Genomic DNA, 134,857 nt, shown 5'->3' on the forward strand with positions numbered 1-134,857 from the left:
TTTAACAATTCCCTAAATCGGTTTATGTGCACTGAACAATAAATATATATGAAAATGATGAAAGCATCTGTCCATTTTTCAATATTGGTAATATTTGACTGTTGGGACACGTGTTGTAAAATGAATTACCCCTGGACCCATGTCAGTTTTTGTTTGTCAGAACCGGTGTTAACTGAATTGTTTAGTAGACAAGCCAAATGTATGGATTCCCCTTTTTATAGTTTTTCTTCAATAGACCAGTTTCACATAAGCGACTTATTAACCCTGATCTCGAAATCATATGCGCGTTTAAGTTTAAATCCCGCGATAATTAACGATACCATACGTCACAGGGGGCTATCCAATTTACCCTTATATTTGGCAACACAATAATAGATACCGATAACACACATCTCTCTCTCTTGTTGTGTGCTGGAGGCAGGTAAACAGATGATACCAGTACACAGTTTGTTTGTCACGGCGAACGTACATGTAGCTATTATGTTTGTACATGTACAGGGATTTTAAAAGTGTAGAAAGACATGCGCATTAGATTTTTGATACAAATGATGTAGTTCTCTTCAATATTTTTTTTATACAGCTGTCGTTACTTAAATTGATTAATCAGCATGCGTTCATTTATACATTTACTTTCTCATAACATTTTGAGTGTCTCTAAGAACAGGTAATTCAATTATATATTCTTTAGAACAATCATGTATTTGGTTTTATAATTAGAAGATGTGGACATATCCTTCGGACGTAGTGCTGGTAAAATCCTTGTTATGTAAAACTGATCTGTTTACTTATTCTGATTAATAATAAATGAATTTACAATAAGATATCATTATCAGTAATTGAATATCCTGCGCTAGTAGCAAGATTTAAGTCTGAAACGGTCATTTTGGTCTGATCAAGTCTTAATCGCCTTGATTTACTGCTAGGGGAAAACGTTAAGACCGGTTTAGACTTTCAGACTCTGTTCCGATATATCGTGTTCAGTCAGATCAGTCGGGTCAAGATAAACAAGACAGATTCTTCTAGCGTTCAAATAAGACTTGATTAGATCACGTTCAGATAAAATAAGACCAAAGGTAAAAAATCTGTTTAGTTGCTGTAAGATCGTGTTCAGTCGTGTTAAGATTTTAAATATTTTAAATAAAACGAGCGACACTTTATCTGTGTTTATCAGGGGTTACTCCCCTTTATGAATAAAATCGGCATAGCTAGGAGGATATTCTTTTGTGGTCTTTTAATGTAATACTGTATATCTATTTCATTAAATAAAGTATGCAAACGTACAATTCATTTTTTCCCGATAGAATTTTTAACATTTAATTGGTTATATAAGAAAAGATTAATTGTCTTAACCGGGAAATGTGTTAGTCATTAAAACTTTGCAGTCGTGCTTTCTGACATAAAGTAGTCCTGTATTTATTCATTCCGCTCGTAAAGATATAATGATAAGTAATATATCCCAAAGATGTTCTGAAATTTTCTTAAACATTTTTTGTTTCTAATGTAAAATAATAGTTCTGATCCATATAAAGTTTGTCAAGAAAAATATATTCTAAGTATCTAATTTACTTTAAATTTTTAAATATTATACAGATGACAGTTGCTTGGTGAAAGTTATTTACATTTCAATAAACGGATTATCTAAGCAGTCAACCGAAACGGGTTGTCATAAACTATCTAAATAATTACCCATGCAACGCTTATGATGTTTTATCTATGGACGTAAAATGAATAAAGTTCCATGTTTTATCTTATATAAGGATTTACGGGGTAAAATTATTACATTGACAAAAAAAACATTATTTTTTCAATAAAAAAATGCAACAAGAATAAAGAATATTTTAAGAATTTAGTTGACAGTTTATATTTACCATTAGGTACCTATAAAGACCGATTTCGATACCTCTCTTGATTTTTTTTTATCATCAAGTTTTTTTTAGCAAGAACTAATACAAGAATAAATCATATAGAAAAATATCAAACAACGATTGATAAAATCTTGTGTACGGTTTATATTTCTGTTTCGTATCAGATTTTTTTTATAACACCAGCGTTACTTCTCATTTAAAAAACAGTGAGATGCTTACTTGCTTTTTCGAAATTGACCAAAAAGCTATAGAATAACGTAGCGAAATGACTGTACTTATAGATTATACCTTTGTTTTTCCATTTTGAATTGTTTTACACTAGTCATTTTGGGGACCCTTATAGCTTGCTGTTCGGTGTGAGCCAAAGCTCCGTGTTGAGGCCGTATTTTTAATCTATAATTGTTTTATACTTTGTAACTTGGATGGAGATGATTATTTGGCACACATACCACATCTTCTTATTTATATTAACCGGGAGCAGTTTATAATATTTTCATTTCGATAAAAAGAAATATGCAATTCAGTAAATCAAATCGATTTGTACCATATTGTTACATTCAAAAGTCTTTAACTGAAGTAAATGATTGATAGAAATACAGTATTTGTTTTGCATCGCTCCTAAAATAATGTCCAGTGTCAAATATTACACATCGATGATCACTTAGATGTTCAACTGATTCAACCAAAAATTAAACTTAGGACTAGGATCAAATGTAATTCATTACGTTACAATTGTTTGTTCTAGCCTGATACGGCGAGCGCGTGTCGACAAAAAAGGTTATGTTAACAAGAGAACAATTGTTGTGAATCAGAGCCAAATTGACCTTTGTTCCAACTTTACTCATAAATAATGCGTGCTTGTGGACAAAAGGTTACAGACGAAAGGTCACAATTCAGTTTCTGAGACTATTTTCTTTGAAAAAGAGAAAATACTTATTTAAAAAAATATATTTTGTATGTATCTTGAACTATTGTATATATAAACCAACTCTGTAAACAAATGTATTAAATGAACAAATAATTGTTTAGTAAACAAACTATCAAAGTGGATTGGTACTTAAACAGCTTCATGGTGCTAAGAAATATTATATCATTTGCATGATTAAAATTTAATAAATCTTCATTTACCAAGGCTAATGAACAATTTCATAAACTGTAAAAAGAATATATGTAATACAAAGTAATTTTTCAAGATATTTCTCTTACATACTTAAATAATTGTCACTTCCTGTCCTGTGAATTTTTGTCCTGTGACTTTTCAGTGTTCGCTTACTGTTAAGAATATGACCTCCCTTACCCAGGACCTCCCTTACTAATGGAGAGAAAGCTGTCGGGACTACCAATCCTAAGTGTTAGAGAGAATAAAAAGTACATCAGTCATTCTCAATTTTATATGTTTTGCGTAAAACAAAACGGTTTTAAATGTTGAATTTAAGGAATGCTCGGATTTAAAAAAATAAATCTTTTTCGTTTGCTTTTCGTTGAAATCATCCTGAATATTATGTAATATTGTACGCTGAACATTCAACGATCATGGCCAAGCATGTGTTCTTCAAAATGCAATCTGTAGAAGAAAAAACACGGTTTTAAATCATGTACATTGGAAATCAAGAATCGTGTGTCGTGTTCGACCTATAATCCTTTATTAAATAGTCGAAATTGACTATTAATATATAGTTATGTTTTGCACCTACGTAGCTCTATATATGCATGTTTTTGCCACTTTGCTTAGAAAAATTATCATATATCTTAATTCTCTTTCAATAACATTTCCTTATTCAATTTGCTACTCGTCTACCAAAAAAAAAAATAGATATTGTTTCATTTTTGCCATTTTGGTTATAATAAGTTCTTGGTAGATGTATGTCCTTTATGATCTCTCAGGTAAATATCAAAAATGAGTCCTGAGTTTTGACGGTTGTGAATTAAGGATTAGTTACTTTATGGAACACTTATTTCCTTGGATGGTAGTACAAACTTGTATTTTATCCTTTAAAGTTAGTATGCCTGTTTAATAATTTACAGTTTTAAGGAGAATTCTTCGTCTTTTGCAAATAGATGAAGAATAAAATGAAAATTTGCTTTCGATTGCATTCAGGCAGAGAGAAATATGTTTTGTTATAGTTCAGACGATTTTTAGTACGGATATTAAACTATAATTCTTAATCTCTTCCAATTTACAAATATAATTTGGTATTGTTTTTTCTGCAAATGGTAGATGAAACTTGTATGTTCTAACTTTTTCAGAGGTCTGTGAAATCTTGAAAATATGACGTTCCCGGAAATCACAAGTCGCTATATAGAATGCTTGTAAAATTCAGAAACTTGCAGTACGCTCATATTTAATACTTTTCTGTTAAAAAAGAAAGTGTAAAAATAAGAAGGCGAAAACGGGAAAAGGGGAGGGTTGTTACACGAACACTTTCTTCGCAAATTAATTCTAAACGAATAGTGATTATCTAACTTTTTGTTCAAATATCGAATACACAATCAAATCTCTAACTTATCCACGCTTGCAATAACCTTTTTATTGACAGGTTTCTGCTGGCATTTGATTGGACAACAGTTTAATGTAGGCGTGACAATCTATCACATTTATCCAATTGGCTGTCTTGTTAAACAAACCTGTGTGCGATGACCCACTGTCCACATAGTTTAGTTTAGAGAGTTTTTTTTTTTTTTTTTATAATGAATTGATCATCAAAAGGACGTTGTTGCTATTGTTGGCCAGGGACTTTCTATACTAATGAAAAAGTCCATGTGTGTGCTTGTCAGATAGAAATAGACAACGCTTATATTTAAGAATAAAAAAAGTGATGAAAAAGAAATATTACTATGCATTGGATGGATATTTAGACTAATTCACTAGCTGTGTTATACAGACGGAGAAATAACGCCACGTGTAGCCAGGATAAAAAAAAATGATGATTTTAATTATGCTAAAAATGATATATTATCCAATCAAAGGGGAAGCGATATGTCGGCTCCTGAATCCGCCACTGACCAAGCAAATTACGACATAATTAAACAATTAACAACCTTGTAAAAAAAATAATAGAAAAGCGTCTTTTTTATCCCTTATATTTTATGATATTTTGTGGACAATATAAATCTTAAATCAGTGTTTCAAAGTCATATCAGATAAAAAAAATAATTGCAATTTCTGCCACAAAAAAAAACGTATTTTAGAATCACGAAATAATTGAAATCGAATTTGGATTAGTTTTGTGCTAAATGGAATTTATTAAGACTTTAAAATATCTGTTCCTTTATATTCGCTATTTTGAGATCGAATTTAATGAGGTTCATATATAAGTATGTGCCAAAACAGAAAAAATACAGTTGCAAATCAACGGGTACGTCTAAACACTGCCCAGGACGTCCTGAGTGCACTCAGGACATACAAAGTGCACCCAGGACTCTTTTAAAGTCATCGTATATGCACACAGGAAAAATGTTTACATTCTTTTCACGTTGTCTATTTTAGTGGAAACTTTTGGAATATTTTGAAAACGAACTTAAATAGATATTCAATATTTTTATAAAATAATGAGGGCACGTGTCACTGATTCACAACTACTCAGCCGTGAATAATCCAATCAACAAAATTGATTGGATTATCCTTATTGCTTATGAATATTCAGATTCAATATTTTATTAATCTATCTTATGAATATTATGTTATTAAAACAGTGTTTTTTATAAAAATTTAATAATGCGAAATTTTAAAGTTTTTTCGAAATTGATTTATGTAATTTAATACTTTGTGTATTGACTTTAACGATAATGGAGAAAAAAACCTCAAAAGTCCCATTTAATGTATTTTTATACAGTTTATGTGTAATAGTCAGCTAAATTAATTTTGTTATTATACGTTCTGCAGTTCTAAAGTAAAAGAAATAACAATTGATATTGTTTTATAGTTTGTCTATTATCAGTTCGTTTTTGTTTTTCTTCGTAAATTTTTTCTCCTTTCCAACATCAATTAAATAAACGAATATCATATTTTATTTAATATAAACATACAAAGTGTTTTTTGTTTTGTTTTGATAAGTCTAATATCTTGGTAGAGTACGTGCTTTTATTGGTTTCTTTCTTTGGTTTGGCTTATGGGCAAGTTTTTGTTTTATTTTTATTTAACATCTGTGCATAAGGACTTATTCGTTGTAAGAACGGACTGAGTATCTTTCAACAGTCTGCGAAATAGTCTTTCTCGCTGTTCTTGATTATGAGTCTTGCAAAAACAACATTAAATTGATATGAAATAACATGTTTTCTGTAAGACCAAAAAGTTCATAATTTCTCATGAGCTCGATTTAAAACCAAATCTTACTACCTGAAAATGTTAAGAAAAAAAACCAAATATGATAAATGACGGGAGTTCAATGTACGCATTATTTTAGCCCGTTTGTGAAAGGGGGGTCGGTCTTGATTGGGACAGAAAACTGACAGAAAAATGGAGTCAAATTCATTATTCAGAATTTATTTTCTCATTGAAATTCGTTCAGGCTTGTAATCATGGTAATACTGGAGAAGAACGATTTTAAGGAGAAACAAAACTTTACTGTTTGAGTTTGATTATTTGAAAATCGTATTTTGATAAGTACGGCAACACATACAGATAAGAACGGGCTTCATTCAAAACCAAATATTGCCTTATTAAAATGTTGATGACAAATTCCTTCTTCAGATTTTATTTCCCTATTCAAACTCGTTTGAGGAATTTATTACTCACTCATCGGTACAGCGGATACAGCTTAATAGGTACTTCGAAGGGTGAAAAGCTATATACCGTACATTCATTTAACTATGCACCGTACAGAAGGATTGATGTGGTCAGCTATACACTGTACACAACGCTTCTTTTCGGAATAAAATATCGAAAAATAACATATGTATGAAAGATTTCAATGCCAATTATTGAAACAGCTATACTTATTACGTACACACAGTGCATGGCCTTCTATCAGAAAAAGAGTTGCAATATTGAATATAGAATCATATCGGATGAGACGAGCGCCAACTTCTTTGACAAGTATTTGCACATGTTTTAGTAAGCGTTCTTGTTTTAGGAAAATAATGAGACTTCTCTAATCATCAACCTACGACCAAATCATTTCTTAAAACAACAATTATGTTTAGATTGAGGTACACATTGATATTATGTAAACAAAACAAAGACTTTCTTACCGTGTCAGAAGAAAAATCGATCACGTCCGCTTGGTTAGTACCTATATCCGCTGTACCGATGATACACGGTGTTACTGGACAAGAACGAGTGAAAAAAGCGACAGTGTCTTGTAAATATGTGGATACACTTTCAATAGTCACACACATATTTTATATACATTTATTTCGGGAATTATTTTTTAATTTATTATGCGCTCTATTGATGCCAGATTTTCCTTTTTTTTACTATCAATGTTCAACCACACCTATATATGCATTCTTATATTATAGGACTTTCCTCGTAGATGAAACAGGGGTTTTATCCAAAAAGGACGTCACGTTTTGCAATGAATAAGATCTATATTATTTTTAACGTTTTCAAATGAAATGAATTGAATTGAAAATTTCCCGACTATAGACAAGACAAGACGTATACATGTACATATACGTAGACTTCGTTTGGATGTGACATGTCTTTAAAATTAATACAGTTGAAATAAGACTGAGAATGAAATTTTTTCTGTTAACTATGTACCATAAATTTAGGTACATCTCTCTACGATTAATCAGTTCAGTTCAGTTCAGTTTCTTGTATATTCCTCCATTAATTGTGGAGCACTACCCATAGGGTATAATTGTAGCAACTATATACACCTTAGAACATAAGGAAACATTTAATTATGTACAGATGACTGAATTTAGGCAATAATAATTACTAAATAATTAATATTATAACTAATTCATAGGATTGTCATCATAAAATTTAAAAAATTAAAGAACCTTAGTGAGCACGCTCACATACCCCACGTCCCCACATTGTCACTGGAGAAATAAAATAACTGTAAGAAAAAAAAATTGTATAAAAAAAAAAAATTGAATCATAATTTCCTGTCGATATGCACATCTACATAGTATGTCCTTATTATCTACAAAGTTTCATGAAATTCTGTTGTGTGGTTTCAGAGGAGTTGCGATGACAAACTGTTGCAGAGGTATATTGAAGCAAATAAGTTCAAAGGGGCGTAACTCCTAGAAAAAAAATTGAATCGTAATTTCCTGTCGATATGCACATCTACGTAGTATGTCCTTATTATCTGAAAAGGTTTCATGAAATTCTATTGTGTGGTTTGAGAGGAGTTGCGATGACAAAATGTTGCAGTAGTATATTGGGCAAATAAGTTCAATGGGGCGTAACTCCTGGAAAAAAAATTGAATCGTAATTTCCTGTCAATATGCACATCTACGTAGTATGTCCTTATTATCTACAAAGTTTCATGAAATTTTGTTGTGTGGTTTCAGAGGAGTTGAGAAGACAAACTGTTGCAGTAGTACATTAAAGTAAATAAGTTCAAAGGGGCGTAACTCCTAGAAAAAAAATTGAATCATAATTTCCTGTCGATATGCACATCTACGTAGTATGTCCTTATTATCTACAAAGTTTCATGAAATTCTGTTGTGTGGTTTCAGAGGAGTTGCGACGACAAACTGTTGCAGAGGTTTATTGAAGCAAATAAGTTCAAAGGGGCGTAACTCCTAGAAAAAAAATTGAATCGTAATTTCCTGTCGGTATGCACATCTACGTAGTATGTCCTTATTATCTGAAAAGGTTTCATGAAATTCTATTGTGTGGTTTGAGAGGAGTTGCGATGACAAAAGGTTGCAGTAGTATATTGGGCAAATAAGTTCAAAGGGGCGTAACTCCTGGAAACAAAATTGAATCGTAATTTTCTGTCGATATGCACATCTACGTAGTATGTCCTTATTATCTACAAAGTTTCATGAAATTTTGTTGTGTGGTTTGAGAGGAGTTGCGATGACAAAAGGTTGCAGTAGTATATTGGGCAAATAAGTTCAAAGGGGCGTAACTCCTGGAAAAAAAATTGAATCGTAATTTTCTGTCGATATGCACATCTACGTAGTATGTCCTTATTATCTACAAAGTTTCATAAAATTTTGTTGTGTGGTTTCAGAGGAGTTGAGATGACAAACTGTTGCAGTAGTACATTAAAGTAAATAAGTTCAAAGGGGCGTAACTCCTAGAAAAAAAATTAAATCGTAATTTCCTGTCGATATGCACAACTACATAGTATGTCCTTATTATCTAAAAAGGTTTCGTGAAATTCTGTTGTGTGGTTTGAGAGGAGTTGCGATGACAAGAAACAGGACTGACGGACTGACAGACGGACGGACGGACGGACGGACGGACGAACGGACAGACGGACGGACAGACGGACGGGTCAAAAACATTATACCCTCCGCAACTCGTTGCGTGGGGTATAATAATATTCATAATGTGCTGAAGTGTAAGAATAAGTTAAGTAAGAACTGGATATATTTACAAATAAGAATTTAGAATTTAAATGGTCTTAAATTAAACTTTCTTATAATTGTTTGTTAAAGGTGCTATACGTACATCAGAATTTATAATGAGAAGGTTATTTTATAAGACTTATGTAAAAGGGTTGGGGTTTAGAACGATTCATCATATATACATGTTTTCCTTCACAGTTTAAAGTTACCTTATTTCGGATCTTATCATTATTCTTTAAAGGTAACTGGATATTTTAAAACTTTGCAAAATTTTTTATTTAATTTAAGCTAATACGTCATAAAATAGTAAGATGGTAAAGTAGGGAACTATTTTATTTTCAAAAAGTTTACTTATACTGTACTTGTGTTCAAGTTTTTTATCCTTTTTGTCCTCTGAGTATATGCATGGCTTGGGTGAAAGAAAAGCAATTGATCTATACTCATGCAAATAACCCTTTCAATTATGAATTCTTATAAACTGAACAAGTAATAGCTTTTCTAAAAAGCTAGCCGTCTCATAGCTGATGAAAGTGGAAAATGTTTTCTCTTTGTAGTTCAATTCGTTCAAAATTGTATGTAAATTGTAGTAGATAACAAAAATTATAAAAGGCTTATACCTTTTTTTAGATTTACCAATTTTTTTTGGGAGAAAGTATTAAAACTGGAAATTGGGGGTAATGTCTTTTTATCGATTATTTTTTTTCAAACAGATATCGGATTTGTTGGCTTTTTCTTTGGTTGTTTGCTTGTTTATTTGTGTTAGAAAAGTATGGCCGCTTCCACCTGAAAGTTTTTCGTTCATAATAGGCATCGAAAAGTGTAGAGACTAGAGAGTGAAACGTAGTAAAATTTAAACATATAAGAACACAATTAATATATTTCCAACGGTATCTCACATCTTTTCAAAAATGATCCTTAAAATGTAAAGCTTCACATATATGTATGGTTATTTTTGTTGTCGATGAAGATTTTGTCTATTCATTGTAGTTGGACTGCAATGTGGAATGCCCCACGCCTCTTTTTCTATATTTGAATAATGAGTATCCTTAACAATTAAATGTTTCTTTTTTCAGATTATTTGGTTTTATTGGACTTCTTGATTTTATTTTTTGATGAAAAATACTCAGAGTCGTGAGACGGGTAATTTGTTATATAAGACCTATTGTAAGCGCCTGAAAACAAAGTAGTTTCGCCGCCATTTTTTTTTCAAATCATAATAGACGTCGTTGGTTATAAAGAAGGTGATAAGTTCTGCAAAGCTACTTTAAGTTCACTATGAGGCCATCAACATAAGAGAATCAACAAATTTGACCAAAGCTTAATCAAGCATACAGCTTGATACTGTATCTTTTGTTATTGTTTTACTTGTACATATCTTCATATTTATTTACTATACCATTTAATGTTGGATGACGAATAAGGCCCTTATCATACTTACCCTTAAAAGCTTGACATACTGGATTGACATAATCTTTTGTGGGAGACCGTTCGTATGTTGACATATAAATGTCTTTTTGTTTTATGATCATAGTATATGTATGTTTATACTTGTTTTTACAATTCTTGTAGAAAACATACAATTAAGAATAATCTTTTAAAGTGCCAACAGTATTTTCGTCTTTTAAATTTATAATTTTCTTTTATTTCTCTTTCTCTCATTTAGCATGTCTAGTATAGATAGTCAATAAACCTCAAAACAAACATTAGAAGTTTGTTCCTGACCCTGCTCATAGTTCCAAGTAATATCTGAATTATTTTTTGCTATTAAGATTATTTTTTGTAACAAAAAAAATGTTCCGGCGTGACATTTGTTCCTCTGGGACTTATTTCATAGGAAATATGTTCCACCGGAATTTATATCACAGAAAATTTTTACCCGGAATATATATTTTAAGAAAATATGTTCCAGCACTGTAAAATTTGTTCCGGAACTAATTTTTTTACTAAATGTTAAATAAGTTCCGGGTGTTATAGATTAACATGATGCATTAACTTTATATCAAGCAAAACATTCTATAGTTGTACCTGACAAGTTTAATATTCAACATTGAAGTCTTTAAACAACACGACAACGTTCAAAATAAGGTAAATCTTTGAGAAATTCAAATTAAGTCAGCATATATATTGTACGTAGATAATATGATTAAAAAACAAATGCACAACTATGATTAACAACTGCGATAAATATTTAAAACACACTATTTCATTTTTTGTCTCGCCTTGACGGAGTCAAAAAGCGAGACATAGGTGTGCTGTTTCCGGCGTCGGCGGCGGCGGCGTCGTCAACAATGTATTAGTTTGTGATTAGGTCTAGTTTATGGCGAACCACAAGTGGTAGGTCAATCATATTTGGTATGCAGTTGTATTAGCATTGGCACATCTCATTTCCATGGAGATTATTTGGCCCTGCCCCCTCAGTCATGGTCTATTGACTTTGAAACTTTTGCTTATTTTACATGTATTAGTTTGTGATTAGGTCAGTTTATGGGGAACCACTAGTGGTAGGTCAATGATATTTGGTATGCAGTTGTATAAGCATTGGCATATCTTATTTCCATGGAGATTATTTGGCTCCCTTAGTCATGGTCTATTGACTTTGAGAATTTTGCTAAGTTAACATGTATTAGTTTGTGATTAGGTCAGTTCAAGGGGAACCATTTAGGGTAGGCAAATGTTAATAGGTATTCAGTTGTATAAGCATTAGCACATCTCATTACCATGGAGAATATTTGGCCCCGCCCCCTCAGTCATTGTCTATCGACTTAGAAACTTTTGCTTAGTTTACATGTATTAGTTTGTGATTAGATCAGTTTAAGATGAACTGCTAATGTTAAGTAAACGATATTTGGTATGCAAATTTATTGGCATTTGCAAATATCGTTTCCATGGATATTATATAGCCTCACCCCCTCTTCATGGTTCATTGACTTTGAAACTTTAATGTTAATGTTTGTGTTTAGGTTTGTTTAAAGGGAACGACTTATAATAATTCAATGGTATTTGGTATGCAGTTGTATTAGCTTTGGCACATCTCATTTACATGGAAATTGTTTAGCCATGTACCTCAGTCATGGTTCATTGACTTTGAATATTTGCATAACTTATGAAACATGTTAAAGTATTGCTATTTTAATTTCAACATTTGCATAATCAAAATTACAAAAGGATGAGACATATTTCTGTGAAAACAGTTTATCTACAAATTCTGATATGAAGTAACATATGTTGAATTGCAATATTCATAAATAAATGATTGATCTATAAAAAATTTCTGACGGATTTTTCTTATTCTTCGCTTATCTGCCTCATTAAATTATTGTCATTTGGATATTTTTGTATGGATAATGTAATTAAACATTTTGCTATACTCCACAGAATCCATATTGGATGTTTACACCTTTTATTTATTACATTATCAATATAATACATGTTTTTATAATGTACTTGAATTATAACTTTAAGCTCACTGATAACAATGCTCAGTATAAAAGATAACTTGTATAACCAGTGGAACATATTTCACAGACAAGAAACTTATTTCACCAGGTAAGGAACAAATCTCACAACCCTGGAACTTATTTCACTAGGTAAGGAACAAATTTCACAAACCCAGAACTTATTTCACCAGGTAAATTGTGGAACTTATTTTATAGAGATGGAACAAATCATATAGAAATTATCTGTGAAAAAAGTTCTCCCAGAATATATTTCCTGTGATATTTGTTCCACTGGAACTTTTTTCACAGGAACTAATTTTGGCTCACATATTCACAACTATTCTATATATTATAGTTAGACTTGGGAGGATAAAAAACTTTAAAATGTTGTAATGACATGTACATTGAAGAAGACCGTAGATTGAACTTTAGAAGTAAATTGTCACGTTTTGTTTGTTGCTTAGTTGGGTTGCTGTCTAAATTAATTATATATACTTCACATCTCCTTTAAAATCATTCCTAGAAATTAAACATTGCTTAAAATATGTTAGCATACATCGTCTGAGAGTAGTTTTTTGCTCTTCTAATATTCCCTTTTAGATATATTTTTAGTCTTCTGTTCTTCAACCTCTGCTATATCTTGCTAGGAAGATCTAGCTAGGTAGATCTAGACAACATCCAACTCAGCCAAACGATATTGGGGTGTGTGTGGGGGCACTTATTATGTAATGAGTGGAAAGGATGAGTCGCTGGGATAGGTCACTGTTTGAAGCTTCATGAAATTGCATGAGGTCGAGAAATTTAGGTGATATAAGACAAGGTTGATGATTGAATCTGAAACTAATCAGATGTCGATATTTTTTTACAGATGCAATTAAAATCACCAGAGATTGTGTATATATGTCTCTAAAATCACTTTCGTAAATTTTTAAGATATTTGTCAAATCTATTTACTAGTATCTCCCCATGAAATAGCGTAACAATGATAGCTATGTGCAGGTATATATACTTATTGTAAAAAATATATGATAGCTAGGGTAACTGCATGTATGTTCTTTTATCATTCAATATATATAGTCAAATGCGTTTTGTTAAAATATACTTTTTCACTCATTTGGTCTTTTGGAAAATGTTGTTTGTGCTGTATTTAGACCCCTCTACCAAGAAATTTGTTTTGCATGCACACGTATAAAAATTGCGGTTTTTATCCAACGCAATCATAGGTTTGAACGTTGTTTTCAATTTAGACTTGTTTATATTTTTTCGTTTGGGCTTGTATTATATTTGCCTTCGGACTTATATGATCCGTTCATCCTATTTTGACTCTTTCAAAATTCAAGAGTCTATCCTAAATTGAGGTAAATTATATGGCCTTCCAAATACCGTTTCGATTCCTAACATCACTGAAGAGACATTAATTGTCGAAATCCGGATATGGTGTACAAATGTTTGCACCTCATGTTTGCGGTATACCATCTTTTCCGCAAGTTTATTGTTTTCTGTTTGGTAATAAATTAATGATAAGATTATATATTGGCATAAGATGGAGCCATTTTTGTACCCATAGCAGTGCCATTTGTCTGTAAATAGTGTTCTCCTTGGAATGTGAAGTTCAAGGAGAACATTATTTACAGACAAATGGCACTGCTATGGGTACAAAAATGGCTCCATCTTATGCCAATATATTCATGGGTAAAGTTGAAAAGCAACTGCTGTTGTGCTCCATCGAAAAACCGCTTTCCTGGTATCGATTCATTGATGACGTTGACATGAAATGGGACAAGGGAGACCAAGAATTACAAACTTTTATAACAAATGCTAACAATCAACACCCTACCATCAAATTCACCCATGAAACATCTAATTCCACCATAAACTTCCTTGATACATCTAGCACCCTCTCTGTAGGTATAATAAACACAGATATATACTTTAAACCTACAGATACTCATCAATACTTGTCGCCTGAAAGTTGCCATCCTCCACACTGCACGAAGAGCATTCCATACAGCCAAGCTCTCAGAATAAGGCGAATCTGCTCCTCTGAAGACACTGCAAAACAACGTCTGGGGCAGCTCAAAGGACATTTGAAAAGAAGGGGATATAAACACAAAAACATCAAAAATAGTTTTCGAAAAGCGGAATCCATCCCCAGAAGCAGTCTGCTAACTTACAAAGAAAAACAGAAAAGTAAAAGAATCCCATGTGTGCTCACCTACCATCCATGCCTGAGAAATAGTTTCAAGACCATTCGTGATCATTGGACAGCAATAGAGAAAAATTCTAAGTTATCCAAAATCTTTCCTGAGCCTCCCATGATTGCCTTCAAACAACCTAACAGCCTGAGAAATATTCTTGTCCGTGCTGACCTTTCCAAACCTAACCATACTGTAGGTAATTGCCAGCCTTGTGGGGATAAGCGCTACAAATGTTGCAACCAATTGCAGCATTCATCAACATTTCACAGTAAGACCACAGAAAAGACATACAAGATCTTCTGCAATGTCAACTGCAAAAGCTCAAACGTGATTTACGTTCTTGAGTGTCCTATATGTGGTCTCCAATATGTTGGTGAATCTATGCAGCCATTTCACAAACGCCTTAATGGCCACAGGAGTGACCTCACAAAAAAACCGTATATTCCTGTCAGCCAACACTTCAGGTTACCAGATCACAATCTGAAAGATTTTGATCACATGAAGATCCTTGTGATCGAACAGGATTGTACATGGCAAAATAGGCAAAGAGAGAATCGGGAGAAGTTTTGGATAAAAACACTGGGTGTCCTCCATCCAGATGGAATCAATACAAAGAAATAATTAAATTTACAGTCTAATGTTTATATTATGATATTCAGGATTTTGGATTAAAATCAATCGACCAAAACTTACCTGTATTATTATCTTATTGGAAGCGAACGGATACATTTGATTTGTTTTATACGTTGCTGTTTACTTTGCGGTCCCCGTTAAGATATTGTCGATTTTATTGAAAAGTAACATCGGTAAAATAAAGGTACATGTTTTCAAGCGTAAATTATAAACTGTCGGCTAAAACATAGTTTGTACATTGTAGGAAAATGAAACATGTATGTGTACTCGCTACGAAAAAGGAGAAAGCTAGCTCGGCGAATTTCGCCTTTCGCTCGCATTTAGATTAAAGCTTGTACAAATAAATGTTACTGATATTCCGACAATGATCGAATTTTGTATTTGTAATTTACAAAGACGACTGTAAGGGGAGGTGTTCAGGTTATTGATAGACTGTGTGAACGGCAAGCTACACCAATTATCCAAGAATTTAACATGTTTAATACGCCCGAATTATTAAAAGATCATTTACAGGAAATATAGTATTTTGTGACATCTAAATTGCCTTTTTAGCAATTATTACGTGGTCGGTCTTCTAAATTTAGAAACAATCACTTAAGCCTACCGGTAAATTATAAATTAAAGCCTGTCACATATGTTCTACCTGAGCATACTAGCTTTTGAAAAAAGACTATTTTTTAACATCCATGTACTTTACCGTTTTAAGCCCTCGAACGTTACCCTATTGGTCCATCGCACTTTATCTTGATATACCACCGTACTTTAGCAAACAAACAACCATCGCACTTTAGCGTGATTCACCATCGTACTTTAGCGTAGACCATCGCACTTTAGCGTGACCATCGCACTTTAGAGTACCATCGCACTTTAGAGTCCTACATATATATATATATATATATAAAGGGTGGGGTATTGGATGTCTCAGCTGCTCACCTCTGCCATAGAAAGGACGAAGTGCCGCCGCCGCCGCCCCCGCCCCCTGAGATAAAAATTCTTGTGTAAATTAATATTAATCGAACAGAAATTATTTGATATCTCCGTTTTAAAATGTTTGTGTTGCCTTTAGATTATCTTACTGAGTAGGGGGCCTCGGTGGCCGAGTGGTCTCAGTAGTTACTACTGTAATCACTAGCCAGTCAACACTGAGGTTGTGAGTTCGAACCCCGCTCGTGCGGGTGCACTCGACTCCAATCTTAATTGACTAGGATTGTCAGTTTTCCTGCTCTCCGGCTTCCTCCACCAATAAAAACTGGCCGCCACGAAATAGCCCAAAAGCGGCGCTTAAAAGTGGCGTTAAAACACCAAAAATCAAATCAAATCAAATCTTACTGAGTATAAATAAATATAACCTAAGAAAAAGGCATTTTCCTAAAAGTTTTCGTATGTTTTCACGTATAAAATGTACGTAACATTAAATAATCACGTGTGTGTTTACAAATCTTCAGGAGATTTCGCTATTTATAGATAAGTGTTACCTGTGTACCGATATGCATGATTGGTAACCAGGCAAATCTATTTACTAAAATAAAGAGTTCAGATCCGACACTCTACGGGATTAAAAGACATTTACTAGGTTTGAATTGTCCCAACCAATGAACGAAATTTAATTATGACAGCGTCAGTAATATCTTCCAATTAGGTAGTAAGAAAGCCTTCAGCCCGCAGACTGTCCATCGTTCAACTCTTAATACCGTCTCCGAGGAGACGGTAATAAAAAGTAATCAAACAGTACTCAAACTATAGATGTGGAATAAACTTCAATTTGACAGCAACCAAACGACAAAAACGCCATAGGTAAATCAGATATGTCTTTGAGTAAAAGCCAATTTCTATTGTTTCACTGTTTTTATTTCAAATAGCGCAATTAAACAATCACTTTTTCCAAATATATTTTTTCTAACAAAGCATCAAAGAAAAGATCAACAGCCCTTTTATCATTACTACTTAGCAACAAGGAAACATAATTTACCAGTTAAAGATTGGTTGGATCAATTTTCAAGGTGATCAGACATTACACAAGAAGAGCGCGTGCCCCGTAAAAATGTTAACTTGTATTTGTAGTATTTGTATTTTTATCCATCTGATGAGTTAAGCCTCTTTCAACTGATTTTTATAGTTCGTTCTTATGTTGTACTGTTACACCACTGTCCCAGGTTAGGGGGAGGGTTGGGATCCCGCTAACATGTTTAACTCCACATTCTGTATGTAAGTGCCTGTCCCAAGTCAGGAGCCTGTAATTCAGTGGTTGTTGTTTGTTTATGTGTTACATATTTGATTTTTGTTCATTTTTTGTACATAAATTAGGCCGTTAGTTTTCTCGTTTGAATTGTTTTACATTGTCATTTCGGGGCCTTTTATAGCTGACTGTGCGGTATGGACTTTGCTCATTGTTGAAGGCCGTACAGTGACCTATAGTTGTTAATTTCTGTGTCATTTGGTCTCTTGTGGAGAGTTGTCTCATTGGCAATCATACCACATCTTCTTTTTTTATGATAACTTTTAAATCTCTTAAGATTTTCGAACCAACTTTGAACATATTTTTTTACATTATAATAATCAATCTTAATTTACGATCTTGGTGCATATTTAACCTTTCCAATTCCATTCATATCCTTAGTTCAGACGACATAGTACTATTGGCAGAAAGTGCTGATGATTTACAGAAACAGCTGGATTCTTTCAGTGAATACTGTAATATTTGGAAGCTTAAAGTTAACTAATGATGATTTTTTCTAGAGGCAGAATGCCGTCAAATTTACATTTTTATATAGCTATAGACGGCACTGACATTGAAAATATTAAAAGAATTTAACTATTTGGGCATATTATTATCTAGAACTGGTAATACTAAAATAGCACAGAAACACCTAGCAGAAAAAGCCACACAAGCTATGTTTAAGGTGTTGAAATCAGGCCGCATACATAATCTTTCCACTCAGTGTCACTTAGATCTTTTCTATAAAGTTGTGAAACCCATACTTTTGTATGGATGTGAAATTTGGGGGCATGGTGATGTTGAAATTATAGAAAGAATCCATCAGAAATTCTGTAAACTTCTTTTGAAACGGAAAATTCCACACCTAGCTATATGGTATACGGAGAACTTGGTAGATATCCTTTAAATTAAAAATAGTATCTTATTGGTGTAAATTAGTATCTGCTAAAGAGACTAAGTTATCTTCTATCGCATATACACTATTAAAAACACTATTTACTGTTAATAATGTATGTACATTTTTTGTGAGTGAAGTTAAAAATATATTGGATGAATGTGGTTTTTCAAATATTTGGATTTCTCAATGTTTTGGTAATGAAATATGATTAAAAAATGCACTAAAGTTGCGATTACAAGACCAATACAAACAGTTGTGGAATACACAATTTCAAGAGTCTACATAATCAGTAAATTATAGAATTTTTAAGTTAGAATTAAATTTTGAAAAAAAATATTTTGATATGTCGGATATGCACGAAAGTATTATTTTATGTAGATATAGAACCACAAACTACAGACTCTCAATAGAGACAGGGAGGTGGAATAATGTTAATAGAAATGATAGAAAATGTCATCTTTGTAATATTGGTAGTATTGGAGACGAATTTCAATATCTGCTAGAATGTCCATTTTTTAACGACAGTAGAAAATTATACCTTGAGTACTATTTGGCTTATGTTAATACACTAAAAGTTTAGAAAATTGATGAGCAAATTAAACAAAAATTCAGAGCTAAAAAGATTATGTAAGTTTATAAAGTGTATAAATAAACATGTGGGTCCTCCTAGCTAAAATGTATATTATTTGGAAACCACTGTATTGTATATATGTTTTGTAAATAGATGCATATTCATGTACATATTTTGCACACTCTCTGTACCTATGTATCTGCAATGGTTATGGGAATAAAGATATTGGTATTGGTTTATATGAACTCGTCAAGCTTCGGTGGATTCAATCAACACTATGATAACTGGACACATTATACAAAAGTCGGCGCGTGCCATGTAAAATATTTATAACTCTTTCATTTCTAAATACATTTACACCAAAATTTAAATATATGCTCTTTATTTACAACATTATCATACTGAATGACCTTGGTACTTATATGACTGTTCCATCATGGGCTTAGTGCAGTTTTCAGAGCTTAGTGCACCAAGGCGGCCTAGGTGGTGTTAGACGTACCGGGTAAATCAGTCTTCAACAAGAAACAGGGGCGTGTTTTTTTGTTCTTCGGTAGTGAGCCAGAAGAGGTCCATTTCTGTTTTTTTGCATAGGGAAGATCTTCTCGCCCTCTTCCACCTCTTCGTTTTTGATAGGTAGTTTAGACGGCAGAGGCACATAACAAACATGGCGTCGTTTAGTCTAAATGACATTAAGGTGGTACCTAACACTACAGGGAGATAACTCTGTAAAAATCATCTAAACGTTTTAATCACGTTGTATTGTTGTAGGAAATATTAAGCTTCTCAATGATCAAAATTAGTGTTTGTCAAACTGCTATATAACCAATGAAATTTTTCTGATAAAGTGGTTGGTTCAAATTTTTTGAAATTTTTATATTTTTGTCAAAGGGTCAAAGTAAACATTTTGTCAAAATTTTATGAAAATTAAACGAGCCAAATTAATATTAGTCAAGGTGTTGGGTACCACCTTAATAAATTTATGAATGCAGATATATTGGAATGTGAGCTGTGTTATAAACGTTTTTATGGTACGACAGTCTTAATAGGACATCCCTGTATGACGATAAGCTGGATAAATATAAGAACTACACGGACAATAAAAGTTAAGGGACGACTATTTGATATTCTAGGGAAGGGATTTTGATTGATTGGTGTTTAACGCTACTTTCAACACTAAGTTGGGCTATTCCGTGGTGGTCAGTTTAAATTTATAGAGGGCATTATTAACATTTTTAATCTGTCGCTTATTATGCATATTTTTCAGCTCTTAATTACCAGCCCACCCCACTAAATGAATGAATATCAAATGGTTTTTCTTCTTATTTAACACAAGTTTAATTGGTTGATTGTTTGTTGCTAATTATTAACGCCCAGTGACAAATATGTCATGCATGTTCAGGACTCGGTTCAAAACACGAGTTTAAAAGTCAGGTAAATAAATAAAAACGAAGAAATGTATGATTGCTAATGAGGCAACTATCCACCGGAGTTCAAATATGAAGTGGATGTAAGCAATTATAGACAACCGTAATTAATGCCTTCAACAATGACAAAACCCGATACTGTCAAAAGGCCCGACGTGAAAAGTGTGAGAAACAATTCAAACGAGAAAACTTACGGCCTAATTATACATAACAAAATAATTTACAAAATATCAAATATGAGTCGAGACATGAACCAACGACAACAACTAAATTCAGGCTCCTGACTTGAGATAGACACACACAGAATATGGCAGGGTTGATATAAAAACGAAGATTGCCAATGAGACAACCCTCCACAAGAGACCAAATGACACAGCTATTAACAGCTATAGGTCACCGTACGGCATTCAACAATAAGCAAAGCCCATACCGCATAGTCAGCTATAAAAGGCCCCGAAATCACAAATGTAAAACAATTCAAACGAGAAAACTAACGGTCTAATTAATGTACAAAAAAAAATGAACGAAAAATAAATATGTAACACAGCAAAAAACGACAACCACTGAATTACATTTGACTTTGACTTTGGACAGAGCATACATACAGAATGTGGCGGGGTTAAACATGTTAGCGGGATCCGGCCAAACCAGCCCCCTTACCTGGGACAGTGGTGTAACAGTACAATAACATGTTTGTGAGCGCTTAACCCTCCCCGAAGCTGGGACAGTGGTGTAACAGAACAATATGAGAACAACCTGCACAAATCAATTGCAATTAGATTAACTCAAAAGATCGGTACGAGACACACACAAAAAAACTTACATTAAGACAATAGACACAAAGCACCGAAATAAGGGTATTTGCAATTACTGGAAGTTTGCTCAAAGCTAATTACAACTATAGTACTGAAATAAATCTTGTTCTCCAAGACTGAAGTATCAATCAGTACACAACCAACGGATTTATTAAAAAAAAAAGAAGAAAAAACAGTCTGAGAAATGTCTGGTATACATTGTATATATATACTTGCATATAGATCCATATACAATGAAAATTTTTGAAAAGTGGTGGTCCGAAGGTTTTGACCATCGAAATTATGCAATAGAAATAATAGTTAGGACCAGAAGATTTTCTTCAAGGACCACCAGAGAAAAATGATTTTGAGAACTTTCCGATATCTTTGCTTTATACAAAAATAATCCAGTTTGGTTACTTTAAAAAAATTGAATAGACAAGATGTCCTTTTTGATCATATTCGAGACGAACATTGACGAATTTTTGTGCAGTTTAAGATTATTCTTAAAAATCAAATAGTGGGGGTTTACGCCTGATTTGTCTAGCAAAATTGAGTTAGAGGAAAGAACAAAGAAACATGTCACGAACAGAGCACACTTTTACAGTCATGTCTACCGGACGTATCTTAATTTTCTATAAAATCATCGTAAACTTCATTTAATATGTCATCCAACATAACAAAAATCTGCTATATTCGACGGCAAATTGAATTTTTGTTTTATTGATCTTCCGTAGAATATCTCCAGGTTATCTCCAGATTCATTTTTTTTTTTGGACTCTTCACCAGAAGACATTCTGGAGATGTGCAGAATAGACCAATAAAACACGCCCCAGGTGTCTACACGAAATGTCAAGGTCTAAACGTCATGAGTTTATATAAAATTCGTGAATACAATAAACAAAAACAATTATATGAAAGAATCTAAATAATATAAATACTCATTATTTTACACGTATTCGAGGGATCAAAATAATCAGTTCTAGAAATTGCTGTTAAATGAAATATTTAAGCCAATTTTACAAATATTTATACCTGCCTCTGTAATATGTCATATTGACGGACCACATTATTTTTTTTTATCGTTAGAGACACTGTTGCAAAGCTCATTTTCCGTTCACTTTAAAAACCTACAAAAATTGCCTAAACTTTTAATCTTAGACTAGACAGCGTGAAAGATCATTACACTTTGGTAAGTGTACAAACGGCGTTTTGAAAAACCGGTAAATAATCATGTTTTCGCCCGGGGATATGAATTTGACATTAAACGTCCTTCAGTAACTTTACAATACCCAGCCGTGTCATTTCCGTATATTGTAGATGGAACGTGTGACAAATATACACCAGCAATACCAATACAGGTGAATTTTACCTTTTTAAATGATTCCAAAGAGGGGGTGCATTGCATTTGCGCCAATTTTGAAAAAAAAAATCAATCTTTCATTTGCGCCAAAAAAATAAAACTACATTGGCGCCATTTCACAGGTAACATATAACGGAAAAGTTTTAAATATTCATTTTAACATCGTGAATAAGATGATTTTTTAAGTATTCCCCATGGATAACTTATTTTAAAAAGTTCATAATTATTGTTTATTATAAAATTGCGAGTCAGTTAGGTTTAAAATTATATAGTGTTCGCATGTTTGAGGTGTCAAGATGGATGGATCTGAGTAAAATCCGTTAGTTTTCTCAGAGTTTGATTATTTCATATTTTTCATGTTGGGACCGTTTTTAGCCAACTTAACGGAATGGTTTTTAGAAGGCCGTACGGTTGTCTCTGGTGGCTTTCGTCCACCTCATTTGAACTTTACGGATAGTTGTTTCATAAGCAATTCTTAATATACCACATCTCCTTGTGTTTACATAGAGGAAATTAGTCTGTAATTTTTATGACCACACATATAGGTTATCCAGTATAAATAAGTACATCTGAGCCGTTGCCTACAATTCTAGTGTCGGAACAAACTTTTGGTTTTACTCCAGTATATATATAGTCCTTTATTTCTAGTTTTTATGAACTCGTTCAATTATAACATAACTGTGTTTTAAAGTTATTATTCAAAGTCTCTTTTAAATAAAACAACTTTTTATACTATTCAAAATTGAGAATGGAAATGGGGAATGCATGTGTCAAAGTGACATCAACCCGACCACAGAGCAGAAAACAGCCGAAGGCCACCAATGGGTCTTCAACACAGCGAGAAAATCCCGCACCCGGAGGCGTGCTTCAGCTGGCCCCTAAACAGACACCAAGTGATGGATACAATTGTGGCTTATATTGTTTAATTAATTTTTTAGAGCAAAAGATTAATTGATTGTTGGTTGCTTAACGTCCAGTGGCAAACATTTCATGCATATTCAGGACGACAAAACTTTTCAGAAAAAGATTATGAAGTACTAGGTATAACAAATGTTAAAATTTTCTCATCATTGACCTTTCAATACAATTTTGTTTATGATATGATCTTTCGTTGTCTTTCTATGGTTATGAAGTCATAAAGTATGTTCTATATATTCTAAGTTAGCATATCTGTACAGTTTGTCATTTTGACTTTTTTTTATTTTGCCATGGCGTTGTCAATTTGTCTTTGAATAATAAGTTTGAATATCACTTTGGAAATTTAATTCCGCCTTTTTACAAAAATCATGAGATTCAAATTTGATAAGATGAAAGATTATATTTTAGACTAATACGTATGCACATCTGTACAATTTAATGAGATTCTTGATCGGGGGTAGACAATTCCTCTATCTAAACCAAGAAAACCAATATGTCTGCTGTATAATTCACCTACTTCTATTATATAAAATTGAAAACTGTCCTAACAGAACAAGTATCGATTTGCATATTTGTAAAATTTAATGTCAGTGGTGCACACAGTGGCGGATGGGGGGGGGGCGGATTTTGGACCCCCTTTTATTAATAAGGACATACGGTTGGATCCCCTCCCTTTATCCTTGGTTGGGAACCCCCATTTAAAAAGACTGGATCCGCCACGTGCACTGTACACAGATTTAGTCCGCATTGTTTTCCGGGCAGAATAGACCACCACTGTTACTAATTTTTATAGTTGTAAATATTTACGCTAAATTTTGTTAATAAAGATAGGAACAGTTACAATTGTGTGGTCATAGATTTCGTAAATTTGTTTTCTGAATCCATATAGCAAGTGGCATGACATCATAATGGTGAATCGGGGAAATCACAGAAAGCTTATGGAAATGTTAGATTTTTTTTTATATATGACAATAGCGCAAAAAGTATCAAATATGTTTTAATAGAGAAAAAAAATGGCTGTAGCTGTAATAACTATATTTTTATTTGTTTTTAATTGTGTCGCTCTTTGATGACCATTTATGAAACCTGCATTTTCGTCTTTCATTCTTACGTACGTCTAGAAATTTACAGAACTCAAATTATATATCTGAATAAAAGGAGTTGTCGGTTTTATTTACGTCAATAATATAGCAAACAAACCAAAAACAAAAACAAAAACCAAGAGACATCCAGAGAGCAAAGTGGATTTTTCGGCTTGCAGTACGAACTAAGTATAAGTATAAAGAACAGTTATATTATAACTATACCACGTCAAAAGTTCTCTCGTTCATTTCATTCCATAGTAGAGTGAAATGACTAACTTTCATTTGACCTTTAAAGAGGCAGAATTAGTTGACAAAAATGTTATGCCTTTTTGCATGGCTGATTGTATATATTTATGTTGAACATGTTAAATTCAAGGCGATCTTGTAGCGAACGCACAACCCTATACTGTGTTTGGGTTTTCTACGATATCTAGTTAAGAAAAAACTGTATTATCTGAGGGGTGAAACGAGGGAGAAAATAATATGTATTAGATACACATTAAGGGCGTTAGCCCGAATGAGTGCGTATTACTTACACCAAGATAAATTGAATATTGTCAATGCAGAATGACAAATTCAATAATTTAGAACAGGGACTTTCAATACTAACGGATTCCCTGTTAAGGAGGAGATCTTTTAACAATTTGACAATATGCTATTGAAATGCATGATAAATGCAGGGTATCAAATTTATTTATCGACATCTTTGTGTAAAAAAAGATACAATTATTGAAAATTATCATAATTTATGGGTATTGTTTTAACATGATACACCAAAGCCGAATTTTGTGTTTGCATTACACACTTGCACTGTTTGGATTAACGTATCAATTAGAAGGTAGGTTAGAAAATCACAAAAAAAAAAGAATTAAAGGACAAAACGCCATTATATGGTTTTCCGGATAATGTTTTTTTTTTGGCAAATATTAAAAAAATAATCTTAAACTTTTACATATACATAACATTTTAGGTAAACACCTAGAGTTACATATATACCAGCATACATTTTTGATAGGAAAAAAATGCTATCAAAGATACTTCAGAAATGCCTAGCTCCATGCCTAAGAAATATACATCTTTTTTATTGTTCACATTTATTTAACCTCCATTCAACAATGGGAAGGAACATTTGCCTCAGCTGTGAAATGAATTGATTTAAAACGACTTTTAACATATTTACTTCTGTCTTGTCAATATCTTAGCATAGAATATGATCAGAATATGGTCTGTGTATAAAACAAGTATACCGCTGTAATAAAAGCACTAGACAATTTATACATGTAAATATATGCTACTTCCAACAGAATTTTGTTTTGTTTTTAGTTTTTAATTATGTTTTTGTCATTATCGTTTATTTTTTAACCACTAAATTTGCGGTTTTGTGATATGTTCGTGCAGTTTTAACAATGTCGTCAATAGTGTTCAGAAAGAAGCTATTATAAAATGTGTCAGAACCTTAAATTACACATACATGAACGGAGCTATGACACCATGACAGGTGTACATATGATGTAATTGTGAAATAGCCATTGTAATTGCCAAGTTTTTGATAGTTTAGGGATCATTTTTGATTAGTGGCACGTGCCATCGAATTCAATCTTTATTGACAGAAAATATTAAATAACGAATACATTTATTACTATTATAGGAAGGAAAAGACGAAGAAGAATTATTTGCTATAGTGCAACTTGAATAAACAAATAAATACATAATTATTTTATATTAAATAAAATTGTTATTAAAATGAAAGAAAGGATTAACGCATTTACAAGGATATATACTCGATGCTGAACTTAAATTAGCTACGAAAACTTCTATGAGGATCTGGAGGGGGTCCTCTATTTCTGTATTCTTTAATTTTTTATGCCGATTTTCTCTATTCTTTAAACTTTTTGTCTATTATTATCAATTCTTTATATTCAAGCACCTTATTATTCTCTATTCTTTATTTTTTTTTTATCCATTTTCTCTATTCTTTATATTTATTGCCACTCATTCTCTATTCTGTAACCTCCTCCCCGCCCCCTCCCATCAACATCTTCTTCTTTCCGATGGTATGTTATTTATAGTTTTATTGTCTCGTCACGGTCTAAGTGCAGTTTTCAGAATATTAACTGCACTCGGAGACATGGTTCCCTGATGCGGCCTTGGTGACTACGCATCACTACGAAATAAAAGCAAAAAAAAAAAAAGAAGACGGTTGTCCAAATATAAAAAGAATAACACGCACGGGGAATGATTACTAAATGCCACAAAGTAATTATTAAGTTTTTAGAGGAAAGTATCGAAAGATAACGAAATTAACGATATAAATTATCTGACATAAAACATATTTGTATTTACGTTGATCGTTCCCGATGAAGTTAAATCCAGAAACGTGCTTCAGACGCATGAAATTTATAAGGTGTTTTCACTCTTTTGATAATGTTATGTTTAAAATTTGCAATTACTTCTTTTCAAAGAATAAGTAGATAAATACATAAATTAACATCAGAAAATAAAAAATAAAATAAAATCATAAACAGTTATAGGCGAATAAGTTATTTCCTCAACAAAACAAAATCACTAATCTCTTAAAAAAAGACCAACAGAAATAAAAAGTCAACCAATGATTTTATGTTTAATTATTAAAAATATACGTTTTTCATTCTAGCATTTATATTGTAATTTTTTTATAATTAAAATGTATCATCCACATGAAGGGGCGTAACTCCTAATATAATTCTGACACACTAAACGGATCATAACCCGATCTGAAAATTTTGAACATTACTTTTTATGTTTGGTCTGAATTCGTCTAAAACCGTCTTAACATATCTTGTTTAACAGCTAGAGCCTTCTGTCTTGTTTATCTTGACATGAATGAACGGACTGAACACGACATATCTGAACAGCGTCTGAAAGTCTTAAAAAGTCTTAACGTTTTTCCCTAGCGGTAAATTCAGTTGATTCAGACTTGATCAGACCAAAATGACCGTTTCAGACTGAAATCTTGCTACTAGTGATATATGCATGCATGCTTTACCATAAAATAAGATCAAATTGCTGAATGACCCCCTCCTGAATTATTAAAATATATCTAGTTGCATTAACCGTAATATCTCAGTGTAAATTAGGTACATGTATCTTATACAGAAACAGGGTTTACATTTTTAACATCTGTATTAGGGGATGACCATTTGATTTTCGGGGGGTATTTTAGAAAAATGAATATCCTGTCCTAGTAAGAGCTGAAAATAAATAATTTTGCCCAAGGCAAGATGAAAAAGAAAAATCTGCATCACTAAATGCAGGAAATAATTGTGTACAAAAGTTAAATCAATTTAAAAATAATAATAAAGCCAAAAAAACAAAAATAGAATGCGTAGTAACTGGGACATTAAATCGTGATTCACCGTATAATATTCCCAGGTAGCAAAAGTAACGATGAATATTCAGTCCGAAAAATTCCTTCTAGCTTCCGTCAGAATATCAAATGGTCGTCCCCTTTTCAGCAACTGTATGTAGAAAGGGTACGTTATTATCAATTGTCACCTGGTGAGATTGTACAAAATAAAACTAGGATTCCACATGACTAAGGTGTTAATTGACTTCTTAATTTATCAGTGACCTAATAGATGGATATGAAGTGACCCCGCTTATTTTTCTAATTTATTTATCCCGCTAAGTGATCAAACTCAGCGGGAATCCAAGCATTTATTCGAGACAATTAAACTTAGGTACAAAGTCAGGCGGCATATTAGACCATCTATTACTAAAACCTACAACACAACAGTAGTCCGTTTAAAAATCTTTTAATGTGTCATTGTTAATAAAGTTGTCTCGTCAATATATTTTTTGAATCAAATGATGCTCGTGTACATATAAACGCAAACACTTAATCAGGTGATTGTTTTTCCAGGTCTGCATGGTCACTGCTTACATCAACCGTAAGCCCCCAGTCGATGAATTCTCGGGAATTATCGCGTGATTTCACAGTTTGGCTAATTAGATTAGACATGCGCAGTTAAATGTGAAACTGGTGTATTGACTGTGCCACATTTATGTTTAAATTCTCATGGACACTACTGTCACTAGCAATTCTATTAGGAACTGGTAAATAATCAGTATGGGTCACATTACCTGTTTGTGACACACATTCTGTGTTATCACAAGTTGGCTGGGGGTCTCTTGGTTGCCATGGTAATGGAACAGGTGACATACCCGGAATGTGAACAGTGTTGTCGTTGATACTGTTGGTATGGCAACGCTTCCAAGTCCAGAAGTTGTATATATAGACTCGGACAAATGACCTGGTCTTGAATCCCTTCTTGAAGCTGTCCGCTTTCTAGTACTTCGTCTCAACATACTGAAACTCACAAATACTAAATAGATTTTTCTAAACAGATTTGTTTTTTTTTTTTTTTTTAATTTAGGCGTTTTGTTGGTCTGTCCAACCAAAAGTCCTTTTGTTGTAGTGTTTATCAATCAATATATCTTAAAGCTGTAGCAGTTCAAACGGTGTATGTATCGTTCTTGTTGAATTGAATGAGCTTGTCGTGTTCATTAAAGTAAACTTTTTTCCGCACCAGAATCAAAGAATGAATTATTCACCAAATATATAATCACAACAGAAATATTATATATTGATTTTAACTTTAGTCGTATTGTGATGTAATACCCTGCAATTCATATTTTTTATATTAATATTTCTTTTATATCATAATCGACAACACGTGGCGACCATGCCGTTTCAAAAATAACAATTTTTCTCACTTATTTTATACAATTGATTGATTTAAACCATTTATGCATTATCCATATGTCTCTTTGCCTACATCTATAAAATACCAACTTCAAATATCCACTAATCCACCTGATTTTCGAAATACTTCTCTCTCTATTTATTTTACGTCTGCTCTCTCGCTGCTCAAATTTGAAAAGAACGTAAACGTCAAATTTTGACGTCATAACTATACATCTTAACAACTATATATAATATGACAAAGAAAGCACTGCAACGGACGAGATAAAAACTTTTCACTAGAATAACCGAATTTATATATAAGGGACTCATCATTTTTTACCTGGGAAGGGGGCTGGTAAAAATGTAGGGGGGATCAAGTTTTTTTCTGTAAGTGTAAAACGGGGGTTCAAATTTTTTTGTAAATTCAAAGTGGGGGGATCAATTTTATCTCTAATTAAACGTTTGTGAACTTTTGAATCTTAAATTATATCCTACATATCATGTGTGTCAAAGATAAGTGTTTTGCATGTTAAAATTTTGGCATGTTTAATAGAGGGGGGGATCAAATTTTTTTAACATTTTTTTAAGGGGGGATAAAATTAAAATAGTGAAATATTATGGGGTGATCAAGAAAATTTTATACGTTTGGTTTCAAAATGACCAGCCCCTCCTCCCCCCTCCCAGGTAAAAAATGATAAGTCCCGAATACATAAATTCCATTAATTATTAAGTCAGGGATTTCGTTACAACATATTACTAAAAACCTTTATTAAATTCTTCCATAGATACAAACATTTGGTTGGGAATAAAATTGAGAATGGAAATGGGGAACGTGTCAAAGAGACAACAATCCGACCAAAGAGCAGAAAACAGCCCAAGGCCACAAATGGGTCTTCAGCACAGCGAGACAATCCCGCACATATAAATGAGCTAAAATTTAAAAAACATACAAGACTAACAAAGGCCAGAGACTCCTGACTTGGGACAGTCGCAAAAATGCGGCGGGGTTAAACATGTTTTATGAGATCTTAACCCTTCCCTATACCTCTAGCAAATGAAGAATAAACAAACAAACAGCCATACGCACAGTAAAACTCAGTTTAAAAGAAGTCCGAGTCTGATGTCAGAATAGGTAACAGAAGAAACTAGTAAGCAAAATGTCAATAATACATAAATTAACCAGTTCTAGGCATCAATTAAACTGATTGAAATATTATGTCTTCATCATATGAAAATCAAGCACAATCCCTCCCGTTAGGGGTTTAGTATCATACCATCATAAAATATATGAGAAGAACATAACCCGTATCATGCCAACAACTGGTTTTAGAATAAATGTTTTTATTTCCGATGCAAAGACCCTATGAGTGAATCCATATTTATTCCAAAATATGCCATCTTTAATGACCTTACAACAGTATCGTAACTATATCCCTTCTGAATAAGTCTGTTTAAATGTTTGGTTAGCTTTTGAGGTCAATGACGACATTTTAAGATTGGATGTGAAATACCTGAACGTATAAGATGTCTACATGTTGATATATATTAACGAATGATGTCCTGGTATCGATGATAAAATTTAGTAAATGTTTTGACTAGTTTATGATATCGAAAACCCTGGTGTAATAATTTTTTAGTAATACAGAGATTTCTTTCGTTAAAATCAAATACGTTGTTACATACACGAGCGAATACACCATAAGATGGTGACAAGAGAACGTCACCATCTAAAAATGGATATTTAACAATAGGATATGAAAAATCATCTCTTTTATCGTAAATTTTGGTATTAAGCTTCGAATTCCCGTTAAAGATATAGATATCAAGATCCAGGTAAGGGCAGTGTTCATTGTTAGTATTAGCTTTATTTAAAGTCAGTTCTGCAGGATCAATCTCTTTAGTGTACATACTGAAGTCGTCATTATTGAGAGCCAATATATCATCCAAATATCTGAAAGTGTTATTAAATTTTTGAATCAGGTGTTGTTTCGATGGGTATTTGCTGATTTTAGTCATAAGTTGTAACTCATAACAATACAGAAACAGGTACGCAATAAGTGGTGCACAGTTAGTCCCCATTTGAATTCCGATAACTTGACGATATACGGAATCTCCATAGCGAACAAAAATGTTATCTAGTAAAAATTCGAGTGCAGTTATCGTATCAAAGCAGGTCCAACTGACATAGTTCTTTTGTTTGTTGTTACTAAAAAATGACCTAAAAGAGTTTGAACATATATATTCGCATTCTGACTTTTTAAATGCCCATTTAATTAGGTGTGTGATTTTTTTCTAAATTAGATTATGAGACAAAGTGGTATATAGGGTAGAAAAATCAAAACTTTGAACAGATTCGAAAACACCAATATAAGTATGCAATTTATCAAGTACTTCAAACGAATTTTTTACACTCCAAAAGTAATTAATTCCACTATTTTCAAAGGCCTTATTTGAACAATTTATTACCAGGTCTTTTATTGTACCAAGTGTACTAGTAAGTAGAATAGATAGTCTAGTAGTGAAACAATGGCTTGAAGACGAAATAAATCTATATTTGTAAGGAGTTTTGTGCAGCTTTGGAAGCCAGTACATAGTTGTAACTTTCTTTGTATTTGGTTCTGCTTGTAAAAAGGTAGCTAAAAGTTTATGTTTGTTACAGATGTCATTTTCCGAAAATAGAGTCAGTTGGAATGTTTGTGAATTTGTGATTTTCTTTTGCAGAACCTCAATATAAAATTTACGTCAAACAATAATGATATCATTGGCAGCCTTATCAGCCGGCACAAAAACAAATTCCTTAGCGAGTTCTTTTAGGTTATGTTTGATACGAGAAATAGGCTATTATGGTTGTTGTTAGGAGTAAAATGTTCTTTAAAATGTTTAATACGAATATCAACTATGTTCGTTACTGAGTTAAAAAAAGAATCTAAGGATTTTTTGTCAGCTTTTTCTCGTTTTATCCATTTCGTGCAGTAAGTACGGAGTGAGTCGTGGATGATGTTACGACACTCATTCCAATTAATAAATGACGTGGGCGATTTTTAGGTCCTTTACTGGGGAATGATTTCAACTCTCGGTCATGGACGATGTTATTTTGGTTGTACCTGTAGAAAACTTATTTCCAACGGAATAGCACACCTAATTTTTAAGGAGATGTTGTTTACCGAGCCCGGAAATTTAGATACGATCCGGGTAAACTTATCCACCCTTTAATTAAACTTATTCTAAAAGGTTACCAGTTCAACACTGTAATTGGATCTTTAAATATTGTTTGTGGTGTTGATATTGATTTTGTTATCAAAATCAAACTAAATATTACTTTTACATACATTTGTACATATACACATTCATGGCGCTACAATCAGTCGATACCTGCATCTTGGCATTGCACAAGGTCATGTTTTCTCTGACTGTTAATGACGTCTTTACACTAAATCCATTGGATGGTGGATGTTTACTGATTTGATATTTTAGTCTTAGATGCATGATTTTTTTTAAGCTGTTAATGGCTTTGAACTAGCTGTCAGTAACTGCGAGTACTCTCAGATCTGTACTTAGTGTCCATTTTTTTTTTTTTTGCTGTAGGGATGTATAAATACCCTGCCACGTCCGGTTAGTGTTTTTGTAAGATGTCTTTCTGCTTTGTATCGATCTGATAAGTTAAGCCCTTTTAAACTTTTTATAGTTTGTTTTTATGTTGTACTGTTACACCACTGTCCCAGGTAAGGGGAGGGTTGGCGCCTTCAAACTAGTTATACCCCGCCACATTCTATATGTTGCTGTCTTTTTTTTTTTTTTGCGGTTTCTCATATTTGTTTTTCGTTTATTGTTTTGCATAGTTAGTTCTTATGTTCTTACACCACTGTCCCAGGTTAGGGGTATGGGTTTGGCGCCATAAAAACCCCGCCACATTCTGTATGTGCCTGTCCCAAGTCAGGAGCCTGTAATTAAGTGGTTGTCGTTTGTGGCTATATATCATATTTGATTTCCTTCTTTAATGGTAGCAATGAGTTGTGACAGGGACTGATCCATGATTTTTGTAACTTGAATGGGGGCGTAATTCAATAAAACGAATTATATACAGAAAACATTTTGGGCGATTTTATGCTATGAAAAATCATGTAAATCGTAAACAAAACATGATATATACAATGTATAACGTGTGTTATATCTGAATATTTTAGAACAACCAGTCGCTTTACTCTACTGTTGCTTCAACCATGAAAATATTGCTTTTGGTATAATACCAGAAGTCCTTTACTAGGGGAAGTGTACAACCCGCGATACGGTTTAGGCGATCACGATGTTCCCGTGCTTCCAACTGTGAAACGGGATTTGAGCGAGATTTCTATTAAAAAATTTTTGCGATGCTTTCTGGGTAGAGATAATTTATGCAAACCACCTTATAACTTAATTAGTACACAGTTGAAAATAATGTTTTACAACGACGTGTTGATGAATGGCAGATCCTATATGCCATATTTTAGCTGTGTCATTAGTTATGATGGTTTTAATATTAAATAATAAAAATGTTGGTATTTATCAATTTAAAAACTACAATTATTACCGTAAAAAAAAAGTCAGAATAAAAAAGCTTTCTTTTTAATACACTTCACGCTTAGTTTCAGAGTTAATTGTGCACGGAAATTCAGTCTGCAGATATAACCATTTTTGGCAAAATAACAAATTGTACCCTCAATTTGGAAAATAAAAAGAGGGGAAAATAATGTTATGCCCTTTCCTCAATTTCGCTATCATCACTCTTGAGTAAGATCTCGGCGGTAATACTACCTCGAATAATGGTGTGGATAGACAAAGTTTATCATTTCAATCAGGCATTGTAAAATTTATCCGTTAAAATACATGTAAAAAACTCATTTCACAACACGTGTGTTTGACATAAAAAGGCTATGCATGTAGGTTGAAATTGTAGGAAGAGTTGCGATCACGATCTTTGTAAACACATAAACTATTAGGAAGTAATAAATTATATATATAATCTTTATGTAAGTATACTTCGTAATGATATGAAAAAGTCTAGCTGTAGGACAATATTATTTTATTTGTTTAAGTGCTAAATCAATCTCAAGAGTTGACTTGGGTATAGAAATATGGTAATCCCTAGAAATGTCCGGTTCCAACAGTGAAACCCTTTCCTAAGCGTGAGATGTAAAAATTAGCAGCCACGTCAGGTCGGAGGAGGGACGTTAAATCCAGTACCTCGCGATTACAGGATTTGAATATCACTTGAGACAACTCTTTGATGAAATGTTTGCCACTGAACGTAAAGCGGGTAACACTCTATCAATCAAAACATAAATCTTCATGATATGTAGGTGTCCTCATGCTTGTGTTTATAATTAGACCTAAAAAGAACAGACTATAAGGACGTTGCAACGGTGACTCACGTACATCTCATGAAGGCAAACGTAATGACGGACAGACAGGAGTAAAGTATGCCCCTTACTTTAAAATAAAGTACAAGCAAGAGACTTTTCAAATTCGAATTATTTTAAGCCATCTGTAGCAACATATGTTCGGTTATTTTTTACAAAGGTCCTTCAGTAGAAGCAAAGAAGAACCCCTTCTATTGCTTATACATCACGGTATATAGCTCCCTTAAGCTTGATGCCGTAAATAACCGAGATATGATTCATCAACACAACGTTCTATTAAAAAAAGGAAGCAATTATGACTATATTTTGACAAAGACAACTATATCTTTTAAAAAGACGATACAGTTTAGTCACAGCGGATTTGTTATAATTTCATAGTTCTCATTTGCCAGGTGTGTGTGCAAGTTAATGATAAATGGTACCAATGTATTAATTTATAAAATCTTATATCATTTTCTAAATGTTGATAAAGAGGTTTCAAATAATTAGCAATAAGAAATCCACCGCACTAAGTCGGCTCACTTTATTTTCAACAAACTGATAACTAACAGCTATCTGTTTAATGATAATATTTCTAACAATGATTTCATAGTAGGAAAACGAGATTTGGGAGGACCACCTATAGCGCTCTCAGTGTGATCGCCCAACTATATAGTACAGCTTTCACACTTCCCCTACATGAAGTAATGGACTTCTGATAAATAAATACTTACAAATATCGCATAAGTCATCTGGATATTAGTGAATAAGATATTAGAAAAAGTAGGGTAACAGTGTAATTCCGGAATGTTTTTATATACTAGACCTATTTTCAAACAGTCATTTAATCTTTACCACCAATTAAGAATTGATAAAAATCTTACCAAATTATACATGCTTAAAACTACATCAAAACTTCAATCTTAAAAATTTATCATTGCTCTTGGTTGCGTATTTAATATTTGGAAATAAAATTAATAAAAGTGACATTCATTACAAAAAAAAATTCTATTAGAGGTAAAGCGGTAAATTGTTTTTTTTTTCAAATATAATTGAATTTGGATTGCTGTCTTGTTGACCTGAATCTAACTCTCATTGTATTCTTACTGATAATACAAAGCGTTACATGCGATTATCCTCATCAATAAAACTGACCGATGTGAATTGTAGGAATTAATCCTTTTGGGACCCTACATTGCATAGCAGGTGGAAAATTCCGTAATTTTAAACAAAATCCAAATTGTCGAACAACATCTGTGATTACAGACATTATGTACATGTTCATGTATAGTGATTTTAAACGTGTAGAAAGACATACTTATTTGATTTTTGTAACAAATGATGTTTTATTTTACAATGTTCAATTTTGTATACAGCTGTCATAACTTAAATCGATTAATCAGCATGCGTTCATGTATTATAGATTTACTTCCTCATAACACTATTGTGTTTCAACGCTCTAACATTTTGAGTGTCTCTCATGAGAACAGGTAATACAATTATATATTCTTTTGGACATTTTTTGGTTTTAAAAGAAGAAAATGTAAAGTGGATATATCCTTCGAACGCACCGATCATTCTTATTCTGTGTCTTTAAAGGTGGGATGTATGGAACGTCATGACTCCCTTATGTTGATAATCATCATTATATTCAGTGTAGGGTACCAAAAGGATTAATTCCTACAATTCACTTCGGTCAGTTTTATTGATGAGGATAATTGAATGTTACGCTTTGTATTATCAGTATGAATAAGATTAGAGTAGGATTTAGGTCAATAATTAGACAGCAACCCAAATTCAATTACATTTAAAAAAAAAATTACCGCTTTACTTCCAATAGATTTTTTTTTTTTTTTTTTTAATGAATGTCACTTTTTTTAATTTGTTTCCAAATATTAAATACGCAACCAAGAGCAATGATAAATTTTTAAGATTGAAGTTTTGATGTAGTTTTAAGCATGTATAATTTGGTAAGATTTTCATCAATTCTTAATTAGTGGTAAAGATTAAATGACTGTTTGAAAATAGGTCTAGTATATAAAAACATTCCGGAATTACACTGTAACCCTACCTTTTCTTATATCTTATTCACTAATATCCAGATGACTTATGCGATATTTGTAAGTACAAATGTTTATTTTTAGTTTAATTTACATAATTAAATAAATTGAGTATGTGCATGAACTGTCTTACATGTAGCTAAATGAGATATGTGTAGATTCCAAAGTAACCGGTGTCTAATACATATATTGGTCGATGACAAAATTTACCACATAAACGCCATTGCTGAAATTCAATATAGTTATCAAGAAGTTTTAAAATATGTTCAAGCTACTATACATGTATAAAATATGATATACGGGTAAAATCATAATTACCATAAATGGCATGGATGGGGTCGGTGAGTATGTACATCGTAGAGAATAACACCCAGTGCCGTGCCTTTGAGATTTCACTGATAACTACAGGGTACTCAGTGGGTAATATTCTTAGTACTTTATCTATGCGACGTTATTACGAGTTTATTAAGAAAAAAGAGGAATCATTTCAGTTAGTGGTCGAAATAAATGATAACATAAAACACCTTTGTTTTTATAGGGAATATACCAAATTCAAATTTTGCCGAAATTATCACAAGCTAGTTTTATAAAATTTACTCCCAAATAACGCTTTTACGTAATAATGGAGACACAGCGGTAGACTCTAATCTAATCTAAAGAGGGAAGTTATTTAACATAATTCTGAATTTGAGACTCGCATGATACCACGAGACAAGATGATCATCTATAGTATTCCAGGCAATTTTGGCTATAACTTTAATGATCTTTAGTATCAGTCACTTACTATATGTTGCATATAAGTATTATCAGAAGTCCATTACTACATGTAGGGGAAGTGTGAAAGATGTACTATATAGGTGGGTGATCACACTGAAAGCGTTATAGGTTGTCCTCCCAAGTCTCGTTTTCAGACTATGGAATCACGGATAGAAATATTATCATTAAATAGAAAGGTGTTAATTACATACAGTCTCCTTGAGTTTTTTTTATCAATTATCAGTTTAGTGAAAATAAAGTGAGCCGACTTAATGTGGTGGATTTCTTATTACTTATTATTTGAAACTTCGTTATCAGCATTTAGAAAATGATATAAAATTTTATAAAAGAGTACATTGAAACAATTTATCATTGAATTGCGCAAAAGTCGGGCAAATGAGAACTATAAAATTATATCAAATTCGCCGTGACTAAAATGTATCGTCTTTTTAAAAGATATAGTTGTTTTTGTCAAAATATAGTCATAATTGCTTGCTTGATTTAATAGAACATTGTGTTGATAAACTATGTCTCGGTTATTTACGGCATCAAGCTAAAGGAAGCTATATACCGTGATGTATAAGCGAAAGAAGGGGTTCTGTTTTGCTTCTACAGAAATACTATTGTAAAAAAATAACTGAACATTTGTTGCTACAGATGGCTTAAAAACAATTCGAATTTGAAAAGTCTCTTGCTTTTACTTGGTTTTAAAGTTAGGGGCTGTCTGTCCGTCATTAAATTCGCCCTCATGAGATGTACGTGAGTAACCATTACAACGTCCCTATAGTCTGTTTTTTAGGTCTTTTTATAAACACAAGTATTGTCAAATACATAAAAAAAATAATTTACAAAAAGAATGACCCTTTGTCGCTTGACAACTATTTTTCTATAACACTTTTGAATTATGATGTTATTCTTCTGGAATATGCATTGGCACAAAGACTCAAACCTTTAATTCATAAACTTGTACACTTTGATCAAAAAAGATATATAAAAAAACAGGTACATTGGTTTCAATATTAGACATCTACAGGATATTATTGACTTCTCAGAATTTTTTTAAATAGATGGAGCTGTTTTATTTTTAGGCTTTAGCAAAGCTTTTGACTCCCTTGAGTGGAATTTTATGATTGAAACACTTAAGATATTTGGTTTTAAAGAACGTTTTCTAAAATGAATTCATCTATTGTATTCAGACATTAAAAGATGTATAACTAATAACGGCTGGGTTTCAAGTCGTTTTAAAGCATTTCGTGGAATAAAATAAGGCTGTCCATTATCGTAAAATTGAGAATGGAAACGGGGAATGCGTCAAAGAGGCAACAACCCGATGAAAGAGCAGAAAACAGCCCAAGGCCACCATTGGGTCTTCAATACAGCGAGAAAATACCGCACCCGGAGGCGAGCTTCAGCTAGCCCTTAACAATAATGTATACTAGTTCAGCGAAAATGGGCGTCACACTGAACTCCAAAAATTATAAATGAACCAAAATTAATAAAACATAGTAGACTAACAAAGGCCAGAGGTTCCTGACTTGGGACAGCCGCATAAATGCGTCGGAGTTAAACAAGTTTTGTGAGATCTCATCCCTCCGCCTATACCTCTAGCTAATATGGAATAAAGAAACACATCAATACACACAGTACAATTTAGTTTAAAAGAAGTCCGAGTCCGATGTTAGAATCGCTAACAAAAGAAGCTAAGCAAAATGACAATAATCAACATAAATTAACAAAGGACTACTAGCAGTTACTGACATGCAAGCTGCAGACCACAATTAAACTGATTGAAAGATTATGTCTTCATCATATGAAAATCAAGCACAAATCCTCCCGTTAAGGGTTTAGTATCATACCATCATAAAATATTCGAGAAGAACATAACCCGTATCATGCCAACAAACATAACAAACATGGTTTTAGAATAAATGTGTTTATTTCCGATGCAAAGATCCTATGACTGAATCAATATTAATTCCAAAAAATGCCATCTTTATTGACCTGACAATAGTATCGTAACTGAATGAGTCTGTGTAAATGTTTGGTTAGCTTTTGAGGTGAATGACGACTTTTTTGTGCTTTGTATACAATATTACCATAAAAGATGGGTTGTGAAATACCTGAACGTATAAGATGTCTGCACGTTGATTTATATTTACGAATGATGTCCTTGTACCGAAAATAAAATTTAGTAAATTGAACATATTGAGATATATAAACATCATATGATGATGTCAAGGGAACGTCACCATCTAAAAATGGATAATTAACAATAGGAAATAAAATATCATCTCTTTTATCGTAAATTTTAGTATTAAGCTTTCCGTTAAAGATAATATAGATAACAATATCCAGGATTGGGTAGTGTTCATTTTTAGTATTAGCTTTATTTAAAATCAGTTCAGCAGGATAAATCTCTTTACCTTCGTTACTCTTTGTTCCTGCTGTAGAAATATTGGCAACTAAAACTAGAGAAAATAAAACAATATTACAAACCTGTTCGTGCATTTTTCATTGTTATTCAAAGCAAAATAATTATCTAAGATACCTGGGACGATCTCACTGCACAAAAGATCTCGAACTTATTAACCCGGTGTAGGTCTTTAAGTTGCAGGTTTATTTACTAAAAGTCAATCGGGCATGACTAATTAGACACGCCCTCTTAGAATCAGGGGTCCAACATAGGATCAGGTAAAAAAATGAAATACCATAATGAACAATTTCAGAGAATGAAAGTGCTTTTGGTTGATTTAATATCTCCGGTCAATAATCAAACGGTATTTGAGTGGAAATACAAACATGTTCGAAACCGGGAAATGCAGGCTGCAAAAGAAATTTATTTTCAAAATAAGTCCATATCTCATTTACTTACAGTGGTCGTTATTGATTGCAAATTCATGTCGTTTCGTTTTTGGCATATGTCTACCGTGGACAAAAACAAAGGAGGGGGGGGGGGGGCTAATAACTTAACTTTCATCATGGTTCAACTTTATTCTATTACGGCATACGTTTTATCTCTAGTCAACGATCCATCTTATTAAAGTGATGTTCTGAAATTGTTATGATTTGCTTTAGTTTGATCCACTTTACACCTCGTCGTAAATATGCATGACATATTTGCCACTGGACATCAAGGGAGCAATTTATTAATCAGCACCATTAAGTGATGTACAATCATTAGTCTTACTAATATTTATATATTTGATTTTTTAAGCGTTAATTTAAGCATTTCTTATTTTTCTCTTTGCATTTAATATTTTTGAACATGAAATAACGTAGTCCACATTAGGGGTTACATTACATCCTATCCAACCATACTAGGAGGAGTGGAGTAGAACAGAAAAAAAAATCTGCATTGAGTGGCAATAACTCATAAGCGTACAACGACGGCAGTCTCGTCTAAGTGACAAAATTTGCTGATTCAAGTTTTTTATATCTGGTATAATAGTTGTTATAATAGTAGCCGAACAGTCAAACTGACACACCCTTTTAGCAAGGGTATTCTGTCGGACTGGAGATGTCCAGAGATGTCAATATTCTATACCCAAGTCAAGCCTTTGGTTTTGAATAAAATGAGATAAAGGTATACATTAATGTGGCAGCTACACAACGACACAGACAAATCAAAATATTAAGAGTCAACTTAGTCTTTTGTTACAGAAAGATGCGTATACAGAATAAGCTTAAAACTAACCCCCGACTAAAAATTACGTAGTTAATTTAACAATATCTATCACAACAGGGACATTTGATTTAATATTATTTACCGTTAAAGATATTCTAACAGGCACAAGTGTTTGGTTGAAAAACATCACCTGCCATATTTTTTTAAATTCGATCGGTGGAAATTTAAGGAGGTGTAATATAAACCAGTAGAAGAAAACACTTCACTGTATAGAATAACGGTAAAATAAATTATGGTAATGAATGACGTCAAGTGACATATTAAAGAATATTCAGGACAATTACATGTAAACATAATATGAGTATTAACCCTGCTTTGTACTAGAATACAGTTTCACAAAAATTTCACAGTTTCTAAAGTAAATTATTTTAGGAACTACACGTAAATATGGATGGCCGACTTCAGAATAGATTTCAGGGATCAACGCTCTCTGCAAATTAAACATTTTTGCACCAATTATTTCAAGGGTGTGGATGTTGCCAGCTGTTGCAACAAAGCTAAATTTCTGTCTTTATTCAATATACCCTCAGTTTCCAGTGATATTCTAATTTTCACATCCTACCTCAATGTCTACCTCCTATTGCAAGATCTACCTATTGTATTTAAAATTTATGTGTTCTCGTCATGAACATGCATGAACTATTGCCACTGGAGGTAAAGCAAACAACAATCAACCAACTCCATAAATTTTGCAATGTACATAGTACACGAAGACAAGATCTTGTAAAATGCTATTATGTTAAATTTCCATTTAAATAACTCAATGATACTGCAAACGTTTTTCAATTAGCTACATAACTAAACACCTATATTTTTTTACTATGGTTCTTATCTAACAACTATAGGTAACCGTGCGGCCTTCAACAATTAATGAGCAAAACCCGAACCGCAAAGTCAATCCTAAAAATACGATTTAATTGCTATTTATGATGTATGGTATTGTCAGGCGATTATAAAACTTAAAAGAAAGGTAAAAGGCCTTTTGCAAGTTGTTTGTTTATGCTACATTAAGATGTGATAAGGGAATGACGGACGACTAAAATAAAAGTGTTTGTTTTCATATAATACATTGTATTTCAATTTAAAAATGATGATCAACCTTGCGATAATATCCCGTCTATACACTTTTTGGTCGAGCCAGGTATGATTGCTACTGAGACAACACTCCACAAAAGACCAAATGTCACAGGAATTAACAACTTTAGGTCACCGTACGGCCTTCAACAATGAGCAAAACCCATACCGCAAAGTCAATCTTAAAAATAAGATTTATTAATTAATTGGACTGAACATACACTAATTATTTTGGATTTGCATGAAACGTAGTGTAGGAAAATTATAGAATCAAAACCAAAATGAACATTTACCTGAATATTATGAAGGACCTTATGCATTTAGGTCTGTTCGATTAAAAGTTGTGAAACAAGCTGTTTAAATAGCTTATTGATGGAAGTGTTTACTTACTATTTTCATTTGGTCTGGTCTTTACGAATCTATTTCATGATTACTGACAGATTAAAAACATCAAATATATATAACAAGAAGTTTTGGTGCAGAACATTGATTGGTCAGTTGTAAATGAGGTCTGTATAGGGTTTTGATTTCCTCATTTATAAAATAGAAAATCGTTATATTTAAAAGTTGGAATTCAATTATATAAATTTACCCCATAGTTTTGTAAAAGTATCATTTGGTGTTATTTTAACGCTGAGAAAATATAATAAATAAATAATTAAATGATGTACTTCCATTTAATCGGTCCGTTTCTATTGCAATTTGGTAACTGTTAATTGTATATATATATATATTAGTCTGAGTACTGTTTAAGTTGAACATATTTAGACTCGTCCAATTCAGGGGAATTATGTTTCTGCGAGTGCTTTTTGTGTACTTTTCTTTTGTTTTTTGTACGGTTTGTAAGTCAGTAAAAGTTCAATGATTAAGTTAATATTGACATTAAAAGACCTCCTCACAAAAAGGGCCTATCGGGCTCGGGGATCTGAACATCCCTTTTTGTTCGGAGGTCTTTTAATATCAATATTAACTTATCATTGAACTTTTACTATTACTAAAAGGATTAGAAATAAAACTAGATTGCAGCACTATTACCCTAAAAATATGTCAACTAGCAGATGATACCAATCTGTTATTATAATCTAGACAAGACAACACAGTGGCATTAAATCTAGTTGGAAGATTTGGCAATTTTTCTGGTCTAAAACCCAATAGAACTAAAACTGAATGAATATGGCTTAACAAATTAAAACACTGTAAAGTAAATTATGAAAATTTCTTGGTAAATAGATATAAGAAAATGTGGTCTGAGTGCCAATGAGACAACTCTCCATCCAAGTCACAATTTATAAAAGTTAACCATTATAGGTCAAAGTACGGTCTTCAACATGGAGTCTTGGCTCCCACCGCACAGCAAGCTATAAAGGGTCCCAAAAATTACTAGTGTAAAGCCATTCAAACGGGAAAACCAACGGTCTAATCTATATAAAAAACGAGAAACGAGAACAACGTATGAATCACATCAACAAACGACAACTACTGAACATCAGATTCCTGAATTAGGACAGGTGCAAACATTTGCAGCGGGTTTCAACATTTTAATGGTATCAAATTTCCACCCTTATCTGAAACAATAGTGTAACATCACAACATAGAGAATGGTTCAGACTGGTTGAGTATAGTTCAGACTTTGGTCGAGTTTGGTTCAGACCTTTGATTGAGTATGGTTTAGACTGAAAAAATAGGTCGAAAACTGGTCGAGTACAGGTCGAGAATGGGTTAAGACTGTTTCAGACTGGCCGAGTAATAGTTTTTTAATGGCAAAGATAAGGGTCAAGTACAAATCAGTACAATTGAGTATGGTTAAGATTGAGGTCGAGTAATATCGAGTAAAATACAGACAAATTCAGACTGGTCGAGTAAAAATCAGTACAGTAGAGTACAGATATAGGCCTTTTCAGACTTTTTCTGGTTTGTAGTAATATCAATTTGCTTTTATCAGATATTCTCCCTGGATACCTTATAACTAATATATCAGGGATGATTAGTATAATGCTGTACACTAAGTAAATTGTTAACAGCAATAGTGTGCAATAAAATATATTATTCGAAAACAATAGACATAACAGCTATGATCTATACATAGATAGACCTCTGGATTGAAATAAGACATAAATTTGACTGAAACATACAATATTTGCAATATATTGTTTTATAAAGGCCTTCAACAGCAATTTTAATGAATAATAACTATTTTATAAATGAAATTGAAAAAAATAATATAATCCAATAAATTTCGACAACTTTCCGATTTTTACCCGTGCGTGAAACATATACAGGAGAAAAGAGCCCCACCTCTTTAACAGAAACAAACAAGGTCTACCATTTTAAAGTTTTTATTTAAAATGAGCATGAACTATAACCAAAAATATGTTAATCTGAAGTTATAGAAGTTATATATGATGCTTTTACATAACTATATCTTTTTGGTTAAGGCTGTAGCTCATATTTAGAAAACAAACGGTTCTACGTGCTAAAAAAGCTTGCGAAAGTTGGATACAATTGATGAAAAGTTATGATAAACATATAAGGTGTTTAGGTCTCATAGACAGATGACTATATTCAAAATGTATTTATGTAACTTAAACTGAATATCGATTAGTGGCACCTTGATTGTACAGAAACAAATGAACTCGAGTCATATAGTATACAAAACTGCCATTTAATGTTTCATTATTATTCCCTATTTTTACCTACATTATGCGTATATCTTAGGACGAACAGACAGAGGCACTAGTCTCTGAAATGTTTTTACCTATATACTTTTATGATTCTGACAACAAAAATAGGCGTGTTATACACCATTTTGTAGATAATTTAATGTAGATTGACAAAATAACAAGTTTCAATGCGATAGACAACAGACGATTCAAAATATAACGGAAGTTCGCAACTGGGTGACACTTCTCAAAAATACGAGTTAAGTACCTCGTGTTATATTAAAGTATATATGTTATTTGTTTAACTAGTATTCAGAGACAAATACCTGTGCGAACAAATTAATGTTTGCAGCTCTCAGTTTCATCATTTCCTCGAAATGAGCTATCCCTAATTTATTTAAAATAATGAATTAGCACGTGTTATTTTTTCTCTGATAAAATTTTCAAACAAATTGCCTAAATTAGATGACTTCATTTGTGGGCATTATCAATTATGACCGGATTTGGCAATTTTCAATAAAATTCCACCACCATCACCATCACCATCATCATGATAATCTTCCCTATCACTGATCATCAACTTCACTTACATAACACTATAATGTTCCGACAACTGTATTTAATGTTCCGACAACTGCATATAATGTTGTGACGACTGCATATAAGGTTTTTACGACTGCATATAATGCTGTGACCACTGTATATAATGGTGTGACCACTGCATATAATGGTGTGACCAGTGCATATAATGCTGTGACCACTGCATATAATATTGTGACCACTGCATATAAAGCTGTCACAACTGCATTTATGTTGTGACCACTGCATATAATGTTGTCACAACTGCATATAAGGTGATAATCATCAACATAAGACAGTCATGGAATTCCATAGGAATGCCTTTTTAAATGAATTATTTGCTTGTCAAACATTTTTTTTTTATTAAAGTTTAAAGTTGTGTGTCCCGAAAATAGCCCTCCCCAAAATAGGATGAATGGTCCGTACCTAATATATTTATGTTTGCGTTAAATTTGGTTGTCTGTTGAATGTGACGGGTGTTTGAAAATACTGTCTTTAAATTGATATGTTCATTTTCTGTAAATGTTTGTAAAATGTAGCACTTATGTTTTTCTTCCAATAGGCATGGACTGCCTAAGCCGATTTTGGCACAACTTCGAAATTTTCGGTATTGGTTGCTCTTCAACTTCGTATTTGATTCGGCATTTAAACTGTTTTGATTCGAGCGCTACTTGATAGCTAAACTACATAATTGTCCTTACAAACCACGTTATATTGCTTGGTTTTCCAAGTGCTTCTCGAAACTTCTTTCTAAATTATTAACATCAATATTATCAGCAATCAAAGCCGGGCTTCAAAGTTATTGTCAAACTATATATTCTAGAGGCTATAATCAGATGTGGATACTAACAAATTCCAAAGATCTTTAAGAGTACATACAATCGAAGACTCTTTCATCTTGCAATACAATTGGATTAACAGAGTCTGGGTGTATTCCAAGGCGTACAACTGATGTCGTCTTCGAGCGCAAGGTGCGACAAGCTTTAAGAGTCCATTGTTTTAGAGATGTATCTAGTTGTATGCCAATATGTCAAGCGGAAGTTACATAGTTGATCGCTTCGTGATATAGATATGTTGCAGTAGTAGTTCTGCGTTTACCGAACTGTAATAATTTGCTTGTTGATGGTGAAAACGTGAAACCCCACATGTTACTATTGTTCTCTTGTATAAAAGATCATGAAAAAAATGATCCTTCCTGGGAAGATTCCAGTTTGTTTATAAGGTCATTTATAAATATCAAGTACACTTGTTACTTTAGCTGATAATGAACTTCCTTGGCGAATACCTCGCTTTAGTTCAAACCATCAAGACAGTTTACCATTAAATGACGACACAGCACCATACAGAGTAGTGTACATACTGTCAAGCAAAAACCAAAGTTTACCATGAACTCCGTACTCGTGCAGTTTTAAACGAAGACCATCATGCGGAACAGTATCAAATGCTTTCGTGCTGTCGAGTAAAACTGTATAAATAATTTTTCGAACACTTAAGTAATACTTGGTACTTACGAAATTCCCCGATAAGAATTTGTATCAATTCGGCTTTTCGTATCACATTTATATAGGAGGATGATCAAACTTTTGTGCCATTCCTTTGATACGTAGGCATATCTCAGTATCAGATTAAATAAATAACACAAGCGTATCGTTAAAAGCTTGCCACCGAATCGCAGGTGTTCGTACGAAATGTTATCATGGCCACATGCTTTGTTGCATTTTAGCTGATTACATATGTCATATACTTCCGAAAGATCACTGATTACATATGTCATTTACTTCGGAAAGTTCATTGATTACATATGTCATATACTTCCGAAAGTTCACTATTACATATGTCCTATACTTCCGAAAGTTCACTGTTTACATATGTCATATACTTCCGAAAGTTCACTGATTACATATGTCATATACTTCCAACGAAAGTTCACTGATTACATATGTCATATACTTCCGAAAGTTCACTGATTACATATGTCATATACTTCCGAAAGTTCAAAAGTAATCAAATCTGATGAACTGTTTTTAAGTAGCTGCATTTCTGATAGCTTTCACTTTCTCACAGATTTCGTTTTAACGATTGCAATCGTTATAGTTTGTAGGCGAAAAAACAGTGCAAAACTGCTCATACCAAATATCTTAAGAAATATATCGTTAGGATCGGTAGAAAGATAGACATTTTTCTTAAGTCTTTTGGTATGTTTTATATTTCACAAATGAATCGCAATCATGGCATTGACATTGATTTATCCATTCTTTTCGAGTAAATCTCATATTGTTACATAAAAGAGTCAGGTTGTTGTTCCAGTACGGTTTCATGTAACATTTATAATTGACATGTGGTAAAGTTTCATTCTCTGCAGTTTTTATAGAATTGATCATTTCATCGTAACATCTTTCAATAGTTGTTTTGTTAATTTGTCAACTAGGATACTCTAACAACCACATATTTTGTGACACTGCATACGAATAGTCTGTTTTTGTGCCATTATTTCGCGCAACTTTTGGATGATTTACAAACACTGGCGATTTTAAGTTAGCTCCCTTTCCAAGAAATTTGAACGTACAAAGTAATTGGTGATGGTCAGAGACACAAAAAGTATGATTAGTCCATTGATTTTCGTATTAAAGTCGCCTAATGAAACTACAGTCCCGTTTTCTTAATAAATAGCATATAGTTCAAACATATATTCTACATGTTCCCGAAAGAAATCAAATGAGTGAGTAGATGCAGGTAAGTATGCACAAAATGCAAAAAATGTTTCGCTATTTCGAATATTAACTTCAATTCCCAGGATTCTTACAGTTTATCACCGATATATACGAATAAATGTATTTCGAGACTAATAATGCTACTCCTGACCTATTATTAACTCTCAAGAATTCGGTATTTGATTCGTCTACGCCTTTCAAGGTAGACACAAAGTTGCTATCGATTGAGTCAAGTATATGCAATTAATAAGGTTGGAGCCAATGTCCAGACAGAGCACAAATGTTAATCTTATTATTACATAAGACTTCTGAGAGATAGGGAATGCTAGAAAAGTTTCCTCTACAATTCCAACACATGAAATTTAAACTAGTCGTACCAATGATTATTGTTGTTAGATACCGGAATCGAAAGTTCAGCTGCAAATTGTTCCTATGGCTACCACGGTTTAACTAAAATGCCCTTTGGTCAGAATTCGGGATTCATAATCAGTGTTTTATTTTCAGCTGCGACATTCAGATAAGCAGATGCACTCCGTCTGTAGTGTTTGTCAAAATATCGGAGGAAAGTCACCTTTATTTCCGACTATCTAAAAATGTACGCATTGCATTTTCGGATGAAGTCGTTTATCGATTCCGCCAACATAAAATCGGGATATTCTCTTCTTGTTTCGTGATACACTTCTATATTCGGAAGTTGAAGGATTACATACGGATCTTAGAAAGTGTACATCAATCTTTTTTGTGCAGTCGTTTTCTATTTCAAAGTTCTTTGATGCATGTTTTGTCCTTTTAACACATATCGTTTCAAATTCATTACACAATTTAAAAGCAATTTTCTGTTACCACCAACCATTGCATATATGGGGGGTCGGCACGCATAGTCACCGATTTTTCTGAAACTTAACTTGACCATATAATCAGGTGAAAAAGTAAGAAAAATGCCTCTCAAAGTGTTGCTAGGCCATGGTTGCCATTGCAACCAAGTCAATGAGTTTTCCCGTACATTTGGTGAATTTAGCAATGAAAAAACAACTACTTTGCAGGCATTCTGAAGCAAAACCAATTTTTATTTAATGATATTTCTTAATATGTTTTTAAGAAACATGATACTTTACAAACATAACAGCAATGTCATATATAAAAAAAATATTTGGGCTAAATATTGTCTCAACTACAGAAAAGTAACCATGTTATTTAGAAAACCAGAAAACTGTTATTACTATTAAAGGACCATGATGCGAAAACTATCGAGCCTTAAATGACCTTCAATTTGATCAAAGGTCAAATGTCATTGATGGCCTTGCATATATTAATTGGATTTTGTAAGACAATATAATAAAAAGAAGCAAACAGTTCATGGGGAAAATGTTCAGGATGATTAAAGCCTCTGTTTTGTTTACAGGTCAACAAAAAGAAGTCAAGGTCATGTAAAAAGTGCTTAACACCCACCCTTATGTAATACAAAAGTACCTAGTAACCATACATATTTTGATTCAGGACTGTATAAATTACATGTATTACAAAGACTCTACCTAAAAGGCCAGGGGTGAATGTTATCACACTAGTCCTTAGCAACTACTCATTTATAGTAGCGGAAAGTGCATAGCAACCATTCATTTGTATTGAAAAAATGCATAGCAACCAATAATTTATATTATTAAGTGCAGAGCAACAATATATTTTCGTTTCATTGGGACAAAATCAGGAATAAATTGATATCAAACATGCAGTTTTTTTTTAAATTAGTAATTCCTTTAAAGAATACATATTGTATGTACCGAATTCTTGAATTACACTGACTTGATTTTTGTACACATGTATAATCCAGAGATGTTAATTATATAGAAAATTCAATTTCAAGGTTTTAAAAAAAAATGGTTTGCTTACAAATCAAAAAACAATAAAGAAATGATACGCCCTTTGCCCTCTTATCTCGTCTTTATGCTTTAAATGAATTTATATGATCAACTAAAAATACTGTGAGCACTGCTAAAAAAAACCTCCCCCCCCCCCCCCAAAAAAAAAAAAGACGTGCACACTCAGTGTTACCCAATGACAAAAAAAAACTTTTTTATGAATGAAGTCCCAATAATCCAAAACCTAAAATCAGAATTTTATAAAATTCGAAAGGGACCTTATTTCAATATATATAAAAAATTCACCAAAGTTTCATGAAAATTGCTCAAAGCATTTTTGAGATATAGTCAGAAAAGGGAAAATCACCCCTTTTTTGTTAATAAAACCCCATAACTCTGAAACGTAAAATCTAAAACTAAATCGAAAGGAAGCTTACGTCAATAGATATAAACAATTAATTAAAGTTTCATAAAAATTGGTGAAAGCGTTTTTGAGCTATTGTCCGAAGTGTAGATGGCGGACGGACAAACGGACGGACGGACGGACAATGGTATACCATAAAACGTCCCGTCTAAAGACGGGCGTATAAAAAATAGAAGATGTGGTATGATTGCCAATGATACAACTCTCCACAAGAGACCAAAGGTTATACTTAAGACAGGTCCTTTAAATCTGCAAAAACGAGACGAAACGAACAAAATTGCTTAGAGGACGACCAATTTATTTCTTTGGTAAGGGTTTCGCTTTTGCGATTAGTCAATTTCACCCGTCGAAAAAAAATATTTTCCGTTGTGTACACACCTATTTCTTTTTTTTCAAATAGTATGTGCATCTGAATGTACAGAAAATTCATTTTCATCATGTCTTGGGCAAAATTATTGATCTTCAATTCTAGACAACATCACATTCATTTCATTCAGCATCCCTTATCTCCATCACAAAATATACAATGGTCCTTCTCTTGCTAATAGAACTGATCTGGATCCGCTCAATTGTCAGCTTTTGTATTTTGTGGATAATTAAAAAAAAACTCCCTCTTAAAAATAAATACATTGTATGTTCTGCAAAATTTTACTCTTTTTCATGTAGATTTTATCTTGGTGTTCACATTTTCTCCCTAGCTATCTATTATAGTTTCTAAGCTAATTGTAAAATCTCAAATTTGGTGAAAAAATTCTGTTCGGGCAATAACTGCTAAGGAAAATTGATTCACAATTTCAGCAATGTTAACCCATTGTTAAATCTTATCTTTTAGCTCATTTAAGCTGTATATTGCCTCTCTTCACCTATTAAAATTTTCAAAAACGGCAAAAAAATTTATGACAATTTCAACGTATTTTAACTCTGTTTTTTTCTGAAAATATATCTCTATCTATTATAGTTCTTAAAATAAAACCCAAAAACGCAGAAAGTGAGAGAAATCATTATTTAAGGACAACAAATGTTAAAGAGTTAATTTCCTATTAAGTTATCTTTACTTATTTGTTGATCGTATTCCTCTAACATTTTCTTCAAGAAAAAAAACAGCCAAAACAAATCATTAACATTACTATTTTTTTTTCCCTGGTGTATTTATTTTTTGTTGGCAATCTATACAATAGCCATTATAAAGTGAAGTTTTACAACAATAGTAGAACCCAATCTATACGATGCCACTACTAAATGTAGTTTCTAAAAAAATAGCATAACTCATTGTTTACAATGCCATCACAAAATGTAGTTTCAAAAACAATAGCTTAATTCAGTCTATTATATGCCTTTACAAAGTGAAGTTTCTTTTTTTTTTCTTTTTTTTTTTTACAGTTTATCTATTAGTTTGTTTATCTATTAGTTTATTTATCTATTAACGATTTGTCACACCTGGGATTTACATGAATAATACAGTCTCTTGGTCCCAGGTTGTCTATTTTTAATTTAATTTAATTTCAAAGACTACTTGCTAATTTTATTTTTAATGAAACCATAAAAAAGGATTATTTAATTAAAATGCTTATTGTATTTCGATACTATGCGAATAAATGTCTTTCATGTGTTAATCAAAAAGAAGTTTTTGTTTTATGGTGTATAACAGGTGTGTATATTATATGTTAGGTAATTATTGACATTGACAGGACATGTGCTTCGAACACTTTGAAATTTTCGATGAAGGATTATTTGGGAAATAAATGTATGCGTATTTATAAAGAAACATACGGAAGTGTATAAGGGACGAAACACAATACAATCTGTGGTGGGTAAAATACTATTACAAAAAAAGTAATACAATTATGTAGTATGTAATATAAATATGTATAAAATATAAACTATAAAATTAACTTATATAAATAATGGCGATTGTTGGTAAATGAAGGTGTAAACAATACATTAGTTCAAAGTGTGCCTTTTGTATTCAAATGATAACTGTAACTATAATACCGAGGCACACGTTATTTCATTTTAATTAAAAATGTATATATATATATATATATCTACAAAAGGAGCAAAGAATAAGCAAAGAATAAACAAATTCGACTATTAATAGTAGTTTCTATATTTGAGATAAACGGTCAAGTTTGTCTATTCCGAATGAGTGGTTTTGTTTTGTTTGATTAAGCGATCATTTTGATATTTCATTTATATCTTTCTTAAAAATACGGAGGATAGAGGTTTAATTTAATGCTGTTTTGTTGAATTTAATGTCGTTCCGACCTTTCCAATTACTAAGTTTTCCCGAAAACACTATAAATTTCCAATATGTGTTTACACTATAAATTTCCAATATGTATTTGCGTTTTATCAAGATCTTTATTATATCCAATAATCTTGTTTTGGACATCAAATATATATATAAGCGTTATATTTATGTACAGAGATAGCAATCATTTTATTTCTTCAATGACGTTTTGAATTTATTGGTACCGTTTATGTTATTATAATAATAATAGAATAAATGCTCTTTGGTTTCAAAACATTTGCGACATAAGTTACATAGGCCATCGGTCTTTCGCATTTGGTACAATTTAAATTCAGTATAATGTATATTATGTAGTGATTTCCATTGGAATTGGAAAATATTGTTTGATACAGGCAGCTTGTGAAGCTTTTTACAAACTGATTGCCAGTCTAGTTCCGTATTAAAAGTGAGGCGAATGATACCAAATGGACATTCAAACTCATTAGTCGAAAATAAACTGACAACGCCATGACTAAAAAAGAAACAAACACACAAATAACAGTGCACCAAACATAGAAAACCAAAGACTGAGCAACACGAACCCCACTTAAAAATGGGGGTGTTATCAGGTGTTCCGGAAGGGTAAGCAGATCCTGCTCCACATGTGGCACCTGTCGTTTTGCTCATGTTAGTACAAACCTGGTGATAAGTCTAATTCGGTAGGTCACATTCGGGGAAAAGGGAACGGGATTGTAGTTACGACAATTTGAACATATCAGTTGTCATCTGTGAAACGGATATTCCATAACGGTCAACCAACTCGTGATGGCGTCCGTAACATTTACGAAGGGACGATTTCAACTTCACCACTTGGAACTACTGGTTTAATAGCTTCCTGTTAAATGTTCTATTCCATTCAATTTCACATGTTGCACTAGTACATTTATTTAGTATTTTTGTAATGATTTTAATTGATTTTTTTCTAGGGGAATACATTTTCTTTCCATGTCATAATTTTTATATGTTTCCGTAGATTTTTATGATGCTTCATATTAGTTGGATTAGTAATGGCGCTTCTTAGTTCGTTAATCAAATCAGTGGGGATTGATTTCTTTATTAGATTGTATTCGCATATATCCAATACACCAGTTTCACATTTAACTGCGCATGTCTAACCTAATTAGCCAAACTATGAAATCAAACGATATTTCCCGAGAATTCATCATTCATTCAATCATCATTCATTCAGTCACGTCTCAGTCATTACAAATGAACGGACGTGCTGGGTCAGCTCTCCTTTACCCGTTATCTTCGATGAGGGTTTACTGATAGATGGATCAAAGACTTACTACTATCGATGACAGAAACCAATGGGGGAGTGGTATGCCGACTGACGTCCGAGGGCTGTATCCTAGGTGTTAGATGATGGACCGCCATTTCACTGTCTCACGACTTTGGTCCTGATGTTGCTTCCTGTCGTCGTTATTACTATGTCCGAGACTCATCGACCAGTACTCCATCATTGTGGTTAGCGGTCTGCCAAGCTGACCATCCTGGCCCTGAAAGCAGCCGTTGTGAAGTAAACAACAAAATAGTCAACAAACCAAACCAAAACAACTCACCAAATCCAAGATGGCCGCCTACCAAAATGGCGAATTCCAACTGTTCCTGTACGACTGCAAAAATATTTAAACGCTCACCAAAACGCCTTCGGCACCGAGCCGACCGTGCGAGGGCTGAACAGCCAGTCAAAGTCGTTAAACACTTCCAGTAGAGAATTCATCTACTGGGGCTAACGGTTGATAAGCAGTGACCATGCAGACATGGAAAAAAAATCACCTGATTAAGTGTTTGCGTTTTAATGTACATGCAACAGGAGGATCATCTGAATCAAAATATATATTGACGAGACAACTTTATTAACAGTGACACATGAAATAAAGATTTTACACGGACTACTGTTGTGTTGTCGATCGTAGTAATCATAGTGTAATAGACTATCTGATATGCCGCCTGACTTTGTACCTTTAATTGTCACGACATAATGCTTGGATTCGCTGAGGTCCTTCACTTAGCGGGAAGAATAAATAAGATAAATATGTGTAGGTCACTTCATATTCCTATATTAGGTCGTAAATTAAGTCAATTAACACCTTAGCCATGTGGAATCCTAGTTTTACCTCGTACAATCTCACCAGGTGACAGTTGATAAAAACGCACCCTTTCTACCTGTAGTTACTGAAAAGGGGACGACCGTTTGATATTCTGGCGGAAGCCAGAAGGATTTTTTCGGATTGAATATTTATCTTCATCTGTTGCTACCTGGAATGGTATACTGTCAATATTTTATGTCCCAGTTGCTACACATGCTATTTTTTTCTGCGCGAAAATTTATTTCACTTTTGTACATAATTATTTCCTGCAATGTGTTGCAAATTATTTATTTTCATCATGCCTTGGGCAAAATTATTTTTTTCAGCTCATACTAGGCCTGGATATTCATTTTCAAATCATCTCACCCCCCCTTTTTTTCCCCGAAAATCAAATGGTCATCCCTTTATACAAATGTTTAAAATGTTAAGCCTGTTTCTGTATAAGATACATATATATCTAATTGGTAACAAGACACTTCGGCACCAAGACATTTCAGTACCTCGTTGTTTTTTTATACAGTTGCTATTAATTTATGTTCACTCAGATAATAAAAGGAAAACAAATATTTACAATAAAATACATTATTACCTAAACAAAACTTGATTATATGAGGATTTGGATGGGGTCCTCAATTCTTTATTCTTTAATTTTTAAGCCGTTTTTCTCTAATCTTTATATGTTTTGCCCCTTATTCTCTAATCTTTATATGTTTTGCCTCTTATTCTCTAATCTTTATATGTTTTGCCCCTTATTCTCTAATCTTTATATGTTTTGCCTCTTATTCTCTAATCTTTATATGTTTTGCCTCTTATTCTCTAATCTTTATATGTTTTGCCTCTTATTCTCTATTCTTTATATTTTTGACACCCCTTTATTCTCTATTCTTTATTTTTCTGTATTCTTTATTTTTTGTGGCCCGTTATTCTGTAGTATTGGTCCATTACTCTCTATTCTGTAAACCCCATACAGACGCTCTTATATTTGATTGAAGATGTGCACCTGTTATCAAAACATAATTGATTGTAAAGTTATGCATTAATGTATATTTTAAGAATTCATAATAGGTTTTTCGCAATAAAGATCAAAAGTGTACAGCTTGTGTTTGTAGATGGTGATCGTTTGATCTCTAAAATTTCAAATAATACAAAATAAAACCATTATAGGTCACGAAGTGTGACCTATAATGGTTTACTTTTATAAATTTTGACTTGGATGGAGAGTTGTCTCATTGGCACTCATACCACATCTTCTTATATCAAAATACCTGTAAATGGATTTTATTGTTTTTAATATTCCACTGAATTGTTAAGCTATAACGCGCAAACCATATTATTAACATCCTGTATCAAGAAACAAACTTAAATGGAAGGCCACTAAACGTTGAAAAAGCAATAATTAATAAGGTAAGTGGAAAATATATGGAACGCCACAACTGTCTCATGTGGTACTCTGATATTATACATTTATTTCCCGTGCCTGAAGAGATATGCAGATTTGTTCACCCAAGAAAAATCATATTTCACGAGGGCATCGCCCGAGGGAAATATGACTTTTCGAGGTTGAACAAAACTTCATATCTCCCTAAGCAAAGGGAAATGAATGTTTTATTCCACTGCCTATACTTTTGTTTTACTTCTGAACATAAGATATTAATCTACATAATTGTTTTCTTATCCGTTAGTTTTTTTCATAACTAAACACAACATACACAATGATAATCAGTACCGATTAAAAGTTAAATATTTCTTCATTTCTGTTTGTTGTTAGAACCAAGGATTTGTACAGAAATTAATATGCTATCTTTAAACGTCGCACAATGCAATCCCGACGTTCAGAGGGGAATATGATACCCAGAAGGGAATATGAAGTTTTGTTCGACATCACGTGGGATAGTTTCAACCAATCAAATGTTGATTTCGCTATCAAAATCAACATGCAGTGGAATAATAAGTTTTGTTGTTTTATTATTACTTGATGATATTTTGTCTTTACATAATATGGTTTTGACATTACGTAATGATGTTTTGATATAACTCAATATAGAATAGTCATTACTTAATGATATTTCGATTTTACGTGATATGGTTTCGTATTGACCTGATATGTTGTTTTTTTTCATTACTTAATATGGTTTTGTCATAACTCGATGTGATTTCATCATTATTTAATGTGGTTGTGTCATTAGGCAATGTGGATTTAACATTACTTGATGTGTATGTGGCTTAACGTTATGTATTTGTTTCATTACATGATGTGGTTTTGTTATTTCGTAATGATGATTTGTCAATTCTTCATATGGCTTTAACATTACATAATGATGGTTCAAAATTTGACGATTTTACACTACATGATGTGTTTGTTCCTTTATTTGATGTGGTCCTGTCATTGTGGTCATCACATTACTTGATGAGGTAAAGCCACAAATAAAAAGGACAGCTGTGGCGTTCCATAAAAATAAGCAAAGTAGGCGTGTGGCATTACGATGTGCTGATTTGTCTAGATACCGAAATGTCCTCCTCGGGTGCCAAAATGTCTTTTACAGGTGTCGAAATATCCTCGTGCCGATTTGTCTTGTTGCCGAAGTGTCTTGATTTCTATCTAATTTACACTGAGATATAAGGGTTAATGCAACTGGATAGATTTGAATAATTTAGGAGGGGTCATTGAAAAATTTGATCTTATTTTATGATAAAGCATACGATATATCCAGTTACTTTTAATGATATCATGTTGTACATTTATTCATTTATAAAAATAAGTAAATATATTATTTTCACAATAACAAGGATTGTACTAGTAAGATTTCCTCTTAAACAATGAGTACTGTCTCTTTAAATAATGAGAGTTTTTTTTTTTTTGTTATAAAATGAGCATAAACCCATGCACTTATTCATGGTATGGCATATTGTTGTTATAAAATGAGCAAAAACTCACTTATTCATGGTATGGCCTCAATATTTCTGACCTGACACTACGTACTTTTAATTGCACTTAATTCGTTAGAATTTACTATGCATTTTTGTTTATGGGCCAGCTCTCTATTCTCAATTTTACTATGCAATGTTTCGGGGTTTTTTGGAAGTATTCCCAGGTAAACCCTTATCCTTTATTTATATGTTTAATCCGTATCTAAAATAGTAGAAAGATGGGTGTCTGTTTCATAACTATTTATTCTTATTTACTACACGTACATATAAGTCTACGTTGTAGCTAGTCTTTTTACAGACTAAAAAAACTGATCAAGTAGATCAGCACTATTGTTTAATTATTAATATATAGAATGAAAAGACTTATTGTCTTTATTTCCGTAAACTAATCTATCATAAATCTATACGATATCTAGTAGAGATAGTAATAGGGTGAAGGTTTGGTACCATTAAAACGTTTAAACCCGCTGCATTTGTTTGCACCTGTCCTAAGTCAGGAATCTGATGTTCAGTAGTTGTCGTTTGTTGATGTGGTTCATAAGTGTTTCTCGTTTCTCGTTTTTTATATAGATTAGACCGTTGGTTTTCCCGTTTGAATGGTTTTACACTAGTAATTTTTGGGGCCCTTTATAGCTTACTGTTCGGTGTGAGTCAAGACTCCGTGTTGAAGACCGTACTGTGACCTATAATGGTTTACTTTTATAAATTTTGACTTGGATGGAGAGTTGTCTCATTGGCACTCATGCCACATCTTCTTATATCTATATAGTAGTTATCAGTGCTATATTCTTGAATTCAGAGTATACTGGCGTGTATGTTTTAGCAATGTCAGCAATGTCAGCAATTGCTAAAGATATGATAGCTATTATATCTATGATGTCAGTGACAACTTCTCAAATAGCTATGTTTGCCGTGACAAAAATACTGTGTACTGTTTTATATGTCTGCCTGCCTCCGGCACACACCAAGAGATAGAGTGATTTGTATTATCGGTTCGATTGATTTAGTATTGTGTTGCCACATACAGACCTTCTAAAATTCAAACTGACCACACGCACGATACACGCACGGTGAATGCACGATACACGCACGGTGAATGCACGATACACGATACACGCACGATGAGCGATGAGCGTTACACGGAGGATTAACGAAAAATGAATGATGAATGATGAACACACGAAACACGCACGATACACGCACGGTGAATGATTCATTGACGAATGAACGATAAGCGCTTAATACACGGTTCTCAAAGCCATTTTATTTGGAATTGTATTTAAAATTGATGTATGATAATGAAAATCTATAAGGGTATACAAATTTTAGATATCTCGCTTTCTGTGTTGATTGGTCGACAGTTTTACTAAACACTCCATGTATTAAATAAATTAATTGTAGTATAGTATTTCCAAAATCAATGAGTGTTGTCAAATTATAAAACTCATCGATTTTATAATTCTACTTAATATAAATAATTTATAAATTGCTACGTTTTAAAGAGTGGCGATTCCAGCCATTTTTAAAAAGAGGGTTCTCAACCCAGGATAAAAGGGGTGGTTTTAACCATATGTCCCCATTCAAATGCATTGACCCCCCCCCCCCCCCCCTTCTTTTTATCTGCCTAAATTTGTAACCTAAACTAATAAATTATCATATGTTTACGTTCCGAAATTTTGGAAATATTTGTATGTTTCGAAGTTTAGTATGATGTCCATTATCACTGAACTAAAATTCTTTTTTGTTTGGGGACCAGCTGAAAAACGCCTTCGGTGTGGGATTTTCTACCCATTGGTGGCCTTCGACTGTTTTCTGCCTGTACGTCTAAACACTGCTAAGGACTTATAATATGCCACTAAGGACTAGAAAGGACGTGTTACTTGTACTCTGTTTTCATACTATGGTAGAGATAGATAGATTTTTATTACATAAATTCCAATTTTTAAAGAAAAAGAATCACCATTAAATGAGTAGTTGAACAATATTTGGAAGGTGCCGGTTTTTCCTTGATATTGCCGAAAATCAGTGATCCGACTGACACGAGCGAACTTACTTAACAACTGATTAAACAATCATAATCTCTTTTTTTTTTTACTTAAGTTACAATGTTCCTTATATTATCAGAATCGTATGAGTTAATTTAGAGCAAAATATATAATTTGTCAGAAAAATCTGATTCGTACAAATTAATTAGAAATAGCTAAGAAAATAAAATTTACCAAATAATGAGAAAATTTAAACATTTGTAATACCAAATACTTCATAATATACTTCTGAAACGACTTTTTCGTCCTGAATATGCATGAAATGTTTGCCACTGGACGTTTAAACAACCACTGAATAATCAATCAATCAAATTTTGCTCTCAGTAAAAATGAATTAAACAATATAAGCCACAATTGTATCCATCACTTGGTGTCTGTTGTTTGTTTGTACAGTAAACATACTGAATCTTTTTATATTCCTTATACAATTTCAAGTATGTAATAAAATTCATACATATTTTCAAACATCCTGGCACTTCAAATTTCTAGGAGGTGAGATTCTCGGGGTTTTACCTGAAACTCTTTGGGAAATGCAATTTTTAATTCCAGTTCCAATTCCAAACTGTAAAAGATATCCCAAGGTTTTTTAAAATGCATTTCTAATTTGATAAGGAGATTTGAAAAATAAAAGATCTCAATGGTAGTTGAAATTATTCAGTGCAATCATTTTGTGTCCGCCGTTGTCTTTCATACATATCAATTGGTGTATCCACTGTTTGCTGTTCGTTATCTGTTGTCTATGGCAGTCAGGCCTCGCGATCGGTCTCCAAATTTAAGCTCCCACTTAGGTAAATTAATGATCATTTATAGGGGGGGGGGCTTTTTTCTCGGGACAAACATTATTTTCCTTCCTTAAAAACAACTTAACAATTTTCTATATTTTTCATTTAATCATAAACCGATGAATATTAAATGATTTTAAAAAAATTAAAAAAATATTTTTATTCTAATATATCTAAATATCTGGGTTTATGGATATCTAAATATCCTCAATACATACGGGACCACCGTGAAACTATTCTTATGATTATATAACGGTAAATGATAATCTCATTAGAGGAACAAATTAAGTAGAGATACATGTTGAAGCAAGAATAATTTCCACATGCAAAACATCAAATAGGACGAAATTAGTACGCAGCAACTTTAACTATTACATTCATAGACAATAACACTAGTAAATGCTTTATATACTGACATTGAAACAAATATACTGCTCATAATAATTGCACATCTGTAGACTTTAATCTAGGTATCCCGCGTTATATAAACCATCGCAAACCATCGAACAGCTCATCGCACTTCGGCGCAGACCAGCGCACTTCACGCGTGGCCATCAAACTTTATGATCTCCATTGCACCTCCGAGTCATTCACACATATATATTCCGATTTTCTAATAATGGTTTTTATTATTTTAATTCCCGTAGGTATTGCCCAAAGAAATAGGGTTTATTTAAGGGTTTACACATCTTGATAGCTAAAATATTTTGATACTTATATCACGAACAGATATCTATGACAAGCATTTCTTAAATTGTCAGTATATAAATTTAGATTTTTTTTAAGAAACGTAGGTTTCAGCTACAGCAGACTAAATTGGCTTTTGATGGATTGAAGGCTTATGTAAAAATAAGAAAATGTGGTATAATTGCTAGTGAGTCAACTATTCAAGAAAGTTCAAATCAAGAGGAATGCTAGCAGTTATATTTATACGACCTTCAATAATGAAAAATATGGGAACTGTAAAGTCGGTTATTAAAGGCCCCGCCCCGACATGAAAAAAAAATGAAACAATTCAATTGAGCAAACTAACGGCCTTCTTTATTTCAAAGCTACATGTATCTTGCCACAAAAAAAGCCCAAATACATTTATATAACAGAATTAATGTTACGAACACCACTGAACTACGTGCTTTTGACTTTGGACAGACACATAAATACACATTTGTTGTGAATGTGTATAGGCCCTTTATTGGTCATATAGCTCTACACTCCTTTCTATTTTATACATTCTTTGGCTTTCAAATAATTAGCATTGAGCGTTCCTAGTAAAAGTAAATCCAGAAAAGCGCTATAGATGCATGAAATTTATAAAGTGTTGTTTTGTGAGGGGATCAAAACGTAGTGATCGATGTTAATGTCTGTTTTATATGTGCAATAATATCGGCCTTCTAACTTTAGTGAAACTCTGCAGTTGTTCAGTGACGGATCCAGGGGGAGGGTTCAGGGGGTTGGAACCCCCCTTTTTTTGGACGATCAATGCATTTGAATGGGGACATATAGTTGGAACCCCCCCCCCCCCCCTTTTGCCCTGGGTTGGGAACCCCTCTTTTTAAAATGGCTGGATCCGCCCCTGTTGTTTCATGTATTTGATATGCAAATTATCACAAAACTAAAAGGATAAGATGGATGAATTAATAGTTGATCGTTTAACGTCAAGTGGCATATATTATAGATTCATTATTAGGGGGGAGTACAATAATTATGATACAATGATGAACATTGGCAATCATACCACAACTTCTTTTTTATAAGAACGTACATGTGTAGATTTTTGTCTTTTACTGTAAACGACAGTGTCCCCGGGAGTCAAAGCCGAAATCAAACTTGTGTAAATTTCTGAAACATACATTTCATTATTTAACCCAATGTAAAGCAAAACAAATAATACCGTTTTGAGCTATAAAACCAAGGCAACCCTTTATACTAGTCAAAAGTTGCTGGATCGTGATAGATGCATACGAAACTTCAATTAATTGTTTGTATTTTTCAATCTTTTATATCCGATAAAGATGAACACAAAATCTATCGGATATAAACTACCGATTTTTCTATAAGATAAAATTTATCCTTATTGGAGTCAAATTTGTCATATGGATTCATAAAGGACAAAAAAATGTCCTCAGTAACGGAACAAAAAATACCCCCATGGTAAAATAATCCGTCATTCTTTAATACAAAGTACTATTGTGAATTATTTTTTCGGATATTAATCTTTTAGACATACATTAAAAACGGTGTCCTTGATATGCAACCATGAACACAATGAAAAGTGAATCTGTGAAAGTGTTCCATGTTTATTCCATTTAAATAAAGACTTGTTATGATAATACAATATATTTAACTATTTTATCAAAAAATTTAAATAAAAAAGAATATCTTAAACTCGTAAACACAATTTCAAGTTTAAAAAGTTCCTCAATTTAAAATCCTTCTTAAGGAATACGGGATATATTTGCGTGATCTTATACTTGTTTACTTAAAAAAATGCCTTCAAATGCATATGTTTATTTGTATTCAATTTTCCACAAAACATATTTAGCTTATTTTAAATGAAAACAAAGAACAGAGAATAAAAACACTGTTGAAGAGAAAATACATATTCGTGTTAAATTCGCCTCAGTTTAATTTGTTAATTCAAGTTTGACATCTAAAATCTTAATCCGCAATCCACATTTACCCGACAATCTTGTATATTGTATTTTCTCAATGGAATAACCTTACGTGCACGTGACCATCAGAAACGAAGACAAAAATTATATTTGTAATGGTATTTATCAAAACTTAAATGTTTTAATATTTAGTAGAATATGAATTTGCCAAATAAGCGAAGAATTATAATCTTGCATTGTTCAACATTGAAGAAATGACTCAAGTTGAACATTAATCATGTTAATACTGATTCAATATTTTATTATAGTCTCACCACATACAAACATAAAATGAGAATCACAGAAATAAACATAAAACATTAAAACATTTGCATTGTATGTACCAATCTTAAAAAGAATAATGAGAGACTTTTAAGACACAATATATTTACTCATTTACATTTCAAATTTACAGTGTCCACCTGTACTATATGAAAATAAAGCATTTTTTCTTTGAGAACTAGGAAATAAAATGCCGTTTCTTTTCAATGAAATATTGTTGATGTTTTTGGCAACTATAGCAGCAACATTGCCGTTATTAAATAAAAATATTTCGCTATCTGATAATTAAAGGTTAAAATGTTCATAAAATGTTTAGCTTAATGTATCATAATTTGTCTTAAATCTACATATAATGGGCATTTTAAAATGACATGAAGTTCATCTTCAATAGTAGAGCTACAACACATGTCATCTCGTGGACTTCTTTTCTTTCATACTTTCCAGTTTCTATTTTTAGTGGAGCTACCCCACATTTAAATTTTGCAAAAGCACTGTTGTTTTTAATTGGCGGAATATTTTTTAACAAATAACAGTTGGCCAACAGTATATTTTTAAGCCCATTTCGCGCAGTTGAATAGAAATTCCAATTTTAACTGTTCTGTCGTAGAAATGTCATCATGTTATTGTTTGTACGTAGAACATGTATCATTATATTAAAATGTGTCAGTCCCAGCCAAGATTCACTGAATAACCACGAAATGTTTACAGATGATAAATTAATTTTACACAAAAATTCATGAATCTGTATGAACGTTATGTACGATGAAGTTAATGAAGTGTTCACAAGAAAGTAAGTATGAATGTAAATTTTATTTAAAGTCGGAACATATATACACTTTAACCGTGAGATAAAATATAAGCTTTGATGAGCTCTATAACCGACTATCATATAAAAACCGCAATGAATGAACGTTACCCGATTAGAGATGAACGTTTGACAAATGCACGTTATCTGATGTACACAGTTATACACGATTGACGAACGCACGATACACGGTTAAGAATGAATGATTGATGAACGCACGATACACGCACGATGCACGCACGATACACGCACCATACACGATTAAGAATACACGATACACGCACGTTACACGGAAAATACATGGAACGATGAATGATGAGCGCACGATTGATACACGCACGATACACGCACGATACACGCACGCAACACGCACGATACACGATGAACGCACAGAATAATGGTCAGTTTGAATAGAAGGTCTTTATTAAGGTAAATTGGATAGCCCCCTGTCACGTATGAAATCGTTAATTATCGCGGGATCTAAATTTATACGCGCATATGATTTCAAGATCAGGGTTGATAAGTCGCTTATGTGAAACTAGTGTATTACGTTTATCTACTAGTTTATCAAATATTATTGTATTACTATAAAAGGTTTCCGTTTCGATATTTCAAACATCTTTTTATTTTGGCGATATGACTCTTGGTAAAAGAAGGGAAGAGCAAAGGTCTCCCTTTCCATTTTATGTTGATGTTACCAAATATATTCTCTTCAAGAATGCTATTTTTTTTAGCTTTTGTTCATTTTACTATGAAGTTCACACCATGCAGTAACCACCTTTTGGTAAAAAGTTGACATATATACTTAATATTAATTCCATTTATATCTTTACACGTACATAAAAAATATCCAATACCAAATTTTTTGTCGAAGTATTTTAGCCAGTATTTGGCAATTGCATTCCATCTTTGTGTTGGACTTTCTAGAATTCTATTAATCAATTTTACATGTTTGCTTTTTATGAAACTTTCCAAACTGATCATTTTGATCCCCCGAAGCTTTCATCTAAATAACATAATTTTCTGTCGACAAGGCTGACTTTAGAGCCCCAAACAAAATCCCAGAAAAGTGAGTTTATTTTTTCACATTCATTAGGTATACCCCTCATCTCAACCTCGTATCCCAAAATAGGTATTAATTGGTTTTTTTTTATAATCAATACTTTACCTCTGTAAGTTTCATTTCTTGTTTTCCAAATTTTCCAAACGTGAATACAGTTTTTTATCTTGCTAATTATGGAACCCCATATTTTACTGATGTTATAACCGTGGTGCAACCCTAAAGCTTTTTATGTTATCCTTCATCCAGGATATTTTTTTAATCTTGGTTTTTTGCCTTTTAGCCTCTAAATAAACAAGCCTTTAGTTTATGGAAGTTAATTTTGGAACCAGAGGCTTTTTCATATATTTCCAATATTTTAAAGACTTTTTCAGTCGATTGTTCGGATTTCTTTATAAGTTGCGTATCGTCCTCAAACGTTGATAATTTAGGTATAATATGACCGTTTTCCGTTTGTATTTGATTCCCTGTATTTCTACATTTGCGCGAATGGCACATGTCATTGGTTTCACTTGTATTATGAACAAAAAGTGGGCTTTATGACATCCTTGTCTTATTGATCTGCTTATTGGAAAGGATTTAGACAGAAACGCATTTGTTTTAATACAAGTGTTGTCATTTTTGAATAGAATTTTTGTCATGCTTCAAAGATTATTACAAAAATTGAAGTCCCCCATAACCTGTATCAGCCATCTCCATTTGACTTTATCAAAAGCTTTCTGCTGGTCTGGAAACATAATTAATCTCTCTATATCCTCATTTTCTACATATTCAATAATATCCAGTAAAAGTCTATTTCAATCACTTATATTTCTCCCCTTTACAAACTCTTTTTTGATCTGGGTGAATAATTTTATTTAACAACGGTTTTAGACGCTCTGCCAACATCTTTGATATAATTTTATAATCCGTATTCATCAGGCTTAAAGGCCTCCAGTTTTGTTTTTGTATTTGTTTTTTTGTTAATTTAAATGAGAGCAAAAACTTCCATAATGAGTCAATTCTGATTAATATGATAATTAATTTAAAGATATTAATTCTGCCTATTCTTTCTTACTTGTTATATTTACTCTTTTACTACAGCATTTTTTTTTAATTTTAATAATTGCCAAAAAGACAAAAGTAGGCATAAAATGACTTTAATTTGAATGGCGATATGTGCCGATGGTCAAGTGACTTATTTGTAGATCTTATTTTGTTGAACATTGTTGCTTATTACAATTTACTCTATCTAATATTGCTTTCGATATAAAATACTTAAATCGGACAAAATTGTCACTGAAGGCAATAACTCGCTAAAGGAGAAGACAAACTGATTTTGATCATGTTGACTTGTCTGTAGATCTTATTTAGCGGATTGACATTGATGTTTAAAGTTTTAATTCTCTCTGTGTTTTATAGTTTTCAACATCTTGTTTTTGCTGATTGTTTAAGCCGTGTACAGTTTTTCTTTATCGACCATAAGTTTTAGCAAAACACAAAGGATACAATGACATTAGAAGGGGGAAGTTGACTGAAGATTCATGCAACATTTGACTTTCTTGAAGATCTTGTCTGGCTAAGTATTTTTGTTGTTTAAAGTTTTTCTCGATTTATCATCTTTATTGCAGTTTCAAGATTACCTTTGGTTAGACTTAAAACGTGTAACAGTCGCCATTAAGGGAATAACGCTTATATGGAGTAAATAGACAATTTCGGTCATGTAGATTAATTAGTCTTGTTGGAAATTTTTGCTATTAAATATTCCATCTATCTATAAAAGTTTTCAATACAAATAACTTAAGGTATAGACTTTGCTCATTGTTGAAGGCCGTGCGGTGACCTATAGTTGTTAATTTCTGTGTCATTTGGTCTCTTGTGGAGAGTTGTCTCATTGGCAATTATACCACATCTTCTTTTTTATATTAAGTATGCTAAATTTCTTTCTGTCCGAGGCACCAAGGATGCTGTATGATTCACCTGGTATGTTTGCGTAAAACTGATACAATGAAATTAGAATAAATTTTCAAGCAAAAACGCAAAATCAAATTTTATTCAACAGTGTTCTTTATTCTATATTATATAGATATAGGAAGATGTGGTATGAGTGCCAATGAGACAACTCTCCACCCAAGTAACAATTTAAAAAAGTAAACCATTATAGGTCAAGGTACGGCCTTCAACACGGAGCATTGGCTCACACCGAACAGCAAGCTGTGTGTTTATGTTCCTTCAGATGGTTTTTTTTACCTATTTATCATAAGAATGATAACTTTTTGTTCCAATTTGCCCAGCAGAGAACCAGACCTTTGTCCTGTAGGCAAGGCCAACAAAACAAATGGGTAAAAATCGTCGTTTAAAGTCATTTTAAGTATTTTTGTGATCTTCTATTTAAAATAGATTTCCATTGAAATAGCTGTAAAATTTGCTAAAAGCTGACATTAAATTCCTGTTCTTAAAATTTTAAGATAGATCAACACCTACCAACCATAATATACATGCAAATTAAGCCAAGAACTATCGTTTTAATTTCAGTGTTATATTTTTACCTGTACCAGCCATAATTTTTATAAGGTGGCTGCAGCATATGGGCTTTTTACAGAATATTTGCTATGCATTATTACTGTTAAGTGTAATTACATTTGATTATGCAGTTTCAAAGGGAAATATTTTAGTCGGGACAATGTACAAAATGATGAAAATGACGAACGCCCAGTGTTTTTATAACCTCATAAAGCTCTTAAGATCCAGTGAGTTTAAAGGAAAGGTCTTTGAATCACAATCAGTAAGATTTGATTTGTTTTACAGTTTATCTTCAGCATTACGAAAATTGATGATTGCTGGGCATTTCCCACGATATGAGAATGGCTACTAAAGACTATTGTGACGATATTGACCCCCTTGTTGTAAACCTATATATATGCATGGGAAAACAGTTTCAGTACTTATTTCGGATGATTTAAAGTTTCTTGAACACTAAATACAAACAAAAAATATCTATGATGTTTTAAGTCAGAACAGGAGACAACGTGGCTGATGATTAACTGAAATACACATGAGTGAAATAATGTCAGTAAATTATTTTTGTTCTTAAAAGGAATTTGACATTCTAATTGAAAAAAAGAATTACATTTTAGTTTCAAAAATTTCAGAATTTTGTCACAAGGGATCAAAACATTAATGATTAATAGACATTTTCCCACTACACGAGGATGGCTACTTAAGTCTTTGGTAACGATTTTGACCCCTCGCCTTTCAATTAGGATCTATATATATATAACAGTTCATACTAGTCTGAACCCAAATACTTATGGTTGTTAGGTACTTTTATATTAAGTAAGGGTCGTTTCTTAGAATTTTTGACATGACCTTGATCTCTGGCATTTAACCCTTTTACCAAATAAAAGCAATAATCGTTCTGAACATTTTTTTCTATTCAAGGTATGGGTACATGGATGACCATTTCTGACAAAATCTAATAAAAATGACTCAAGGTCAAGGTCATCAATAACCTTTTACCTGTGGATCAAACTTAAGGTAATTGAATGCGCAACTTTTTTCAAATGATTTTCATCCTTTATCTGTCACAGTTTATGAGATATTTTAATAACAAGGTTAAAATTATTTTACAAATAACAACAATTGCACTTTTAGGTTCCCTTGGTATTCACCCTAGCAACCTGAATCCCGAACCTTTAGTTATAAATTATTACTAGGCAACAGTGTTAGTTTACATTAATAACTTCAATGTTAATGGGTGATGATGCAAAAATGTGTAATTAGTTCGTGCAAAATGCCTATAATTTGCCTTCTTGAATACAATGGAAACTCCCTTATTTTAATCAGTGTTGCCACCTTTTCTCCTTTTTATTAGAATTATTTTTAATCTTTTATCTAACTATTTAAATGTTATATTTTAATGAACAAATGTTACAATGTTAATCAAAATTGAAAAGTGTGCATGATAACTGCCTGAAAAAATGCAATTTTGAGCCAAAATCCAAGGGGACCCGTAAACATGGGAACGGGGACATAAACAAAATTTTTGTCAATATATTTTTATATGTTTGTCAATAGCTACCAACAAACAAAATTTCAAGAAAATCTGAGACTATTCGTGCAGCAACCTGGTTGGTGGTTACAAAGAGTATCTATTAGTTGTCGCCTCAAGTTTTGACTTGCTTTCCTCGGTTTGAACTATTTCTGTTGAAATATCCAATTGTAAGGACTTTATTGGTTAGTTCCATAATGGCGTTTCTGTCTTTTTCATATAATGTAGTACTTTTACATAGTTTTTCCGACATATCAGTGACCGTCTTATCCAGCGAGGACTTTTCGTCTCTCAATCGTGAAATAGTAGATCTTGATCAATTAGCTGATTTTGAATGTTCATTAACCCATCATTCTGTTTGTTAACTTTGCTATTTTATCAATTCATTTTCTGTTTCAAGTTTAGCTAGTTTGTTGTTTGTCTCTTTGGTAGTTTTTTCATGGGTCAATTTCATTTCAAAAATAGAACTTAAGATTTTAATAATAGTTTCACGCATACATAAATCAGGGATGTCGGCAGGAATAGATGAAACCACGTTAACATCCAGGTGAGAATTGTTCCTGCCATAAGATTTGATGCTTAAGGATCCTTTCAAGTCATCACAGACTCCCCAACATGGGCAAACAAAAGAACAAAACCTATCTCGTCAAAGCTTTTGTACCAGAGGTTCGCCATTTTTTTTTTATTTTAGTTGAATACGTTTTTTCAAGACCGCAAAAGTAAAAGAAAAGTTTGATCTACCTTTTGCGTTTATAAAATATTGCATTCTCAATTTATCTAATAGATAAGGATTATTGTTGCAAAATATTGCATACACATGAGATGAGATGAAGAAGTCTCTTGGTAGGTTACTGCATTCATTTTCATTTCGTTGAAAAATTGTTTCATTTGCTTGTCACTTTTACGAAGAATCCCCCCCCCCCTTTCCCCGTTACTCAACTTTTGTTCAATCTACTCCTACTTCACTGGTATCTATCAAAGACATAAGCAATAATTATACTCGCACACAGCTGATAGAATTGAGAAGCGCTAGCGTTAACGAAACATCCCTTATTTATTAAAGACTGAATATCTCAAAACATCGTGGTACATAAACCGGTATGCAATTTTTTTTGTGTTCAATCTTTTTAATTATGCAATCGTCTTAAATGCAAAATGTATTACCTTCTAATTCAAAACGTCGTACAAATCAGATACAAAACAAAAGTAACAAAATAAACGGGATGGTAACAACCATACGTATAGTTTTTCTGCACTTTTAGTCACGTCAAGGTCCTCGGCTATCGCCTCGAACTTGACCTGACTACTCGTGCAGAAAAACTATACGGCAACGGTTGTTACCAGCCTGTTTTTTTGGTTTTTTTTGTGTTTTTTTTGTTACCTTTGTTCTGTATCTAATACGAAAATGAATTGCTACCAATGAAGAGTCGTTGTCCAAATTATGTATTTCACTTTCATCGTTAATACAATAAGACTTCTGAGCTAATTGTAACGAACAAGGTGTTAAATCTTTTTACGTTCAATCTCCTGTTAAATCATTCTGATCCATTGTATCTTTGATCAACAGACGATTTTACCCTTGCGGCAATACAAAGTCCAAAGTCCAACTTAAAAAAAATCATTCAAACTCCTGTACGTTACTTTAGCATATACTTACAACTTCTCGTCCAATCAAATTGCTTATATTTGCCTTCTAATTTTCATTGTACATACTTTTCCCGTGTACTAAGTAACTACGCATGAATGACCACAAGGGTAAGATTTCATTGCATCGTAATCAAGATATTTAAAACAAAAATTGCCACTGGCTATTTTGAAATAAAATGCTGTGTTCCAAATTAAATTAAATATTTGAAATTTGTTTTCACGTTGATTTTTAAATATCCTGCTATTAAAATCTTTGGATCTAAAAATGTTTTTGACAATTTCAAATTTCTTTCATTTAAATAAAGGGTAATACATATGGTTCTTTATACCTTGATTAGAGTACAATGCTATCTTAAAATTATGATAATGTATCATCCATGCAATTACTTTGTACACAAAAAAGTGTGTACTATGAAACCTTGTGAAGGGAAATTAAAGCAACATGGTGATAATTTTTTAAACTTAATTAAGGAAGTGATCTATTTTTCATGCATGTTCAAGACGATGTCATGAATTGAAAAACTGTGATTATGTCTAAAGATAATGTTCCACCTATACATATATAAACATATTCTGATAAATCTTTTAGTTTTTACTTTAAAATAATAAAAAAAAAACCCACACAAAACCTATAATCTCTGATCTGTTGGTATTTGCTTTTTAATGCCTATCTGCTAGACTATATCTATGGGGACAAACTATCTATATATTTCAAATTTATTATAGCTTTAGTTTTACTGTGAAATTAAAAAAAAACATAAAAAAATGTAAAGCTTCCACTGCAATTTAATTATTGCCTGCTTTTGGTCAATTTATTTGGTCATCTTAACATGTTAGAAGAACATGTATAGTAAAACACCGCTTTATATCAATATACATACTTACACCAGCAGCTACCATCTTTTCATTCTGGAGTCAAGGGTCTTTTCAAATCACATGTTTTACAATGATACTAGTGAGTAGTTTTACAAAACTTCGTTAATGAGCTTCGTTTTACAAACACCTGTGATACAAGTAGTCACCCAAAATAAACTATCAATAGACCAATTAAAAGATTACTCGAGTTGTAAATATGTGCTAAATTGGATAGTCTATGAAAAGGTATATACTATGAAATTAAGAGCTCGGGGCAAGGCCCTCGCTCTAAATTTCATAGTATATACCTTTTGATAGACTAACCTAGACTTAGAATATAGCAAAGTGCTCTCGACCAATGAAATTGTAAGATTTGATGTTTCTTAATTGTGAAGAATGAATGTAAATCATGTTCTTAGTAAGTGATTATCCTATTGTTTAGACATATTTACAGTTCAATACATAGAGTTTCTATAAATGAGTTACAATTGCCCCGAAGCACATTTATCAGCTTTAAAGGATTTGTGATTGAAACTAACTAATAAAACTTTAATTTAGAAACAAACAAAAAATCCAAAATTAAAGATCAAAATAGTTTAAAATAACTTCAAATTACTAAAAAAATAAACTATACCAAAGCAATGCAAAAAAAAAGAGAAAAAAGTTTTAAAGTCAAGTACGTATAACCTATATATATTTGTTTGATAAATTTTCAGAATGTGTTGGACTTAGGTGTAATGTTGACAAAACCAAAGCCGTATGGATTGGGTCAAAAAGGGTAGTATGGAAAAAATTTTGCCAGAAAAAAATCTTGTTTGGAACCATTCTTGGAGGTTCAAACTATTAGGTATTTGGTTTGAGCTTGCTAAAGTGGATAAGACTCTATGTAATTTTACGGCCAAGATAAACAGTATCAAGTCATTGCTCAATACTTGGGATTATAGAGAACTAACATATATTGGAAGGGTTGTAGTTATTAAAACTTTAGCGCTTCCCATTTTGGTTCAAGTTCTGACTGTCTTTCCTAACCCCCTAGAAGGGGTTTTGAAGGAGATTCAGAATATATTTTTCATTTTTTTATGGAAAGGAAAACCTGATAAAGTGAAAAGGGCAGTGATAATGTCCGAACACTGTGATGGTGGTCTTAAGATGCCTAATATTTATTATTTTTGCTATAGTGTAAACATGTCTTGGCTGTATAAATTATTAGATCCCCAAAATTACTCTCCTTTGAAAGTCAAAATTTTACACTTAAGTCAAGATGGATTGCTTTATTTAGCTGAAAAAGTCAATCCCTTTTGGTAAGATATCCTGGTAATTTTTTCCAAGTTAAAAAATAAGCTTAAAGTTGAAAACAATACTGATATTCTGGCCCAGTCCATATGGCTAAACCCAAACATCAAAATGGATGGCAAGATGATTTTGAAGTTCAAATATATTGAAAATTGTATATTCTTTATTAATGATCTGGTGTCAGATAATAATACATTATTCTCATATGATGAATTTAAAAAAAAGTATAATATCAATACTAATTTTGTAGAGTTTTATGGTTTTTTAAGTGCTATTCCAAATAGATGGAAAAGTATGATAAAAGGTAGTTCAAAACTGGATATTATTGAAAATAAATTAATAGATAAAATTAAAAAGGAACCAAAATCTTGTAAATTTTTCTATAAATTATTTTTGAAGGACAATAAAGTGCTATCTTTATCTTCCCGTAAAAAATTGGAAATAGATATAAATATGCAGATTGAAGATTGGAATGCTATTTATTCCATGCCCTTCATTATGACCAGAAATTCTTTTTTACAAAACTTTCAATTTAAGATTGTGCATAGGATTCTACCATGTAATTCATTTTTATTGAAATGTAAATTAAAAGAAACTGAACTATGTACATTTTGTTCAGAAATTTGAGAAAATATTTCTCACATTTTTTGGAAATGCAATGTTACACAAAACTTCTGGCTATCCATTATAGACTGGATTAAAGATTATGGCATTCTCCTGCCTTTCAGGGACCGGTCAATATTTATTGGGGGGTTGGGACCGGTGCAAAACGCAGCAGGACACACATTCTTTTTAACTTAATTTTTGATAGGACTTCTACTTTTTTAGGTTTCAGCACTGATAGGACAGCAATATCTTTATGGCATATGTATGAATGTAGAAATAGGCTATACAAATTTAAATACAACAAAATAAACAAGATAATTGAGAAACAAACAAGTAACATATGGTGTAAATCATCCCATCTATAACTAAATTAAATATAGATCTTACAAAATTCCAGTTTTTTTGGTAGTTTGGTTCGATCATTGCTTTGAAATTAAAGAATTAAATTAATAGGTAAACAAATTTTGACTAAATTAAGATAGTCATCTTTAATTATTTTTATAACTTTTTCAAATCAACTTGGGTTTTCATCAAACTATACAGCTATCTCAGTTATATAGATCTTACTGAATCCCAAGTTGTTGTGTATTTTGGAGTATTGCTGTCAAATTTAAGGATTAAATTAATCTAGGTAAAAAAAAAGCTAGAATTTGCAGTTTGGACTCAATTCAGATAGTACACTTTAATTTTTTTTATAACTTTTTCAAATCAACTTGGATTTTCATCAACATATACAGCTATCTCAGTTATATATTGATCTTACTGAATCCCAGATCGTTGTGTAGTTTGGGGTATTGCTGTCAAATTTAAGGATTAAATTAATCTAGATTAAAAAGAAAGCTAGAATTTGCAGTTTGGACTCAATTCAGATAGTACACTTTAATTTTTTTTATAACTTTTTCAAATCAACTTGGATTTTCATCAAACTATACAGCTATCTCAGTTATATATTGATCTTACTGAATCCCAGGTTGTTATGTAGTTTGGTGTATTGCTGTCAAATTTAAGGATTAAATTAATCTAGTTCAAAAAAGCTAGTAAACTTTAAATTGTTTTATAACTATTTCAAAGCAACTTGAATTTTCATCAAAATCTACAGCTATCTTCATTATATATTTATCTTACAAAAAAACAGGTTATTTGGTAATTTGGGTTATTGCTGTCAAATTTAAATATTTAAATTATAGGTATCTATCTGAATTTTGTCAAAACTGAAAATTTTAGCCTTTTTTACCTATTAATTAAGTCCTTAAATTTGACAGCAATACACCAAAACACAAAACAACCTGGTATTTTGTAAAGATAGCTGAAAAGTTTGATGAAAATCCAAGCTGATTTGAAAAAGTTATAAAATTTTTAAAATGACACCTTTGTTTTGTTAAAACAAGAATTAATATAATCATGATAATAGAACTTTCATAACAATCCTTGATAACCTTTTAAAAAAGGAAATGTGTTCCAAAGTTACAGTAAAAATTTATTTTAATCAAATTTAAATAATGTTTGTCAAATTTAAAGACAATGCATACAAGAAGCACTTTAATAAGGTTTAATTACATCAGTACATGTGTGTTTTACAGGTAAAAAGAAAGCCATACTTTTCTTAAACTCGTGTATTACATTTCGAATGTAGGACAGAAAGTCAAAGGACAAAAAGTCACAGACAAAATTAAAAGTCACAGGACAAAAAGTCACAATTCAGTTTTGAGATTATTTTTCTTAAACAAGAAAACACTTATTAAAAAAAAAACATTATTGTACTTTTCTTGAACTGTAGTATATAAAGCAACTTTGTAAACAAAATTTATATAAAAAAAGTATTAAAATGATCAAATAATTGCTATGAAAACAAAATGTCAAAGTGGGTTAGTACTTAACCGGCTTCATGGTGCCAAGAAATATATCTTTTGCATGATTAAAATTTAATAAATCTTTATTTATCAAGTCTAATGAACAATTTCCTCAACTGTAAAAAAAATATATGTAATAAAAAGTAAATATTTAAAGATCTTACTATTAAATATTCAAACAAGTGTATACATATTATTTGTGACTTTTTGTCCTATCAAATTTGTGACTTTTTGTCCTGTGACTTTCTGTCCTTTTACCTACTTATCTAGTGAATTCAAAAGGCCTTGCGATTTAAGTTTAACAGGATGTTGCAATTTTGAATGAATGTTATTTAGAATTTAATACTCTCTGGTAGGTGTGATCTTTTTTCCCCAAGCAGGAGGTATTGCTTTATACTTCACCACTAATCAGAAGAACAATTTTAATCATTTCTTTAATGTTTGATCCCTTTTTGATATATTCATATAAAATATATCAACATGTCGAGACAATGTCGAGCCTAGTCGAGTAAAATGTCGAGACTAGTCGAGTAAAATGTGAGCACAAAATCTGGTCTTTTCAGACTCTGAGCAGTTTGCAGTGTAGATAATGAACAAATTCAAAGTGATGAAGAAGATGACCTTGTAATAAGAGCCTATGACAGTTCTGACAGTGACAATGACAATGATGATAATAATACTAAATGATGAAAACAGTAGTAACAGTAGTAGTAGTGGCAGTGAAAGTGAAATTAAAAAGGAATCTTATTTGCCTTCTTCAAGGAGGAGATCAGTTAAAATTCCAGACAAATTCAAAGACTACTATATGTGATCTATGTTAATCTGATAAAAATGAAGTTAAAGTTTGTTTGATTTATTCATAGATTATATAGGACATATACTTATTTAGTAGATATTTCATATAGGACAGAAACTTTTTTTGGTAAATTCAGAGGGTAGGACATAGATTATTTTAAGGGAGAAATATGAATTGCACCGGTCCCAACCCCCCGATTAATATTGACCGATCCCTCAGTGCAAAAGAAGTCTTTTAGGTGTGTCTGAGGATTTTGTCAACAGTAAAATAGTTAATAATATTTATTTTGTTGTTATTCAAATATTATATATACAAATGTAGATGTAAGAACATATACCCCACAAAATATGGGGGGATAGAATATTTCAAATATTGGATTAATGTAGAAAAATACTCTGTATGTTTCTTAACCCCTGTACAAAAAGTAAAAATGGATCAGAAATGGCATTTGTTAGAAACAGCTTTTATTTAATTAATTAACAAAATCAATTGTAATATTTATATTTATATCATATTTATATCTTATTATATCTTTATGACTTGAATGATCTTATAAGTGTTACTTACATTTTTTTAAATGTGTAACTTATACTGTAGTATGTAATTTCACATGTTTCTTCATGAAAAATAAAGAAATTACAAAAAAAAAAGTATGTATAACCTCAATCTTAAGCAAATCCGCTTACCAAACTTAGATTACTGGATCCGCACATAGTAAAAATAATAAAAGCAATAATTTCCAGTATTCTGGTAAGATAAATAAAAACAGGAATTTAATTTAACTTTTGAATATAGTTAAAATTTTAAAGGCATTTTATTTGAACATTTCCTTGACATAATGAACTAGTATTTGCTGTAAAGAGCTTGACTAAAATATTGGCTGTAAAATAAAATATAGCTATAACTCAAATTTTTAATTTATTGATTTGAACTGTAGTAAACAAAAAAATAACTTCTCACTAAAACAGTACATGAATTACGTACATACTCACAATCAGGAAACACATACAATTCCTACCATTTCATTGTACTAAATTTTTTTAAATGTGTAACTTATACTGTAGTAAGTTATTTCACATGTTTCTTCATGAAAAATAAAGATATTACAAAAAAAAAGTATGTATAACCTAAATCTTAAGCAAATCCGCTTACCAAAACTTAGATTACTGGATCCGCACATGGTAAAAATAATAAAAGTAATAATTTCCAGTATTCTGGTAAGATAAATTAAAACAGGAATTTAATTTAACTTTTGAATATAGTTAAAATTTTAAAGGCATTTTATTTGAACATTTCCTTGACATAATGAACTAGTATTTGCTGTAAAGAGCTTGACTAAAATATTGGCTGTGAAATAAAATATAGGTGTAACTCAAATTTTTAATTTATTGATTTGAACTGTAGTAAACAAAAAAATAACTTCTCACTAAAACAGTACATGAATTACGTACATACTCACAATCAGGAAACACATACAATTCCTACCATTTCATTGTACTGTTGTGTCATCTAATGTCTAAAACACAATTCATTATATTTTCCAAATCATAAGAATGTCACCAAAACTAATTCATAAATAAAATATCTAAAAAGAAGGTCACGCATTCATTATAAAAATTGCACGAGCAATGATACTAATTATTGAATACAACCAATCAAGAGATCATTTGAGCCTTGATCACTTTACAATATTCTAAGTTTGTTAGAGAATAATAATCCCTTTCTTCGTGATAAGTACTCGCTTACGCTCGTATTTAATCATGAAGAGAGGAATTATCATTCTTTTACGTATACTAAAACTACAAACTCTTACGGGAGTTGTTTTTAGTAACAGTTGAGTAATGTTAAGTTTTTTTTTCAATCACTGTGTATAAAGTGTATATGTTGAAATTAAAACAGAAACTCACAAAAACTCTCAACAGAGTGTAGCATATATTCAAAAGAAAAATATCCAGCACTATATTTAAAAATAAATTTGCAAAAATTATGAAAAAGTCATAAATCATAGAGCACAGACAAACACATCTATTACAATCAAGGGACACAACCCAACCTTTCTTCCACCGAACTAACAGCTACAGGTATTCTATTTTAGATCTGAATGTAGATCTGATAAAAGGAATTTATTCCAACGAACTAATTAAAGTACATATACCACAATTATTTCAGTTTATGTCTACATGTATGTCTGATAGAAGAAATTCCTACCAACGGACTAACTGCTTCCTATATTTCATTGAAGGTTTGATAGAAGAAATGTCTACCAACTTACTTACTGCCACAAATATTACTTTTAGTTCAGGTTTGATAAAGAAAATTCTTCCAACAAACTAACAGCTACATGTGTTTCATTTTATATCTAAATGTAGGATTGATAGAGAAATTTCTTCCAACGAACTAACGGCTTAGATTAAATATTTCATTTTAGGTTTAAATCTGATAGAAGAAATTTCTTCCAACGAGCGAACAGCTCAAAGTTATTCATATTACGTTTGATAGAAGAAATTTCTTCCAACGAGCTAACTGCGATAATTATTATATTTTAGGATTTCTAATTTTGTTGTTTCTTACAGAGAAGAAATTTTTTCTAACCATTGAAGTTATCAAAAACCGTTTACAAAAAATAGAAAACAGTTGATACATTTGCACTTTTTTGATAAATTCATGAATTTTGCATATTTTTAAGTCTGCAACGAGGACATTCCTGGATTTTCCTTTTTTATTTTGAACTGTCTTATAGTTCGATAAATTGCTACTGTAACTATCTTCGATAGGTGCTGTGAAAGAATGAATACCCTTCCTATGGAGGCCTTTCGGGACACAGTATACGGGTAATGTTGTAATAGCCTAATAACAACGATATTAATCTTTGATGGCAAAATTTACACTTTTGTTTTGTTACAAAAGGACTAAAAGTTCAATGGCTATTCTTAAATTTTATTTAATGAACTAAAAGCAAAATGGTCAACAAAATTTAACCAAGGTGAGAGTTTTACATTAAATCAAGTTGGCCATTGAACTATTTTAAACATGCTTTTATTATTAGATATATGCATGCCTCTTTCTTTTTTGGTCATAGTCATTTACTTTCAAAATGTCTAGTAGTTTTCGAAAAAAAAGATGTCAAGTTGGTTCATTATTCAACATTCAACATTCAATATTCAATATTTTTTTCTTTTATTTTTTATAAACATTGGATTTTAACATTCAACATTAAAATTTTCAACATTCATCGTAGTTACTTCTGTTCTTATGCGTAACCTTTTAGATTTAGACATTCGGTAGTCGCTTATTCACACGTTTTAAACGTTATTTATCAGTGTCATAACTAAGTGTATGCATAGCTTTACAAGGTTAGAAAAGTACAATAACAGAGTGAGTAAATTCTTGGTAGTGTACAGTTCTCCAGGGAATTGAAGGCTGAGTAAATTCTTGGTAGTGTACAGTTCTCCAGAGAATTGAAGACATGTTTTGCATGTTGTATATTCTTTGCTCACTTTTTTCTTGACTTGTCTTCAAATATGAAAACTTGTTTTCTTTCATATTGATATTTTGTAGCAGCAGTTGAGTGTTTATCTTGATAAAAAAAAAGAAATAGCAGCAGTTGAGTGTTTATCTAAAGAATATTTAAAACAATATTATTCTATACATATAAGGGGATGTATAAGTACCCTGCCACGTCCACTCTGTGTCTTTGTTACATGTTTTTGTGCTTTGTATAGATCTGAACAGTAAAACCACTTCCAACTGATTTTTTGTTCATATGTTATACTGTTACACCACTGTCCCAGGTTAGGGGAAGGGTTGGGCCCCGCTAACATGTTTAACCCCGCCACATTCTGTATGTGCCTGTCCCAAGTCAGGAGTCTGTAATTCAGTGGTTGTCGTTTGTTGCTGTATATCATATTTGTTTTTCGTTCATTATTTTGTACATAAATCAGGCCGTTAGTTTTCTCGTTTGTATTGTTTTACCTTGTAATTTCGTGGCCTTTTATAGCTGACTATGCGGTATGAGTTTTACTCATTGTTGAAGCCGTACGGTGACCTATATTTGATCATTTCTGTGTCATTTGGTCTCTTGTGAAGAGTTGTCTAATTGGCAATCATACCAGATCTTCCTATTTTTATATTAGTATAGTAAATTGACATTGACATCTATTGAAGAACAGCGAGAAAAGCTCAATTCCCTTGCTTGTTTGTCTAAATTTTAAAGGTTTGAATTTGTATGGCAACTTTTCTTACCATAGATGGTTTTTCTACTGTGATGCCAAATTTTAAAACATTTTTTTTTTCCGTTTTTGGGTCTTATTAACATTCCTAATCCTATCAACTGCCTAAAAATACGGGCATTTTACATATTTGTAACTTTTAATCTCTGTCCTTCAGAGAACGCCCTAAATCAATACCTCATTAATCTATATATATAGCTATCTGTTTATTTTTCGGAATATGTTCAAAACAAACTTTATTTGGTGTATGGATTAAACGTAAGGTGTACATGTCCGTCTGACAGGATTTATCTGACCTTGATCTATTTTCATGGATCTATGAAAATGTTTAGTTTGTGTGATACTTGTAGTTAAGCATTTATCTTTAAGACTTTCAACATGAAATCAGTAATGCAGGCGTGACATTTCAGCGTGTGCACTCTTGTTACATTGTTAGCTTGTTATGTGTAGATGTGCATGAGGGTAGAAAGTTCCGGTACATTGAGTTTTTCTCACGTTAAGCCCCTTTCAACAGGAATTTTGGCAGAAATGAATTTGTCATCGCAGCTTCTCCTACATGGTGTATCGTTTATACTGTGTACATTGTTTAACTTAGATCCAAACAATTGTTGTGTATGTGGATAGGGTGTTCTAGTCTTTTGAGTGTTTTCTTTAGTATGCCTTTTTTATCATATTTACATGAAACTTAATACATTGCTAAATATTTGTATGTGTATATGCGTACGACTTTTTACAGTCAATTGAGTTTTTCCTGGATAATACCGAATTAAACATATAAAAAATGGCACTGTCCAGTTCCCACCATGTCATTGCGACTCCTCAAAGATGGTTCATTATATCTATATGAAACTTAGAATAAAATGTATGTCGGATGTTCGTTAAGAAGAGACAACATCAAATGTAACGCGAGAAAAAAGTTAAAATTTATATAATCAACTTCTTAGATTCCCTGTATTTTTTTCAAAACCATTCAATCATGAACTCGTGATTTGTAAATATGTGTGTGTGTGTGTGTGTGTGTAATGGGGAAAAAGGGGAGGGGTAATTAGCACAGCTTAGCTGACAGTTGCAGTAAACTGCTGTTTGTCCTCTTGATGTCGTTTAATTTTGTCGTTAGATTGCTGTTTCATTTACGTATAGTACTTAATATCTACTTTTACTACTTTTTTCCGCACCTGGAAGCCGTTTTGAAATTCAAATGCATCAAAAGTGGCAACAATTGTTCCATATTTGAAAGGAAAATAACTGTCAAAATAAAGAGAAGGAGATGTGATTGCCAATAAGACTTTTTTCCATCGAGATTGAAGATGGTCCGAGGTTGCTCTTAAATCTGACGGCAAGAGCATTATCGGAACAGATGAAAGGATATTGATATGAACAATTACATATCATATAACGGCCTTGGTATTTAAAAGCTCTGGAATGACAAGAAGAAAGTAAGTTTAAATTGGTTCAGTCGTTCCGTTCTTAAGATGTTCAAGGTCAGCATATCAAAAAAGACAAAATGCTATTGAGCCTAGTAGACGTTTGTTGACAAATCAACACTAAAGTAATAATTTTTTTGACGATGAGCGTCTACTTATATGAATCCTATATCATTCTGTGCAGATGTTCTCAAGAAATGACACCAGAAATATTAGCAAACGGTTTCAAACATCCAAGCTAAGCGATGACAATAATCAAAATGACTTTTGGTCACATAAGCTAAATAGTTCAGCTTCGAAGCTGGAAACCATCATTCTGATACAAAAAAGGTCATATGGACATTTCAGAATCCTACTTTTGTCAACTTTCTAACAAATTGAATAAGTTCCGATAGTTATACCCACGGGCTTGTTAATATAAAACAAGAAAATGTGAAATGATTTCGAATAAGACAGCTTTCAACCAGAGACAGAATGACGTAGACATCAGCAACTATAGGCCGACATTGATGCCTTCAACAATGAACAAAACCCAGCAATCTACGAAAGGCCAAGAGAAATGGCAAATGTAAAACAATGCAAACGAGAAAACGTACGGCCTGATTTATGTACAGAACAATAAACGAAAAACGAATATGATGTACAGCAATAAATGACAACCTATGAATAACAGGCTCCTTACTTAGGCCAGGCACATATACAATGTTGCGGGGTTAAACATGTAAGCGGGTGCCTAATTCTCTGCTTAACTGGGGACAGTGGCGCAATAGAACAACACAAGAACAAACTATACTACACAATTAATGAAAAACAAATATGTTTTACAGCAACAAACGAAAACTACTCAATTACAGGCTCCCGACTTGGGATATGCACATATAGAATGTTGCGGGGTTAAACATGCCTACGATAGGAGAGGAGCTTTATGTTTTCTTGTTTGTGTCTGTCCTTCTTTTTGTCCGTTCTTCTATTCGTCGCGTATAAGGTTAAAGTTTTTGTTCAAGTTAGTATATTATGTAAAGTTTAAGTGACATTAATTTGAAACTTTGTACATATGTAGATTATGATGTGAACTTTTTAAATTATATGTCAAATTACAGTTTTGACCCAAAATCAATGTTCACTGAACAAGGAAAATGATATTGCGAGCATAGCATTTTCTATCTTGACGATGTTTGGTTCATTGTCGATGTTTGTTTTCTTAGAAAGGTTTCGGATGTTTTAGGTTGACGTGGTGTGTAATACAGTTTAGTATTGTGGACAATTCCTATTCTCCCTTTTTTTAATTATGCATATCTTGCTGATCATTGCTTAACTGTTAACAGTTTCTGTTTTTTTTTAAATAAAGATTTTGAGATAATTGCAAAGTAGGCTAAAATTGGTAAACAATTGTCAATAAGGATCATTTAGTTTTTGTTTATCTTATAGTGGTGATAAGTTTTAAGATGGTGTAACATATTGTATAGAATAATTCATTGATTGTCTCTCATAGTTCTTAATAGAATGACACTTAGATATGTTTTAGTATTTAGGCTAATGATATTTTACTGTTAATTTAGATATACGCTTTGTTTTATATATGTTTTCTACGGAAGCCGGTTATGGCCACATTGAAAAAAAAATGTCGTGATTACGCTATACTATGTCGTAATAACGACATCTTCTGTCGTATTCGTAATAACGACATCCTATGTCATAATAACGATATCTTCTGTCGTGTTAGTAATAACGACATAAATTTGTCGTAATAACGTCATCTTCTGTCGTAATCGTACTAACGACATCATACGTCGTAATAACGACATTCAATGTCGTAATAATGGCAAACACACATCTCGGTGAATTCTTATAAGAGTTATTTCCCTTAAAGGACTACTACAACGTTTTGTTTTGTCTCTATGCCTAACGGTTTATAAGTTACACTGATACACTATTTATAAAGAACACAAACAGTAAGTTTGTTCTACTATATAAATGACTGTTGATCGCATCCAACTTTTCACTTCTCAGTAACAACATTACAGCAGCGCCTGCATATGGACTACATAGACAATAACTGTTTAGTGTCTTTAAAGATCAGCTGTATTTGAACGAGGATAAGAAACAGGTGTAATGCGAGCTTCAGTGAGACAGCTGATATTTTGTCTTTATCCTGCAGTTGATTTTGTACATTGTTTTGAAAGACAGAAAAACTCACATTTATTGCATTTATTTTCGATTTAAATCTAGTACTTTCTGTTTATTTTACCTTTTAGGCGTAGTAACATTAAAAAAAAATCACACAGCTGATGACCGGTACTCCGAAAAGAATCCCGCATGGTCAACAATAATACATCGCTCAAAGTAAATAATTATTTCTTATAACATAACAACTTATTTCAACAGTAAAAATAAATAACAAAACATTGTCCGATATAAAACAAAAGCGTATAATTTAACCCACGCTTCAGAATTTTGAACTGAACGTGACATTCACTGAACATGCTGAAATTGACATTGTTGTATGATTGATTTTGTGTGTTACACATACACATTCAAGCTGTGAACTTGTAAATTGGCGCCGTAGAAAATGGAGTTAATCCTGCTGTTCATGTTTGTCTGTTAGCAGAAAACGGGTTTATTTCATATTGCTCTAAAGAAATGCTTGAAAACAAACAGAACGTAAATTAATCTATAGTTCACAAAAGGTCAAGCAATGCGACTGCAATACACATTCTGAGGTCACGGAGGTTCATACAGCACTCGTCAACAGCAATACAAAAACGTAGTTCGGCAGTAGGCGGAGCTTTAAAGCGATATCTGTATAGTATACACAGGCGGAAACCCAGTTGAAATAGAACAAAAGAATCGAAGCTCTTTGTTAGAGAAGGCGATAAATGCTTACTGTAATGTTTACTATAGAAACAAAATTTGTAAAAGTTAATAGAAACAAATAAAATGACAGTTTTCGGCTAAATTACAAAGTATTTTATCATAAAAACACCATTTGCATAAGTTTTCAATTTATCTATTACATAATTAAGCAGAACAATTAGATATCAAGTCCACGACATGGGTGTCTATTCAGTTGGATCTAAAAAATGCATAACCTCCAATTTAAAAAATATATACCACGGAGAGAACATATCCATCTTTTTGTTCCTTAATTTTCGTTTCTGCCCTTCCATTATGTGACTCAAGAAATAATTCCAAAAAATGGGAACCAATTGCATCGAAAAGAGAAAATCGAGTGCACCTTTTTATGTTAGGGCGTGTTTGAGTTGAATATTTTGTCTTGAAAACGTAAAAAGCAAAAGTATTTGATACATCATCTCGCTTCAGATTCTATCATTTTTATATATCAAGGCTACAGGTTGACTTTATAACATCGAAAATTCACAGTACTAAAAAAAAATGAAATATATGGGTCAAGTGAAATACCTTTCTAATGAATCACAGAAACAGAATAGATGTGTTCGAATAGCAATTTTTTACTAAAAATACTTGACGACAGACTTTTAAGTTTGATCTTAAAAATGCATATCTTCAAAAAAACTTCATTGTTTGTGTGTGATATCTAGGGTTTATAGTCTTCAACCACTGAAAATTTTTAGTCTGCCCTTCCACGAAATATTGAATTAGAATTTTTTTAGATGTTTATGAATTTTCGAAAATTCCACCTGACAACCGATCAGACAATAGTTTTAAGTTGACTGAATGTAGACAAATACATTAACTGACGCTCATTAGCTAGTAGATACATTTGTCTTTTAAAATACAACTGGCATATAAGGATCGTAATGGTGCTATGTGGATAAATTTATCGGTTTTCAAGAGCCAAATTGGCAGCGCGTCATCCCTACAATGGCTTCCATTTTTACAATTGTAAAAATGAACTGGCGTAATGGGGAGATAATTTTGACAGAGTAGAATCCTGACTCTACAGATACAGCCTAGCGATATCTGTTGGGCTGTTAATGTATGATAAGACAGCCAATTGAAGGATAAATGTATATATCTTCCGTGCGATACTATATGCAATCGTATGCGTATCCAAATAGCATTATCATTTTCTTGATGACTATATATATACCCGGTATTTAAGATTTGATTACATTATCAGCTATATATAAATAAGAAATTTGTTTTTCTACATAGAATATTACAACGGGTTTTAGCAACTAAAAATACTTGGGAACAGGAAAATTGTTTTCGCGTTTTTCTGTATACTATGATCATCATACATATACTATAAATAAAGAGTATTTGCTATTTACTATCAATTCCAAGTTTACTATCCATGGCGGTCACTGATATATTATATAGAGAGTCTCTATATAATATATCAGTGACCGCCATGGATAGTAAACTTGGAATTGATAGTAAATAGCAAATACACTTTATTCATAGCAGTCCGGTATGCGGTTTAAATAGAACAAAAGAATTCGAACTCTTGTGTTTAGAAGGTAGAAAAGTGAAATGAACTTTGTGTACGGTTGTCAAGATGACACAAAAGTTACTTTCCGTAAAAACATTATGAATATTTCCATCACGTTAATAAATTTTCATATTGTACAACTGTTAACAATGCAACTTGCAAACAATCGTTTTTAAAACGACCATAAGTCAAGTTGTTACGTCAATTAGGGGGTCTCCTTATAAACTGCTACTTTTTTTTGCCCGACATAGAAAAAATCTGGGAAAAATTACGAATATTGAAAAATGAATTATCAATCGGTTAAGACCATTACCAAAGTGGCACACCTAAATTTGACATTTGTACGCAATTTCAAAGTTGGATGTTATATGGCGGGATTTTCCTCATTGATTAACGCATCGAACACACCCCGTCCTATATATGTAACATCACACGACTTTTTAGTGATTAAAACTATTATTTAAAAATAATATTTGCATATTTGACATGTTTTTTTTCTTAAACAATAACAATTACTCCTACAATCATAATTTCTGTATTATTTAAAAAGTTTTGTTACACATTTTGTTACACCTTAGTTATGCGGTAACCCGGATTGGTTGACCATTGTCAAGTTGACTTTTTGGGGTAGCATAGATTTATATCATTGTATTCCTCTTGTTTGTGTTAAACAATTGTACTTTCGGAATTATGTTTCATACATCTTATATTGATCTTGTAATTTAGTTTGCGTCTTATTTCTTTGGTGTCATGTTTTGGCTATCTTTGTGTTCGATCATACAGTATTGACAAGTCGCCAATGGCGTTATCTTGTTATTTCTTGTGACTCTTTGCGTCTTATTTGTTGATTGCAGTTGGGTTTTTTTTGTCATATGTTTCGATCGAACAACGTTTTAAAAGTCGACAGTTGCCCGCCGACATGGTGTGATTTTTTTTTCTTTTGATGTGTTTGCATCTTAAATTGGGATTGCAGTTGTTTCATAGATTTCTTTTGTGTTATATTTTCGATACATTTTTATTCGATCTTATAGCATCTTACAATTGTCCGTCGACATAATGTGATATTTTTTCTTTGATCGCTAATATTATTCATAATATTTGATTTAATATTATTTAATTTTTTTTCTTTTCTTAATAGTTTACCCACAGTCGAAAATTTGTTAGACATTAAGAGTCGTGCATACGAGATTTTGACTTAGTTAACTGTTTTACATTAGACTAAATTTTATTATAGTTCTTCGCATAATGACTCGTTTGTATTATAGTACTTTACTTAAATAACTGTCCTACTGTTAGACGATGTTAGTTCTTCACAACTCAGAAACAGATTCAAGAATATTAAAGTTCTTTGCATTAGGACTCACTAATATTAGTTTTTACCTTATACGGTGGCTCGCTATAATTTCAGTTTTTCTCATACATGCTCACTATTACAACTACTAGTAGTACACGAGTGTCTTCATATTTCATGTTCTACACATACGTATATATTACTCTAGCGTGTTTTCATTCTTGTTCAAACTTTTGGGGTCCTATTTAGAACTAACAATGTCGCTACTAGTGCCCCATAATTAGTATTGTTTTTGAAAAGATTATTTTAAGGATAATTTAAAAATTAAGTCTTGAAATTGCATTTGTGTTTCATGAAGTAGTCAACAAAAATCTTTTATTAACCCAAAGTATGATGAACTTCAAATCTAAACACAAATGCCTACTGTGCGTGAAATGTTAGTCAACCAATTATTGGCGGTATTACCATAACTCATGCAAACCCTCAGATTATCTTCAATTTGGTCTAACAGTATGTTTAACATACGGTCGGATGATTGTATCAGCAATGTATGCAATATACAAATGGCGAAATTATTTCAGGAAAGCCACCATGTAAGAGACAAAAAAAAAAACAGACATCCATCAGTAATGTGTAAACATCGGACAACATAACCTTGAAATACTTTATATGTCAAAGTTTTTGGAAGTTATGGAGGAACATATTATTGAGTCGCCAACTAATCCCACCAAACTTTTTCTTTGCGAATCGCGTTGTAAACGATCGCGGGACAGGATACATTTCTTGTCAATAACATGTAGTATGCCACATTGGTCTGAGAAAATCACCCGCCAACGCGATCTTCGTCAAATTCCCGACTTTGACGTTATACTAATTATTTGCTTGCAATCAAGAGGAAGAATATCTTTAATTATCAAAAGGAAGCAACATCTGTGAAGCATGTAACAATACTCTATCAAAACAAGCCAGGAAACAATCCCTCAACAAGGAAGCAACCATTTAACTTCAAAGGGGGGTATGGTTTTCTTGTCTGAGCTCGAACAAGTTTTTTCCGCCTCCATCAATCAAATTTTTTTTTTTCAAAATTTAACACTATAAGGTATGGGGAAATCAGAATTCATAATATTTTTTTGGTTATAAATTTTGCCTGACAACAATATTATTTCCATCGAATTGGGGATCAGACGATATTTTTTTTGGAATAAATCTTACCCCTCCCCCTTTTTCACCTTTTGAAATTGAAGTTAAATGGTCGTTCCCTTATGTAAATAACCAGCACAAAGACTTTCATTATCTTTTTTAACATTCCAAGACGACCTTCGCACTGTTCAAACCAACCTTGAAAAGGTTGTCCTTACACATACTTACCTCAATGTTATTGTCTCTAGTCTGATTATTTAAAGACAAATATTTCAGTCTCTGCACCCAACACTTACAATCAACCAAGCCGTCGCTAACACGGTGCTTAAAAGAACAGCGGCTTGGATTAAAATTGTACTTGTAGACAGTCTTTGATAATCTGTTACAGTTTTATACAAGAGTAAGTCCTTTGTTGTTGATAATAAAAACGAAACTTGCTTGATATTGACAAATCAAAAATTCAAGTCACATGGTAATTGTTGGGGATGCTAAAACCTTCGACATATTTTGTAAGTTTAAAAAACAATATACTGAAGACCTTTTTTGTGTGTTAACATTTCCGGTTGACTGGCATATTTTATAGAATGTACAGCCTGTTTTATTTAAAATTTATTTTGATCATGATGCTGGTCTTAAAAAGATAACGAAAATTAAGCATATGTTCTTTTCACTGTTTTTGAACAGAACTCCAATCTAAAAAAAAAAAAGAGTTCAGATGATCAAGTTCTTTGAACAAAGAGAGAGGGGAAACCAATGGCACTGCTATATCATCTCAGCAATTATATCACAAAAAATATTGCTTGTGTTAATAAATATATAAAGCAGAAGAAAAACAACTGTGCATCTGAATTACCATCAGTATTACAAATATATGAAGGATACATTAACATCCCTTCTGTTATGAATAAATTTGACAAATTCTGTATGCAAAAAAAAAGACAGTTCCTATTGTGGGATAATTTTAGTCATATAGATTATTTCTCCTACATATCTTTATATATTGCTTTCTATAGTTCAAATTGGAATCTCAGATAAGCATCACTTTAAAACCTTTCCCCTCTGTTCCATGCCTTTGGTCGGCATATGTACTTCAGAATAATTCCAAGACATCTGACTGTCAGATGTATAGCAGAACTTCCACACAACATGTAAACGTGCTTTCAAAGTGGGGGCTTTTCTGTCAACGTAACAGGTAAGGCATGTCAGTTGCTTGCACTAGACGAGGCTCATTAGTCCGTTATACACTGTGATGTTAAGGAATCTATTCGGGAACAATCTCCATAACTTCTTGATAAAACTACTGTCTATCATCCTTTTCGACACTGCAAAAAAAAATAAAACAAGCAATTAAAGCGGGGGTTCCAACCACATGTTCCCCATACAAACAGATCTGAACTCAGAACTCTTCCCCTGATCTGCCACTGGATTTATACATCAGATGCATCACAAAATATATACATGTTATGATATATACTAGTATATGAAATAAAAAGAAAATGTTGAATTATCATTAATGTCTACGAAACCACAAGATCCTACTTAATTGACTATGTTATCAAATCATATCAAATGTTTCCATTGGTCTTTACTTGTTGGAAAAATGTATTGAATTCATTGTTAGCTAAATTATCAATTTTCGGTTATTGCCTATTCTTTAGAGCTGTCTGTTTAACTAATGAATTGACTCGAAAAGAGGGGGTGGATATACGTTTGGCTATATTTTCAACATATCTAACAAATATGTGAGAAAAGTTAGGTTTAGAATACGAAATATCTCTCTTATTCTGTAAACAGATATTATAGGATTGTTAAGGTATTTCAGTGTTTTTAAAGCACACCCCCCCCCTTTTTTTGTAATATACACCACAAAAACATTTAGTTAGGATAAAGAACCAATAACCAGTAGTCCTATAATGTTAGAATTCGGAGGTTCATATCATTTACATTCAACGTTTTTATCGGATTTTATTTTAATATCAATGTTGAATTTCATATCATTTACATTCAACGTTTTTTATCGCATTTTTTTACTATCAATGTTGAATATAAGACTTCGGAGGTTCATATCATTTACATTCAACGTTTTTATCGGATTTTTTTTTTTTACTATCAACCGTGCAACATTGAAAGTAAAAAAAATCCGACAAAAAACGTTGAATGTAAATGATATGAACCTTGGAAGTCTTATATGTAGTCCTATAATATAAGACCTCTGAGGTTCATATCATTTACTAGTACATTCAACGTTTTATCGGATTTTTTTTACTATCAATGTTGAACGGTTCAACATTGATAGTAAAAAAAAATCCGATAAAAAACGTTGAATGTAAATGATATGAACCTCCGAAGTCTTCTATTATAGGACTACAATAACCCGGTAAATAGAATAATTGAAATTGAGTTAATTGTGTGTGAGAGGCGCTTTCTAGCAACTTTATGAGTATGTATTATATAATGTTACAGTGTAACAAACCTATCAAACACACCCGTAAAAAATAACATTATCTCCCCTGGAAATGCTTAACAACAAGGCACAAAAAACTGCTACCTTTTTTTGCCCTATATCACATAATTATGAAAACACATTAGATAGATAGGGAATACTGTGGTTGTGTACATGTTTGAATGTGTAGGTGGCACACTCAGAACGATCGTCTCTAGATTTTTCAAAAAATTTGTACCATCGGTTTCCGGGTTCTCGTAGCAACACGTTTCTTTCCCTTTCAATCTATTCCTGATTATGAATTAATCTAAAACATGCATTTATCCTAAAGCAACAACTATTAAACAACTCACCTATACTAATGAGGATCGTCTAATTCCTATCTGATTCCTCTAATCGTACCTGTAATGACGACACTCGTTGTCGCGTCTACCATTGGAGGTAGAGAAATTACATGATTTGACAGGAGAGCGAAATAAACAAGGGGAGCAATTTTATCGAACCGCATACCGGACTGATAGTATATGTATGATCAAAGTATACAGAAAAACGCGAATATAATTGAAATTAGCAGAAAACAAAAAGTAACGGACTTTGGAAAAAAAGGGGAGGGCTAAAATAAATACCATAGTGTCCCCAAGTACCTATGACTTTTGATACCTTTCCTGAAATTCTCTAGTCATAAAATCTTTTACAAAAATTCATCCTACAACAGTTTATATACTTTCAACCACGCTCTAAATCCATGCGATTTCGCGGGTGTGTTCTAGTGATGTATAATGGCAAGTAGGATGGTATATCTTTCAGATCAGCTATGTTTTTCCGTCTTAAAGGATGATAATGAAATTACCATGCCGTCACATCAAATTATAATTTTATTTAAAATATACATTGTGTTAGTCCTGTATAACTATGGGCTTTCCGATGGAGAATGTCTGTCATAAAGTTGTAACATGTTTAGACGTATACATGTATATAATATGTATACATAATATGGTACTACAAACATGTTGCACCTTGGCTAATTAAAACGTCCTCATTTAATCAATATTTATTTTTCATTTCATTTATTTCTATTTTTCAAGTACCACAAGAGATTCAACTGATAATTGCAAACTAAAAATGAATAAGAAAAGAGACTTTTTTCTTGGATTGTTTGTCGGCATTGTGGTAACCTATTTAACAACACTGACGAGCTTGCAATCTCGATCTCAAAAAACAAAATCTTCAGAAAATGCTGCAATCATGATCCAAAACGACGACCGACTTGCGCATCACGGTAAGTGTCATACATGTACAATATTTGGGTATTTGTTTCATAACTCATAAAATTTAGATACTATAGAATAGAATAGAATAGAATAGAATAGAATAGAATAGAATAGAACAGAATAGAAGAATAGAATAGAATAGAATAGAATAGAATAGAATAGAATAGAATAGAATAGAATAGAACAGAATAGAAGAATAGAATAGAATAGAATAGAATAGAATAGAATAGAATAGAATAGAATAGAATAGAATAGAATAGAATAGAATAGAATAGAATATTTTTATTTCCCAAATTACAGGGCCCATAAAGGGCATAAAATCAGATACAATTGATTTACATAATTGGTAACAACAACAATAATAGTCACTTGAAAATATATATTTAGTATATTAGCATTGGTCAGAATCAGAGCCAAAAACCACATATATATTGTGAATAAAAGACTAAAATTACATTATATGCATTCATTCTCAAATCATTTACTTGACTTAGTGTCAATATGCATTACATATCTCCTTAATTCAAAACAGTCACAAATATAGCAGCCCAGTTTTTCCATAAGAGTTACATTTTCTTGAGTTAAGAGCCATAAAAATTTAGAAGATTTATTTAAATTTTTACAATTATAACTATTGTCAGATATGTATTGAAAAAAGTCTTATAGCGAATTTAAAAAACTGTGCATTCTCAATCATATGGTAAATACTACATGCACAAATATTATATTTATATCTTTACAATTTAGATAATGGAACAGTTTTGAATATTAACGTTTTCAGAGTATGGGAATGTGTGCGATTCCTTGTACGTTATCGTACCGTAAGTTATAGCGCCATATCACCACTGAAAAGTGGGTGCATTTTAGGTTCTTTCTTACATTTGTTCTGCCTTATGGAACATATTTATTGAGTTCATGCCATATCAATTTCGCTCAGTCTTACCACCGGAAGTGCTTTATTTTAACTTCCTGTGAGATTTTGAAGTCTGGATTAAGTTATGTCACTAGAGTACACCATTTAAATAAATCGATATTCTATGTAATTTAAGGAACTGTGTTACACCTCACCACAAAGACACAATACTGTTTGGTTGTCTGCTATACCCGTAAGCGAATTTCTGAGCGCTAATGTTTTCAAATTGAACATAATGATGCTTATTTTCATTTATTTGTTGTTGCGTAATAAGGTATCTCTCATTAAAACAAAAATGTTTTTCCTCATTAATTAGTGCCAAAACGATACCATAAAATTTCGTGCGCACAAAAGTTCGACAATAAGCTTGTGCTAAAAATCATGAAAAATCCGTCGTGATGAGTTGAGTATCACCGGATATCTCGAAAAGCAATATTCTATCAAGATTGTGACAATTACAAGTGAAAACTATATGTCTGTAAAATTAAGACAGTTTTTTAAGATGCACAGGTTTTTTTTTCACTTATGTCAAGTATATTAAGCAAAATGTAAAATATGCCATTAAAACACTCTTTAGCTTCCCTTTCGCTTAACTTTGTCATCTATCTTTTTTATATTTGGACATCGTGCAAACAGGGATACGGTTACAACATACTCGTATTGTATTTGATATATATTTTATATTTTGGAGAAGATCTTGCTGTACTATTTTTACCCATGATTATGTTTTTGACTCTGGTAGCAACGGTTAGCTTATGATAAGGTATATACTATTAAATTTAGAGCGAGGGGTGTTGACCCTAGCACTTAATTTCCTAGTATATACATTTTCATTGACTATCCAATTTAGCACATACAATGTATTTACAACTCGAGTAATCTTATAATTGGTCTATTGATAGTTTGTTTTCACCGACTACTTGTTTCACAGGTGTTTGTAAAAGTGAGTCAATTAATATGAATGTGAATTTACTTACTAGTATCACAGCTGTCATATCTGTACAATGTGTTACAGCGATTTCCCATATATTAAGCTTATGAATGCAGAAGAAAAAGACTGGGAACTTTGCGGTTTAAATGTAATCAAATATAAAAACATAGAGGTTTTTAAAGGCCCTAGACTCCAGAATGAAGTGATAGCAGATGCTGGTGTAAGTATGTATATTGAGGTCAGATGGCAATTTAAATTCACCAAAATATAAGCACACTGTGAATTCAGAAATTATTGCGATGTTTTTATTAATGCGAATAATGCGACCGGGTGCGTATCGCAATATTAAGAACTCGCATTCAACAGCTGATATCTGATACATTTATCTGTATGCAGATTTTCCTGAAATCGCAATTATTAATCTCGCACTTTTGTCCGATCTTCAAAAATCGCAATATAAATACACGTTATAATGTCTGAATTTTAAAGTATATAATAGTTTAATGATCTTCAGTGGCAGGTGGGCGTTCTACATGTTTTGAAAACATTTTTCAATTTCATAGTGAAGCTAAAGCTATGTTAAAGTTCATGTGGACCCTTTGGCTAAAATGGCTGTGTTTTCACCTCGAAATTTACTCTGAGTACAGACAAACCTGTGAATCAGGAAATTTAATGCATATTATGCTTTAGAAAATTCAAAACTTACCTGGATTTTTCAGTGCACTTTTTTTTTCGTTCCTACAAAAGGTGCCAAAACAAGTATTAGATACAGAACAAAGGTAACAAAAAAAACAGGCTGGTAACAAGCGTTGCCGTATAGTTTTTTCTGCACGAGTAGTCAGGTCCCTTGCTACTTTGTTTTGTATCTTGACTTGTACGACGTTTTGAATTAGAAAGTAATAAATTTGGCATTTTTAAGACGATTTCATAATTTAAAATATTAAACACAAAAAAATGTTCATTCTGGTTTATGTACTACGATGTTTGGATATTATTAAGACCTTAATAAATTAGGGATTTTGCGTTAACACTAGAGTTTTTCAATTCTTAAAGCTGTGTCCGAGTAAAATTATCGTTGATTACTTTGATACATATCAGTGACGTAGGAGTAGATTGAAAAGGGAGGAGACTTAAAGTGGCAAGCAAGAAAAAAAGATTAATCTAATAGTTTTGAAGTAAGTTTATGTCCTCTTTGGTAGCCATTTTATATTTCAAATACAAAATAAAATGCCAAAAATTGTGGGAGGGGACATTGTTTTGCCCCTCACTCTTGAAAGTGTGTGGAGCGGATATTGACCCCTTTTTTCGACTCCTATGCCCCTGTATATATATATATAAAATTGAGAATGGAAATGGGGAATATGTCAAAGAGACAACAACCCGACCAAAGAGCAGACAACAGCCGAAGGCCACCAATGTGTCTTCAACGCAGCGAGAAAATCCCGCGCCCGGAGGTGGTCCTCAGCTGGCCCCTAAATAAAACTGTGTACTAGTGCAGTGAAAATGGACGTCACACTAAACTCCAAAACATATAAATGAACTAAAATTAGTAAAACATACAAGACTAACAAAGGCCAGAGGTTCCTGACTTGGGACAGGCGCAAAAATGCGACGGGGTTAAACATGTTTTCTGAGATCTCAACATTCCCCCTATACCTCTAGCCAATGTAAAATAAAGAAACACATAGCAATACGCACAGTAAAACTCAGTTCAAAAGAAATCCGAGTCCGATGTCAAAATATGTAACAAAAGAAACTAAGCAAAATGACAATGATACATAAATGAACAAAGGAATGCTAGCAGTTACTGACATGCCAGCTCCAGACCTCAATTAAACCGATTGAAAGATTATGCCTTCATCATATGAAAATAAAGTACAATCCCTCCCGTTAGGGGTTTAGTATCATACCATCATAAAATTTATGAGAAGAACATAACCAGTATCATGCCAACAGCTGGTTTTAGAATAAATGTGTTTATTTCCGATGCAAAGACCCTATGAGTGAATCAATATTAATACCAAAATATGCAATCCTTAATGACTTGACAACAGTATCGTAACTATATTCTTTACGAATAAGTCTGTTTAAAGGTTTGGTCAGCTTTTGAGGTGAATGCCGACATTTTTGTGCTTTGTAAAGAATATTACCATAAAATATTGGATGTGAAATACTTGAACGTATAAGATGTCTGCATGTTGATTTATATTTACGAATGATGTCCTTGTACCGATGATAAAATTTAGTAAACGTTTTGACTAGTTTGTGATATCGAAAACCCTGGTGTAATAATTTTTCAATAATACAGAGATTTCTATATATATGTAAACGCCTAAAAAATGTACAAAACAGCACCAATATAAAAAAAAAGATTTTGGATAAGAAAATTCAAAACTTTGGCACCAAATGGGATAAATGAAAAGATGTAGTTCGAATTCGCGCAGTGCTTTACATTTGGGTTATATTATTTATTACTACACAGTCTCTGTTTCTATTTCTTTACCTTTGTCAACTCCTTAATTTTTTGTAATTATACCAGTTTAAATTTGCTTGGTTTTATTCATTTTGGAGGGATGAACAAGTACGCAGTCACGTTCAATTATCTAACCTTTGCCAAAAGTGTGCAGTTTGGAAAGTTTTAAGGCCTGGCATTCACTAGATATATAAAATCTAAATGCATATTGTGTTTCAGAAAGATAAAATCTTTTTTGGATTTTGATGGGCATTTTTTTTCCTTCCTGCTGTTGGTGTAAAAATAAACAAACACCTAAATTACATTTGATACTGTCCACTCAGTTACACCCTTTAACTCACCTATTGTTGTGTAATTATTTATTGTCCTTCCATTGCCCATGCCAATCAAGGACAACCAATTCAATGCAATACAGTTGTTCCCCGAAAGGGAGCATCTCAAAGATTTACCCAACTTAGTTTATTTTTACACCTTCTGCAGGAACGAAAAAAAATCCCCATCAAAATCCAAAAAAGATTTTATCTTTTTGAAACACAAAATGCATTTAACTTTTTCACATCTAGTGGATGCCAGGCCTTAAAAGTTTCAAAACTGTACAGGTAAGTCTGTACACAGAGTAGTTTTTGAGGTGTAAATACAGCCATATCTGTCCATTTGTTATGATGAACCTTAAATCAATAAAATAAAGAAAACATACAAATTAGAAAAAAAAATGTTTCTCTTTTTTATGAGGAATAACATGTATTGAAAAATATTGGATTTTGTCCCGTTTTTTTTTTTTTATTTTTAGATCCACATATTTTGGAAATCAGTTTATTTTCGTGCTCATTAAAGTAATGTGATATTCGAGTATAACCAAGTATTGATAACGTGGCACAATATATATTTTTCATTTTCCATCCAATGTTCAAAGTGGGTGGTAGTTTAGTTGACGTGGCGTTGTCAGTTTATTTTCGACTTATGAGTTTGAATGTCCCTTTGGTATCTTTGGCCTCTCTTTTAAAAGTTACTTTGATTTTGAGATTCCCTTTTTTTTTTCGTGTCCACAAGAGTGCCAAAATAAACATACACCTGAATTTCATTTGATAAGGTCCACTCAATTATACTGTTTAAATCACCTATTGTTGTACATGTATCTATTGTCCATCTATTGTCCAGGTAAATTTAAACAACTCGGTTATGTTATTACATAGGGGAGCATCTCAAAAAATTTTCCAAACTTAGTTTATTTTGGCACCTTCTCTGAGAACGAAAAAAAGGAATCTCAAATTCCATAAAAGTTTGTAATTTTCTGAAATATAAAATGCATTTTAGATTTAATTATCTAGTTCCTGCCATGCCTTAAAACTTTACCAGGTGCACAGATTTCTCTGTACTCAGAATAAAATGTGTGATGTAAATACGACCATATTTGCCAACAGGTTTTGATGAACCTTAATTAAAAAAAAATATAGATATTTATGTCCCATCATAGCGGATAGGCATTAAAAAACTGACTATCAATAGATTAATTATAAGATAGCATGTTTCGAAATTAAAAAAAAAATAAGTAAAGCTAAATCTATTTCAAAATATAGATATCGGTGGCTTATTTTCTTCAGACATTATAAGTTTTTCAATATATAATTAAAGGGATCACGTTCCTTAAGAACGTAAACAATATCTCGCCATCATCATCAAGTTGCTTGAATTTCCAATCGCAAGGTTTCATGGTACCTGATTTTCTTGTGTACAAGGGAACTGCATGGGTGATGAATAACTACAATAACAAGATTGCGTTATACTCTGATCAAAATTTTAAGAACCATATTGTTATATAATTCTTTATTTCAATGATAATACATTGTAACTTCTATACTATTAAATGAGAAGACCACATTTTTTGTGTCGCTTCTCTTCCTTCCACAATAAATTAATCATCATGCCTCTGTGTCCTATAGGTACCATGCATAGTCGCATTTGTTATCCTCGCTTATGATTATTCAGTTTGGGTTATTTTGGGAGGGAAACGAAAATAAAGGCGTCCGGATATTATTTCCGTCATCGGACGGACTTTTAAGTCATAAACAAGACTTCCGTTTAGGACTGTTACACATAATTTTCATAAGAACTTGGGGACAGGACAATTATTTTCGCGTTTTTCTGTATACTATGATCATACATATAATATAATAGAGAGTCTCTGTATAATATATCAGTGACCGCCGTGGATAGTCAACTTGGAATCGATAGTAAATAGCACATACACTTTATTTTATAGTATATGTATGTTCATAGTGTACAGAAAAACGCGACAAATAATTGAAATTATCAGAAAACAAAATATAACGGACTTTGGAAAAAAGGGGAGGGCTAAAAAAAATTGTCCTGTCCCCAAGTACCTATGACTTTTGATACCTTTCCTGAAATTCTCCAGTCATAAAATCTTTTACAAAAATTCATCCTACAACAGTTAACATACTTTCAACCTCGCTCTAAAGGCCCGCGATTTCGCGGGTGTGTTCTAGTGTCTTTTAAAACGAGAAGCGAAAGATACGAAAGGGGCATTCAAACACATAAGTCGAAAATAAACCGACAACGCCATGGCTAAAAAAGAAAAAGACCAACAGACGAACAACAGTACACAAAACACAACATAGAAAACTAAAGACTGAGCAACACGAACCCCATCAAAAACTTGGGTTGATCTCGGGTGCTTCAGAAGGGTAAGCAGATCCTGCTCTACCCGTATAATAAATACGAAATAAAACATTAAATAAAAAAAGCATTTATTTTAAACCAAGGATTTCAATAGTAGAATATGTTAAAACATTTTTATTATGGACAAAAGAAATATTAAAAAATAGCCAGTGGCAATTTTTGTTTTTAATATCTTGATTACAATACAATGAAATCTTATTGTTGGCATTCATGCATAGTTAATTAGTACACGGGAAAAGTATGGTCTATGAAACTTAGAAGGTAAATTCAAATAATTTGATTGGACGAAGTTGTCAGTTTGTGCTAATATACTAGAGTTAAACCATTGCTGTGACGTCAGCCTATTCATTTACCGTGGATTCTTTTTTTTTTTCGTCACTGGAAATCGAACTCCGTCCTTGAATTGGGTAATGTTGACTGATATCAAAGAGGTTGTAGGTGGATGGTCCCCCAGTTCTGTATTCTTTATTTTTTTCTTTAGTCTTTATATTTTTTCCCGATTAATCTCTATTCTTTATATTTTAACATCATTTTATTCTCTATTCATTATTTTCGGGATCTATTTTTTTTTTTTTTTATTTTTGGGCCCATTTTTCTGCAGTATTGGTCCATTCTTCTTTAATCTGTAAACCCCATCCAGACCCTCATCAAACATATCGACGAACCTCTCGGTTACCAATTGGTGGAAGTCAAAACTCCTTTTGTCACTGTTATCTACTATCTATTTAGGAGTAGATCTTACTGTACTAAATGTATATGTGCAAATGTTTAAGTTTTTTCAAAAATTTTAGTAAATACTACCAATGGGTTGAAGTCAAAACATTGGTTTTATTTATATAACAATACGATACATCATTATGATCATTGCATGCCATCTAAATATTTCATTTGTATACGACGGACAATAGTACATGTAACAGTTCATAGCAAAAAGGATCAGCAAAATAACATCTACAAATAAGTCAACATGGCGGAAATCATCATACTACTCCATATAGGAGTTATTGCTCTTGAATGACTATTTTTGAACTTTTTGCGAAAACTATACAAGAAAAAGAGAAACTTTGAATATCCAAAATAATCAGCAGGACAAAATCTACTAACAAGTCAACGTCGCCGAAATCTTCAAACGATTTGTCACGGGTTTTATTGTCCTTGATGGACGATTTCAACTAAATTTTTTTTTGGTCTTTTTTGTGGAATCTTTGGTAGAAACAGAGAAACGAAAAGAAAAACAGAAGTAATAAGTAATATTAGTTCTAGAAATAATTCAACATGGCCGAAATCATCATCAAATTCTTTAATATAAGTTATTGCCCATGGATTACGAATTTTGTGTTGTTAGCATAAACTATAGGGAGAAACTGTAAGCAGCATATATGATCAGCAAAATAAGACCTACAAATAAGTCGGTCTAAATTGTAAGTCGACACCGCATATGAGTTGTTGATGTTGAATGACGAATTTTATCCGTTTTGTGATTTTGTCGGAAACTTTTTTAAAATAGAGATAAACTATATACAGAAAAATGTCAGTCACCTCCTTATAGGAGTTAACCGATGACTAGTGTTTTACCTAATATGTTGGAAAACTGTAATGAAGCGTATATACGAAGATAGAACAGCAAAAAATTGTCAGCAAACCAAATTACACAAATATACAAATAAGCTATTGCGAATGAAAACGTCAATAGGCTAATTTTTTCATGTTTCTTAATTATGTTGAAAACTATTATAATAGACAGAATCTTTGCTCTACAAAAAAAATCAACAAGACAAGATTCTGTTAAAAATATAGATATTATTGACATGAACATAGATAACAATTTTAAAAAGCAAAAATGGTCAGCAGGATAAGATTTCCAAATATGTCAATATGGCCGAAATTGTTTATCAACTCTCAATAGGAGTTGTTGCCCTTTAACGAGTTTGATTATCCCTTTGATATCTTTTGCCTCTCTTTTGTAATATATATCTATTACAAAAGTTGGGATTTATAACAGGGGCCCCGAAAGGGAAAGCATATTGTGCTCAGAACAAATTTTAACACATAGATGAAAAACTTGATTGCTATGTTATTAATATGCACTGCCACACTTCTATCTCCATATTAAATTCTTAATGACCGTAGCAATCACATGATTGATCGATCCAAAGTAGTAATAAATATATTTGAAAATAAAAATCTTAGTCAAACAGAGAAATGGTTTACACAAAGTTAAATTTTCTTTTATCAAATTTGTAGATGATAATAATATCGCAGAAAATCTAGAAAAAAGAGTTCGAGTGTTATGTTATGTAATGACATGTCCAAAAAACCTGGAGACAAGAGCTATTCATGTTAAAAAGACATGGGGAAAAAGATGTAATATATTACTATTTATGAGCTCAGTGTCAAATTCAAGTTTCCCAACTATTGGTCTGAACGTTTCAGAAGGAAGGCAACATCTCACTCAGAAGGATTCTGGTGCATTTGATTACATTTTTGAAAACTATAGGGATAAAGCTGATTGGTTTTTGAAAGCCGATGACGATACTTATGTTATCCTAGAAAATTTAAGATATTTTCTAAAAGACTATAACACAAGTGACCCTATTTTCTTTGGACACCATTTTAAAATGTTTAGTAAACAAGGATATTTTAGTGGAGGGGCAGGTTATGTTTTGAGCCGGGAAGCACTAACAAGGCTCGGTACTAAAGGAAAGGATCCGAAACTATGCCGAAAAGACGGTGCTGCCTCAGACGCCGCAACTGGACAATGTTTGGAAAAGGTTGGGGTTAAAGTTGTCAACTCAAGTGATGCACTGGGTCGAAGTAGATTTCATTGTTTTGAGCCAGAAAGTCATTTGTTTGGAGACTATCCTGAATGGTATTACAAATTTGATGCAAATGGGCCTCGCAAGGTAATGTACATGTATATCTTAATCTAATACTTTGATTTATTGTCATAGAGAAAATTCGAGATATGTCTGACAAAAAAAAAATCTGTGCAATTTTTGGGGAAAATTGACTGTTTCCAGATGATTTTGTCGTGTAAAGAAAACACAAAACAGTAAATGTTTTCCCAAAATTGCACCGATTGTAAGCTTGATTTTACTTCTTTTAGTTGCTCTCACTTGACCGAGTACAAGAATGCCCTACCACAGAGTATGTAACTTGTCAAAAAATCATATACTCCAGAATCAGAAGTCAGTAATATGAAAATAGTCTAATAATAAATCATGAATTAGTATGTCTTTTTGAAGTATTAGGCATGCAGACATCGTATTTCAATGGTATTTTTATTATTGGCTTCCAAAGTAGCAAGACTTGTACTTTTTATTTATATATATATTAGCTAAAATCAAAATTCAATCCTTTTTAGCTCACCTGGCCCATCACTTGGCGTCCGTCGTCCGTCGTCCGTCGTCCGTCGTCGTCGTCCGTTAACTTTTACAAAAATCTTCTCCTCTGAAACTACTAAGCCAAATTTAACCAAACTTTGCCACAATCATCATTAGGGTATCTAGTTTAAAAAATGTGTCCGATGACCCCGTCTGCCAACCAACATGGCCGACATGGCTAAAAATAGAACATAGGGGTAAAATGCAGTTTTTGGCTTATATCTCTGAAACTAAAGCATTTAGAGCAAATCTGACATGGGATAAAATTGTTTATCAAGTCAAGATCTATCTGCCCTGAAATTTTCAGATGAATCGGACAACCCGTTGTTGGGTTGCTGCCCCTGAATTGATAATTTTAAGGAAATTTTGCCGTTTTTGGTTATTATCTTGAATATTATTGTAGATAGAGATTAAACCTGGTTTTATAGCTGGCTAAAATACCGTAAGTCGAAGAAACATAAACAACAGAAAAAGACGAAAAGACACAACACAGTAAAAAAAAAACACTACACAACCAAGTCCGTAACATGTTCGAAGAGATAACTCCAACTGTGCATTAGTTTCCTTACAAGTAACAACCATGTTTAGGGAAATAAGGAGATGGAACAAAATCCTAAAACATATCGTATCAACTTGGGGATATATACTCCATTTGCAATTGTCACTATATAGAAACGGAAAGTTTCTTGTGAGAAATTTATATATTTGTTTGCCTTAAAGTTTAATTCTGAATCGATTGTTATTGTCAATTTCTAGATGTTAAGGTAGCACTACAGTCTATCAATGATTTTTTGAAGATATTTTTTTTATCACATAATTTTGAATTAAGTATTATTCTGCACAGTTTGTAAAAATCCCAAAGTCATTATCATATCACAACAGGGAGTTAATTGATAATGAACTTATGTAAATAAAAGGATATGGTAATTAATCTAAATATATAGGCATTTGGGAGGGGTTAATATGTCAATCATCTGTTGATACCAGTGTCCAGCTGTTAATCCCTGACCACAAGATAAATATTGTGGTCTTATCTTATTGTATTACAACAAACGTAATTTATATAACATGTTTATAAACAGAGAAAAAGAAAAAGATATGAAAAGGAAAAAAACTAAAGGGAGGAAATCTACAAAAAATGAAAAAAAATATGGAAAAGAGTGTAAAAGTGTCTTTGAAAGCCTCTGACTGCCTGTATAAATTTCTTCTATTTGGTCTTCTACATTTAAATACAGTTTTAGGCATTTTAGCCAATTTTAAGTTTATGTGAAATTTTTCAATTCCATAAAACCCAAAAATCATGTGGGAGTGTCTTTTTTTAAAGAAGTGGATGGTCTTGGATCTTTTTATGAACATGTCTTTTGATGCACAATTTTAATGTTCTAGCTAATTTCAATAATAGTATATTTCTTTTTAAAATACAAATGAAAATTATTCTTTATAGTGAGAATAATAATGTTAAATATTGATTATATGCAGCTGGTCAATCCTGTTATTCTCTTATCTTAGACTGTCTAGACAGAGGCGGAGCTTTGTCTATATTTCATTACTACATCACAGATATTGGTCAAATCTGTGACGTCAAACTCCCGCCAAATGCCAAGTTAGTGTTGCACAGTGCCACACATAATGCAAAATTTACAGCATTAGAGCATCAAAGAGACAAAGTGTGTGGTTCTATTGATAAAGTAATGGTGTCAGAACACTCCTGGGGTGTTCCCAGTGGAATTTTTGTATTTATGTTGCATTTATAGGGGTTCTAAGGGGGAAATTCCGTTTTTAGGTCATTTCTCAGAAAAATTTTCATGAGATTTGTTAGGAAAAAATGAAAATATAAACTTTATGGGTACCCACTTTGGCTTGACTTTGATATATGTGATTAAAGGGAGTATTTTCTACAATACCGTGTTCCAGTTTTTGGATAATTTGTTTCTAAATGAATTTATAGGTCTCCAAATATGAAAGGTGAAATGAGGTTTGGCACTCAGCAGTTAAATCAATATATCTTCTTACTGGAGGCATATATCAATAATCTGAGACACGGTTTTGCAGCTTGTATATGGTTGATTAAAGGAATGAAAACAAATTTTTACTACCATTTGACCTGCATGTGCCATTTTCATCCAAGTTGGAAGACCACTTTTTGGCAATTAATGAGCTATATTTTGAGATTTATCATACTAAAAATAAATTTATCTATGGATTACAAAAGAGTAATATTTCAGCTTTAAAATGAGTTAAAGATTTTAAAAATCCATTGAGTAGTTTTGGAGAAATTAATCTTTAAAGACTGTTGGTTAGAGTCAGAAAATTCTGACTGTAGTGCTACCTTAAGCAAGATATTGAACAAATCTAACTGTATCTGTGGGTTTTCTGGAAAGTTCAAAGGGATACTGTAATGTTTCTCAATTTTTGAGTGTGATACTTTTAGAAATTAAGCTAAAGTGAAGTTAAAAGTTGATATCATCTCCAAAACATACAAAGGAAGAAGTAGACAAGAGATGGGGCACGTTTGGTTCCCATTCGACTGTCTTTTGAAAATTACGTTCACCAAATGTAGTTGTTAGAATTATTTTACAACGCTTTTTGATAATCATAAACAAGTTGTGTATTTGTTCTTTAAGATTTTTGTTTATTCGAGCGTAATTGATGATTATAAAACCAAAAACTCTTAATGTACGCGTGCGCACTGAAATAGGTATTATGCGTTCAAATATCTACACATAAGCAGTATTTCTACTGTTCGATTTACAGTTTGCTTAATGTTTTGAGTTTGTACTTGTTGAAACCATTATGGTTTCCTTTACAATGACGGTGTCAATTTCTGCCATCTTTTTGTTATTTTGGACTTCTGTCTCAATTATGCCTGTCCTGAATTTTCATTAGTTGAATTCATGTCATCTTTTGGATTTTCTTGGGTTTTTTTAGACTATCGTACTTGTAACATATAAAGTTTATATTCACAGGGTATGGAGAGTATCAGTGACCATGCGATATCCTTTCACTATGTCAACCCAAAACTAATGCATGTCATGGATTTGTTAATTTACCATTTAAAACCATATGGTATTCATTCAACTAAATGAACAGAAACAATATGTGAACAGAACCGAAAAATACGAGTTTTGTACAGATTAAAGCGAAAATTTAGAAGGTTAACGAATGTTTATGAGCCAGTTCAATTCAATGTTTTTTTTTTAATAAAATATTAAACATGGTTTTGCCTGTTATTCTTCCAAATATGATTTCTTCATTGCCCACTTTGCACCTAACGTTTTCATTTTATCAATATCCTTTACTTGTGTTGTGATATAACAAAATTGAGTCATAATGTCATTATCAGTGTTGTAAATCTTACTAAATAGTATTTTATCCTGCAATAAGCACATAGCTGCAATTACTCGTCCAATCGTATTGCTTAAATTTCCCTTTAAAGTTAGGACACGGAAAACATATGTACCATCAACGTTTGAAGGAAAAGTTGAAGCAATTTGATTAGACGAGGAGTTGTATATTATTCAACTGTTTTAATTGTTGTCGCTCTGCTATAATTTATCTTATCGCTAAAGACATTTAAGCTCCGCACCTACCGAATTATCCTCGAATTTCTATGCCAAAATGATTTACTTATCAATTAAAATGAGCTTTTAACAGGCTTTAAGTAACTTCGAGTACTCTTAGATTGGTACTTTTGTGTTTTGTCTTGTTGATATATGTTGTTTTTGTGTGTTTCGTGACATTCTGAGGAGTCAAACCCTTGCTATCAAATGTTTACAGTACTTCTGGTGTGCTGTTAGTTGTTGTGGACTCTGATGGATTGTAATTTCTTTAACGGACATGACACATCTTTTTTATTTATAGGGAACGAAAAATCATGTCTTATGTCATTTAAGTACTACTACCGGTATAAAGTTTCTCGTGTGAAACTTTAATTTACCTTAGTACTTCTGTGTTGGCTGATTGACGCAAAGTTATATCGATTTTTTCAACTTTTAACCGCCAACAATGAAATACTGCCTATATTTCTGTTCTTTGTGTGTTGCCTGTAAACACACAGTATAAAGTAATCGAATTAGACTAACTTACGTTTTATTTTATCCATCCAATGGACAAAGACGTGAGCTAAATAGGATCGTTTGTCTATCCAATGGAGGGGCCTCGGTGGCCGAGTGGTCTAAGTAGTTACTACTACTGTAATCACTAACCAGTCAACACTGAGGTTGTGAGTTCGAACCCCGCCGGTGCGGGTGCACTCGACTCCAATCTTAATTGAATAGGATTGTCAGTTTTCCTATCGAAGGTCGGTGGTTTTCTCCGGGCTCTCCGGCTTCCTCCACAAATAAAAACTGGCCGACACGAAATAGCACACAAGCGGTGATTAAAAGTGGCGTTAAAACACAGAACATCAAATCAAATCAAATCTATCCAATAGACATCGGCGTAAGATAGATGGGGTGGTTTGTCTATCCAATGAACATAGACATAAGTTTAATAGGGTGGTTTATCTATCCAACGGACATAGGCATACATTAAATAGGGTGGTTTATCTATCCAATGGACATAGACATAAGTTAAAAGGGTGGTTTATCTATCCCATGGACATAGATTTATTATAATAAGTTTAAGGGGGCTGTTTACATGATCAAAATATGTTTCTATCTTTCATGATTCATACGACCATTGACATCAACCACAGTTCAGCACGAAAATAAATACAATTTCACTGATATGAGAATATAGATTGAAACAATAGCTCATCCCGCTTCACGAAATACATGTAGAAAAACAATTAAATTAAAACAACAAAAACAAACATCAAAACGAAAACAAAGCAATCAAAAACAAACCAATATAAACATCTAAACGTCTAAACATCTAAACAATAAACAAACCAAAATAAACATCAACCTCCAAAAAAAACTTATATAATTATCTTAATAAAAACAAACCAACATAAACATCGAAACAGAAACAAAACAATATAAACATCGAAACAAAAACAAACCAACATAAACATCGAAACAGAAACAAAACAATATAAACATCGAAACAAAATCAAACCAACATAAACATCGAAACAAAAACAAAACAATATAAACATAGAAACAAAAACAAACCAACATAAACATCGAAACAGAAACAAAACAATATAAACATAGAAACAAAAACAAACTAACATAAACATCGAAACAGAAACAAAACAATAGAAACAAAAACAAACCAACATAAACATCGAAACAGAAACAAAACAATATAAACATAGAAACAAAAACAAACCAACATAAATATCGAAACAGAAACAAAACAATAGAAACAAAAACAAACCAACAGAAACATCGAAACAGAAACAAAACAATATAAACATAGAAACAAAAACAAACCAACATAAATATCGAAACAGAAACAAAACAATAGAAACAAAAACAAACCAACAGAAACATCGAAACAGAAACAAAACAATATAAACATTGAAACAGAAACAAAACAATATAAATATCGAAACAAAAACAAACCAACATAAACATCGAAACAGAAACAAAACAATATAAACATAGAAACAAAAACAAACCAATATAAACAAGACAAAATGAGTTTTTTTTTTTCTTTATAAAATTGTTTTCCTACGTATATTTTTCTCTCAGTTTTATAGAAGATTTTTTAATTATCCAACGTTTTCAACATCAACACCAAGGAGATAAATTGAAGAATTTATATTTTGTCCATTTCATACGACATGGTTGCATCCCCAGTTTTGGTTTCTTTCAACGAAAAAATTAAAAAATTAAATTGCGGTCTCCTCTATACAGAACCAAAGTAAGTCTTCTGTATGTCAAATTGTGTCATTCTCAGTGCCAGAAGTAGTTGTTTTGCTGTCTCGGTGTTTACAAGAATATGATCCTTTTTTATATACAGGTATCAGTTGCTAGGAAACAATAGATGATGATTTTTCTTAAAACTTTTGATAGATTGTTTGATTGATTGATAATTTAATTCTTCATCAGCAAACATCATGTGTGTCGCTGCAAACATCATGTATGTCGCTGCTAGAGAAAATGTTCACAAAACAAAATAGCTCAAACAAAAGTTAATTCAATTTGTTTTGGTTGCAGATTTGCATAAACTTACATTGTATCAAATGGTAAAAGCTCATTCAAAACACCAGGCTTATCATTTAGTACGTCGGACGCGATTTTCGCCTACATGATGCTTATCAGTTGTGACCAAATAACTAGAGGCTCTAAAGAGCCTGTGTCGCCCACCTTGGTCTATGTGCATATCAAACAAAGGACACTCTCCAACATTGTAGACAAGAATAGACTTCATGACAAAAATCTCTATTTTGTTGATCTTGTACTACTGATTTTTAGTCTGTTTAGTTTCTCTCTATCTTCTTTAGTTTTTGCTCAAAACACAAAAGAGGGTAAAACATAATCCTCATGTAAGGGCAATCACTCCTACGAAGAGTGAGTCTACTAACTATATCGGCAAAATTTGACTTTTTAATAGATCTCGCCTAACTGATTATTTTTGTGATTTAAAGTGTTTATTTATCTATTATAATTTAAATCATATAAGGCATAACGGGAAAAAAAATGTTTCTCTCAAATATCATAGTCTTCATGATAATAGGCAAAAATGAAAAAAATGGTAAAATTTGTCATTTATGGGCAATTACTCCTATAAGAATTTGTCTAACAGTTTTGACGTATATGGACAATTGGTAGAGCTCATTATTCTGAACATTTTTGCTCCTTTCAGATTTTCTCTATTTATAACGGTTCAAAAATCAATAGACAAAACTTGCTTTTTACCACTATGTTCAGAATCTATTTTTAGCCATGTCGGCCATGTTGGTTGGTAGGCGGGGTCATCGGACACATTTTTAAACTAGATTCCCTAATGATGATTGTGGCCAAGTTTGGTTAAATTTGTCTCAGTAGTTCCAGAGGAGAAGATTTTTGTAAAAGATAACAAAAATTGACAAACAATTGAAAATAAAGGGCAATAACTCCTTAAGGGGTCAATTGACCATTTTGGTCATGTTGACTTATTTGTAGATCTTACTTTGCCGTACATTATTGCTGTTTACAGTTTATCTCTATATATAATAATATTGAAAATAATAACCAAAAGTTTCTTAAAATTACCAATTCAGGGGCAGCAACCCAACAACGGGTTTTCTGATTTGTCTAAAAATTTTAGGATAGATAGATCTTACCCTGATAAACAATTTTATTTCGTCAGATTTGCTCTAAATGCTTTGGTTTCACAGATATAAGCCAAAATCTACATTTTACCCATATGTTCTATTTTTAGCCATGGCTGCCATCTTGGTTGGCGGGCCGGGTTATCGGACACATTTGTTAAACTAGAAACCCCAATGATGATTGTAGCCAAGTTTGGTTAAATTCGGTCCAGTTGTTTCAGGGGAGAAGTTTTTTGTAAAAGTTAACGACGACGACGGATGACGGACGCCAAGTGATGAGAAAAGCTCACTTGGCCTTTTAGGCCAGGTGAGCTAAAAACGGTTCGGAAGCCAAATCAAATACTTGGTTGTAGAGCATTAAGAACCAGATATTTCTAAAAGTTTTTCCAAATACGAAAAAGGCAATGTATGCCTGGGATTAGAAAAACCTTAATAATTCAAAAATATTAAACGCAGTAAATTTACAAAAAACGGAAATCAATGATTTTTCATGTCAACACAAAAGGACAAAAATACCCTCGGGGACAAAACTCAACAAGCAGTGGCATCTACCCAGTGTTTTTTTTTTTAATTCAACACGTGTATTTTTATTAATTATATAATTAGCAACGTTTTTCACAGAGTAAGTACTGATTCTGTCAGAAGACTTTAAAAATATATTGTTATTTACCACAATCATTTTATTGGCGTTAACTTTCCTTGTGGTTGTAGTTGGTTTCCATCCCATTATTTCAAAGCTACTAGTATCTGTCATGCTCCCATCAGAATTAATAACTGCTGTAAACTAAAGAAGTATTGAGGTGAATATGTAAATATGTTAAATTGATGTTACTTTATGGGTATGCAAGACAGGAAAAAAAAACCTAAATGTCACATTTGAATTTCAATTTCAGCTTGAGAGTTACCCGCACAATTAGAAACAAACAAAATATATAATGCATTTACCTGAAAATTCGACAAACTTGTTCCGATTTAATTGATTTATTTTTGCTTGCGTTCACTGGCAAATATTGAATGTAACTATGATCGAGACGAGTATGTTCGAGACGAGAACAATTTCAAAATTGATCTAATAGGTAAGTTCTGCAGTGAGAAATTTGGACTTCTACTTGAAAAAAAAGAGGTTCTGTTGAATAGAGATACATATTTTGCTTGCAACATAGTTTAAGTTATAGTGTAAGACTATCTAGCAACTGGCCGAGCAAAAAAATGAGATATCTCATTGTTATCCCCATTACACAGATAAATCCAAATGTCATGATATAGTGAGAGATGTCCCAGTGTTATAAGCACATGAGAGGTAACATAGTATTTTAGCATTACTTATCGATATCTCAGTGCTGTTAGCCTTAGTGAGAGATATCCCAGTGTTGTTAGCATTAGTGAGAGATATCCCGATGTTGTTAGCTTTAGTGAGAGATATCCTAGTGCTGTTAGCATTAATGAGAGATATCCCAGTGCAGTTAGCATTAATTTAGTGAGAGATATCCCAGTGCTGTAAGCATTAGTGAGAGATATACCAGTGCTGTTAGCATTAGTGATAGATATCCCAGTGCTGCTAGCATTAGTGAGAGATATACTAGTGTTGTTAGCATTAGTGAGAGATATGCCAGTGCTGTTAGCATTAGTGATAGATATCCCAGTGCTGTAAGCATTAGTGAGAGATATACCAGTGCTGTTAGCATTAGTGAGAGATATGCAAGTGTTGTTAGCATTAGTGAGATATATCCAAGTGCTGTTAGCATTAGTGAGAGATATCCCGGTGCTGTTAGCATTAGTGAGAGATATACCGGTGTTGTTAGTACTAATGAGAGATATCTAAGTGCTGTTAGCATTAGTGAGAGATAAACCAGTGCTGTTAGCATTAGTGAGAGATATCCCGGTGCTGTTAGCATTAGTGAGAGATATACCGGTGTTGTTAGTATTAATGAGAGATATCCCAGTGCTGTAAGCATTAGTGAGAGATATACCAGTGCTGTTAGCATTAGTGAGAGATATGCCAGTGCTGTTAGCATTAGTGATAGATATCCCAGTGCTGTTAGCATTAGTGAGAGATATACCGGTGTTGTTAGTATTAATGAGAGATATCTAAGTGCTGTTAGCATTAGTGAGAGATAAACCAGTGCTGTTAGCATTAGTGAGAGATATGCCAATGTTGTTAGCATTAGTGAGAGATATCCCAGTGCTGTTAGCATTAGTGATAGATATCCCAGCGCTGTTAGCATTAGTGAGAAATACCCAAGTGTTGTAAGCATAAGTGAGAGATATCCAAGTACTGTTAGCATTAGTTAGAGATATCCCAGTGTTGTTAGCATTAGTGAGAGATATCCAAGTGCTGTTAGCATTAGAGAGAGATTTCCCGGTGCTGTTAGCATTAGTGAGAGATAAACCAGTGCTGTTAGCATTAGTGAGAGATATGCCAATGTTGTTAGCATTAGTGAGAGATATCCCAGTGCTGTTATCATAAGTGATAGATATCCCAGCGCTGTTAGCATTAGTGAGAGATATCCAAGTGCTGTTAGCATTAGTGAGAGATATCCAAGTACTGTTAGCATTAGTGAGAGATATGCCAGTGTTGTTAGCATTCGTGAGAGATATACCAGTGCTGTTAACAGCATTAATGAGAGATATCCATGTGCTGTTAGCATTAGTGAGAGATATCCCAGTGTTGTTAGCATTAGTGAGAGATATACCAGTGGTGTTAGCATTAGTGAGAGATATACCAGTGGTGTTAGCATTAGTGAGAGATATACCAGTGCTGTAAGCTTAGTGAGAGATATACCAGTGCTGTTAGCATTAGTTTAAACAATATTTGTATTCAGATAAATCAATACATAGCATACAATTCTGATACATGAAATAAATAGGATTCAGGAACAAGCAAAAATTGCTTTGGCATTAGTGAGAGATATGCCCGTGCTGTTAGCATTAGTGAGAGATATCCATGTGCTGTTAGCGTTAGTGAGAGATATCCCAGTGATGTTAGCATTAGTGAGAGATATCCAAGTGCTGTAAGCATTAGTTAGAGATATCCCAGTGTTAACATCATTGATAAATATCACAGGTTCAATAGCATCATTAAGAAATATCACATCGTTATTGACATTAGTGAGAAATTTTTTGAGTGTTATTAGCGGTAGAATGAGATATCCCATTGCTTTATCAATTAGAGAGATATCCCAGTATTATTGGCATTAGTTAAAGATACAAATTTTATTAAGCATAAATGATATATCCGTGTTATTAGCATCATTTAGAAATATTCCAGTGCTATTAGCATTAGTGAGTACTATTCCGTATTATTAATACTAAACGGGATAGCCCAGTACTAATTGGAGAGATAACCCAGTGTTATTAGCAAAAGTCAGAGATAACCCATTGTAATAAGAATTAATGAGCGATATTCAAGTGTTATTAGCATTAGTGAGGGAATTCCCCGTGTTATCAGCATTAGTGAGGGACTTCCCAGTGTTATGAGCATTGGTGAGAATTATCCAAATGGTATAAGCATAACTTAAAGATATCAAAGTGTTGTTAGCATTAGTGAGAAATATCCCAGTGTTATTAACATTTGTTAGAGATATCCCAGTATTATTTGCATAAGTAAGAGATTTGATAGTGTTATTTGCACCATTGAGAAATATCCCAGTGTTGTCAACATCAGTGAGAATTATCCATGTGTTAAGCATTAAAACGATAGCTCCTTTAACAAAGTATTATATAACAAAAGCTTTGAACATAGATAAATAAGAAAGAGTTATGTAAAATAATTGCGTTTCAGTGAAGAGTTGGTGATGTGGAAATGGTGAAACTCGGTTTTAAGATTCAAATGAGAAAAGGTGAGTATAGACTAAAATGGGTAAAGGTAAGTATGGACTAAAATGGGTACAGGTAGGAAAAGACTAAAATGGGTAACGGTAAGTACAGAGATAACTGTCAAAGGTGTTTGATCTTGGAAATGCAATCCCTTTTGTCAATTAATTAATTAATAATTTTAAGCCCGCTTTGATTGCTGATGAAATTGATGTTAATAATTTAGAAAGAGGTTTCCTGGAGCACTCGAAAGACCAAGCAATATAACGAGTTAATTAATTAATTAATTAATTCGGTATATTGCTGGGTCTTTCAAGTTAATTACTTCGTTATATTGCTGGGTCTTTCTAGTTAATTACTTCGTTATATTGCTGGGTCTGTCAAGTGCTCCACGAAACCTCTTTCTAAATTATTGACATCAATTTCATCAGCAATCAAAGCCGTGACGCTACCTATTCTAGAGGTGGCGTGAATCAGATTTGATACTAAAAAATTCCAAAGATCTTTTAGAGTACATACAAACTAAAACTCTCTCATCTTGTAATAGTAATAAAACATTTGACTTTTCTACACTTAACAAAAAATTCTCTGAAACTGACATTATCAAGATGCTTGAATTCTTGATTGACAACATATTTATTACTTTTGGAGGACGTGTTTTTCAACAAACAATCGGCATTCCCATGGGAACTAGCTGTGCTCCTCTTCTTGTCGACTTTTCCCCTTATTTTATGTGAGGCTGACTTCATACAGGAACTTCTTAGAAAGAAAGAAAAGAAGTTAGCAGTATCCTTTAATTTCACTTTCCGTTGATAACTATGTTGAACGCATCTATCCCATCGAACTTGAGATAAAGGATACAACAGATACAGTTAAGTCTGTCTCATATCTTGACTTGCATCTAGAAATTGACAATGATGGTCGGTTGAAAACAAAACTTTACGACAAAAGAGATGATTTCAGCTTCCCAATTGTGAACTTTCTATTTCTATGTAGCAACATTCCAGCAGCGCCTGCATACGGAGTATATATCTCCCAGTTGATATTCCAGGGCTTGTTTTTCCTATCATGATTTCCTTGATAGAGGGTTGCTGCTCACAAGGAAGCTATAAAACCAAGAGTTCCAAGTGGTGAAGTTGAAATCGTCACTTCGTTAATTTTACAGACGCCATCACGAGTTGATTAACCGTTATGAAATATCCATTTCACAGATGACAACGGATATTTTCCAATTGTCGTTACTACAATCCCGTCCCCTTTTCCCGAATATGACCCACCGAATTTGACTCATCACCTGGTTTGTATGTGGAGCAGGATCTGCTTACGCTTCCGGAGCACCTGAGATCACCCCACTTTTTGGTGGGGTTCGTGTTGTTCAGTCGTTGGTTTTCTATGTTGTGTTTTGTGTACTGTTGTTTGTCTGTTTGTCTTTTTCTTTTTCAGCCATGGCGTTGTCAGTTTATTTTCGACTTATGAGTTTGAATGTCCCTTTGGTATCTTTTGCCTCTCTTTTAAGCCGTGTATATCGTGAAATTGCATTACCAGTTTTAGTGTGCATATTAAAACATATTCCGTCACCATTCTTTATTTTTTTAGCTTTTTTACCTTTCCCTTGGGCGTCTTTTGAAACGCATTCCTCTCCTAACTTATACTTGTAAACCCGCGGTTTTGGAATTGCATCTGATGAGACGGTCATTGTCCAGTTCTCGTCTTCTTTTTCATATTCAACGGTTGTAGTAGCATTACGATACTTGTCTACCAAATCTTCAGGGGCCCCTACAACACGTCATAGTCCTAACATTAAATTTGATACAAAATAATCCAATATCAGAAAATGTTATTTTGAAAATGATTATGTAATGAAACAGAACAGAATATTGTCTTCTCAAAAAACTGTTGATTTACTGGAAAAAACATACAGAAAGGTTTGAATGCGAGACAAAAATGAGCAAAATATAGAGGTATACTAGAATGACTGTAACACCCTTATAGGGTGCGGAAATTCATTCAATGAAAAATGTAAATTCCAAAGATATCTAATAATTACTGAATTTTGCTTTAGAATATTAATAAGTGGAAATATCTCGATTTAATTGTGTATTTTGCCCGCAATGCCACTGGACTTTGTGGTAGTCATCTATGTATTTTGTGTGATAACAGATTGCGAAAAAAATGGGAAAACTTACCAGTCATTTTGCAGTATTCGTCAAAATTTTTCCTTGAAGCTTTATTTCCTTTCCATTTTCCTAAGAATTGTGACATCTTTAAAGAGCAGATTCGTTATGTAAAAGTCTTTTGTACAAGCAAATGATGGTTAGTTGTGTAGACCAACGATCACAAATACAGATTTGCATTGTATCAGTGATTGCCCCATTCAAATTATGATTCGTCACACAATTAATGTATGCGTCCTCGTCTTCAAATTATCTAAGATCTATCTAAAGGGTACTTTGTTCATGTATGAACAGTCAATTAGTCCATGTTTGGAAATTAACCTGTAATCAAATTATAATTAGTCAACCCAAAAGTATAACTTATCATCAAACTAGACAAGAACAGAATCCCAAATCAGATCATGACGGTAATAAAAATTGCACTGCATAAATGTTTCATTAGAATTCAATATTTTTGATTGGCAGGCAACAATCGCGAGGCATTCCGAAATCTTATTTTATTTCCGGATAGAATACAGCATTCATGATTACATGTGCTTGTCGTGACAAAGTTACAACAATGCATAAGTACACGTTCGAATAAAAAGGACTTAATGGGTAATTTCATGGTTAAAGCATTTAAAAGATGCCATCATAAAAATTAAATGCTTCTTTTTTGTGATTGTATACGGTTGTAAAAGCGTTGATCGTATGGACATTCAAAATGCGCTTCGTGTAAATTGTGCTTCGGTCAACTTTTTTAAACCCCAATAAAATACAAAAAGAAGCATTCAATGCTTAAAAATTAAAATCTGCTATGTTTCTTGCGTTATTTCTTGTTTGGTTTGTTTTTTATGCCAAAAGAGTTCACTCGTATTAGGTAAGGTTTTCTTTTTATCTTGCACATCCTTTTTTCTTACTTATCTCATATGTTGATATTACTCCGAATCTTACTGCAACTCACCGATATCATATGTATCTTAACATTTTTTTTATCGATAGTTTCCCACATTTTTTATAAAATTCCGTAGACACCTCACACAAATCAATTTAAGGAAATTAATTAATTTATACAGATAATCTAAATTGTGAATTGTCTTGAGAAAAAAAACGACGAAGAGTTCCAAGTTTTTCCATACGATAATTAACTTATTATATGAGTCCCTCTGATATCCTTTTTTCGTCAGCTCGTAATGTTTTATTTTTATTTTGTGTTAAGGACAGATTGTACAGGAATGCCCACGGTTACGAAGCGATGATGAATAAAATAAGACGTGGGGTTATCCTACGGTACTGTAGTTCCGGCTTTTGTGATAAATTCATACGCTTGTGTATTGGGCAACAAAGATATTTAAAATATAAAAGAACAAATTGCAAGTTGACAGGTCGACAGTTGACGTAAATTAAGTCACAAAAAAAATTATTTCATTACACCAGAATAATGCTTAATTGGTAACAATTAACAAATAGACAGTTGACAGGTCGACAAGTTGACAGTTGACAATTTAAGGTCGACAGTTGACAAAAACTATGAAAAAAAATGATTAATTAATTGTGTACCAAAAATAATTATTATAGTGGTTGTCAGTCGACAGGTCGATTTGTCGACAGTCAACAGGACGACAGTTGAATTTTGTAATACGTACTCTGTAGGACACGAAATACATTTTTACAGAGGATGACCTTGAGGTCATTCCGATGTATTGCTATCGCCTAAATTTCCATTATGCAAATTAGTTTTGGGATTTCAACCGATCTATAAAAATTATAGATCCGCGGTCATTACAAGGGAAAAAAAGTGCATTTTTATACCTGCGATTCCGTTCTCCGTTCGTACGATGTTTCATCAAAAAATGGAATAATTTCGGTTGTTGATTTAGTACTGAAAATTTGAGTGAATTATCTCCTTATTAAATACGGTTTTATATGTTTAATTGGTGTTTAAGAAAGAGGTCAGGTGCTCATGCTCATTCATAAAATTATCGTTCATTCATGAATTTATCGTAAAATCAAAATCACTACACAGGTCACACAGGTTGTATACGTAGTGTCAAATGATTACCTGTTATCTAAAAATAGACAAACTTAACTGACTCCCCTTACTATAGTGTGTGATACATGTAACATTTTGTGAGGGAATTCGATGTTTGCTATACCACTGTTCATTTCAACGCACTTTATGACGATACCACTTTATCAATATGAATGAAATTTTTTGCAGTGTTTTAAGAAATAATTTTACTTTAAAATCGTGTATCATTTGTGAACTATTAAATGTTTTACAAGGACGAATTTTCTGTTTAAAGTCAATAAGTGTGTGAACTTTTGAAGCCCAAACTTTTTATAGCCTTTAATACGCTAATGAAAGATCCGAAAACTATACCCATACAGAACGACATTTTTTTGAAATTGTAGCAAAACTTTTGGTTGAAAAATTTTAATTCGTTATTGCATAAATATCAACTTGAAATATCTGTCATTTTCTCCCTACCCAGTTTACCCCTATTACTCATTATGATGTGGACTGGACATTATTATTGAATCTTATGCAATTTGATTGGATTAAGTTATTATAAGATTACCTTCAAACTGTTCATATTTTTTCGTACGAGTATATTGATTAAATCAGAGTGTGCATGAATGTGTACAGTAAATTAAATGACCTGCAAACTGGACACTGGACCAGTCCATATTACGTTTTATCAATGAATAGAATTTTTTTTTTTTTTCCCAAATTACAGGGCCCATAAAGGGCATAAAATCAGATACAATTGATTTACATAATTGGTAACAACAACAATAATAGCAGCATATAGATAGATATTTAGTATATAAGCATTGGTCAGAATCGGATGAATGAAACTTAAGGTATGAAAGGTAACAATTGCCACTTTTTATCTTTTCACATAATTTTCCACATTCACATTAGATAAATTATTTTTGATAGCCTATTGCGGAGAAAAAAGAGAAAGTTTACTGTATTAACGTTCTATTCCATTAAATACGCCATTTTTCGAAGATAAATGCAGAAAACATTTTATGCACGGCTACGCCAGGTAAAATTGTTGTTTATCCTAACAAAAAAATACAATTTTCAGTTTCATTAGAATATTATAATAATAATAAATCCCAAATTTATCATAGTAGTCATTAGATAAAGTCCTTATATGTCCGATCTGCCTATTTTTGGACATCAAAAGAAAATACAATCGTTTTAAGGTCAATTTCGTCTACCTCACACAATCTTGTTAGGCACTATAATGAAATGGACCTGAAATGTATTTCACATGTTTCCTGAAAATTGATAAATATCAAAGCAACATAAAGCTGTTTGTTCTAGTTCGTATAATGACAATTTAATGTCATGTTTGTTTGTGATGACCCCCCTTTTCGGGATTGCATCAGAATTATAGTTATCTCGTATCGCATGAGGATGACACATATCAGCTGAGCAATTATGTTTGGGACTTAGTTTTAAGAAATGATGTCAAGGTGACATTATGAAAATATTTTTAGTAAGCTGAAATATATATTTATTTTTTACATGTTTATGTCTTGTAAGATATTTTATTTCTGTCCCGTTTTTCAACATTTGCGTCTGGAAAGTTGAAATGTTTTAACTGAATGGTTAATTTAAATTTATTATGAAAATTGTTAAAATTAAATCAATAAAGGAAATTATTGCCCAGTTACAAACACTACCAGGGGATAATCCATAATGATTTTTTTTTAGTTATATGTTTCAGCACATGTATAATTAACCCCAACTTGGTAAGCCTGGTAAACTTGTTGTCTCCTTGTGAAATATAAAACATATTTAAAATGATTTCCTGCTAAAGTCTTTTATTGATATAAAGTTAAAACCGTCTTGCTTCTCACTAGTCAACACTCCTGTCCTGTCAGGTTTAATTCTTATATATATGGATGAAAAATAAAAGTCCACAAAACATTAGCATGACAGCAATTGCTTTTACAGCCTTTAAGGCTTTGATTTTTTTTTACAGAAGAGTGTCCACCATGCACTTGCACTGCACTATAATAATAGTAGAATAGAATGATATACAAATAGATGAAAATTATATAAACATGCAACCGTAATATTAATATAATATATAACAACAAACCAGTGTATTCTCTGGAACTATTATTATATTAGTATAATAGTCTAAGGTATACTGATTTGTATCACTACAATATAATATTTATTACGGTGAGGTTGAATTACCTGTCATTTATTCATCATCCAAGCACGAACTTGTATCAGAAAAAAAAAATCTGTAAATTAACCTCAGTTCAGGTATAGAGATGTGATCTGTTTCTGTGACATGTGCTTTTGGCCATCCACAAGAACATGCGGTCATCCGATGTTCAGTACTTCAGTACTTTGATTTAAATAGTTTGGCCTTTATATACAGACATCCTATACGAACTTTTCAAAAAGTACTAGAACTCATTGATGACTTTGACAGAATGAACACAGAGAATAGATTCATGCGCTTATGAACTGTAAATACATACAAACTTGTCTACCTCATACATTAAATAGATTTTTTCTTAGGAGGAAATGTTTATGAAATTATAACTTGCAAACTATTTTTTTTTCTAACCAGTATTACTTTTCTTTCTTAATAGATTTTTTAAGTTACCAAAAGTTATATACTGTTTCTCAATTTAATAGGACAAGTTTATATATTTTTCTTTTCTTTTTAAAAGATAAATTTAATCGATAATTTTTTTTACTATATTATCACAATATTCATGATATTAGCATTTCCAAATAAAGAGTTTTAATTTTGTTAGATGTGGATTATTTTAGGCCGTTATTAAAGACGTGATTGTAAATATTTATAAGTTAAATATTTATTTATGTATTTTATTGTAAATTGTGTGTCTCATAAGTCTATATAGGCTGGGCAATGATCTTCGTTTTAACTGTTTTTGTATTGAAAATGTATATTTACTTGTACATGTAAGATCAATATGTGACACTTTAATAAAATAATCCAACATGTAACACTTTAATACTCAAATATGTGACACTTTATGAAATAATCATTATCTTATCTATCGTCGTATTTCAAGCATCAAATGATATGTGATATTTTTGGGATGAAAAATGTAAGATAAAATCGAGGAAAACATATTGCACAAAATAGAAATTTTGTAATTTGACTAAAATTGAAAAGGACAAAATATTTTGACATTAATTTACATACAAAATTTGGTGACTATGTTGAACGAATCTATCCCATCGAACTAAAGATAAAGGATACTACAGATACAGTTAAGTCTGCCTCATATCTTGACTTACATCTAGAAACTGACAATGAGGGTCGGTTGAAAACAAAACTTTACGACAAAAGAGATGATTTCAGCTTCCCAATTGTGAACTTTTCATTTCTATGTAGCAACATTCCAGCAGCGCCTGCATACGGAATATATATCTCCCAATTGATACGATATTCCCGGGCTTGTATTTCCTATCATGATTTCCTTGATAGAGGATTGCTGCTCACAAGATAACTATTAAACCAAGAGTTCCAAATGGTGAAGTTAAAATCATCCCTTCGTAAATTTTACGGAAACCATCACGAGTTGGTTGACCGTTATGGAATTACCGTTTCACAGATGATATTGGATATGTTCCTTATGTCGTAACTACAATACCCTTCCCTTTTCACGAATGTGACCTACCGAATTAGACTATTTACCGGATTTGTAATAACATAAGCAACACGACGGGTGCCACATGTGGAGCAGGATCTACTTACCCTTCCGGAGCACCTGAGATCACCCCCAGTGTTTGGTTGGGTTCGTGTTGCCTAGTCTTTAGTTTTCTATGTTGTGTCATCTGTACTATTGTTTGTCTGTTTGTCTTTTTATTTTTGGCCATGGCGTTGTCAGTTTGTTTTCGATCTATGAGTTTGACTGTTCCTCTGGTATCTTTCGTCCCTCTTTTACACAAGTTTGTGATTTTTGCTTTTTTATCAGACTGCATATGATGTCGTTAGACTAAATTCGTTGGAGGTGTACTGATTGATTAATCAAAGTTAGGAATAATGCTCTCTTTTTTATTTGAAATTTGGCTTAGAACAAGCTTCCAATAACTGAGAGTACTCATAGATCAGTACTTAGTGTCTTTTGTCATGTTGACTGTTACTAAGTGTCTTTTGTCATGTTGACTGTTGTTTTGTGCCTAGTACCGATCCGATTAGTAAAGTCCTTTACTTTGTCTAAAGATGTGAATAAAACATAAAATATGAGGAAAAAAACAGATGCAAAAGTTAACAACGACTTAGCAGGAAAATGCAAAATTATATGATATGAAGATTCACGATTGATAATATAAACCCGATTAGTGAAGAAATAAATTATATATATAGATATGTACTTATAAAATAATCTTATCATTTACCTCCTAACTATCGTAATAAAATTAAACTTTTATCATCCAAACTTTGTTTATCAGGTCGACACCATGTGTCTTAGTCCCAGTATAGGTCTTTGGAACTTTAATAATGGTAGCCTTCAGGAATACACTGCTTCGTTTAGCTCAGTTGCGAAAATTAATAATGGTTAATTCCAGGTAAAGTATCTTTACTTGATAAAAGTCGTAATTTTTTTAGATATTGTTATTTAATTGAAATATGCTACAAATACAGTTGTCTTTTCTTCACTGTGTATCGCATACACAATTAATGAAGTATACTATTTAATTAAAATCGGTTTTCACCGCAAAATATACATCGAAAAAGAAAGTATTGAAACAGTCGAACTCCAGACGGATTAAGTACGATAAGGTGCACATCTGTAGCCAGGGGGTAGCAGTTCGGGATGTTTGAACCCCTCCCCCTTGAAAACAAAAATAAACAATATTATTATGAAGTATTACAGTCGAGAACCAGATTGACGTTTGATCATTAAGGTCAGAGCATCATGACTGCAAATAACCCTATCTCGAGACATTCTAGCTACGGGCCCGGTGTGTCGATAGGATAAACATCTTCTCTAGCCCATCTCTAACCTCAGTTTTTTCTGTATTTCTGTCACTGCAATGTTAAACATTAACTATAAATAAGAAGATGTGGTATGAGTGCCAATGAGACAACTCTCCATCCAAGTCACAATGCATAAAAAGTTAACAATTATAGGTCAAAGTGCTTGTATATGTTTCTAATTTTGTTATTGAGTCTATGTGCATGCTATATTTCGTAGCCACTCTTTCAACATAATGTTTTCTTATTTATATGTTTAAATTATCGGTGGTCTAATGAGTGTTGGAGCGACGGGGTTCGATCCCCGGCCGTCTTAAACCAATTATTATAAATTGGCATTTTGCTTCAATGCATACGGCTTCCAGGAGTAAGAGCTAAATCTTGTAGGCTAAGAGTAAAATGATATGTCCTGGTAGGTGACATGTCTTCCTTTGTACTGTTCCTCGTAATCGTATCGGTTTGATATTATATAAATATGTCCATATTATTAAAATATATGTAGCATATAACGTTTGCTCGCAGGATGTTAAGCAGCCAAAACTTCAATCAATTTGCCTTATTTTTTTTATTTTTTATTTTTTTTAATCTTAAATATTGTATATATGCATGCATCTTCATTACATGTACGTATTCATTTGATAAAGAGATTTTCCCACTTTTCATCTTTTTTTTCAAATGCATAAAGCCCTATATTACCCCATAAAACCTCAATAATGTACTACTTAGTACAATATACTTAATAGATTGATACATTTTCATTTCAGAACATATTCTAGTAACAATAAGTCTGACATTAACTATGAGATTAGGTCAATGAGACGATCAGACATCCAAGGCCTTTATGAACTGTTAGCTGAAAATAAATGGAATATGGAGAAATCGTATTTGGAATGTGTTTTTAACACTGATCCCACTGGGCTTGTGGTGGTAGTCAAAGATGACGGAGAGATAATAGGTAAGGTTGTATACATGTACATACTTGTAGTAAGTACCACGCAGTGTTATAAATTTGCATCTCCTAAAGATAAGGGATAACTATTTTCAGGAATTGTTTTCGCACGAAAAGCCAGAGTTACGCGGAAATGGTTCAGGTTCTAGCTGGTGTAATGACCATATTTTTGTTTTCGGGCCTAGCCAAAGTTTCGTGATACTGTTGCTATAAATCAAATATTATATAAATTTTAAAATCGTAGATATACAAGATTGAAGCAACATTTGTTTTTCTTTAATTATAGCAATTTATTAAACAACCAACATATAAAACTTCAATGGGGTTTTCTCATTGTTGAAGGCCATACGGTTGCCTATAATTGCTTACATCCACTTCATTTGAACTTTGGTAGATAGTTGTCTCATTGGCAATCATACCACTTCTCCTTATTTTTGTATACAAAACTTCAATGTAAATGTTGTGATGATAATCTGGCCTTATCGTCGAAAGTTCACCCAGTCCAAGTTGTAAAAGTCTGAAGTTTGTATAACCAACAGTGAAATAAAAATTCATGAATACTACTGTTTGTCAAAATCAAAGTATTATATCGATGTTTCCAGTTATTTTTTTCAAATCCAAGGTACTTTAAGATATAATTTAGGCAGACTGATCTTCCTATATCTATGAATAAAAAATTTTCATTGTGTTATAAGATGTTTTATAGTATATATGTACATGTATTATTATTTCATCATCTAAATGATACAAGATCTAGGTGAATAACTCAGCATACATGCAGCAATTCTTTTAATTCAGACATGGACTCAAAAATGTACTTCCAGTCAAACTAGTCTTTATAAATCTTTGATAAAAACAAAACAATTGGAATATTAGAAGCAAATCGAAAAAGCATGCTTCCTCTGATTCAGTATACGACTTTACATTGTCGTACACTATATTATAGACGTGGGAGGTACATTGCCCATGAAAAAAGAAACTTAATAGTTAAAACATGAACGCTACAATGATAAACATATCAGTAGGGCAATTGGCAATATAAGATTGTATCACAACAGTTAAAAAATTGTGATATACATCGTATAACTGTGAAAATGGAAAACAGATATTTTGAAACAGTGGGTTTAAATGTGTAAACTGTATGAGTCTGTTGGTCTGGTTATGACTTTTTTCCCCTGATAATTTGTATCAGTCGGTAATCGGTTATGAATGTCTTGTTCTACACATTTGTGAGACCAGATGTTTCCAGTAAAAGGAGTGGTGATGTAAACGTCTATGTGACACAAACAAAACAAAATAAACTCTAAATAGCTTGCACAAAAGACAGTTGTGAAAATGATCGACACTAAAATATCTTATCTTGTAAATGATATGTGTTATGGATTCAGCAGAAAACGTTTTTGGGGGGATTCAGTTATAAACAGAATGAAAATAAAATTTGAAGCAAAGTTATTAAACATTGGTTTGATAAAAAAAAAAACGTTGGGTAATTAAACGGTGCTTTCACATAGCAAAAAAGAGATATAAATATACTAAAATATGTTTAAAAGAAAAGTGAGAGAGAAATACTTCCCGCCGGGGAAATGTGGTTCCAAGTCGAAACAGAAAAGAGCATATCCTTCGATCTTTGTAGAAAAGCATGCTGGTAAGTTGTGTTGCCTTGGCATCTTGTCCATAGCAAAGAAGTGATTTTATGTAACTTTTATATGGATAACACGTGTTACTACTGCTTACAAGTGTTCCTTGAAGATAACAATCTAATTGAGAAAATAATGCAAAAAATAATCCGTTGACAGGGGTAACGGTGTCATCCGGAGTTAAACTATCACCATTTGCATGTTTAACACGAAGTTTCACGTATAGTTTAGAACGTTTCAAGTCTAAGTATTCCATTCCGTTGGATCCAGGTAAACTGAAGATAATAGGATTGTAACCCGTAACTTGTGATGTTGGCCGTATCTCTTCATATTAACTGATAAGGAGGAAGTTGAAAAAGTTCTAACTCACTTTGTTGCGCTTCCGTAAAACTTTCCTTTGTTAGAAGAGACATTTTTTTACCACGTACAACCTTTTTCCTCTTTTGTTTTGTTTTCTTTTTTTTTTCGCTTGCAACTGTCTTTTCTTCGCTGTTTTTTTTATCGATATGACTGCTCTCTTTCCTTCTCCTTGTTTTTATTCTCTCCGATGACGTCATCGTTCACCATAAATGTCTATATGTTTACGTTTCTTATTTACACTCTCCTTTGAGATGTTTTTACCTCGTGTGCCTTTTTTTTTACTGCTATCGTTCGGTTTTCTTTTTCTTTCATTTATACTTACTCCTTCCTCTTTCAATGTTTCTTTTGCTATATCTACCATTTGCACGCTCGGACTTACAAGACGAACTTCAACCGTATCTTCTTTAGTGTGAGACACGGAAGAGTGTTTGTCTATTGGTATTAAAAATGATCCACTTTCCGTATTTTTCATATGATTAAGATAAGCACTATTTTCCCCTTGTACCCCATTTAAATAGTATCTTACCCACTTCTCCCTGTCGGGGATATACATTTTTTCAACATTAATTTCCGTGCGTTACCAATCTGAACTGTAGTGTACACGACAAATTGCGTTTTAAGAATGAAGCTTCCTGTCCTGTTCCGTCGAAAATATGAATTTCTAACTCACGGATTTCAGTCTTTTTAGGCAAAAATATTGGTGGAAATATATAATTCCAGTTATTTTGCGGAGTCGGGAAAATTCGTCGTAGAAGTGAATACTGATTGTGAAACACGTTTACTCCCGTGCACACATCACAAAACATGTAAAGTTCATGATTGTTCTTTTTTACATTGGAATTTTTTTCCGGTGAATAAAAATCTAGTAATCCAATCTCCCATTCTCCTTCTAAAATTAAAGGTATCCCTAGATAAACTTTGAAATGAAACGGTGTATTACCTGGATAATAACTGTTTGATTGATAACTTCGAATAAAAACAATGTGATCTTTCATGATAGCGTTTTGATGTTTTCTTCAGAAATGTATTCGTTGTATTGTGACGGCCAACCTTGAAACTTACATAGATATTCTGTTTTTCCTTTTCGTTTCTTTTTCTTTAATATTTTTTCAACAACCCATAGAATATTTTCATCTTTATCTACCTGCTGCATTTCACTCTCATAGAAGGACCTCGTCAAAATTTCATCCCCTTTAATGTTTCCTAACCGATATAAATTTATGCTTTGTTTCTGATACCGTCCTACGATTTTAAATACTTCATCGGTCCAGTTTTGACTGAACGATCTATCAAAAATTTGTTTTCCGTGTGCAATTCTCACAAGCGATCCGATGGAACATTTGTATTTTTTCTTTATAGATTTTTTTTCTCTTTTTTAACTGAAACAGGTTTTTTCTTCCTTGAAGTTTTGTTGATGTACATATGAGCCCAAATATCAGCTTCATTTCGAGAGTTGACATCCTTCGGTGCAATATTACCAAGGGTTCTGTGAGGTGTACCATTATAACTTTCAGCGAAAGACTGTAAATCCTCTACGAGTCTGTGTGTTCGTTTTTTTCAGGAAAAATCTCCAAAATCTTTGACGTAATGTGCGGATTACCCTTTCAACGAAATTACATTTGATTTCCTGATTTTGTGTTACAAAGTGTTTAATCCCCTTTTCTTTGAAGAGTTGTTGAGATTTTTTACTCAAAAACATTTGTCTTTGTCTGTACGGAGTTTGATCGGATTCGCGTGTAGGAGTATTTTTCTTAATGCGTTAGAAACCTCTTCTCTGGTTTTAGTTTTCAATAATTCCATCCATAAGTATTTACTGAAAACATCTAAGACAACCAAAATAAAACGGTAACCACTGTTTTCTGATGCTATGTTACCAATTTCCATGAAATCTGCTTCGTACAGATCACCAATGCCACTAGTGTACACATGTAACCTTCTAAAAGATCGACGAGGAGTCTTAAGAAGTGAATAATTATCCTGTGAATTCAACCATCTCCTTATCTTATGCAATCCATTTTTTTCCCTCGGTTTACATTCACTATTTGATATAGCTTTTGCGCCGACGAAAATGAACTCGTTTTTTTCAAATTGTAATAAAATTTAATCAAAATTTTATCCACTTCATCAACCATGATTGTATTTTTTTTCTACATCCGTCATGCACCTTCCTCAAATGTAGAAATGACGAAAAACTATTCTTTTATATGTGTGCGTGAGTTTGTTCTATCTTAGATACATCCTAATCAAGTGTGAACTATTCGCCACTGGACAACCTAATATAAGAAGCATATAGCTTATCATATGACGTGAGTCAAGGTTCTGTTTTGCAGACCATACTCTATAATTGTACACGAATAATAAACAACATAGTAAACATCATGTGTGAACTATTTGTCACTGGACAACCTAATATCCGAAGCATGTAGCTTATCATGTGCCGTGAACCAAAGTACCACTTTTAAGACCATACTCTATAATTGTACACGAATAATAAACAACATAGTAAACATCATGTGTGAACTTTTTGTCACTGGACAACCTAATATCAGAAGCATGTAGCTTATCATGTGCCGTGAACCAAAGTACCACTTTTAAGACCATACTCTATAATTGTACACGAATAATAAACAACATAGTAAACATCATGTGTGAACTTTTTGTCACTGGACAACCTAATATTAGAAGCATGTAGCTTATCATGTGCCGTGAACCAAAGTACCACTTTGCAGACTTATTTATTAATAGTACACGAATAATAAACAACATAGTAAACATCACGTGTGAACTATTTGTCACTGGACAACCTAATATCAGAAGCATATAACTTATCATGTGCCGTGAACCAAATTACCACTTTGCAGACTTACTTATCAATAGTATACCAGCAGACAACCTCACAAGTTTACTTAAAATAATAGTGTCTAACATCTTCATCATTTGCTCTCTCATTGGTATTCATACCTGTGCATAATCATTAGGAAGAAAATTGTATACCTTTTACACACACTCGTGATATTATTTACAGCAGAAATAAACCAACATTTCAAATTACAAATTTTATTTTTATATTCTGATATATAAATAATTTATTGTTCCTCCATTGAAAAGTCAATTTCCATTCTGATATTTTCCTGTTTTTCCTTTTCTTTCATTGTGAAGATTTCATGTTGGTATATATTGAGGAAATACTAAATGATTACCGTATGTGGGTTATTAATACACTCATTTACAAATAAGTCATCCGTTAGTTATTCATGTGCAATGTAAAATGCAAAACACATGTCGACAACGTAAACACATATGCAAAACACATGTCGATATTGTATTTATTAACATTACGCATGTCGATAAGGTAAACACATATGCAAAAAACACATGTCAATAATGTAAATATTTACATTACACATGTCGATCGCAACCATTGCAGAGAACTACAGCAATTATTAATGAAAACGTGGAGAAAATAGAAATTGTTCCTGGTACTAACGATGAGAGATATGATTGAATACACTTCATTAAAGAAAAAAAGGATCGAATTACCAAGTTATTATTATATTTAAATGGCACGAATAACATTAAATATTTTTTCAACGTGCAAGTATGGATGGTCATGCATCTTGCGGTAAAACGTATCGGATGAAGATTGTAATTTCGCACAAGACGTATGGACAAAATTAAATATTAAAAACTTGGGAGAATATTCCGATGTTTATTTAAAAACAGATGTTACTTTATTAGCAGACGTTTTTGCGAGATTTAGAACACTATGCTTACTAGACTATGAGCTTGACCCGTGCCATTATTTTACATCTCCGTGCTTCAGTTGGTCAGCTATGCTTAAGAAAACCGGAATTGTATTAGATTTAATACACGATGCCGACATGTTACTTTTTCTAGAAAAGGGAGTAAGAGGTGGTGTGTCTAGCATTTTTCATAGGTATGCAGAAGCGAACAACCCATATTTACATGAAAGTTATGACCCATCCCGCAAAACAACATATCTTTCATATCTGGATGCTAACAATTTATATAGGTGGGCGATGAGTGAACCCCTCCCGTATGCAAACTTTCACTGGTTTAGTGAGCAAGAAATTGACAACTTAAACATTGAGTCTCTATCTATGCACGCTCACGGTGGTTACATATTAGAAGTTGATTTGGAATATCCGGAAACTCTTCACGATTCTCATAGCGACTTTCCTTTGGCACCTGAAAAAATGACAGTTACTGCAGATGATTTATCTCCCTATTGTTTTAGTTTGTTAGAAAAATTAACAGGGAAAAAACTATTCCGAAATGTGAAAAACTGATACCTAATTTATTAGATAAAGAAAGATATGTGATTCATTACAGAAACTTACAATTGTACTTACGTCTTGGAATGAAGTTGAAAAAAATACACCGAGAAATTCCATCAACGATGTTGGCTTAAAGAATATATAGACTTCAACACTGCAAAACGAAAGATGGCTAAGAACGAATTTGAGAAATCCTTATACAAAACTTTTAAACAACAGCATTTTCGGAAGATCGTTAATTAATACGAGAAAACATGTAGATATTTAACTTTGTCATACAGAAAAAAAATTGTTCGAATATACCGCCAAACCGTCTTTCAGTTCGTGTAAAATATTCAATGAAGATTTAGTTGCAGTGGAAAATAAACGCACAAACATTTTTATGTACCAACCTACATATGCGGGATTTTGCATCTTAGATTTATCGAAACTTTTAATGTACTATTTTCATTATAATCATATGAAAAGCTTGTACGGTGATAAATTACGTGTATGTTTCTCCGATACTGATAGTTTTTTTTTTATATCTAATTGAAACAGAAGATGTGTATGACGATATGAAAGAGTACGAACATTTATTTGATACTAGCGATTTCCCTAAACAACATTTTTTACATAGTGAACATAATAAGAAGGTTTTAGGTAAATTTAAAGATGAATCAAATGGAGAAGCGATAAGCGAATTTGTAGGGTTGAGATCAAAAATGTATTCTTACACGTATGAAGGAGGTGAAAAGCATACAGCGAAGGGTATTACAAAATCATCTTCAAGAGAATTAAAACACGAAATGTATAAAAATTGTTTATTTAATCATGAAATAAAGTTTTGTCAAATGAATGTTATTAGGAGTGTTGAAAGCTCAAAAAGTAAAGAAAAAGGGTTAGTTCCGTTTGATGATAAAAGATGGATTTTAGAAGATGGAATAACAACCAGGGCTTACGGTCATACGAAAAATATTTAATTCTCATTACATGTAATTTATTAGATTTGAAATGTCATACTTTGTATATTTTTTCACCTTTGTATGAATGAATTGTAATCAGAAATTTATTATGTAACAATTTAAAAAAAAAAATAATAATAAAATTTGTAAAAAGAATCCTTATTTGTTTGTGTTTTCTTTTAATGAAATACTTCACTAGAGGCTTCGCGGTGTATTTCATATCATTGTTACATCATGCCAGATGGGTTGTATGAGGTCACAGTTCATAGGGTCAAAGGAGGTTACTTGTTGTTGATTTTTGTTACATCATGCCAGATGGGTTGTATGAGGTCACCTTTTTATGGTCAAAGTTTGCATCAGATACACCTCTTGTGTCTCCTTACATCATGCCAGATGGGTTGTATGAGGTCACCTGTCATATGGTCAAATGAGGCGCCAGATAGGCACCTGCGGTGCTGAGGTGCTGAGGTGCCAATGAGGCACTTTGACTGCCCTTATTCCCCTACTTTCCTAGTAGTGAATTTCCCTTCCTTAGTGGTCACGTACCTGCGTGACATATTCAATATTGTTAAGGTTCCAGAGTTGATTCTGTAATAAATGGCTTGCATAAATTAAATTATGACTTCTTTGTGAGAGCACGATTACTGACTGACACAGAAACTTTAAACTTTGAAGAGTTACATCCGTTTTGCTGTGCGACATGTATAAATACGAGGTGAGTGGCATACTAGTAATTACAATTTTCTAATCGGATGTGACGTATTTTGATCTTAATTATTAAGCAAGATATGCCAACCACTAGATGCTCCCTATATCATTCCAGATCGTTATTTTTAGTTTGTACATTTGTCACAATCCCCATGAGCTGACTGAGGTATAAAATATGGTCATCCCTAGACCATCCGGTAGTAAAACATTATGATAAAGTTTGGCTGTACATGATTTATAATTACGCAGTCATGTCCGTTTGGAATGGGGATGTTACATACGGTGCAAGGTGTAGGAGGTCGTCATACTCACGTTAAAAACCGTTGCAACAATATTTTGAGAAGTCGGTATAGATGGCCAGTTGTAAGTCAAAATTTTGTCTCTATTCAATTTACCCTCATTTTCCATTGACAGTCGAAATCCCCCAACCTCATTCCTGAGACAAAAATTTCCTATTGGATTTATTGTTAATTGTTCTCGTCCTGAACGGGCATGATATATTTGCCACTGGACGTTAAGCTAATAATAATAATACTAATAATAATAATTATGATGACTTTATTTAAAGAGGGTGACTCAATTAGCATTCACTAACCTACCTTGAGTCCCTCACAAAAAACATACAGAACAAATATTACAGATATTCTAATTTTTGAACATATAACTAAACTTTCATGCTAGATGATTGTCTGAAGAAAAAGAAAAAAACAAATAATACATTATACACAAACATTAAAAAGACATGATAGAGTTAGAGAGTTGTTACATATCATTTATAGTTAAAAAATCTACACATTTTCTTTTAAAAGTACCTAGATTTTCACATAGTTTTATTTCATTTGGTAGTTTATTCCAAAGTATCGAGGAGCTGTATGTGAATGATTTTTTCATCGAATTTGTATCAGGCCTTACTACCGATAGATTATTATTTGCAGAAGATCTTTAATTTCTGCTGTGTAGGTTTATAATTGGACAACATAGTTCTTTAAGGTAATTAGGTGCTTTATTATTGAGAATTTTATGAACAAGAATCAATTTATGATAAGAAATCCTAGATTTGAAATTTAACCATTTCAGCTCTTTCAATAAATTTACAGTAGGTGTTAGTATTGGTGAGTCAAGTATAATTCTGGCAGCTCTTTTCTGCATCTTAACAATTTTTTGAATTCCATTTGCATTACAATTTCCCCATATTGAGCAACAAAAATCAAATATGGGCAGAATATATGCATTATAAAATAATTTTCTACTACTAATATCTAGATATTTCTTAATTCTGGATAACAGTGCAATATCAGTACTTATGTTTTTACATACATGATCAATTTGAAATTTACAGTCTAATATATATACCTAGAAGCTTTTGTGTTTCAACAGATGTTATTGGGTTATCTTGTATTGATATATTTAGTTTATGACCTATCAAAGCTCTTTTTTTATTCGTTCCAAACAGCATAGAAGTTGTGTTTAAAGGATTTATTACAATTTCGTTGTTTAAACATCATTTATTTATAGTGTTGGCATCATGGTTTAGTTTTCTCTCTAAAAAGTTTGTTTTGACAAATGACTCGGATTTAATTGGAATGTCCAAACACTGAAACTGACATAATTGCAATTGGTAGTACTCAATGCTAGTTTTCATTCTTTATTAAGTCTCCCAAACGAAGTTTGGGAAGACTTATTGTTTTTGCTCAGTTCTTATTATTATTATTCTTCTTCTTCTTCTTCTTCTTCTTCTTCTTCTTCTTCTTCTTCTTCTTCTTCTTCTTCTTCTTCTTCCGCCGCTTTTAAATTTGAACTTGTCCGCACCCGTTCTCCAAAACCGCTTGTCAGATTAACTTAGGGTTTCACAATATGTTAGACTAACATGTCTAGTGGTGCAATCAGGGTTTTGTTTGTGCAATGGGGTTTATAAAGGGGTACTTTGAGGGGCAAAAAGAAAAGAGGGTTTTACTATAGAACCCTATGGGATTTTATTTTTTTTAATTTTCAAATGAATATAAATTGAAAACCGTTTGTGATAGACACAATCTTTTTAATTGAAAATGTTCTAAATGATAAAGCCCATTAAATGAAATACAGGGTTAGTCCCCAGGGGTCACCCCCACCCCCTGCCATTTAAGAAAGTTCTAATACCTTGTAAGTGGTAAAGATCCCCACCCCTAAACCATATATATTCTGGTTTGTCATGCTAAGATGGTTTGAATGATATACAGGGTTAGTCCCCAGGGGTCATCCCGACCCCCTGCCATTTGAGAAAGTTCTTATATCTTGTAAATGGTCGAGATCCCCACCCCTAAACCATATATATTCTGGTTTGTCATGATAAAGCACATCAAATGTAATACAGGGTTAGTCCCCAGGGGTCATCCCCACCCC

General features: G+C 32.4%; 1 protein-coding gene and 1 long non-coding RNA gene across 5 annotated transcripts; one reads left to right on the forward strand and one right to left on the reverse strand.

The window, feature by feature from the left end:
* The first annotated feature begins 12,559 nt into the window (after window positions 1-12,559).
* Window positions 12,560-106,632, forward strand: LOC127704814 (glycoprotein-N-acetylgalactosamine 3-beta-galactosyltransferase 1-B-like). Of its 4 annotated transcripts, none has more exons than XM_052209033.1 (5): window positions 12,560-12,890; window positions 79,574-79,630; window positions 92,829-93,022; window positions 102,276-102,934; window positions 106,381-106,632. In XM_052209033.1, exons 1-5 carry the CDS (start codon window positions 12,820-12,822, stop codon window positions 106,498-106,500), a joined length of 1,101 nt encoding a protein of 366 aa, XP_052064993.1. In that variant the 5' UTR covers window positions 12,560-12,819; the 3' UTR covers window positions 106,501-106,632. The 4 variants fall into 4 exon arrangements, with proteins under 4 accessions (XP_052064993.1, XP_052064994.1, XP_052064995.1 ...); XM_052209035.1 differs by lacking the exons at window positions 12,560-12,890; window positions 79,574-79,630 and adding exons at window positions 36,429-36,471; window positions 69,143-69,238; XM_052209034.1 differs by lacking the exon at window positions 79,574-79,630.
* Window positions 106,633-111,225: 4,593 nt separating this feature from the next.
* On the reverse strand, window positions 111,226-116,704 carry LOC127704841 (uncharacterized). Its single transcript, XR_007983543.1, has 3 exons — window positions 116,621-116,704; window positions 116,040-116,210; window positions 111,226-111,405 (listed from the first exon to the last, which is right to left on the reverse strand). It is a non-coding gene; the product is annotated as an uncharacterized LOC127704841 (long non-coding RNA).
* Between the last annotated feature and the right edge of the window lie 18,153 nt (window positions 116,705-134,857).

This window comes from Mytilus californianus, unplaced genomic scaffold, assembly GCF_021869535.1.
Source record: "Mytilus californianus isolate M0D057914Y unplaced genomic scaffold, xbMytCali1.0.p SCAF_6, whole genome shotgun sequence".
NCBI classification, from domain to species: domain Eukaryota; kingdom Metazoa; phylum Mollusca; class Bivalvia; order Mytilida; family Mytilidae; genus Mytilus; species Mytilus californianus.

Bases quoted from the DNA above. Each gene is read 5' to 3' on its own strand.
- LOC127704814 (XM_052209033.1), top strand. From the start codon at position 12,820: ATGCTCAGTATAAAAGATAACTTGTATAACCAGTGGAACATATTTCAC. The intron at 12,891-79,573 runs GTAAGGAACAAA...TATCTTCGATAG, and splicing joins CAAGAAACTTATTTCACCAG to GTGCTGTGAAAGAATGAATA. The intron at 102,935-106,380 runs GTAATGTACATG...TTATATTCACAG, and splicing joins ATGCAAATGGGCCTCGCAAG to GGTATGGAGAGTATCAGTGA.